Source organism: Oncorhynchus tshawytscha, linkage group LG23 (assembly GCF_018296145.1).
Source record: "Oncorhynchus tshawytscha isolate Ot180627B linkage group LG23, Otsh_v2.0, whole genome shotgun sequence".
NCBI lineage: Eukaryota > Metazoa > Chordata > Actinopteri > Salmoniformes > Salmonidae > Oncorhynchus > Oncorhynchus tshawytscha.
Genome location: NC_056451.1, coordinates 14,724,238 through 14,868,416, shown reverse-complemented (window position 1 = coordinate 14,868,416; position 144,179 = coordinate 14,724,238). Strand labels below are relative to the sequence as shown.

General features: G+C 43.4%; 4 protein-coding genes, 2 long non-coding RNA genes and 1 pseudogene across 13 annotated transcripts in view; 4 read left to right on the top strand and 3 right to left on the bottom strand.

The window, feature by feature from the left end:
* Positions 1-3,325, bottom strand: part of polr3glb (RNA polymerase III subunit GL b) — a 7,631-nt gene extending 4,306 nt beyond the window's left edge. For all 3 annotated transcript variants that reach the window (XM_024385678.2, XM_042304667.1, XM_042304668.1), the window contains exon 1: positions 2,939-3,325. The gene's annotated coding sequence lies outside the window, so the exon portion shown is untranslated. The remainder of the gene's footprint in view (positions 1-2,938) is intronic.
* A 3,376-nt stretch (positions 3,326-6,701) lies between these two features.
* On the top strand, positions 6,702-24,451 carry LOC112222614 (ankyrin repeat domain-containing protein 34A-like). Its single transcript, XM_024385345.2, has 2 exons — positions 6,702-6,878; positions 21,114-24,451. The coding sequence occupies exon 2, from the start codon at positions 21,208-21,210 to the stop codon at positions 22,804-22,806; it is 1,599 nt and encodes a 532-aa protein (XP_024241113.1). The 5' UTR covers positions 6,702-6,878; positions 21,114-21,207; the 3' UTR covers positions 22,807-24,451.
* A 31,818-nt stretch (positions 24,452-56,269) lies between these two features.
* On the bottom strand, positions 56,270-73,118 carry LOC112222849 (transcriptional repressor p66-beta). 5 transcript variants are annotated; one of them, XM_024385683.2, is made up of 11 exons: positions 72,865-73,118; positions 63,426-63,829; positions 63,183-63,312; positions 62,665-62,796; positions 60,417-60,566; positions 59,909-60,085; positions 59,114-59,474; positions 58,768-58,967; positions 58,564-58,674; positions 57,442-57,682; positions 56,270-57,056 (listed from the first exon to the last, which is right to left on the bottom strand). In XM_024385683.2, the coding sequence occupies exons 2-11, from the start codon at positions 63,821-63,823 to the stop codon at positions 56,920-56,922; spliced, it is 2,037 nt and encodes a 678-aa protein (XP_024241451.1). In that variant the 5' UTR covers positions 63,824-63,829; positions 72,865-73,118; the 3' UTR covers positions 56,270-56,919. The 5 variants fall into 5 exon arrangements, with proteins under 5 accessions (XP_024241451.1, XP_024241452.1, XP_024241453.1 ...); XM_024385684.2 differs by having other exon boundaries at positions 59,114-59,489; positions 60,438-60,566; XM_024385685.2 differs by having other exon boundaries at positions 59,114-59,477; positions 60,438-60,566.
* Positions 73,119-74,934: 1,816 nt separating this feature from the next.
* iqgap3 (IQ motif containing GTPase activating protein 3) lies at positions 74,935-92,490 on the bottom strand. The gene is made up of 36 exons (XM_024385686.2): positions 92,254-92,490; positions 91,859-91,946; positions 87,757-87,913; positions 87,311-87,388; positions 87,056-87,200; positions 86,820-86,933; positions 86,337-86,515; positions 86,152-86,233; positions 85,902-86,065; positions 85,736-85,823; positions 85,389-85,552; positions 84,948-85,108; positions 84,730-84,845; positions 84,422-84,585; positions 84,237-84,327; positions 83,932-84,099; positions 83,434-83,573; positions 83,143-83,313; positions 82,955-83,038; positions 82,799-82,870; positions 82,634-82,703; positions 82,256-82,464; positions 81,966-82,118; positions 81,664-81,827; positions 81,347-81,571; positions 80,920-81,060; positions 80,621-80,705; positions 78,878-79,110; positions 78,626-78,758; positions 78,244-78,494; positions 78,064-78,151; positions 77,741-77,953; positions 77,412-77,578; positions 77,175-77,303; positions 76,951-77,059; positions 74,935-76,722 (listed from the first exon to the last, which is right to left on the bottom strand). Exons 1-36 carry the CDS (start codon positions 92,288-92,290, stop codon positions 76,609-76,611), a joined length of 4,947 nt encoding a protein of 1,648 aa, XP_024241454.1. The 5' UTR covers positions 92,291-92,490; the 3' UTR covers positions 74,935-76,608.
* A 340-nt stretch (positions 92,491-92,830) lies between these two features.
* LOC112222851 lies at positions 92,831-101,674 on the top strand. Of its 2 annotated transcripts, XR_002949197.1 has the most exons (8): positions 92,831-93,015; positions 93,402-93,641; positions 94,006-94,299; positions 98,061-98,139; positions 98,881-98,993; positions 99,235-99,333; positions 99,465-99,557; positions 101,491-101,674. It is a non-coding gene; the product is annotated as an uncharacterized LOC112222851 (long non-coding RNA). The 2 variants fall into 2 exon arrangements; XR_002949198.1 differs by lacking the exon at positions 98,061-98,139.
* A 1,449-nt stretch (positions 101,675-103,123) lies between these two features.
* On the top strand, positions 103,124-105,597 carry LOC112222852. The gene is made up of 3 exons (XR_002949199.2): positions 103,124-103,214; positions 103,477-103,525; positions 103,609-105,597. It is a non-coding gene; the product is annotated as an uncharacterized LOC112222852 (long non-coding RNA).
* A 10,168-nt stretch (positions 105,598-115,765) lies between these two features.
* Positions 115,766-120,463, top strand: LOC112222615 (annotated as a pseudogene).
* Positions 120,464-144,179: the final 23,716 nt, after the last annotated feature.

Below are 144,179 nucleotides of genomic sequence, written 5' to 3'. Positions count from 1 at the left end.
AAGCCATTTTTCCAACAATTGTTTACAGACATATTATTTCACTTTTAATTCACTGCATCACAATTCCAGTGGGTCAGAAGATTACATAAATACATCCTTCACTCTACTATTATTCTGACATTTCACATTCTTAAGATAAAGTGGTGATCCTAACTGACCTAAGACAAGGAAGTTTTACTCGGATTAAACGTCAGGAAATGTGAAAAAAAATGTATTTGGCTAAGGGGTATGTTAACTTCTGACTTCAACTGTATATAAGCTTATTTTTTATCCTGGCCAGTGCCTTGCAAAAGTATTCACCCTCCTTGGCATTTTTCCTATTTTGTTGTAAACTGTCGAAACGTCCTTTCACTGTCAACTGCGTTTATTTTTTATCAAACTTAACATGTAAATATTTGTATGAACATAAGATTCAACAACTGAGACATAAACTGAACAAGTTCCACAGACATGTCCCTGAACAAAGGGGGAGTCGAAATCAAAAGTAACAGTCAGTATCTGGTGTGGCCACCAGCTGCATTAAGTACTGCAGTGCATCTCCTCCTAATGGACTGCACCAGATTTGCCAATTCTTGCTGTGAGATGTTACCCCACTCTACCACCATGGCACCTGCAAGTTCCCGGACAATTCTGGGGGGAATGGCCCTCCGATCCAACAGGTCCCAGAAGTGCTCAATGGGATTGAGATCTGGGCTCTTCGCTGGCCATGGCACAACACTGACATTTCTGTCTTGCAGGAAATCACGCACAGAACGAGCAGTATGGCTGGTGTCAGGCTGGAGGGTCATGTCAGGATGAGCCTGCAGGAAGGGTACCACATGAGGGAGGGGGATGTCTTCCCTGTAACGCACAGCATTGAGATTACCTGCAATGACAACAAGCTCAGTCCGATGATGCTGTGACACACCGCCCCAGACCATGACGGACCCTCCACCTCCAAACCAATCCCGCTCCAGAGTACAGGCCTCGGTGTAACGCTCATTCCTTTGACGATAAACTCGAATCCGACCATCACCCCTGGTGAGACAAAACCGCGACTCGTCAGTGAAGAGCACTTTTTGACAGTCCTGTCTGGTCCAGCGACGGTGGGTTTGTGCCCATAGGCGACGTTGTTGCCAGTGATGTCTGGTGAGGACCTGCCTTACAACAGGCCTACAAGCCCTCAGTCCAGCCTCTCGTAGCCTATTGCGAAAGGTCTGAGCACTGATGGAGGTCTTGTGCATTCCTGGTGTAACTCGGGCAGTCGTTGTTGCAATCCTGTACCTGTCCGCAGGTGTGATGTTTGGATGTACCGATCCTGTGCAGGTGTTGTTACACGTGGTCTGCCACTGCGAGGACGATCAGCTGTCCGTCCTGTCTCCCTGTAGCGCTGTCTTCGGGGTCTCACCGTATGGACTCCTCATGCCTCCTTGCAGCATGTCTAAGGCACGTTCACGCAGACGAGCAGTGACCCTGGGCATCTTTCTTTTGGTGTTTTTAAGAGTCAGTAGAAAGGCCTCTTTAGTGTCTTAAGTTTTCATAACTGTGACCTTAATTGCCTATCATCTGTAATGATATGACCGTTCCACCCCTAAGCAAGGGACACAACCAAGCGGCACTATGAAGACCAAGGAGCTCTCCAAACAGGTCAGGGACAAAGTTGTGGAGAAGTACAGATCAAGGTTGGGTTATAAAAAATATCTGAAACTTTGAACATCCCACTGAGTACCATTAAATCCATTATTTAAAAAATGGAAAAAAAACATGTCACCACAACAAACCTGCCAAGAGAGGGCTGCCCACCAAAACTCACGGACCAGGCAAGGAGGGCGTTAATGAGAGGCAACAAAGAGACCAAAGATAGCCCTGAAGGAACTGCAGAGCTCCACAGCGGAGATTGGAGTATCTGTCCATAGGAACACTTTAAGCTGTACACTCCACAGAGCTGGGCTTTACAGAAGAGTGGCCAGGAAAAATCCAATGCTTAAAGAAAAAAATTTGCAAACATGTTTGGTGTTTGCAAAAAGGCATGTGGGAGACTCCCCAAATATATGGAAGACGGTACTTATAAATGCCTCCTGAGCTAAGTTCACATGTCATACCCCATCACAATTCAATCAAAATTATAAGCTTTTTTTACTCCATTGTTTGTAAACAATGTAATAGTAAACCAACACTGTATAGACTAAAAACAAAAAACATGGTTAAAACTATAATTTTAGTCTCATGGATGGTCTGGGTACCAGTCTGGAACTCTTTTCTTTTGCATGTGACACGGAGTAAAATGAATGGAATATAGCCAGATAAGGATATAATGAGATGCTTGTCTCCACCCTAACAATAGGATTAGTTGTCCACAGAGTGGAACGGTGGGCTGTCAACTCTTTGGATTGGTGGATACATTTTGTTATTTGAATAATTAAAAAAATATATTCGATTAAGGGTGTTGACATCAACCACTATTATTCAATGGAGCTTGAGATGCTATGCTAGCTTCATGAATATGCATAGACCTGCTCTAATTTCAACAGGGAAGTGTATCACACTCTTATCAGTACACTCATAGCAACCTAAGCATTAGAAAATGTATATTAGATTAAACAAGCCTCACGAAACAAAATAACAATTTATATTTATCTGGACTAAATTCAACACTATCATTTCGCCCCCACTCAAAAACTCCTCATCTGCTTAATAATTAAGGATATGCTTAAGTGGACAGATTTTGGGCAGAAATAGGGCTCTCTGGTAACCAGGCTACCATCCTCCAGCTGCGTACCAAATCAACGCCAGGTGTTGCAGGAAGGCCAAGAAGATCATCAGGGACCCCGTAGCCTAAGCATCTCTGAATGGTGGGGTCCCTGCTTTGTTGTTGTTTGAATCGCATTCTGCCCCTTTAACAGCTACCAGCAAGTTACCTATCTAGTTTTGTGCGGCTTGCTAACTTGTTCCATCTTACCTTCTAGTGATTTCAGTGATATTAACTTGCTTGCTCAGATAACTTGGTTGCACAGTAGCTACATGACAGCTGTAGCAAGTAAGAACTTGCTAGAAAACGACTAGCGCCTAACGTTACTATCTAGTTAGCTAGATAACGACGTTAGCTAGTGCTGTCAGATTTATCACGACAAAATATCGGTCACCAAGACAACGTGCTTACTAACTAACCATATCAACTTATTCACGACCTCCCACCTTCTGCGTCATAGCTAGCTACTAATCTTTAAATATAAAAAATATTAAAACATCGAAGTTAACATTAGCTAGTTTACAAATCCGCGGGCTACGTTATTGTTTACCAAACACTATGTTGTTTGCGGAACTCCAGCGACTTGGGGTCGACTACCCTGCGCTACACTGCCCCCTGCTGTATTGGAGTGGAATACATTCCAGAACCTCATTCCAGATGCAGTGTCTCGCCAAAAATTATGGTCACACTTTTTTTTGCTTGCCATCTGAGAGATCAATATGTCTGTACCATACATTCATTTCGATTAGCTGAATGTCATGGCTGAAATGTTATCTAATGACCATTAATGACTAATGACCATTGTCAGGTGCAATTGTAAATGAGAACTTGTTCTCAACTTGCCTACATGGTTAAATAAAGGTGAAATAAAAAATAAAATAAAAAATTAAGGTTTGAGCCACCAAGTAGGAACCTCCGAGGGGAGTGAGTGTGATACAACATAAAGTAGATATATTTGTTCCCTGGTGTGGGAGCTGGGTTGGCATGCATTAGCTCAAAATACTTAATTTTGCTGACATTGTAAAGGTGGTTTGTCTTGGTCTGGATATTACCACATCCTGGTGATGTTTATTATTAATTGTTGTTCTTGCTTCTACAGTTGAAGTCGGAAGTTTACATACACCTTAGCCAACTACATTTAAACTCAGTTTTTCACTATTCCTGACATTTAATCCTAGTAAAAATTCCCTGTTTTAGGTCAGTTAGGATCACCACTTTATTTTAAGAATGTGAAATGTCAGAATAATAGTAGAGTGAAGGATTTATTTAAGCTTTTATTTCTTTCATCACATTCCCAGTGGGTGCAATACCTTGACTTTGTTGTCCTTAAGCCATTTTGCCACAACTTCGTAAGTATGCTTGGGGTCATTGTCCATTTGGAAGACCCATTTGCGACCAAACTTGAACTTCCTGACTGATGTCTTGAGATGCTGCTTCAAAATATCCACCTCATTTTCCTGCCTCATGATGCCATCTATTTTGTGAAGTGCACCAGTCCCTCCTGCAGCAAAGCACCCCCACAACATAATGCTGCCACCCCCGTGCTTCACGGTTGGGATGGTGTTCTTCAGCTTGCAAGCTTCCCCCTTTTTCCTCCAAACATAACGATGGTCTTGATGGCCATTATGGCCATTTTTGTTTCTTCAGACCAGAGGACATTTCTCCAAAAAGGACCATCTTTGTCCCCATGTGCAGTTGCAAATCGTAGTGTGGCTGTTTTATGACGGTTTTGGAGCAGTGGCTTCTTCCTTGCTGAGCGGCCTTTCAGGTTATGTTGATATAGGACTCGTTTTACTGTGGATATAGACACCTTTGTACCTGTTTCCTCCAGCATCTTCACAAGGTCCTTTGCTGTTATTCTGGGATTGATTTTAACTTTTCGCACCAAAGTACATTCATCTCTAGGAGACAGAACGCGTCTCCTTCCTGAGAGGTATGATGGCTGCGTGGTCCCATGGTGTTTATACTTGCGTACTATTGTTTGTACAGATGAACGTGGTACCTTCAGGCATTTGGAAATTGCTCCCAAGGATGAACCGGACTTGTCTCGGCTGATTTCTTGGGTGATTTCTTTTGATTTTCTCATGATGTCAAGCAAAGAGGCACTGAAGGTAGGCCTTTGAAATATATCCACAGGTACACCTCCAAATGATTCAAATTATGGCAATTAGCCTATCAGAAACTTCTAAAGCCATGACGTCATTTTCTGGAATTTTCCAAGCTGAGGCACAGTCAACTTAGTGCATGTAAACTTCTGACCCACTGGAATTGTGATACAATGAATTATAAGTGAAATAATCTGTCTGGAAACAATTGTTTGAAAAGTGACTTGTGTCATGCACAAAGTAGATGTCCTAACCAACTTGCCAAAACTATAGTTTGTTAACAAGAAATTTGTGGAGTGGTTGAAAAACTAGTTTTAATGACTCCAACCTAAGTGTGTGTAAACTTCCGACTTCAACTGTATCTATTTAAGGAGGATAAATAAGCTTTTTGCCAAGTCACCCTAAGCCAACTACAATCTCAAAGCACTTGGTGATGATTCCCCTCCCATCTGGGGGATTGGTGGATAGGGACACCATCACTTTGATAGAACCTTACAGCTGTGTGTGTGTGTGAGTGTGTGTGTGTGTGTGTGTGTGTGTGTGTGTGTGTGTGTGTGTGTGTGTGTGTGTGTGTGTGTGTGTGTGTGTGTGTGTGTGTGTGTGTGTGTGTGTGTGTGTGTGTGTGTGTGTGTGTGTGTGTGTGTGCGTGTGTGTGCGTGTGTGTGTGTGTGTCAGTCTGTCTGTCTGTATCTGTGTGCCTGCGTGCATGCAGCATGTGTCTGTGAACTTGTGAGCATGCTTGCCTCGGTGAGTGTGTCACCGTGGGAACATTTCTGTAGGAATCCAGCAAATCAGTTGCCATAGCAACTGTGTTCCATAATAGCAACAGTCGCTGAATAAGTATTTTATGCATTTGGGGGAGTACACGTATTTCCTCCTCTCCATCTTTAGTAATGCAAATTTCTCATTTATTTTGAGCTTTTAATGTGTGTTTCAGTTTAATATACTATTTATAACACCAAGTGAGACCAGACTTGTCAGTTGAAGCAGAACAGTTAGGCTACTTCTTCAATTGTGTGTATTAGGCTATATGTTCACAACGTTCTCACATTCACCATTGGGTGGGCCTACCTGTTGTATACATCTGACTTTGCATTGAAACAATATCTAATCTATACAGCAGGTGACTAATCATGGGCTACCACCAAGGATATGTGGGCCACTTCCTTCCTCTGCAAATTTGCAATGACTGAATTCTTATGACCTTATTTAAGAACCAGGAACTCATAAGGCAACAAGATGGGGCCCTGGTGCAGATTAGTTTTAGCTGTGATCACAAGTGGAAATAATAGATGTGCTTACTGCAGAGGTGCAAAACCCCTTGCTACAGAGGTGCGAAAAGGCATAGAGGACTACAGAATCAGTCTATATAAATCTAAATGAAATCACATTTTATTGGTCACATACATACATTTAGCAGATGTTATTGCGGGTGTAGCGACATCTATACCAACCAAGCCATTGAGCCTTGTACACATTCTTTATTTTCCCTTGAGGTAACAGGACAGGAATAGTGTCATAAGCACAGAACAGACAATATTGGGCCCATACTTACAGCTCAATCAGGTTTAAATATAGCCTATCCTTTGTTGATATTTCTTATAATAGGCTGTGTGGAAACGTGTATGCCTATCAAGACACCAAATTGTGTGTATAACATTGTATAGGCTACTGTTTTAATGAACAACAGTCATATGGTTCCTGCACATGATGTCTATATACAGCAGGTCTCTCTTTCTCTCTCTCGTGTTTCTTTATCTGTCTGTCAAGCGCAGGGATCATCATAGCGCATCGTCTGCGCGCAACATATCCACCGCGTTCGTATTCACTCCCACCACGCGACCCACTCCCCACCCCCGCTGCGACGCTCCGCGTCTTCTAAACTAGTGGTTGCGGGAGAGATACGGGTGAAGAGGGGGAGGGGGAGAGAGGCTCGACGTTATCACAATTTCGGGGGCATATTACAGAGACTGAAGTCTGGCTTTTATATCAGAAAAAAAAAAACATATGCCAAATGGATCTGAATTAAACTTGTTTCATCCATGGTAAGGATTTATATTTTCTCTTTATATCGTGTTTGCAGCGCATGGTGATAGAAGGCTACATTTGCATATTGTAGATTACATAAATATTTGTTGCCATTAAATTATTCCTTATGAGTGGTTAATGTCATGGCCAAATGGCTTGACAAAGCAATATCGACATGAACTGAGAACAGTGTTTTGGTATTCCATGTGAAAAAAATAAAACAAGTTGAATTTGATGAAAGACCAACAATAAAAACAATATGCAATTCAACTGAACTTATTCAGATTTTATAATTCCTTGTTTCTTACCATATTTGTGTAAGAGATAAAAGATGCTCTATAGCCTAAAATCCCGCAGACCAACGAACACGATTCGTTTGGCAGTTGTAATCAGATTGGTTGAGCCTTGCTATATGCAAAGACTAATCAATAAACTGCTACAAAAAGCAAATAGATTCAGCTGATTCAGATTTGCTGTCACAATTTTTCCATATTATAAGCACCACATTTCTTGCCTGAGAGGCAACCCCTGGAACCTAAATCATGAACCAATCTGCATTGTCATGAAATTCTGTCACTTGGCTTATTGCGGACCTATAAGATCAGCCGTATGATGGAATGTGGCAAAAAGAGAAGCAGACAGTCAGTTACATTTGATGTGTGTGAGAAAGGCAATACATGCAGGGATGTAACTTAGGTCGTATTTTATTATCTCTGCTGTACTAATGCATAGGCTAGGCTACATTCAGTGTGGAGAAACATGTTTTCTATCAACCGACTGTTGAAACGGATTTTTCTTTTTACTGGCGCAGTTACTGTTTTTGTCCAATAACCTGGAATAGTATAACTTCCCTGCTAGTTTAATATTAGAATAAGTACGTCAGAAAACCAATTTACGTAGTGATTGGTCACCGAAACAGGTTTGAATTAGTTTTTCTTGGAGCCGATATGATAACACTGATGCTGCGTCTCGGTTTCATTCAATATTACCAACACCATCACGAACTTGAATTGAAAGCATGAATTCCTTTACATTGCTTTTCTCAGTTCTCGGGAAGGTTGGCGTCCGGCAGAACGACCGAATCAGCACCATGGATAGCGACCGTAGTTTGGAATGGATTTAAGTTTCTTGCAACATTTCACATAATAGTTTCGCTGAATCTTTTGCTATTAGGCCTGTATGATATTGTAGAATTGTATACATATACACCTGATTAAGTTTCTTGGAAACAATAATATGAAACGCTTGGGAACGATGTTTGCTTGTATTACGAATTTATATTATACACAGAAACTTCCCTTGTAATTCATGTTCCCGAGAATAATCATTATACTTCTGCATTATATGTATATCTTTAAATGTATTTCACATAGTGATATTGATTAATAGCTTATGTACTGTAGCAATTAGATGTATAGCTACTGAACTATGGGTTTTGTAAATGTTACAGAGAGCACTGCAATTACTACTCAGAAACAACAGGTTCACTAAGGGACAAGGGCATAAGACAACTATGACACGTGGATGGCTTCTTACAGGCGTTCTATGGACGAAAGGTTAGTTGTAGGTCACATCCACCCCCACAAACCTGGAATTATGAATAATCTGTCTAGAGGGCCAATGGAGGGCACTGTCAGTGCTATATGCCATCACATCCATCGTTCCAACAGGAAGTGTGGCACACTCTGACATGCACAGCTCACCCGAGATGGGATACCAGGATGGCGGATCAGGGGGTACAACAGGGCCAATTATTGTAATGGGTGTTGGGGTGATGTCAGTTCTTGACATGGTGCAGCTGCACACCAGGGGACAGACATGTCATAGAAGGAATATTCTATTCTACTCTAGAGTACTCAGTCCTGACTGTCTCCGCCATGAGACTGTGTGTCTTCTGAGAGCAGATGGAAATGCATGACTTTAGCTGATAGTGAGTCAGTGAGCTGATAGTGAAGGAAAGAGAGAAAGAGAGCGAGAAAGAGAGAGAAAGAGAGAGAGAGAAAGAGAAAGAGAGGGAAAGAGAGAGTGTGTGAGAAAGAGGTCTGATGATGAACGATAAGCTCTTTGGAATGGGGGTGGGGGTGGGGGGGATTTTAATAATGTTGCCCGCCTACACGTACAAATACACACACACAGATTGATGTACATGTACTCAGACAAGCTTTTACACACTAATAACTAAGACACGTATACAGTGCCTTTGGAAAGTATTCAAACCCCAAGACCTTTTCCACATTTTGTTACGTTACAGCCTTATTCTAAAATGGATGAAAAAAAACATCCTCAGCAATCTACACACAATACCCCATAATGACAAAGCAAAAACAGGTTTTTAGAAACCTGAAATACCTTATTTACATAAGTATTCAGACCCTTTGCTATGAGACTCAAAGTTGAGCTCAGGTGCATCCTGTTTCCATTGATCATCCTTGAGATGTTTCTACAACTTTCTTGGAGTCCACCTGTGGTAAATTCAATTAATTGGCATGATTTGGAAAGGAAAACACCTATCTGTATAAGGTCCCACAGTTGGCAGTGCATGTCAGAGAAGAAACCAAGCCATGAGGTCGAAGGAATTGTGTAGAAAGCTCTGAGACAGGATTGTGTTGAGGCGCAGATCTGGGGAAGGGTACGAAAACATTTTTGCAGCATTGAAGGACCCCAAGAACACAGTGGCCTCCATCATTCTTAACTGGAAGAAGTTTAGAACCACCAAGACTCTTCCCAGAGCTGGCTGCCCGGACAAACTGAGCAATCGGAGGAGAGGGCCTTGGTCAGGGAGGTGACCAAGAACCCGATGGTCACTCTGACAGAGCTCTAGAGTTCCTCTGTGGAGATGGGAGAACCTTCCAGAACCATCTCTGCAGCACTCCACCAATCAGGCCTTCATGGTAGAATGGCCAGACGGAAGCCACTCTTCAGTAAAAGGGACATGACAGCCTGATTGAAGTTTGCCAAAAGGCACCTAAAGATTGTCAGACCATGAGAAACAAGATTTACGGTCTGATGAAACCAAGATTGAGCTATTTGGCCTGAATGCCAAGCGTCACGTCTGGAGGAAACATAGCACCATCCCTACGGTGAAGCATGGTGGTGGCAGCATCATGCTATGGGGATGTTTTTCAGCGGCAGGGACTGGGAGACTAGTCAGGATCGAGGGAAAGATGAATGGAGCAAAGTACAGAGAGAGATCCTTGATGAAAACCTGCTCCAGAGTGCTCAGGACCTCAGACTGGGGCCAAGGTTCACCTTCCAACAGGACAAACACCCTAAGCACACATCCAAGACAACGCAGTAGTGGCTTTGGGACAAGTCTTTGAATGTACTTGAGTGGCCCAGCCAGAGCCTGGACTTCAACCTAATCAAACATCTCTGGAGAGACCTGGAAATAGCTGTGCAGTGACACTCCCCATCCAACCTAACAGAGCTTGAGAGAATCTGCAGAGAAGAATAGAAAAAACTCCCCAAATACAGGTATGCCAAGCTTGTAGCATCATACCCAAGAAGAATCAAGGCTGTAATCACTGCCAAAGGTGATTCAACAAAGTACTGTGTAAAGGGTCTGAATACTTATGTAAATGTGATATTTAATGTTGTATAAATTAGAAAACATTTAAAAAACTGTTTTTGCTTTGTCATTACCAAACAACAGAGATGTTATAAATGGAAAGTCAGGGAGGAAGAGCAATAATGAAGAGACCTGTCGAGAGATGGGGAAAGAAATTGGTATGGAAAAGCACAGACTCTGATATATTAGTAGCCTGAAATATGTTTTAAGAGGGATATCAATAAATAGTTACTGCAGACCTATTGTTGGTACTCAATACAACAACAGTATGAAATAAAAAATAAATCAACTGCTTATCAATTACCTTTTGCTGTTGTGCTGTGCATGAAATATGTTGTTTTTGCCAATAGATTATCAATATTTAACGCGCGAACAATAGGAGGTTTTAGTGGATTAGTGGATGCGCTATCTACCCAGATTAAGACATTACGTCAGTTGAAACTGAAGTGATAGATAGCAGCTAGGATGATAAATGTCATGCTATAGCTGAAACTACCCAGCCAGAAATAGCTTCTACTGCCTCCCTTATCAGAGTGGGAGTGCGAAGTGAGGAGTCTGGTTGGAAAATTGCAGGTGGATCGATGTCAACCCCTCTGTCGCTCCTGTCCTTTCCACAGCCCAGAGCAAGAGGTCAAACTGGGACACTCAGAGGCGGCGACAATCATGACACCACTGTGTGAGTTGGCGTGTGTATGTGTTTGCAGCTGCAGCAGGTTCTACCTGAATATTTTTTTCACAACCAAATCTCTATATTTTATGTAAATGGCATGTTATGGAAGGGTCCATACAATTGTTTTTGTGATTTCACATGTTTTAGGGTAATTTACCCCAAACTGCAAATCACTTCCTCATCCTCGTGTATCTTGGGGGCCCTGAAAAAATGATCAAAACACCCAAATACATCATTTTAGAAACAGCAAAGCTCTCAGTATAGTAATGCAGGTCTTTAGATGTTGTACACTTGAAGTTGTGTCATTCCGAAATGTATCCGCAATGTTATATTCCCTTTTTTGCGACTCAAGCCTTCTCAAGCAGTTCCATTTTCCGTGTAGCCTGCTGCTACAGGTAACTTCCAAAAAAAGGAAATACTGTACTAACATATAGTGTCTTAATTTTTGGGCGACTACCCCATGCTTTCAATATAAATTGTATCCCTCATTTACTCAAGTGTTTACTTTATTTAGGCAATTAGGCCTACCTGTAAAATTGACTTTGGAGATATCGCTCGAGTCGCAACAAAATGGAATATAGCCTAACGTTGAGGATAAATTCGAAATGACACAATTTCATGTGTATGACATCTAAAGACCTGCATTACTAGACTGAGCGCTTTGCAGTTTGATGTATTTGGGTGTTTTTGGAGCCATTCATGTTTTTTTGGGGGGGCCCATCAAGGATGAGGAAGTGATTTACTGTTTGGGTTAAATTACTCTAAAACATATGAAATCACAAAACAAATGTCTGGATCCTTCTGCAATATATCATTTACATCATGTTTTTTGTTGATTTGGTTGTAAATGAAAACTTCTCATTTGACATGCCTAGATAAACACAGTATGACAGGGAAGAAAACATTTGGTGTGAATCATTGAGAGATCTCAGGGAAGGAATCTGTGTCAGGGATTCGTATGCTGCAACTATATTGGATTAGCAGCTCCATGAAGCCCCCTGAGCATCGTCATCTGACTGGAGCAGTGTTGCCAACTCCTCAGTAAGGAAAGTAGCTATTGGCTGTCCTAAAAGTCGCTAAATGACGTCATCACCTAATTTGCATAATTGCCCATGTGCATGTAATTGTGATGGACGCTGTAGGAGAGAGGAATAACGTCGTGGGATAGACAAAAAGGGAGTAAAAAACACCCTAAATATGTTTAGAACTACAAATGAACTTTCTTCTGGACGCGGAAGGGTGAACATCTCCTGCACTGACTGCAGCTGGGAGGGACTGCTGCGCAAGGACTGGGCCCCGCCTGTGAGTGCTTTAGGACGGGGGTGGGGCCCACGGCTCGTTGAGAAGAGTAAGAACGATACGTGCTTTCACGTCAGAGTCTCCAAAAGTCTCCAATAACACCAGAAAAAGTCACTAGATTTGTCGCTAGTCACTTTTTAAAAAATGTGTCGCTAGAGGGCTCTGAATACTCACTAAATATAGCAACAAGGTCGCTAAGTTGGCAACACTGGACTGGAGCACTCACACTGTGCCTGTTTTCCTGGTCCATCTTGGCAGAAATGACTAGTGCCTCTGAGCTGGAGTCCATAGATCTTAGACAAGACAGCTCTCTCTCCCTCGTCTGCTGTGGGAAAAACTCTGCTCAGACCCACACAATACACCTGGGCCCGGTTTACCGACAGCCATGGAATTTAGTTTTACTAGTGTTTTAATGATGCAGCCGAATATGTAACACGCATTTCCCAAAACACCACGCAGAGTGCATCGTTGGAGCATGTGTCGACACTGATAGGATCGAAAGAAAGTGAGCTCTGCTCTCGGGTCAGCTTTCTCTATTAAAATCTCACCTTAATAACATTATAATTATTTCACAATAATGACGACGGATCAGCAACAGTACCTCTACGATTGTATCCCTGAGTTGTCAAGAGTATCCCAGATGTAAATGGAAAAGGCCATGTCTGCTCTGCCTCATCTCCTGTTGTAGTGAATCCATACTGTCAAGGACCAGGAGATACATACTATTTGTCTACCTCTTTTCTTCAGCACTACAGAGATGTTTATGGTCACACATTACTTCTTCAGAGGTGTTTGACAGATAAATCCACTGGAGAAATAATGAGTAGAGCCGCAGGCTGCATTCAGATGTAGGATCTTAATTTGCCAAGGCAGCAGGTACTCTTCCGGGAGTCCAATCACAATTACATAACACAACACATTATTACACACTACTCTACCATAACATATCTACAATACGACCGTTAGGTATTACAGAGGGTAATGCGTACGTACATCACTGGGGGCAAGCATCCTGCCATCCAGGACCTCTATACCAGGCGGTGTCAGAGAAAGGCCCTAAAAATTGTCAGACTCCAGCCACCCCAGTCATGAACTGTTCTCTCAGCTACCGCACGGCAAGCGGTACCGGAGTGACAAATCTAGGTCCAAAAGGCTTCTTAACAGCTTCTACCCCCAAGCCATAAGACTCCTGAACAGCTAATCAAATGGCTACCCAGACTATTTGCATTGTCCACCTCCCCAACCCCTCTTTTATGCTGCTGCTACTATCTGTTTATTATCTATCCATAGTCACTTTAACTCTATCTACATGTACATATTACCTCAATTACTTCGACTAACCTGTTGCCCCCACACATTGACTCTGTACCGGTACCCCCTGTACAGTGGGGCAAAAAGGTATTTAGTCAGCCACAATTGTGCAAGTTCTCCCACTTAAAAAGATGAGAGAGGCCTGTAATTTTCCATCATAGGTACACTTCAACTATGACAGACAAAATGAGAAAGAAAATTCCAGAAAATCATATTGTAGGATTTTTAATGAATTTATTTGCAAATTATGGTGGAAAATAAGTATTTGGTCAAGAACAAAAGTTTATTTCAATACTTTGTTATATACCCTTTGTTGGCAATGACAGAGGTCAAACATTTTCTGTAAGTCTTCACAAGGTTTTCACACACTGTTGCTGGTATTTTGGCCCATTCCTCCATGCAGATCTCCTCTAGAGCAGTGATGTTTTGGGGCTGTTGCTGGGCAACACGGACTTTCAACTCCCTCCAAAGATTTTCTATGGGGTTGAGATCTGGAGACTGGCTAGGCCACTCCAGGACCTTGAAATGCTTCTTACGAAGCCACTCCTTCGTTGCCGGGGCGGTGTGTTTGGGATCATTGTCATGCTGAAAGACCCAGCCACGTTTCATCTTCAATGCCCTTGCTGATGGAAGGAGGTTTTCACTCAAAATCTCACGATACATGGCCCCATTCATTCTTTCCTTTACACGGATCAGTCGTCCTGGTCCCTTTGCAGAAAAATAGCCCCAAAGCATGATGTTTCCACCCCCATGCTTCACAGTGGGTATGGTGTTCTTTGGATGCATCTCGGCATTCTTTGTCCTCCAAACACGACGAGTTGAATTTTTACCAAAAAGTTATATTTTGGTTTCATCTGACCATATGACATTCTCTCAATCTTCTTCTGGATCATCCAAATGCTCTCTAGCAAACTTCAGACGGGCCTGGACATGTACTGGCTTAAGCAGGGGGACACGTCTGGCACTGCAGGATTTGAGTCCCTGGCAGCATAGTGTGTTACTGATGGTAGGCTTTGTTACTTTGGTCCCAGCTCTCTGCAGGTCATTCACTAGGTCCCCCCATGTGCTTCTGGGATTTTTGCTCACCTTTCTTGTGATCATTTTGACCCCACAGGGTGAGATCTTGCGTGGAGCCCCAGATCAGGGGGAGATTATCAGTGGTCTTGTATGTCTTCAATTTCCTAATAATTGCTCCCACAGTTGATTACTTCAAACCAAGCTGCTTACCTATTGCAGATTCAGTCTTCCCAGCCTGGTGCAGGTCTACAATTTTGTTTCTGGTGTCCTTTGACAGCTCTTTGGTCTTGGCCATAGTGGAGTTTGGAGTGTGACTGTTTGAGGTTGTGGACAGGTGTCTTTTATACTGATAACAAGTTCAAACAGGTGCCATTAATACAGGTAACGAGTGGAGGACAGAGGAGCCTCTTAAAGAAGAAGTTACAGGTCTGTGAGAGCCAGAAATCTTGCTTGTTTGTAGGTGACCAAATACTTATTTTCCACCATAATTTGCAAATAAATTCATTAAAAATCCTACAATGTTATTTTCTGGATTTTTTTTTCTTCTCATTTTGTCTGTCATAGTTGAAGTGTACCTATGATGAAAATGACAGGCCTCTCTCATCTTTTTAAGTGGGAGAACTTGCACAATTGGTGGCTGACTAAATACTTTTTTGCCCCACTGTATATAGCCTCGCTACTGTTATTTTACTGCTGCTCTTTAATTATTTGTTATTTTTATTTTTTACTTAACACTTGTTTTTCTTAAAACTGCATTGTTGGTTAAGGGCTTGTAAGTAAGCATTTCACTGTAAGGTCTACTACACCTGTTGTATTCGGCGCATGTGACAGATAACATATGATTTGATTTAATAATACAGCAAAATAACAATATTAAAATGTATGTGTGTGTAGAGTGCGTGTGTTAGCATGTGTTTGTGAATGCTGTGTGTTTGCCTGCACAGTCCAAACTGTTCCATAAAGTGTAGTTTTATCAGTTTTATCAGTTTTCTAAATCAGATTGTACTACTTGACTGAGTTACATGATGTGGAATAGAGTTCCATGTAGAAATTGCTCTATGTAGTACTGTGCATTTCCCGTGTTCTATTCTGGACTTGGGGACAGTGAAGAGACCTCTGGTGGCATGTCTTGTGCGGTATGCATAGGTGTCTGAGCTGTGCGCTAGTTGCTTAAACAGACAGCTCGGTGATTTCAACATGTCAATATCTCTCACAAAGACATGCTGGCCCTCCGTGTACCTCTAAGGGCCAGCCTTGCTGCTCTGTTCTGGGCCAATTGTAATTTGCCCATGTGTCTCTTTGTGGCACTTGACCATATGACAGGACAGTGGTCCAGGTGCGACAAAACTAGGGACTATAGTAGTTGTTTTGTTGATAGCGATGTCAAGAAAGCATAGTAGTGCTTTATTATGGACAGATCTCTCCCCATCTTAGCTACCGTTACATCAATATGTTTTGACCATGACAGTTTACAATCCATGGTTACACCAAGCAGTTTAGTCTCCTTAATTTGCTCAATTTCCACATGATTCATTACAAGATTTAGTTGAGGTTTAGGATTTAGTGAATGATTTGTCCTAAATACAGTGCTTTTAGTTTTTGAAATATTTAGGACCAGCTTATTTCTTGACAGCCATTCTGAAACTGACTGCAGCTCTTTGTTAAGCTTTGCAGTGATTACACTTGCTGTGGTAGCTGACATGTGCAGTGTTGAGTCATCAGCATACATGGACACACAGGATTTACTCAGTGCCAGTGGCAGGTCATTGGTAAAGATTTTAAAAAGTAGGTGCCTAGACAGCTGCACTGGGGAATGCCTGACTCTACCTGGATTATGTTGGAAATGCTTCCATTGAAGAACACCCTCTGTGTTCTGTTAGACAGGTAAGTCTTGATCCACAATATAGCAGGGGATGTAAAGCCAAAACATATACATTTTTCCAGCAGCAGATTCTTATTAACAATTCTTCTCAGTCAATCATCAGTCATTTGTGTAAGTGCCGTCTGTACATGTTGAATGCCCTTCCCTGTAAGCGTGCTTCAAGTCTGTAGTTAATTTGTTTACTGTGAAATAGCATTGTATCTGGTCAAACACATTTTTTTACTAAGGGTTGTTAACAGGCTTACGCTGGATGGCTGTTTGAGCCAGTAAAGGGTGCTTTGCTATTCTTGGGTAGCGAAATTACTTTTGCTTCCCTCCAGGCCTGCAGGCTTAGATTGAATAGATGGCAGATAGGAGTGGCAATATAGTCACTATCATCCTCAGTAATTTTCCATCCAAGTTTTCAGACCCAGGGTGCTTGTCATTGTTGATAGAAAGCAACATTTATTTCACCTCTTCCACACTCACTTTACAGAATTCAAAATTATAATACTTGCCTTTTATCATTTGGTCAGTTATGTATGGAGGTGTAGGTTCATAATAATATGTTGTTATGTCATTTCTGAATTTTCAATGAAAAAATCTTTGAAGTAGTTGGCAATATCAATGGGTTTTTTGATGAATGAGCCATCTGATTCAATGAATGATGGAGCTGAGTTTGCCTTTTTGCCCCACATTTAATTTAAGGTGCTTTTTAGTATCATTCTTTAAATAATTTATTTTTGTTTCATAGTAATTTCTTCTTCTTTGTGTTAAGTTTAGTCACGTGATTTCCCAATTTACAGTACGATTGCCACTCGGCTGTGCAACCAGACATTTTGCCATTCCTTTTGCCTCATCCCCCCCAACCACAATTCCTCATCAATCCACAGGTATTTAGTAGTTTTTACAATAATTTTCTTAATGAGTGCTTGCTTATTAGTAAATGGAATAAGCAATTTCGTAAATGATTTAAGTGCTTGCGTGAGGATGTTCCTCATTACACATTGCCACATTTTCAACATAGGAATCATTGCAAAACCTCTTGTATGATCACTTATACACTATTTTAGGTCATCTTTGAAACTTTGTTTTTCCTAGATATGGCTATTATATTATGATCATTACATCCGATGGGTGTGGATACTGCTTTTGAGCATATTTCTGCAGCATTAGATGTGATCAATACAAGTGGATGATTTAGTTCCTGTTCTGTTTGTGAATACTCTGGTAGGTTGACTGATAACCTGAACCAGGTTGCAGGCACTGGTTACAGTTTGAAGCATTTTCTTGAGTGGACAGCTTGACGAAAGCCACTCAATATTTAGGTTACTCAGAAAATATGCAAACTTGTAATGTATTTGAGTTTTAAAAAGGCTTCTAACGTTTGTAATTTCCACTTTGACATTTCAATTGAAATGATTGATTTGCCTTAATGAAAAATGTAACAACCCCCACAAATTATAATCTGCATAATAATGAAAATTTCCTATTGCTGCAGGATTATTTTACTGCGGTAGCAAACTGGCTCAAATTAAGATCCTACATCTGTATGTATACAGTAGTATCAAATCAAATCACATCTTACTCGTCACATGCTTTGTAAACAACAGGTGTGGACTGACAGTAAAATACTTACTTATGGGCTCTTCCCAACAAAGCAGAGAGAAAGAAAATAGCTAAATACTAGAAAACTAAAACATGTAATAATAAAAGTAATAATATATACACAATGAGTAATAATAACTTGGCTGTACAAGGACTACCAGTACCAGTTGATGTGCAGGGGTACAAGGGAAGAGGTAGATATGTACATATAACGAAGAATAAAGTGACAGATATTAAACAGCAGCAGCAGCGTATGTGATGGACTAACTATTTATCAGTATTGTGGCTTGGGGGTAGAAGCTGTTCAGGGTCCTGTACAGGTTCCAGCATCGGTACCGCTTACCATGCGGTAGCCGAGAGAACAGTCTATGACCTGGGTGGCTGGAGTCTTCAACAATTTATTGATGTATTTATTTAATATTGTAGGGGAACAATATGTAGAGAAAGGAGAGTCTCTCTCTCTGTAATTCTGAAACGCTAATAATCTATAATGGTGGTTAATCCAGTAACTGTAATAATACTTTACTACATTGTTTCAAAGGCATCAATCCACTTTGATGCAGTTCATTGTGGATCGTCAAGTTGCCTTCCGCCCCAGTCGACAGATTGGGTCTTTAGCATGGGCAGACCAGTGTCAGACCCACAGATACGCACGCACGCACGCACGCACGCATGCACGCACGCACGCACGCACGCACGCACACGCACACACACACACACACACAGTGCTGTAGGTGGCAGCCTCGTAGCCACATTCTCAGGATAGAGAGCCTCTCCCTCAGCCCATCTCAACTCAGCACCTGTCAACTGCTTCCCACTCCACCCACGGAGTCCCCTGGCAGCGAGCCAGTAATGACAAAGTAACAACTGTTATTAAACTGCCATTGATTCCCAACAGAATTATTTAGGCAAATAGGCCATAATAAAAAGGGGTGGATGGATTAAATGTAATTGAGTGTATTGATCACAGTCTGAATGAAAGAAAAACCAAGCCCTAGCCATTGTAAGGAATTACTCCGACTCACTCAAATTAAACTGTGTTTGTAAATGCTGCACTGTTAAAATGAAGTGCTTTGTAACACCAAAACTAGTGGCAACTGAGCTGCCACCAATTTGAAGGAGACGACTTGCAGGAGGTTTGAACAATTCAGAGATATTGAAACACATCATCCTGAGATGTTCTGAAACATTACATGGTGTGTTGTAACATTACTTAATCAAGTGTTGTGCAACAACTTGCCAGGGACTGGGAGCCCTAACAGAAAAGATTGAAAACACTATTTTGTTGTTTCGAGTCCTGTTTAGTGCAGAATTAGATACCTTCTCATTTGGTGGCGTTTCCTCTCTCTAAAACAATGTGTCAAACACATTCTGTGTATTAAAACACCCTTTCAAACACCTGATCTCAGCTTAGGTGCATTACTTTTCATGGTTTCATTACACAATCATGGTGTTTTGAGACATTCGATTTTTACAGTGAGTATTATAATATGCTTAGGGATGGTTAGTTAGACGTCTCAATATGTGTTTCAACTCAGCCAAGGAAAGACTCTGGCCTATAATATTGTTGTAACAGAAGTCACGAGTCTCTCAACCTATTTCATGTGAGGTTGTTGGATATATTGCTACACTCAGGGGGAATGAAGAACAAATAATATCTTCCCTCTTCATTCTGGCTTCCCAACCCCCTTCCCCACAACCACCACTAACTACTTTTCTATTATACCCAGATGATTACACTCTGTGTTTCGGTTTGTATAGCCACTGTCTGTCCCTGTGCTCGTTGTTCACCTGGGTTATGAAATAGAGTTGTTTATTAACATGAACAGGGCACATTGAATCACCTTAGCATAGAACTAAATATCCCAGTTGACATACGTGGGAAGCTCATTCATTGCTAGACAGCTGTTTATTTCTCTCTGCACAAGATGCATCTCCTTCTCTCCATCCAAATAGATCACTAGATCCCAAATGGTGGGTCGGGACCCACTGGTGAGCCACAGGCAACCAGTCCCTCCTCCTCTTGGGTCGCGGTGAAAGTTGTGGCTGGATTTTTTTGTCGTTGTCTATTTGGTGGATAATAATCAATCGTTTGAGATCATTGAAATAGATTACTTAGAGGAAGGTTTGGTAGAATGAATATTCCAAGAACGTCATTATGTTGATTTTCAGTCACAGAAAAAAATATTATAATAATTAAATCAGTATTAGGAGTCATTTAAAAGTTTAGACAAGTCAATTCACCGTATATCCTGTTGGATAACAGATTATTATTTTTTGAGTAATTTGAGTCATTTTGAGTCATTGCCTCATCTTTCTGTATCTCACACTTGCAGATAATCTCACTTTCAAGCACCAAATTATTAATTATTCACTGTTTTACATATTACCATGTTACTGCAGCGGGAAGTTGCTCTTTTGCTGATGGGACGGCAAACAGTCCAAGTCATGCATAGTTAATTCTCTGCAAAGTCTAACTTTATTCAACTCTGCATAGTTATAGTTTAAGAATACCAGGAAAGTTAGTAAAATAAGTCAATCTTAGCATAGTGCGGTCAAGGATCAATATCATGCATTCAGCAATCATGGCAGAGAAAAAACGCTTTCCCTTTGAAAAAGATTGTCTAAAATGTTTTTGTTACACCAGATGGGTGCTGCATCTTGTTGTCATTTCACCTCATGAGATGGCTATCCAGACACTCCCTGTCTTGCTCTTACAGACACACTTCATATCAAAGGCTTCAATTGCAGTCACTCTGAGATGGCATTGGTAATGCAGTATAACTGTTTTACTGCTGCATACTAGACATTAGATATATGCATAGACCAACCAAACTAACCATCTTAACCACCTTTTAGCACTGCCTGTCTGTACTTGTACGTTTAGAATTCTGACATCACTTTGTTTTTCATCACAGGTTCACCAGCTTCCTCTTGAAGATGGCCAGTCAGCGCTAAGCTAACTAGCTGGGTGTAGCAGATTTGACTGGAAGAAGAGGTGCCAAAGGTACCATGGGAGATGGAGGAGCCCTCCATACGGAGGGGAACGCCCTCCTCAAAGCCGTCTTCCAGGGCAAGCTGCGACTGACCCGGCTCCTCCTGGAAGGGGGTGCCTACATCAACGAAGGCAACGAGCGGGGTGAGACCCCCATCTCTGCTGCCTGCCTGGCTGGCTACGAGGACCCCCAGAGCCGCCAGAGGATGGTGCGCTACCTCCTGGAGAAAGGAGCCGATCCCAACATCCCAGACAAGTCTGGGCGGACATCCCTGATGCATGCCTGTGTCGAGCAGGCGGGCAAAGAGGTGGTGTCCTTGCTCCTAGAGAATGGAGCTGACCCCAGCCTCAAGGACTACACAGGCTCCTCCGCCCTGGTCCATGCCATCAACAGAGGTGACAGAGACACCCTCCAGGTCCTGCTGGACGCCTGCAAGGCCAAGGGCAAGGAGGTAATCATCATCACCACCGACACGTCACCCTCGGGCACCAAGAAGACCAAGCAGTATCTCAACTCCCCCCCATCACCAGGGGTGGTGGACAAGCTCTCGCCCGTGGCCTGCATGTCGCCCTCAGAGGTGGCGATCCAGACCTCCAATTCCCCAGCAGCAGAGAAGGTTGAGGAGGAGGACAGTATCTTCAGCTTTGCGCTGACATCAGCCTTACCCCTACCCTCCACTAGAACCCTAGGGGAGAAAAGGCCGCCTCCCCGCAAACTCCTGAAGAGGCTCAACTCTGAGCCTTGGGGGCTGGTAGCACCCTCAGTGCTCAGCAGGGTCCCACAGGAGAGGGTTGATGGTGGACTGGAGGAGGAAGGTGGAGGTAGGATCATCACTGAGATGAATGGTCTGTCAATCTCGGGTCCTGGCAGGCCTCTCCTGTCTCGTCGGCACAGCATCGAAACACATGACCCCTGCTCACCCAAACTCATTGACCGATCCTGCTCAGAGGACTGCGCAGCCCTTTGTAGCTCCTCCTGGGCCGACAAGGTCCAACAGCATCAGATCCTGTACCGCAGGAACACCGCGCCGGAGTCTCAGGAAAATGCAGGCGGACCAGGGGGGGTGGCTTCACGCACCCTGACTCACCCCAAACTTACACGTATGGAGCACTATGAGTCAGACACACACCTGTGTCCTGAGTCCATCCCTGGATCTCCAGACTCAGGGCGCGTGTCGGTGGAGCGGAGGAAGTACAACGCCTCGCCCCTCTCTCTTCTCACCACCTCCTCCCGGGAGTCCCTTGAGAGCATCCCCAATTCTGTCTCCCCCATCACCATGCGCAGACGGCCCCCAGGCCTCCTGGAGCGCAGAGGCTCAGGCACCCTCCTCTTGGACCACATCTCCCACACCCGCCCTGGGTTCTTGCCCCCACTCAATGTCAACCCCCACCGGCCCATCCCAGACATCCGGGCCAATGGCAAGCCCACTTCCCCCATCCACTCTGGTCCCAAGATCCTGGTTCCAGTTGCCCCTGCCTCACCCAAGAGAGGCCCAGACTTCAAGATGAAGAAGAAACTGATGAGGAGGCACTCCATGCAGACGGACCAGATGAAGCAGCTCTCCACCTTCCAGGAGATCCTGTCAGAGAAGGTCATTGAGTCCAACGGGGACTGAGACTTATAAGGACATGTGAGGGTACAGTGGTGGATCAATTAGTCTATCTAATTAGTCCATCATTATCCTCAACCAGTGCTTAAACCAGGACTACTAACGTGAATTTGGCTCATTCCGAGTGAGACCTCAGTCCCATCCTTGTTCTGTGTCAAGTGCAGATGGTTATTTTTATTTTTAGGTGACCTATTTTAATTTGTTGTGTTTCCTTTCTGTGCTGTCACAGAAAGCTGGTTGATTGAGTAATACGGTATACAGCAGATGTTCTTTTCATTTCTCCTCAAATTATTTATTAATATACCATTTGCAGTCAACAGAAATAGAGACGTATTTCTGTGTTTTTAGATGTTTACACACTGCAAAATGTGCGCCAATGTCATGCCTATTGTTCCGTGTGCTGAATACATTTTCTTCCCTTCTGAAATCAGTCACCCTATCTATCTATGACACTTTAAGTCGAAAGAAAAAAAATCAACAGTAGAGATGCTAGCAACAGCTTACCTTGTCATTCTGAATGCCCTGTCTTCCCGATTTTAAATTCTTGCGTTAGCTGCTTTAAAACGTCAAACTTCAATCCTAAAATGCTCTCATGTTGATGGGTTTGTTTGGGGGAGAATAATGCTGCATTCCATTAAATAGTTTTCAAGTCATATTGCCTGAAGATTTCACTGTCATTGTATTGTTGCTGTTATCTACTTTCACTGTATTTATTTGCCTTTACTTTTTAATCACTTGAGATTTTGTGTTTTAGAGAGCTATTTAGCTATATGGTCTAACCACATGCCTGACTTACCCTGACAACTACAGTGGGATCAACATGTGGGACTCTTTATGAGTATCACACTGTAATAATGTTATTATCAATTGATTACATTTTTTTTTTAAAGAAAGTCAATTGAGGTGCAATTCATTTCATACAAAATTCCAAAGAAATCCCATGAAAGCATGTTTGTTTACATTGGAGTGTGTGAATACTGTTAGATGGCTTTTAGAAGAATTAACCTCAAATAATTGCACATTGATGCTGTGCCTTTCCATATGGAAAGAGCTCCTAGCACATATTAACTGTAAATAATGTAAAGATAAGACAAACCTAATTTGCTTATGAAATATGTCCATGTGCAATATGCTGTACTGTAATGTCAATGGATTTACTTCATCTATGGTGGATGTGAAGTTGTCTTTACAAATTGTACATTAAAAGCAATCTGAAGCACTTCTTAACATTTACTGTACACAGATTTGCCGAAAGGGAGAGTTTTAGGCTCACATAACTAACATTTACAGTTACTTACACATTTAGATTGTCACTTTTAAATATTTCCCATTTGTATAGTGAGATTTAAGAGAAAAAAAGTTCAATGTTTACCAAGCTTACAATGTGACCGCTTGTCCCGCTTCCATTTGAAATATTTCTGTCTTTAATGAAATAATGTTTATGTGCTACAAGGTTTAATATTGACCTCCTGTCGATTGAACTGTAATGTAGGTTACTTGAAGTTTAAGAGAAATACAAACAAAAAAGACATATTTTTGTATGCCTGTTAGGAAATAGAAAAGTAAATTCTAATATGTAATCTATTTTCACGTTTGAACTTGATTGTAATTTGATTGTGAAATAAACATTTGTTAAATGTTCGTAAGTGAATTATAACAACCTTTAGTTGTCATGTGTCTTTAATATGAGATTTATCATGTCAATTTGACTTAAGAAGTGTAATCATAAAATTGATAATACTGTACTTTCAGTATCAAGAATCAACCAATCTCCATTCATTTGGATATTTGTTCCAAAAAAATGATGTGCTTCATTTTCTGTGATGGCAAGAATCACAGGGTGCAGAACACTTTCCATACTAGTCGTAGGTATTGGGTATTCAGTACAGGTTCCATACTAGTCGTAGGTATTGGGTATTCAGTACAGGTTCCATACTAGTCGTAGGTATTGGGTATTCATTACAGGTTCCATACTAGTCGTAGGTATTGGGTATTCAGTACAGGTTCCATACTAGTCGTAGGTATTGGGTATTCAGTACAGGTTCCATACTAGTCGTAGGTATTGGGTATTCAGTACAGGTTCCATACTAGTCGTAGGTATTGGGTATTCATTACAGGTTCCATACTAGTCGTAGGTATTGGGTATTCATTACAGGTTCCATACTAGTCGTAGGTATTGGGTATTCAGTACAGGTTCCATACTAGTCGTAGGTATTGGGTATTCAGTACAGGTTCCATACTAGTCGTAGGTATTGGGTATTCAGTACAGGTTCCATACTAGTCGTAGGTATTGGGTATTCAGTACAGGTTCCATACTAGTCGTAGGTATTGGGTATTCATTACAGGTTCCATACTAGTCGTAGGTATTGGGTATTCATTACAGGTTCCATACTAGTCGTAGGTATTGGGTATTCAGTACAGGTTCCATACTATTAGGTATTGGGTATTCAGTACAGGTTCCATACTAGTCGTAGGTATTGGGTATTCAGTACAGGTTCCATACTAGTCGTAGGTATTGGGTATTCAGTACAGGTTCCATACTAGTCGTAGGTATTGGGTATTCAGTACAGGTTCCATACTAGTCGTAGGTATTGGGTATTCAGTACACGTTCCATACTAGTCGTAGGTATTGGGTATTCAGTACAGGTTCCATACTAGTCGTAGGTATTGGGTATTCAGTACAGGTTCCATACTAGTCGTAGGTATTGGGTATTCAGTACAGGTTCCATACTAGTCGTAGGTATTGGGTATTCAGTACAGGTTTGAGACTATTGTCCAGCATGAATGACAAAATCATCTCTTAATTGAGCAAAATATCCACCACGACCAATATTGATTAGAAGCCTGCCTGACTCTGCTGCACATGGCGGGAAGTATTTATTTTAGCCAGAAGTGACATCCACACATTCATCTGTTAAACAAGATGCACTCCAGCACAGGTGGAAGATGGCAAAGGCCTGGAGGAGGGACTTTATAGATTGCGTCATCATAGGCTAAGCGTGAGACAACATACACTAACACTGCAATGGATAAAGGAGTCATTTGGTGAGGTAGACTTAATCTCCATAAAAGCATAACTTTGGACATGGTTAATAAAGTATGTTTTGTGAAAGTGACAAACTTTCTAATAGAGTGGGTTCCAAAGTCAATGGATCCCTTGATAAAGATGAGCAAAAAAAATACAAAAATAATAGTAATACAAATACTTAGTTATATTGTATGCTCAAATAAATGGAAAAAGTATATTATTTTATACTAATACAATTGCTCAGAGAAAGAAAGCAATTTTGTTTAACAAGTAATTTAAAAAAAATCTAAAAAGATAGTGGTCAACATTTTTGGATCACCTGTTTTGGCCATCTCGGTCTCCGGACTTGAACCCCATTGAAAACCTGTGGCTTGAATTGAAAAGGTTAGTCCATATGTGCAGACAAAGAACATCTAGGATCTGGAAGGGTTCTGTATGGAGGAATGGTCTAAGATCCCTCCCAATGTGTTCACCAAGTCTCATATGCTAATCTTTATCAAGGGATCCAATCATTTTGGATACCACAGTAATTGGCTAGACTAGGCCACATACACATAGATCAGGGATGTGAGTTTGATATAAATAAAAATTCAGGACTTATTCAAACATCACTATTTATCAGGCTGCATCTTTAAGGACATGGCCGGATTAAGAAATCATAGCTTATTTGGTGCACATGCTGCCCAAATTGCAGCCTTCCCGACTATTGGGAACCAGTAACTGCCAAAATAAAGGAAACAGTTGAGTAAATGAGTGATTCAAATTTGATGTTATGGTGTGGGGTGCATTTTCCTGGCATGTTTTAGGTCCACTTGTAGAATCTATGCCAAGGCGCATTGTTCTGGCAGCTCGTGGTGGCCCCAACACCCTATTAAGACTTAAGACACTTTATGTTGGTGTTTTCTGTCACGGCCGTCTTCCTGGAAGGAATAAGTGGACCAAAGCGCATCATGGTGAGCGTACATTAATTTATTTATAATGTCGCCAACAAAACAATACAAAACGACCGTGATGCTTAAGAGGGCTATAGTGCCACTAACAAAGTCAACTACCCACACTGAAAGGAGGGAAAAAGGGCTACCTAAGTATGATTCCCAATCAGAGACAACTGTCCCTGATTGAGAACCATACCCGGCCAAAACATAGAAAAAGAAACATAGAAAACAAAACAGAATGCCCCACCCACATCACACCCTGACCTAACCAAATAGAGAAATAAAACAGCTCTAAGGTCAGGGCGTGACAGTACCCCTCAAAGGTGCGGACTCCGGCCGCAAAACCTGATCCTATAAGGAAGGGTCCGGGTGGGCATCTAATCGCGGTGGCGGCTCTGGTGCGGGACGTAGACCCCGCTCCACCTTTGGCGAATGTCGTGTCTCATGCACCAACACAGTAGCTCTCTCATAGCTCTCTCCTCCAATCTCCCCATCAATTCCTTCACTGTCTCTGCTTCGCTCCCTTCGCTCCGCTCCAATTTCACCACGACTGGCTCTGGTTCCATCCTCAGCTCCGCCGACCGTCCCGTGTGCCCCCCCCAAAAAAAAATGTCTGGGGGCTGCCTCTCCTGGCCACACTGCTTGGTCAAATCAAATCAAATCAAATTTTATTTGTCACATACACATGGTTAGCAGATGTTAATGCGAGTGTAGCGAAATGCTTGTGCTTCTAGTTCCGACAATGCAGTAATAACGAGCAAGTAATCTAACTAACAATTCCAAAAAAAACTACTGTCATACACAGTGTAAGGGGATAAAGAATATGTACATAAGGATATATGAATGAGTGATGGTACAGAGCAGCATAGGCAAGATACAGTAGATGATATCGAGTACAGTATATACATATGAGATAAGTATGTAAACCAAGTGGCATAGTTAAAGTGGCTAGTGATACATGTATTACATAAGGATGCAGTCGATGATATAGAGTACAGTATCAACGTATGCATATGAGATGAACAATGTAGGGTAAGTAACATTATATAAGGTAGCATTGTTTAAAGTGGCTAGTGATATATTTACATCATTTCCCATCAATTCCCATGATTAAAGTGGCTGGAGTAGAGTCAGTGTCATTGACAGTGTGTTGGCAGTAGCCACTCTGTAACGGTTTTCTAGTGGTGATGAAGGAGAGTCGGACCAAACTGCAGCGTGTCGATTGCGATCCATGTTTAATATCACAAAGAAACACGAACTTACAAAAAAACAATAAACGAAACCGAAACAGCCTATCTGGTGCAAACTAACAACGAGTACACATAGGACACTAAGGACAATCACCCACGACAAACTCAAAGAATATGGCTGCCTAAATATGGTTCCCAATCAGAGACAACGATAAGCACCTGCCTCTGATTGAGAACCACTCCAGACAGCCATAGACCTTGCTAGACAACCCACTAAGCTACAATCCCAATACCACCACCAAAACCCCAAGACAAACACACCACAATTACAAAAACCCCATGCCACACCCTGGCCTGACCAAATACATAAAGATAAACACAAAATACTTTGACCAGGGCGTGACAGAACCCCCTAAGGTGCGGACTCCCGAACGCACCTCAAAACAATAGGGAGGGTCCGGGTGGGCGTCTGTCCATGGTGGCGGCTCCGGCGCGGGACGTGGACCCCACTCCTTTAATGTCTTAGTCCCCTCTCCCTTCGTCCCTGGATAGTCCACCCTCGCCGCCGACCATGGCCTAGTAGTCCTCACCCAGAACCCCACTGGACTGAGGAACAGATCGGGACTGAAGGACAGCTCGGGACCGAGGCAGCTCGGGACTGAGGGGAAGCTCGGGAGTGAGAGAAAGCTCAGGAGTGAGAGAAAGCTCAGGAGTGAGAGAAAGCTCAGGAGTGAGAGAAAGCTCAGGAGTGAGAGAAAGCTCAGGAGTGAGAGGAAGCTCAGGAGTGAGAGGAAGCTCAGGAGTGAGAGAGCTCAGGAGTGAGAGGAAGCTCAGGAGTGAGAGGAAGCTCAGGCAGGTAGATAGATCTACCAGCTCCTGGCTGGCTGGTGGTTTCAGCAGATCCTGGCTGACTGGCAGATCCTGGCTGACTGGCAGATCTGGAAGAGTCTGGTTGACTGGCAGATCTGGAAGAGTCTGGTTGACTGGCAGATCTGGAAGAGTCTGGTTGACTGGCAGATCTGGAAGAGTCTGGTTGACTGGCAGATCTGGAAGAGTCTGGTTGACTGGCAGATCTGGAAGAGTCTGGTTGACTGGCAGATCTGGAAGAGTCTGGCTGACTGGCAGATCTGGAAGAGTCTGGCAGACTGGCGATGCTGGGCAGACCGGCGGCGCCGGGCAGACTGGCGGCGCCGGGCAGACTGGCGGCGCCGGGCAGACTGGCGACGCTGGGCAGACTGGCGACGCTGGGCAGACTGGCGGTGCTGGGCAGACTGACGACGCTGGGCAGACTGACGACGCTGGGCAGACTGGCGGTGCTGGGCAGACTGGCGATGCTGGGCAGACTGGCGATGCTGGGCAGACTGGCGATGCTGGGCAGACTGGCGATGCTGGGCAGACTGATGGCGCTGGGCAGACTGGCGATGCTGGGCAGACTGGGGGCACTGGCGGCGCTGGGCAGACTGGCGGCACTAGCTGCTCCATATAGGCTGACAGCTCTGGCGGCTTCTTACAGACTGACTGCTCTGGCGGCTCCGTGCTGACTGGCAGCTCCTTGCAGACTGGCAGCTCCTTGCAGACTGGCAGCTCCTTACAGACTGACAGCTCCATGCAGACTGACAGCTCCGTGCAGACTGACAGCTCCGTGCAGACTGGCTGCTCCATGCAGACTGGCTGCTCCATGCAGACTGGCAGCTCTGGCTGCTTCATGCAGACTGACAGCTCTGGCTGCTCCATGTAGACTGGCTGCTTCATGCAGACTGGCAGCTCGGGCTGCTTCATGTAGACTGACAGCTCTGGCTGCTCCATGCGGACTGACAGCTCTGGCTGCTCCATGTAGACTGACTGCTTCATGCAGACTGGCAGCTCGGGCTGCTTCATGTAGACTGACAGCTCTGGCTCCTCCATGCAGACTGACAGCTCTGACTGCTCCATGCAGACTGACAGCTCTGGCTGCTTCATGCAGACTGGCAGCTCTGGCTGCTCTATGTAGACTGGCTGCTTCATGCAGACTGGCAGCTCGGGCTGCTTCATGTAGACTGACAGCTCTGGCTGCTCCATGCGGACTGACAGCTCTGGCTGCTCCATGCAGACTGACAGCTCTGGCTGCTCCATGCGGACTGACAGCTCTGGCTGCTCCATGCGGACTGACAGCTCTGGCTGCTCCATGTAGACTGGCTGCTTCCTGCAGACTGGCAGCTCGGGCTGCTTCATGTAGACTGACAGCTCTGGCTGCTCCATGTCGACTGGCTGCTTCATGCAGACTGGCAGCTCGGGCTGCTTCATGTAGACTGACAGCTCTGGCTGCTCCATGCAGACTGACCGCTCTGACTGCTCCATGCAGACTGACAGCTCTGACTGCTCCATGCAGACTGACAGCTCTGACTGCTCCATGCAGACTGACAGCTCTGGCTGCTTCATGCAGACTGGCAGCTCTGGCTGCGCTGAACAGGCGGGAGACTCCTGCAGCGCTGTGTCGGAGGAAGGCTCTGGCTGCGCTAAACAGGCGGAAGACTCCGGCAGCGCTGGAGATGAGGAAAGCTCTAACAGCGCTAGATATGCGTGAGACTCCGGCAGCGCAGGAGAGGAGAAAGGCTCTGGCTGCGCTAAACAGGCGGGAGGCTCCGGCAGCGCTGTAGAGGAGGAAGGCTCTGGCTGCGCTGAACAGGCGGGAGGCTCCGGCAGCGCTGTAGAGGAGAAAGGCTCTGGCTGCGCTGAACAGGCGGGAGGCTCCGGCAGCGCTGTAGAGGAGGAAGGCTCTGGCTGCGTTAAACAGGCGGGAGACTCCAGCAGCGCAGGAGAGGAGAAAAGCGCTGGCTGCGCTGAACAGGCGAGGCACACTGAAGGCCTGGTGCGTGGTGCTGGAACTGGTGGTACTGGATCGAGGACACGCACAGGAAGCCTGGTGCGGGGAGCTGCTACCGGAGGGCTGGGGTGTGGAGGTGGTACTGGATAGACCGGACCGTGCAGGCGCACTGGAGCTCTTGAGCACCGAGCCTGCCCAACCTTACCTGGCTCGATGCCCACTCTAGCCCGGCCGATACGAGGAGCTGGAATATACCGAACCGGGCTGTGCACCCGCACTGGAGACACCGTGCGCTCCACAGCATAACACGGTGCCTGCCCGGTCTCTCCAGCCCCCGGTAAGCACAGGGAGTTTGCGCAGGTCTCCTACCTGGCATAGCCATACTCCCTGTAAGCCCCCAAGAAATTTTTGGGGCTGACTCTCGGGCTTCCATCCGCTCTGCCGTGCTAGCTCCTCATAATGCCGCCTCTCTGCTTTTGCTGCCTCCAGCTCGGCTTTGGGACGACAATAATCTCCAGGCTCATTCCAGGGTCCTTTACCGTCCAATTCCTCCTCCCATGTCCATAACTCCAGGTGGTGCAACCTCTCCCACTGTAGCTGCTGCTGCTCCTGCTGCTGCTGCCTCTGTTGCCTCTTCTCCTGTTGCTCCTTTGGGCGGCTACACTCCCCTGGTTTAGCCCAGGGTCCTCTCCCGTCGAAGATCTCCTCCCATGACCAGAAATCCTTGGTGAGCATCTCCTTTTCGGCTGCTCCTGCCTGTTGACACGCCGCTTGGTCCGTTGGTGGTGGGTGATTCTGTAACGGTTTTCTAGTGGTGATGAAGGAGAGTCGGACCAAACTGCAGCGTGTCGATTGCGATCCATGTTTAATATCACAAAGAAACACGAACTTACAAAAAAACAATAAACGAAACCGAAACAGCCTATCTGGTGCAAACTAACAACGAGTACACATAGGACACTAAGGACAATCACCCACGACAAACTCAAAGAATATGGCTGCCTAAATATGGTTCCCAATCAGAGACAACGATAAGCACCTGCCTCTGATTGAGAACCACTCCAGACAGCCATAGACCTTGCTAGACAACCCACTAAGCTACAATCCCAATACCACCACCAAAACCCCAAGACAAACACACCACAATTACAAAAACCCCATGCCACACCCTGGCCTGACCAAATACATAAAGATAAACACAAAATACTTTGACCAGGGCGTGACACACTCAATGTTAGTGGTGGCTGTTTAACAGTCTGATGGCCTTGAGATAGAAGCTGTTTTTCAGTCTCTCGGTCCCAGCTTTGATGCACCTGTACTGACCTCGCCTTCTGGATGGCAGCGGGGTGAACAGGCAGTGGCTCGGGTGGTTGATGTCCTTGATGATCTTTATGGCCTTCCTGTAGCATCGGGTGGTGTAGGTGTCCTGGAGGGCAGGTAGTTTGCCCCCGGTGATGCGTTGTGCAGACCTCACTACCCTCTGGAGAGCCTTACGGTTGAGGGCGGTGCAGTTGCCATACCAGGCGGTGATACAGCCCGCCAGGATGCTCTCGATTGTGCATCTGTAGAAGTTTGTGAGTGCTTTTGGTGACAAGCCGAATTTCTTCAGCCTCCTGAGGTTGAAGAGGCGCTGCTGCGCCTTCCTCATGATGCTGTCTGTGTGAGTGGACCAATTCAGTTTGTCTGTGATGTGTATGCCGAGGAACTTAAAACTTGCTACCCTCTCCACTACTGTTCCATCGATGTGGATGGGGGGGGTGTTCCCTCTGCTGTTTCCTGAAGTCCACAATCATCTCCTTAGTTTTGTTGACGTTGAGTGTGAGGTTATTTTCCTGACACCACACTCCGAGGGCCCTCACCTCCTCCCTGTAGGCCGTCTCGTCGTTGTTGGTAATCACGGACCAGGATGTCTTGCTCCCAAGCAGACTAAATAACTTTTTTGCCCGCTTTGAGGACAATACAGTGCCACTGACACGGCCTGCAACGGAAACATGCGGTCTCTCCTTCACTGCAGCCAGTCTGCTTTGGTGGTGGGAAGTTCTGTCACGGCGTTCTTCCTGGAAGGAATAAGTGGACCAAAGCTCAGCGTGGTGAATGTACATTTTCCTTTTATTTAAAATGTCGCCAAACAAAACAAGAACCGAAACCGTGCAACTTAAGTGGGCTATAGTGCCACTAACAAAGTCAACTACCCACACTGAAAGGAAGGAAAAAGGGCTACCTAAGTATGATTCCCAATCAGAGACAACGATAGACAGCTGTCCCTGATTGAGAACCATACCCGGCCAAAACATAGAAATAAAGAAACATAGAAAACAAAACATAGAATGCCTACCCCACAACACACCCTGACCTAAACAAATAGAGAAATAAAAAGGCTCTCTAAGGTCACGGCGTAACATTTTCTTTATTTTGGAAGTTACCTGTATGTGCTTGTGATTAAATGTTTTTTTTTACTATTGATCCTTTGTGGTTAATTGTGCTCTCTGGTGTATTTTGAACATTGAGAGCAGGCTCCTGTGGTAGGATTTTTATTTTATTTTTATAAAACACAAAAATAAATGGTTTATTTTATTTTGCCTCTTGGGCCCAGCCACTGACTCACACAATTCACCGGCCACATGTATTAATTATGCCGTTTATTTGATTAATCCCAATCAATCAGTTACCCACGTGGGCTCCCTACCTCCTCTCCTCCCCCATCTGACCATTAGTGGAGCGGCAGCAGGCAGCTGCAGGCTGTCTACACTCGTTGAGAGTGGGCTCCTGAATCCTTCTGTGGTTGAAGGTTGCAGTAAAACAATAAAAAACATATAATAAATATTTAATATACAGTTGCAAGAAAAAATATGTGAACCCTTTGGAATTACCTGGGTTTCTGCATAAATTGGACATAACATTTGATCTGATCTTCATCTAAGTCGCAACAATATACAAATACAGTCTGTTCAATCTAATAACACACAAACAATTATACATTTTTATGTCTTTATTGAACACACTGTGTAAACATTCACAGTGCAGGGTGGGAAAAGTATGTGAACCCTTGGATTTAATAACTGGTTGACGCTCCTTTGGCAGCAATAACCTCAACCAAACATTTTCTGTAATTGCGGATCAGACCGGCACAATGGTCAGAAAGAATTTTGGACCATTCCTCTTTACAAAACTGTTTCAGTTCAACAATATTCTTGGGATGTCTGGTGTGAACCGTTCTCGAGGTCATGACATAGCATCTCAATCGGGTTGAGGTCAGGACTCTGACTGGGCCACTCCAGAAGGCGTATTTTCTTTTGTTGAAGCCAATCTGTTGTTGATTTACTACTGTGTTTTGGGCTTCAATTGGCGGACAGATAGCCTAAGATTCTCCTGCAAAATGTCTTGATAAACATGGAAATTCATTTTTCCGTCGATGATAGCAAGCTGTCCAGGCCCTGAGGGATCAAAGCAACACAAACCATGATGTTCCCTCCACCATACTTTACAGTTGGGATGAGGTTTTGATGTTGTTGTGCTGTGCCTTTTTTTCTCCACACATAGTGTGTTCCTGCCAAACAACTCAACTTTAGTTTAATCTGTCCACATCAAATTTTGGAACATCCAGGTGCTCTTTTGCGAACTTCAGAACTTCCGTGTTGTCCTCCCATAAACACCATTCTAGTTTAGTGTTGTATGTATTGTAGACTCGTCAACAGAGATGTTCTGTCTTTAGCTAAGATTCAGTCTAAGATTCTTCTTAACCTCATTGAGCATTCTGCGCTGTGTTCTTGCAGTCATCTTTGCAGGACGGCCACTCCTAGGGGGAGTAGCAACAGTGCTGAACTTTCTCCATTTATAGACAATTTGTCTTACCGTGGACTGATGAACATCAAGGCTTTTAGAAATACTTTTGTAACCCTTTCCAGCTTTATGCAAGTCAACAATTCTTAATCTTAGGTCTTCTGAGATCTCTTTTGTTCATGGCATGTTTCACATCAGGTAATGCACCTTGTTAATAGCAAACTCAAATTTTGTGAGTGTTTTTTACAGGGCAAGGCAGCTCTAACCAGCATCTCCAATCTCGTCTCATTGATTGGACTCCAGGTTAGCTGACTACTGACTCCAATGATCTTTTGGAGAAGTCATTAGTCTAGGGGTTCACATACATTTTCCAACCTCAACCTTCAATATAGACAAGAAAATACCTATAATTTGTGTGTTATTAGTTTAAGCACACTGTATTGGTCTATTGTTGTGACTTAGAGGGAGATCAGATCACATTTGTTGACCAATTTATGTAGAAATCCAGGTAAATCCAAAGGGTTCACATACTTTTTTTTGCAACTGTATATTTGATATACAGTATGCATTATTATGCAGCCCCTGTAAGCCCCTACATTACTCCCGCCCTGTTTAAGGATCTGCTGTTTATATGCCTATATAGCATATGTGAACGTATGTATCCCATCATGGTAGTATATGTTTTCCCTGGCATTGCAGTGCAACACTCATTTACACTCTACTCTATGCATTGCCTTTGGGACTGAGAATACTCCTTGCAGCCCTGATGAATAAGTGTTCGGATGAAAATCAATTGGGCAGCAATTTGCACTGTGACACCACAGAATGCAATAATCTGCCAAAGGAGACAGACGAGGGAATAGGACTTTCCCGTTGGTTATTATTTCCAAATTTGCACTGACAGTGCAAAGCTGCAATACTTTTTTTAATCATGATTTTTTTCACTGTCACAAACCTCTATGTATGTAAATCAGGCTGACATAAACAGCATCTCTGTTATTTTTAGTGACATTCAAACACAACAAAGAAATTGTAATTATTTACGTTTTTCCACTGTACAACTGACTATGTGACATGTGTCCATGGGACTGCATTCCTCTCAGGAAAATCCCATTAGGAATTCTATCACTGTTGAGGCCAGCTCATCCCAGTTTAATTTGAAACCAGACGGTGTGACCCCTGCATTTCTTTGATTGTGGCGTGAGCTACAGGGAGCAACCTGACTGCTGAATGCTGATACAAAGGGGCTCTGTGCTGCAGCCAAAGTACATTTACTGCTTCAGTATACAGAAAATACTATAGCAAGCTGAGGCTTCCATAGGGCTGTTCAATAGCTGTGGATCTCACAAAATACGTTTTTTAGCCTATTTGAGTGCACTTCTTGTTGTGTGTCACAGAGCACATATAGAACAGGCCTTTGCCATATTGATATTAAAAACAAAAAACAAAGTTTTAAAACTTCTTAAGGATCAGTGTCCTCTAGCAGGTCAACTTCTGGTGAAACTGGAGGGCGCGTGAAGTAGGCATTGGTCTGAAGCCGAAAAAATGAAGGAAATGCACATGAGCATCACAGTGCATCCTTCACCCATGCTCTACCAAGGTTTTCCAGCACACAGCTTTGACTTACTACAATATCTATGTTGGTTTATTGTACCTCCAACAATGTGCAGGCAGATTGCTTAGGATTCAAATACAGGAGGTTGGTGGCACCTTAATTGGGCAGGATGGGCTCGTGGTAATGGCTGGAGCAGAATCAGCGGAATGGTATCAAATACATCAAACACATGGTTTCCAGGTGTTTGATGCCATTCCATTTGCTTCGTTCCAGCCATTATTATGAGACGTCCTCACCTCACCTATTTTTTGGTGAGTAGATGCCAACATAACAACAGGAGGTGGTGTGTTCAACTCAGTCACTCATATACAGTGGCAAGAAAAAGTATGTGAACCCTTTGGAAATACCTGGATTTCTACATAAATTGGTCATACAATTTGGTCACAACAATAGACAAGCACAGTCTGCTTAAACTAATAACACAAACAATTATACATTTTCATGTCTTAATTGCACACACCATGTAAACATTCACAGTGCAGGATGGAAAAAGTATGTGAACCCTTGGATTTAATAACTGGTTGACCCTCCATCAAAGGTTTTCTGTACTTGCGGATCAGACCTGCACAACGGTCAGGTGGAATTTTGGACCATTCCTCTTAACAAAACTGTTTCAGTTCAGCAATATTCTTGGGATGTCTGGTGTGAACTGCTCTCTTGAGGTCATGCCACAGCATCTCAATCGGGGTGTAGTCAAGACACTGACTGGGCCACTCCAGAAGGAGTTTTTTCTGTTGTTGAAGCCCTTCTGTTGTTGATTTACTTCTGTGTTTGGGGTCGTTGTCCTGTTGCATCACCCAACTTCTGTTGAGATTCAATTGGCGGACAGATAGCCTAACATTCTCCTGCAAAATGTCTTGGTAGACTTGGGAATACATTTTTCCGTCGATGATAGCAAGCTGCCAGGCCCTGAGGCAGCAAACCAGCCCCAAATCATGAATCTCCCTCCACCATACTTTACAATTGGGATGAGGTTTTGATGTTGGTGTGCTGAGCCTTTTTTTCTCCACAAATAGTGTTGTGTGTTCCTTCCAAACAACTCAACTGTAGTTTCGCAAACTTCAGACGTGCAGCAATGTTTTTTTTGGACAGCAGTGGCTCCTCCCATGAACACCATTCTTGTTTAGTATTTAACGCATAGTAGACTCGTCAGAGATGTTAGCATGTTCCAGAGATTTCTGTAAGTCTTTAGGTGACACTAGGATTCTTCTTAACCCACATTGAGCATTCTGCGCTGTGCTCTTGCAGTCATCTTTGCAGGACGGCCACTCCTAGGGGGAGTAGCAACAGTGCTGAACCTTCTCCATTTATAGACAATTTGACTGATGAACATCAAGGCTTTTAGAAATACTTTTGTAACCCTTTCCAGCTTATGCAAGTCAACAATTCTTAATCTTAGGTCTACTGAGATCTCTTTTGTTAGAGGCATGGTTCACATCAGGCAATGCTTCTTGTGAATAGCAAACTCACATTTTGTGAGTGTTTTTTATAGGCAAGACAGCTCTAACCAACATCTCCAATCTTGTCTCATTGATTGGACTCCAGGTGCGCTGACTCCTGACTCCAATTGGAGTCTAGAGGTTCACATACTGTTTCCAAACTACACTGTGAATGTTTAAATTATGTATTCAATATGGACAAGAAAAATCAAATAATTTCTGTGTTATTAGTTTAAGCACAGTTTGTCTATTGTTGTGACTTAGATGACTTCTGTCATGTGCGCTCCTTCTCAGGCCTCTAGGTCACCAGGCTGCTAGCACACCTGTCACCATCGTTACACGCATCTGTGCATCATCAGACTCACCTGGCATTCACCACTTCCCTGATTACCTTCCCTATATATGTCACTCCCTTTGGTTCCTTCCCAGGCGTTGTTTCTGTTCCAGTGTCATGTCTATGTGTTGTTTGTGTTTCTTGTTTTGTATTTCGTTGTGTTTCTTTATTAAAACACTCACTCCCTGAACTTGCTTCCCGACTCTCAGCGCACATCGTTACAAAATAACGCCTCACCTAAGGGAAGCATCAGGGAGTGTTTTTTTGTGGGAATGACGTCGGGTCCTGGAGCTGCTACAGGCTCTCATGTCTCAGTTGGATCGCCAGGCTCCCCTGCCTCAGCCTGTCTGTCAGGTTCCCACGCCCTAGCCGGTGACAGGTTCCCGACCATCAGCAGGGGTGACCGGTCCGCTCCTGATCCCTGGGATTGTCCCTTTGGTTGGCGTATTGCGGCTGGAGCCGAACGCGCCGGTGAGGGGGTACCGTCACGTATGCTCTCTTTCCGGCGCTCTAGGTCGCCATGCTCCCGCGTCTCAGCCGGACTGAAAGGTTTCCCTCTCCTCAGCAGAGGTGACCGGTCCACTCCTGATCCCCGGGATCGTCATTTTGGTCGGGGTCCTGCTGCTGGAGCCGCGCGTCGGGGAGGGGGTACTATCACGTGTGCTCCCTCTCAAGCCTTTAGGTCACCAGGTTGCTCGTTATGGCACATACCGATCACCATCATTACGCGCACCTGTGCGTCACCAGACTCACCTGGACTCAGCTCTGACAGCTGATGCATAAAGTTAGAGAGGGAGATATAAGCCTCCAGCTTCAGGGATTTTTGCAATTCGTTCCAGTCATTGGCGGCAGAGAACTGGAAGGAAAGGCAAGTTGCTGCCGGGGGTGCTGAGCTGTTGGCCCGTGTAGGGGTTGCCAGGTGGAAAGCATGGCCAGCCATAGACAAATGCTTATTGAAATTATCGATTATCTTAGATTTATCGGTGGTGACAGTGTTTCCTAGCCTCAGTGCAGTGGGCAGCTGGGAGGAGGTGCTCTTATTCTCCATGGACGTTACAGTGTCCCAAAACGTTTTGGAATTAGTGCTACAGGATGCAAATTTCTGTTTGAAAAAGCTAGACTTAGCTTTCCTAACTGCCTGTGTATATTGGTTCCTGACTTCCCTGAAAATTTGCATATCGCGGGGGCTATTCGATGCTAATGCAGAATGCCACAGGATGTTTTTGTGCTGGTCAAGGGCAGTCAAGTCTGGAGTGAACCAAGGGCTATATCTGTTCTTAGTTCAATTTTTTTTGAATAGGGCATGCTTATTTAAGATGGTGAGGAAAGCACTTTTAAAGAGCAACCAATCATCCTCTACTGAAGGGATGAGTTCAATATCCTTCCAGGATACCCAGGCCTGCTCGCAGAAGTGTTTTAGGGAGCTTTTGACAGTGATGAGGGGTGGTCGTTTGACCGCGGAACCATCACGCACGCAGGCAATGAGGCAGTGATCGCTGAGATCCTGGTTGAAGACAGCGGAGGTGTATTTGGAGGGCAAGTTGGTCAGGATGATATCTAAGAAGGTGCCCATGGTTACGGATTTAGGGTTGCACCTGGTAGGTTCCTTAATAATTTGTGTGAGTTTCAGGGCATCTAGCTTAGACTGTAGGACGGCCGGGGTGTTAAGCATATCCCAGTTTAGGTCACCTAACAGTATGAACTCTGAAGATAGATGGGGGGTAATCAATTCACATATGGAGTCCAGGGCACAGCTGGGGGCTGAAGGGGGTCTATAACAAGCGGCAACGGTGAGAGACTTGTTTCTGGAAAGGTGGATTTTTAAAAGTAGAAGCTCAAATTGTTTGGGCACAGACCTGGATAGTATAACAGAACTCTGCAGGCTAACTCTGCCCCCTTTGGCAGTTCTATCTTGTCAATAGATGTTATAGTTAGGGATGCAAATTTCAGGGTTTTTGGTGGCCTTCCTAAGCCATGATTCAGACACGGCTAGGACATCAGGGATGGCAGAGTGTGCTAAAGCAGTGAATAAAACAAACTTAGGGAGGAGGCTTCTAATGTTAACATGCATGAAACCAAGGCTTTTACGGTTACAGAAGTCAACAAATGAGAGTGCCTGGGGAATGGGAGTGGTGCTGGGGGCTGCACGGCCTGGGTTAACCCCTACTTCATCAGAGGAGGAGTAGGATAAAGGTATGGCTGAAGGCTATAACAACTGGTCGCCTAGTGCATTCGGAACAGAGAGTAAAAGGAGCAGATTTCTGGGCGCGGAAGAATAGATTCAAGGCATAATGTACAGACAAGGGTATGGTAGGATGTGAGTACAGTGGAGGTAAACCTAGGCATTGAGTGACAATGAGAGAGGTTTTGTCTCTAGAGGCACCAGTTAAGCCAGGAGAGGTCACCGCATGTGTGGGGGGTGGAACAAAAGGGCTATCTAACACATATTGGGCAGGGCTAGGGGCAGTATATTTAACTAATGTCAAATATACTGTGTCCGTAAAATCTAACTTTTGTGAAGCAGCACAGTTGAAAAATATTAGTATTGACGCCATTGTATTCACTTTTATTATTCATTAATGGATAATTAGATAATTGGATAATCATCGCTGAGTGACATGGCACAGAATTGCAAATATTGTTAATCTCCAATCAACATTAAATAACCTTAAACTGAGGAATTCTCTCTCTCACCATTTTTCGAATAGGAGCACAATCTCCATAACTTCACCTACTCAATCAGTGCATAAATTCCAGAGGCATCACCCTCTAATTCAGTCATAATTACTGTAAGTCTATGGAAGGGGGTGAGAGCCATGAGCCTCTTAGGTTTTGTATTGAAGTCAATGTACCCAGAGGAGGACGGAAACCATCTGTTCTACGGCTACACCATGGTGCTACCCCAGAGAGTGCTGTTGAGAATACTGTAGACCTTCATTGCAAGTGTGTTTTATTAATTATTTAGTGACGTGAATATATGTAGTATAGTTTTATCTAAAAAATAATACATTTTTTGATGTTTCACTGAGGAGAATGGTCCTCACCTTTCTCCTCTCGGGAGCCTCCACTGATGTTGCATCCCAGCATATTTTACTTACTTCAGGTTCTCAATGGTGTTAATGCCCCTAAAATCATGTACATTTGAAGCAGCATTATGAGGACTTATTGTCACAATGGTAACTGAGCTGGTCTTTGTTCATTTACCAGTCATTGTTTCAACGCAGCCTTGAAATGCATGGACAGAGTCCAGGAGCCAAGATGATTTGGATGGACTCTGTTATTCCTGTAGAGTATCTTCTGTTTCTAGAAGGTGTCATAGTTATCAATAAAAGTGACTCCAGCAGAGCTAAAGTAGTCTTTTAGCCAGATGTGCTGAATCTTTCACACCCGCGACCCAACGATGGTACTGGACCTGAAATGTTTGGCTGTTTTTTGGAGTCTTTTAATGCTAAAATCAGTTCTTTAAAATCCATTTTCAAATGTTCCGAGCTGGCCCTCCTAATGGTGTTTGACCCAACATGGACTACGACAGTGTCAGCTCCCGACATTTGTGGTAGAACAGTCGGAAGCAGCCTTGTTATGTCCTGTACTCATGCTCCTGGATAGCACAGGGTTTTTGCCTTGGGGACCGAGATGTTTCTCACCATAGAGCAGGCAGCCTAGACTGTGAGGCTGGGAGCTCCGAGAATCTGAACCCGAGATAGAAGCCACCGGAGAGGGAGACAGAGCCGAGGATGAAGACACAGGTACCTCGGATCAGATCTTGATTGGGAAGCAACCACGGACAAAGGCGCCGGAACCTCTGGATCCAGGGCGACAAAACTGTTTCTGGTCTGTGTCAGTTCCAGGCTCAACATCTCCATGGAGACCCTTGTTGCCAGAGGACGCCTTCCTCGGCGAGTGACGTGTCTCCATGTCTGGTTGGTTGGGTCGAGATCAGCTCCATTCTCCAGGGAAGGGGGAGACCCCTTCGGGGATGGAACCCTGCCTAGCACCAGCCAGTAGGCTGTAGAGAGCCGACACGGCGGCAAAACATCCACCAGACCAGAGCGGTGTCCGGCTACTGGGGTGGAAGAAAAATAAAAAGTAGGTGGGTGTGGGTTCCCCAGTAGCTTATGTAGGTTTGCTACTTGCTTGCTAAGAGTTCCTACTTCACTCCTGTAGTCCTCCGCAAGCAAGCAGTTGCTACATTGAAAGTCAACGCGGTCCACATTGTCCCATAACAAAGTAAAGTAAATGCAGCTCCTGCAACGTTGGAAACGTTCATTAGTAGCCTATATTCGAAGGAGAGGGAATTGTAAGCAGAATGACTATCTGACACACTGTTCATTTATGTAATTTCGTCACAGATGGATGACTAACAGAGGTTTCAGGTAGAGTACAAATAACCAGGCTCATCAATACACCACTGACTGGTCAGATCACCTCTTACTACAAACATCCTGTTCTCCTCTCTGAAGATGTCAAGCTCTGTAACAACAAATCAAAGTTTATTTGTCACGTGCGCTGAATACAACAGGTGTAAACCTTACAGTGAAATGCTTACTTACAGGCTCTAACCAATGGTGCCAAAAAAAGGTATGTGTGTGTGTGTGTGTGTGTGTGTGTGTGTGTGTGTAGGTAAGTAAAGAAATAAAACAACAGTAGAAAGACATTTGAAAAGAGAGTAGCAAGGCTATATACAGACACCTGTTAGTCAGGCTTATTGAGGTAGTATGTACATGTAGGTATCGTTAAAGTGACTGTGCATATATGATGAACAGAGAGTAGCAGTAGCGTAAAAAAGGGGTTGGTGGGTGGCGGGACACAATGCAGATAGCCCGGTTAGCCAATGTGCGGGAGCACTGCTGGGTTGGGCCAATTGAGGTAGTATGTACATGAATGTATAGATAAAGTGATTATGCATATAAGATAAACAGAGAGGAGCAGCAGCGTAAAAGAGGGGTTGGGGGGGGGGTGCACACAATGCAAATAGTCCGGGTAGCCATTGGTGATCATTCCTGTTCAGGAGTATGGCTTGGGGGTAAAAACTGTTGAGAAGCCTTTTGTCCTAGACTTGGCACTCCGGTACCGCTTGCCATGCGTTAGTACAGTTAGTACAGCGAGAGAACAGTCTATGACTGGGGTGGCTGGGGTACTTCTCCTGTCCTATCCGGTGTCCTGTGTGAATTTAAGTATGCCCTCTCTAATTCTCTCTTTCTTTCTCTCTCTCTGAGGACCTGAGCCCTAGGACCATGCCTCAGGACTACCTGACATGATGACTCCTTGCTGTCCCCAGGCCACCTGGCCGTGCTGCTGCTCCAGTTTCAACTGTTCTGCCTGTGATTATTATTATTTGACCATGATGGTCATTTATGAACATTTGAACATCTTGGCCATGTTCTGTTATCATCTCCACCCAGCACAGCCAGAAGAGGACTGGCCACCCCACATAGCCTGGTTCCTCTCTAGGTTTCTTCCTAGGTTTTGGCCTTTCTAGGGAGTTTTCCCTAGCCACCGTGCTTCTACACCTGCATTGCTTGCTGTTTGGGGTTTTAGGCTGTGTTTCTGTACAGCACTTTGAGATATCAGCTGATGTACAAAGGGCTATATAAATAAATTTGATTTGACAATTTTTAGGGCAACAACCACTAATGGAGTAGTGGTCATCACCCATGTGCATCCTTCTGGAAACTGAATGAAGGACACTTCTCTCCCTCACTGTCTGGGACAGACAGTCTTCAGTGCTGGGAAGATTCCGGATGGGGCATCCAAAAGTGCTGGGGGTAATTTCGGTTTAAGATCATTTATATTTATTTTCCAACCAACATTTTGGTTTGTGGCTTTAGCGAAATGTACTATAATACTATTTTACTACACAATGAGGCATTGTACTATGCTACTTTAAGATGTTTTATATGGTTTATTCATTTATATCCAGGCAGAAGCTAATCCTTCGATTTTCTCCCACAGATCAAACAGTTAATGATTGGTTGGATGATGCTGTTGATAGGAATTGTAATGATTACAGCACCACAGATAGACAGTATTGGAGGAATCAGTTAAATATTTGTCTAGGGATCCATCATTGTACGTGATGTAAACAATGTACATGTAAAAACAATGTAAACATCTTTATAATTGAATCATGTAGTTTTGAATAACAATGCATTCCAATTGTTTTTTATGCTATTTTTAAAAAAATCTTTCATTTGAGGTAATGCTTCATAATCTCTTAATTATCTAATGACTAATATATGCTGAACAAAATATAAACGCAACATGTCAAGTGTTGATCCCATTGTCACGGCTGGCTGAAGGACTGGACCAAAGTGCAGCATGGTAAGCGTACATTTTCTCTTTATTCAAAAATGAAGCCAACAAAACAAAGAACAAAAACCAACCCGTGAAGCTTTGGGCTATATGCCCTGAACAAAGACAAAGTTAACTTCCCACAAAACAGGTGGGGGAAAAGGGTACCTAAGTATGGTTCTCAATCAGAGACAACGATAGACAGCTGCCTCTGATTGAGAACCACACCCGGCCAAACACATAGAAATAGAAAATCATAGAACATAGACTGCCCACCCAAATCACACCCTGACCAAACCAAAATAGAGACATAAAACGCTCTCTACGGTCAGGGCGTGACACCCATGTTTCATGAACTGATATAAAAGACCCAGACATTCTCCATACACACAAAAAGCTTATTTCTCCAAAATGTTGGCAACGAATGTATTTATACATTATTTAGTCAACTTGACCAGCGATAATATAGCAAGCAGGAATGAGTTGACGGAGAATCCACGCATCAGGCGCGACTCTCACTCTCTCGCTGCAGTGTCCCCGTGCAAAAATGACAATCAGGTCTCTCCGCGACGAACATACATACAGTCGTGGCCAAAAGTATTGAGAATGACACAAATATTAATTTCCACAAAGTTTGCTGCTTCAGGGTCTTTAGATATTTTTTTCAGATGTTACTATGGAATACTGAAGTATAATTACAAGCATTTCATAAGTGTCAAAGGCTTTTATTGACAATTACATGAAGTTGATGCAAAGAGTCAATATTTGCAGTGTTGACCCTTCTGTTTCAAGACCTCTGCATGCTGTCAATTAACTTCTGGGCCACATCCTGACTGATGGCCTCCCATTCTTGTATAATCAATGCTCGGAGTTTGTCAGAATTTGTGGGGTTTTGTTTGTCCACCCACCTCTTGAGGATTGACCACAAGTTCTCAATGGGATTAAGGTCTGGGGAGTTTCCTGGCCATGGACCCAAAATATCAATGTTTTGTTCCCCGAGCCACTTAGTTATCACTTTTGCCTTATGGCAAGGTGCTCCATCATGCTGGAAAAGGCATTGTTCATCACCAAACTGTTCCTGGATGGTTAGGAGAAGTTGCTCTCAGACGATGTGTTGGTTCCATTCTTTATTCATGGCTGTGTTCTTAGAGGCAAAATTGTGAGTGAGCCCACTCCCTTGTTTGAGAAGCAACCCCACACATGAATGGTCTCAGGATGCTTTACTGTTGGCATGGCACAGGATTGATGGTAGCGCTCACCTTGTCTTCTCCGGACAAGTTTTTTTTCCGGATGCCCCAAACAATCGGAAAGGGGATTCATCAGAGAAAATGACTTTACCCCAGTCCTCAGCAGTCCAATCCCTGTACCTTTAGCAGAATATCAGTCTGTCCCTGATGTTTTTCCTGGAGAGAAGTGGCTTCTTTGCTGCCCTTCTTGACACCAGGCCATCCTTCAAAAGTCTTTGCCTCACTGTGCGTGCAGATGCACTCACATCTGCCTTCTGCCATTCCTGGGCAAGCTTTGTACTGGTGGTGCCCCGATCCCGCAGCTGAATAAACTTTAGGAGACTGTCCTGGGGCTTGCTGGACTTTCTTGAGCACCTTGAAGCCTTCTTCACAACAATTGAACTGCTCTCCTTGAAGTTCTTGATGTTCTGATAAATGGTTGATTTAGGTGCAATCTTACTGGCAGCAATATCCTTGCCTGTGAAGCCCTTTTTGTGCAAAGCAATGATGACGGCACGTGTTTCCTTGCAGGTAACCATGGTTGACAGAGGAAGAACAATGATTCCAAGCACCACCCTCCTTTTGAAGCTTCCAGTCTGTTATTCGAACTCAATCAGCATGACAGGGTGATCTCCAGCCTTGTCCTCATCACTCACACCTGTGTTAAAGAGAGAATCACTGACATGATGTCAGTGGCAGGGCTGAAATGCAGTGGAAATGTTTTTTGGGGATTCAGTTTATTTGCATGGCAAAAGGGGACTTTGCTATTAATTGCAATTCATCTGATCACTCTTCATAACATTCTGGAGTATATGCAAATTGCCATCATACAAACTGAGGCAGCAGACTTTGTAAAAATTAATATTTGTGTCATTCTCAAAACTTTTGGCCACGACTGTAGTAACTGTCTACCTGCTTCTCTACCGATAACCTTTTAAGTCGCACGGCGAAATGGACGGTCAGAAAACTAAAGGCGGAGCAGAGAGGGCGAGAAAAGAAAGAGAAAGGCCCTTGCCAAAGACGCAGCTAAATGCTGCAAAATAAGCGACATGTTCGCCAGTAAGGGACCAGGTCAGTCAAAAACACTAGCTAAAACACACACACTGACACACAACACCCAGCATGACAAGCTAAGTAGCCTAGCTAATAATAGTGACACAACGGCCGGTAGGCTAAACAGTTTGCACGTCTTATGTCTTTGTGGAGGAATTATATCATAGCAATGAGTGCAACATAGCGATCATATTATGACATTGAAGGCAATATGTTTCAACTAGTAAAAAATAGTAAACCTAGACTATGGACTTGCCAGCATTCGGTCATGACTCATGCCACATAAGCTAGAGAATGTGCACATACACTGTACAGCAAAACAGGCTACAGCAATGTAACCATCCATGAACGTAACACAGTAGCCTGTGTGACACAGCACAGATAATGACAAAGATCATTAGCGCCAGCATTACAAGTTACTAGAATAATATACAGCTCTGGGAAAAATTAAGAGACCACTCCAAATTAAGAGACCACTCTTAATTTTTTCCAGAGCTGTAATAATGTAGCCTACCGATACACTAATGATAGTGAGTATGATAATATAGTATTTTTTGGAGAAGGAAGCGGCACTAGAGCTTCAGGTGCTCCTGCAGAACTGGAGATGGTGGTCAGTTCAGAGTCAGACTCAGAGCAGGAACCTTCAGGCACAACTTAAGAGCACAAACCTAAACATGTAGGCTATGATTTTGGATTAATATGTGCTTTATTTATGAGATTATCAGTAGGACTGTAATTGGGGAGGCATACAATTGATGACTGCACAAGTAATACAAGTTTGTCTAGGTTATTTACAGTGTTAATCTCATTCTGCAGAGCAACCAGATGTTCAGAGAGAGAGAGAGGTTCAGAGCGCAGTACAGGGAAAACAGAAAGGGACAGCGAAAGCACTGAAAATCCATTTGATTATTTTGCCCGTCCTCAGTCCAAGAATGTTGACTTATTTGTTCAGTACCACCCAAAACAAACCCCTCAGAGTCATTCCCAATGTATTCCACTCCAAAGATGGCACAAACAGAAAATGGCTGACATACAATGAAGTAACTCCCTCCTTGTTCTGCTCAGTATGTCTTGCATTCGCAAAACCTTCAGCCAGTGATAGTGCATTTGTCAAAGGAGGCATGCAGGCCTGGAAACATGCCCATCAGAGAGTGCAGGAACATGAGAGAAGCAAGACCCATAGAGAAAGCACAGAAGCCTTTTTCCTCAGAGCCAGCAAAGCAGACATCTGTACCCTTCTGAGTGATAAGCAAATGTCAGTTCAACGAGACCTGGTCAGAAAGATGAGGCAGGTCATGGAACGTGTGATTGATGTAGTTAAAGTTAAAGCAAATGCTTACTGGAATTTGATTAACATGCCACTGTTGAACTGATCAGCCTTGCACAACAGTGGGAAAGTCTGAAACAGTCAGCATTGGAGGAGTACAACACCAGGGCTGCCGCCACCAATGATGAATCAGGGGAAGGCTTTGAGGATCCTGATGAAAGTGTGGAGTTAGTGAGCAGAAGTTTTTCCACATGTAAAAACTGCCCGATATGCTGCTATCTTCTCCTGTCTTAGTACAATTTGCTCACGGATGCGTATCACATCATTGGTTTGGGCTACAAGTTCCTCCTCACCCTATCCATCACTCAGGTGGCTTGTGAGAGGACCTTCTCCACCCTGAAATTCGTGAAGAACCTAAAGAACCTCCCTCACTCAAGAGAACCTTGAAGCATTCCATTTGATAGCAACAGAAAATGAGTTTGGTAACTAGTTTGGTACCCGTTACATCAACAAATAGGGTTAGCCTACAAAATTAGCAGTCTGGTGGTTTGCATGAACAGGGTGGCCTGGGATGGAGTCAAATTCCCAGCCCGAATTATTGTTTCAGTCCGCCCGTGCCTATGGTGAAGAATGGTAGTGGTAGCATCATGTTGTGGGAATGTTTTTCAGCAGCAGGGACGGGAAGACTAGTCAAGACTGAGGGAAAGATGAATGGAGCAAAGTACAGAGCGATCATTGATGAAAACCTGCTCCAGAGCGCTCAGGACTTCAGACTGGGGCGAAGGTTCACCTTCCAACAGGACAACGACCCTAAACACACAGCCAAGACAACACAATAGTGGATTCGGGACAAGTCACTAAATGTTCTTGAGTGGCCCAGCCAGAGCCCAGGCTTGAACCCCATCGAACATCTCTTGAAAGACCTGAAAATAGCTGTGCAGCGACGCTCCCCATTCAACCTGACAGGGCTTGAGAGGATCGGCAGAGAAGAATGGGAGAAACTCCCCAAATACTGGTGTGCAAAGCTTGTAGCGTCATACGCAAGAAGACTCGGGGCTGTAATCGCTGCCAAAAGTGCTTCAGCAAAGTACTGAGTAAAGGGTCTGAATACTTATGTAAATCAAATAAAATATGTTAGTGATTACATACACATGGTTAGCAGATGTTAATGCGAGTGTAGCGAAATGCTTGTGCTTCTAGTTCCGACAGTGCAGTTATATCTAACAAATTATCTTACAATTCCCCAACAACTACCTAATACACACAAATCTAAAGGGTTGAATGAGAATATGTACATATAAGTATATGGATGAGCGATGGCCGAGCGGCATAGGCAAGGTGCAATAGATGGTATAAAAGACAGTATACACGTGATATGAGTAATGTAAGATATGTAAACATTATTAAAGTGGCAATATTTAAAGTGGCATTGTTTAAAATGACTAGTGATCTATTTATTAAAGTGGCCAGTGATTGGGTCTCACTGTAGGCAGCAGCCTCTCTGAGTTAATTATTGCTGTTTAGCAGTCTGATGGCCTTGAGAATAGCTGTTTTCAATCTTTCTGTCCCAGCTTTGATGCACCTGTACTGACTTCGCCTTCTGGATGGTAGCGGTGTGAACAGGCAGTGGCTTTGGTGGTTGTCATCCTTGATGATCTTTTTGGCCTTCCTGTGACATCGGGAGCTGTAGGTGTCATGGAGGGCAGGTAGTTAGTCTGTGATTTCCTGTAGACCCTGCCACATACATCTCGTGTCTGAGCCGTTGAATTGTGACTCCACCTTGTCCCTGTACCGGCATTTCGCTTGTTTGATTGCCTTGTGGAGGGAATAACTACACTGTTTATATTCAGCCATATTTACAGACCTCTTTCCATGATTAAATGCGGTGGTTTGCACTTTCAGTTTTATGCAAATGCCGTCATCCATCCACGGTTTCAGGTTAGGGTGGGTTTTAATAGTCACAGTGGGTACAACATCTCCAATGCACTTCTTTATAAACTCACTCAACGAGTCAGCGTATAGGTCGATGTTGTTCTCTGAGGCTGACCAGAACATATTCCAGTCCATGTGATCAAAACAATTTTGAAGCGTGGCTTCCGATTGGTCAGACCAGCGTTGAATGGTTCTCGTCACTGGTACATCCTGTTTGAGTTTCTGCCTACAAGACGGTAGGAGCAAGATGGCATCGTGGTCGGATTTGCCGAAGAAAGGGCAGGGGAGGGCTTTGTTTGCATCGCGGAAGTTAGAGTAGCAGTGGTCGAGAGTATTACCCTTGCGTGTAGTGCAATCAGTATGCTGATAGAATTTAGGTAGCCTTGTTCTCACATTTGTTTTGTTAAAATCCCCAGCTACAATAAGTGCAGCCTCAGGATATGTGGTTTCCAGTTTACATAGAGTCCAGTGAAGTTCCTTGAGGGCCGTCTTGGCGTCTGCTTGAGAGGGAATGTACACAGCTTTGAATTTAACTGACGAGAATTCTCTTGGCCGGCATTTCTAGGTTGGCTGAGCAGAAGGACTTGAGTTCCTGTATGTTTTGATTACACCATGAGTCGTTAATCATAAAGCATACACCCCAGCCCTTCCTCTTCCCAGAGAGGTGTTTATCTCTGTTGGCACGATGCATGGAGAAGCCTGGTGGCTGAACTGATTCCGACAACATATTCCGACAGAGCCATGTTTCCGTGAAACAGAGAATGTTACAATCTCTGATGTCCCTCTGAAAGGGAACCCTTGCTCGAAATTCGTCTACCTTGTTGTCAAGAGACTGGACATTGGCGAGTAGTATACTTGGGAGCGGTGGGCGATGTGCATGTCTATGGAGCCTGACCAGGAGGCCGCTCCGTCTGCCCCTTCAACGGCGCCATTGTTTTGGGTCGGCTACTGGGATTAGAGCTGGGTGGTGGTCCAAACTGAGGATCCACATCAGGAAAGTCGTATTCCTGGTCGTGATGTTGGTAAGTTGATGTTGCTCTTATATTCAATAGTTCTTCCCGGCTGTATGTAATAAGACTTAAGATTTTCAGGTGTAGCAATGTAAGCAATAATACGTTAAAAAAACTAAATACTGCATAGTTGAAGAAAGGTGACCATCTCTGTCGGCACCATCTGTGATATTTCTTGTTTTTTTATACATTTGCAAAAATTTCTAAAAACCTCTTTTTGCTTTGTCATTATGGTGTATTGTGTGTAGATTGATGAGGGGGAAAACGACTTAATACATTTTAGAATAAGGCTGTAATGTAACAAAATGTGAAAAGAATCAAGGGGTCTGAATACATTCCAAATGCACTGTATGTCATTGTCAATGTAATAAATATCCTATGATGTCCTGTGTCACTATTTTTGTTGTTATCTATGTTTCCGTTGAAAGCCGGGCAAAGGCTAGCACATCACTTGTGACGACACTATTATATTGATGGTGTCTGTTGTTGTCCACAGCTTCTCTAATTATGTTAACTAGCTATATGGTTACTAATATCATAGCATAATTTTTAAATGTATTTGTAATTTATTTATATTTGTTCTTTAACTGACAGCCAGAATTGTGTGAAAATATTACATTTATCAAAGAAAAGGAACCACAGTTTAGCCATGTTAGTTTTGTCAATGATTGTTATAAGACAAAATACTTTGTTGAAAATTGAGGCATCACTTTTTAGAATATTAAAACACAACCCAAATGAATGTGACTGGATGTCCCGAAAAAGATAATTACCTCATTGTCCACACAATAACATTTCCATAGGAAATTTGTCTCTGAAGGGGCTGAAAACATTATTATAATGAGAGATCAATGCAATCTCTTTAGGTTGAGAGGTGGATGGAATATACAGCAGCCTGCCCTGGAGATTATTAGGATATCATTTGGGTATTCTTTAACATTTATTTTTGCAATTCTATAATTCTTGTTTACAGACAAGTGATGTAGATCATGTCGACCATAATGATCAGATGTGACTATAAGGAGTACAGCTGCCACCCGTAGTGACTTTTAATAGCAGGTTAGGAGAGCAAAACCCTAACCCTTTTCCTAACCTTAAGTCTCCTAACCTGCCACATTAATTCTCCTAACCTGCTGCGTAAATTCTTATAACCTGCTACTAAAGTCTCTTCTGGTCGTAGATGTACTTCTTTTAGTCAGAACCATAATGACCCTGACACACGGGCAAGGGGAGGTGTGTCTGTGTCACACACGGCCACAGCACAAAACACTTGAATCCATTTATTTATTCAAATATCGAGTGTATTCTTTCAGATGTTTCCATTACATAATAAAAGGTCCACATATCATAGACCATATCATCATCATTTGACCACATCAAATAGTTGAAAACATCGCTTAAACTTTATTGACAGAATATGATGCAAGCCATTGGAGTCATATTGTGACAGTATTGCGTTGTGTTGTTGAGAGTATTCCATGCTCTGTTTGACACAACATCTAGTACTCCTTCATCTTTTAAAAGGGGTATTTGAAGACTTGCTTTATGACCATGGCTAGGTTAGCACCTAGCTTATCCATTAGGACTGTATTTTAAACACACAGCGGGTAGTTCATCTCATGAGTCTCTTTCTTACTTATATGTGGACCATGCACTGCCTTTCCCTGGAAAATATATACTAGGAGAAAAAAAAAGATAATGAAATGTCCCATTCCAGTTGTCTGATCTACGCCAAGCCTTACAATAATTTTTACGAGGAGAAATTTTTAAAAGTGTACGATAATGATAATAATATGAACTAATCTCTAACTGAACATCAATGCTGCTGAAAGTAAAGCATGTAATAACAGCGGAGCACTTCATACAATGTATAGACAAAGTGGTCCTGGGATAGATCAAACAACTCTTCATAAAAGATGATCCTACTGCCTCTAAGTACTAGAAAACAAGATATAGAAAGTTGAGAATGCTTTTGATAGTAAATAGAAAAACCCCACACATTTTTGCACATTTGTGGCACAGGAATATACAGTGATCAATAAACAAAATGACAAGCTTCACAATATCCATGGCTTTTTGTTAGTTTTTCTGTACAATGCATACCCACCTTGAATTCAATGTGTCTTATTCCACAAAGGAGGAACGCATATGTACAATAAATAGATCATTATTATAACTACAGCCGTTTGAGATAATATTACCTGACAATTTCTTAAGTTACTTATATTTCTTGATTTTTCTTTTTCCCCATTTGTTTGTAAAAAATTGTTAGAAATTAAATTGAATAGACAGGTCAGCAAAATGTAGTTTTTTTAAATGTTTGAAACCTTACAAAAATGACATCTGAAAATGCTATTTGTCCTGTGTTTTTTTCTCTTTACTTTCTTTAAAACAAAAATGTTAAAATGGTGCATCTGGCATAGTTTGAGAAAGAGAGAAATATTGATGATGAAGTAATTCCATAACGCATACATACAACAAAGAGGACAAAGATAACTATCAAAAACAGTGAGGCTGAAAATCACCCATGGGTCACTGTTGTCCATCCCAAACAGTGATCTAGCTGTGGGGTGTTCTGTGTTATTGGACTACGGCAAACCCTGGGTCGTGTTCATTCGGCACGAACAGTAGGAAAGGTTTTCAGACGGACAATAGAAATGAACGCCCCTATAGGACAAGTGCAGGTAGTACTACCTCTGTTTAAAATATTTGCTTCAGTTTGGTGCTTACTGAACACGGCCAATACAACATCTGTTCCATCTGGGTGCAACAAAAATAGTGCTTATACTACTGTATATGGGAGTAAGGCTACCTAACTAGTTGGGATACTAAATGGATAAAATAGTAACATTCAGCACAAATACTTGAATGAACTTTGTCTTCCCTGTGTCTCAAAATATTGCACCTGTTTTTGAAGTTTATCAAAAAGGGCAAGGAGTAATCCACTGCTCTCTGGCAATATGTTTAATGTTATGTTTTAAAACTGCAGGGTATAAGAGGCAATAACCAGGCAACTCCTGCTTGCAAGAAGAAAATTAAATTGGAATTAATATTTCCTGCTGCTTTAAAATGGATGCACTAGTATTTGTTACTTCCAAATATTATCCTGAAATAATTCAACATCAGGCATTGCTGAAATAGAGCCACAATTATCATGAGATGGAACAATATTAATTCAATAATAAATCAATTCACCCTGGATTCCTGGTGGACAGAAACAATATCCCTACTCTCTGTACCTAAGTGCTCTGCATGTACAGTCATGTGCATTGCCATAACCCATCATGTACAGTACCAGTCAAAAGTTTGGACACACCTAGCCATTCCAGGGTTTTTCTTTGATTTGACTATTTTCTACATTGTATAATAATAGTGAAGACATGAAAACTATGAAATAACACATGTGAAATCATGTAGTAACCAGTGTTAAACAAATCAAAATATATTTGAGATTTGAGATTCATCAAAGTAGTCACCCTTCGCCTTGATGACAGCTTTGCACAGGCTTGGCATTCTCTCAACCAGCTTCATGAGTTAGTCACCTGGAATGCATTTCAATTAACAGGTGTGCCTTGTTAAAAGTTAATTTGTGGAATTTATTTCCTTCTTAACGCGTTTGAGCTAATCAGTTGTGCTGTGACAAGGTAGGGTTGTTATACAGAAGACCGCCCTATTTGGTAAAAGACCAAGTCCATATTATGGCAAGAACAGCTCAAATAAGCAAAGAGACATGACAGTCCATCATTACTTTAAGACGTGATGGTCAGTCAATCCAGAACATTTCAAGAACTTTTAAAGTTTCTTCAAGCGCAGTCACAAAAACCATCGAGCGATATGATGAAACTGGCTCTCATGAGGACCACCACAGGAAAGGAAGACCCAGAGTTACCTCTGCTGCAGAGGATAAGTTCATTACAGTTACCAGCCTCAGATTGCATACCAAATAAATACTTCACAGAGTTCAAGTAACAGGCACATCTCAACATCAACTGTTCAGAGGAGACTGGTCTGATGTGTCCAAATTTAAGATTTTTGGTTCCAACCACCATGTCTTTGTGAGACGCAGAGTAGGTGGACAGATGATCTCTGCATGTGTGGTTCCCACCATGAAGCATGGAGGAGGTGGTGTGAGGGTGTGGGTTTGCTTTGCTGGTGACACTGTCAGTGATTTATTTAGAATTCAAGGCACACTTAACAAGCATGGCTCCCACAGCATTGTACAGCGATACACCATCCCATCTGGTTTGCGCTTAGTGGGACTCATTTGTTTTTCAACAGGACAATGACCCAAAACACATCTACAGGCTGTGTATTGGCTATTTGACCAAGAAAGAGAGTGATGGAGTACTGCATCAGATGACCTGGCCTCCACAATCACCTGACCTACACCCAATTGCGATGGTTTGGGATGAGTTGGACCGCAGATTGAAGGAAAAGCAGCCAACAAGTGCTCAGCATATGTGGGAACTCTTTCAAGACCGCTGGAAAAGTATTTCAGGTGAAGCTGGTTGAGAGAATGCTAAGAATGTGCAAAGCTGTCATCAAGGCAAAGAGTGGCTACTTTGAAAAATCTCAAATATATTTTGATTTGTTTAACACTTTTGTTGGTTACTACATGGTTCCATGGTGTTATTTCATAGTATTTTTCTTTATTTTTACAAGAAAATAGTAAAAATAAAGAAAAACCCTTGAATGAGTAGGTATGTCCAAACTTTTGACTGGTACTGTATATCCTGTAAATATCTCTTTCTATAGAACTGTTTGATTTATGTAGATATTCAAGTTGCATTTGTCATTCTGTATTTATTTATTGTCTCCTGTTCAAAGTACCTTTCAGATACGCAAACACTTCAGAAGACACAAAACATCTAAATAGCTTAGAGCAGGCTAAATAGCTTAGAGCAGGTTTAAAGCTAATAGCTAGCTAGCCACTCTCCCTGACCGTTTTCAAATGCCTCCCAGACACCATGGGGATAATGTTGACATAAGAAAGTTCAAATAGTATCTAAACGGAATCCATAACTTTGAATGACAGGGTAGAGTGAACAATAGCAAATCCTATTAGCTAAGAGATGAAAACAGGGGAGAGAGGGAACCCCTGTGCCTCTTCCCCCCCATTCCCACTCCTAAATAAGTACAAACCATGGTCCTATGGGAAACGCCTTAGATTTTGAGTCTAAGGATGATCCCTCCCACCAAATCCAATACCTGTATCCTCTCCAATTAAATAAAAACCTTATTCACCTGATCTCTCAGTACGTTCACATGAGCTCTCGTCCAATCAAATCCCTCTAAATGATCTCTCCAATCAGTACCCCATCAATTATATATGCTTTAGGATACTAACTGCCTCAGATGAAAAGGTGAAAGGATACAGGGCGACTCTGCTATAGGTTCAGTTTCTGTGCCTTCATATCCAATGGGAGTAGTATTTTTTCAGCGGTGCATCCAATCCAAGTCCAGATGGTGCATTGGGCTGTCTCTCTTTGTGGGATATGTATCCATCCTTGTTTCAACAATCAGTTAGAGGAGCATTGCTTCAGACAACTCTGGGGTCTCAATCATCCTCTTTTCTCCCCACAAATCTTTGAAGAAAGCTCAAGCTCAAAGGCTTGAGAGTATCAGGTCAAAGTTAAACCATCACAATCACCTTTTTAAAACAAAGGTTTGGCCGGTCTGGTAGAATTTCTCTTCCAATAATTCACAACCAAATGTGGAAAAACAGGGTGATGGTTGAATTCAGAAATCAGAGAAAGAGCAGGGATTTGAGTGGTGCAGTTCTCAAAAAGATAGCTTGGTAATTCCAGACATAACAAAGACTTGAGTTCGGTAAGGAAAGCTCAAGCGAGACAAAATATTGCTTCAAAAACAAGCACATAAATTCCAAAACAAAAGACACCCCACACTCGGGACACTGCCACAAGCATATAAAGACAGGGGTTCTCCACAAAGATGGGCACGCTCATAACTGGTAGCGGCAATGTAGTAACAACATCCATAGCACTAATGACGATAGTAATAACAAGAGGAATTAAAAGGGGTTTGCATCACGTTCAAATGAAAAGTCATTTCAGAGTTTGGTGGCCTCTTTTGACTCGTTGATTGTGTTCTTCATACAGGTTAGTTTGGTAGGCACACTAACAGGCACTGCATGCGATGGGGGTTGAGGTGTGGTGTGGGGAAGGGCTGTGGTATTGCGTCGGGGCGGGGTGAGGTTCATTTCTGTCCGCTGATGGACTGGGATATGGAGCGAGGCGGGATCATGTCCAGCAGGTATTCCCTCTGGCGGTCAGCCAGGCTGGACCCCTTGTGGCCGACCACATTGCCTGGGTTCAGGTAGGCAATGTTCACCCCTGGAGAGGGAGGAAGAGGGAGGGAGGCAGTGTGAGACTGTCAGAAAGGCCTGCCTCAGCCCCATCCCCTGGTCTATAAAGTTCTTTGGCTGATCTCAGCCCCATCCCAACCCCTGGTCCATACAGTTGTATGGCTGATTTCCGTCCCAATCCCAGCCCAACCCCTGGTCTATAAAGTTCTTTGGCTGATCTCAGTCCCATCCCCAGCCCAACCCCTGGTCTATAAAGTTATTTGGCTGATCTCAGTCCCATCCCCAGCCCAACCCCTGGTCTATAAAGTTATTTGGCTGATCTCAGTCCCATCCCCAGCCCAACCCCTGGTCTATAAAGTTATTTGGCTGATCTCAGTCCCATCCCCAGCCCAACCCCTGGTCTGTTTACTCACCAGGGATGCTGTAGAGCTGGCGGCGGTTGTCGTGATGCTGCTGCTGCTGCTGCTGTTGCTGCTGTGCCCGGCTGTGCCCACTAGTGCCCAGCTGTCCACTGCGCTTTCCAGTCATGCCCAGCAGGCTGCTGGCCACCGAGAGCTGGGAGGCCTGGGCGAAGTTGGAGAGGACGCCCCGGGCCGAGCCAGACAGACCCCGTTGGAGGGAGGCCTGTGACTGGGTCACCTGGGGCTGAGGCGCCTGGAGGTCACACACACATACACACATCAGATGGAGAGTCTATTTGTCAGCACGGGACATCCTCAACAACTAAAGGGGGTGTGATGATGGTTGGGGAAATGTGAAAGTATCAATGCACATTCCCCGCCTACCTCAGGATTCCCCTTTTTGCAGCCATTTTACCCCTGTTTTTGTCACATAATCGTCGCTGGATGGATTTATTTCAAAATAATATATGCCAATTAGGAGACACTTTTAACCAAAGCAACTTACACAGTCATGCGTGTATACATTTTAAGTATGGGTGGTCCCAGGAATCGAACCCACTATTCTGGCACAGCAAGCACCATGCTCTACCAACTGAGCTACAGAGGACCACGTGAAAGCAATGCACATTCCAACCCTTGCTTGTAAATACACTTCCCAATTGATTTTGCGATTGCTTTTTAACGACCACTCAAACACATGCCAGTCCAGTTCAAAATGTCAACAATGGCATATGTGGTTTTTGATATACATCTATTTCAACGCCCACCCTTAGACAGGGATTAAAGACAGAAGAGAAAGTGATCATTGCACAAGACGGTGGTACATTTTTGTAAAGTTTTAAAAAGTTCAGATTTAATTCATTTGAAGTGTTTACAAAGTAACTCATCCAGTCACCCCCGAAAATGTACAACCAAATCTCATAAATAGGGGGTTTAATATTACACAAGACAGAGGTTTATGTGGTTTATGAGCTATAATTCAGTCAATATTTGATCAATTAAAAAAATATTGATCAAGTATCCATTACGCAGCTGTTACAATTGGACCTTTCATCAACTTTGCTGAACAATGCTAGATTACAGGGTGTCTGTTGCAGCAGGTAGCACTTACTAACAGCGGTGACAGTGACATACCTGTCTGTGTGTGTGATGTCTGCTCATGGACTCAGCCTTACTGACGCTTGGAACAGTTTGAGCTGAACTGGTGGCAAGAGCGGCTTGCAACTGGATTCTCTGCTCAATCTCCTGTGACACATTTAGTAAAATATGGTTACACACACACACACTATAAACAATGGTTGCCTGAACAGAGCAACGGGGAGCCAATGGAATGCTGACCTGCTCCTGCTGTAGAGCCTTGACAAAGGCGTTCTTCAGCCTATTGGTGTGCTCAGCCTTCAGTGCCTTCTTCTGATTGGACGACATACAGGTCTCGCAAAGTATGCGCCCACCCTTCTCCTGCTTCCAGTGAGGGGTGAAGTCTGTCTTGCACTGGGCACACGAGAAGGGCTCCATGGAGGAGGGCAAACGCAGTTTACCTAAAGAGAGAGCCACAAGAGTTCAATGAGGGGGGAAGAGCCCAATTCCAAACCGACTCATCTGATAACATTGTTGGTTTGATGGTTGTGCGCAGGACAAATGGCTAGCTAGCCATCAGCAAAAGGGTTCCAGTTCCTTCCCTTACCCTGACTGTCAATGACACTCTGCACAACCTCCTCCAGGCCCACCATGTAGATAAACTCGCTGTTGGCCGCTGACGGCAGGAAGTGGAGGAGCGGCGCTGGCGGCTTGGGAGGAGGGATCTCTAGCAGGGTTTTCTCCAACTGCTTCCTCAGGGCAAGTTTGGCAGCTGCCTGACTGCTGGCTGTGTCTGCCATGGAGGAGCCCACCGATGTCCCCCCTGGGCTGTGTGTGGCTGAGGGGCTGACCGCCCCCACCCCTGACACCCCGCTGATTCCTCCCGCGGCTCCGGCTGCCTGCATTTGGGTCAGGTTCATGTAGATGGCAGAGGAGGAGGAGGAGCCAGAGCGCTGAGAAGCTGCCACCTGCTGGGTGGAAGACTGCAAGTAAACACAGAGAACCATACCCGTCATTCAGATTTACGTTTAAGTCTGATGGCACAACAGCTACATTTATCTGCTAAAAATGATATAACAACCCTCAAAACCTGGCATCTGAGTGGAAGCAACTGATTTTGACAGTGGTATTCAAACTTTCCCAGCACTTTTTCTTTGGATGTCCCCTGTCCATAGACTGCTTACAGATTAAGGAACCCAATATGTGATTTTGTCATTTGGGTAAACTATCCCTTCAGTTTGAGAGAACCAATAAATACAATTTAATCAATAAAATAGTCTATTCTAATTATCTCTCAAAAAAGTTAGCATTATCCCCTACAATAATCTATACTCTTATTTCATTTTTTTCCACTGCTCTATGATGATTATGACCAATAACAGGGATGACGTTGGGGTTTTACCTGCTGGTAGCTAATGGCGTTGTTAGAGCTGCCAGTCGAGGAGCGCATGCCACCCTGCTTCTGCTGTGACAGCCTCTGGCCCTGCAGCTGGGCAGGGTTGGGCGCTATCACCCTGCTCTGTGACATCATCATCTGAGACATGGAGCTGTTGGTGGCTGACCTGATCACCGAGTGACCCTGGGGGAAGAAAGAGGAAAAGAAGGAGAAAAATATCATAAATAGGACATGGATGGTGGTTTTTGTCGGTTTTCAGTGTCATGTCATTTTCCTGCTCATATTCACCAGAGATTATTTAAGAGGGTAATGCCTCTTCATACCACGAGATGGCACCACTGTGCTATTATTGAAACAGGAGACTGCTTTATTGTGAGATGGATCTCAAGCAAAATATTAAAAATCATTGTTCAATCCCATCCCCCAACTTTGGCTTCCTTGCGCCTGCCCAACTTGCATTGTGACCGACCCAAGGCACAAAGGGAACCCAAAGAGAACCAGTACTGTAGCCCACCTGTGCAATGCTGTAGCCCACCTGTGCAGTGCGATGGTTCTGGGGCTCTGGGGTGTGGTGGCCAGGGCGACCAGACATCTTGCTCATGCTCTGAGCACCGTGGACGGCACCACTCTGGAGGGCAGACGCTGTGTTCTGGACCACAGGGACCTGAGGGGGACGGAGGGGAGAGGTGATAGAGGGGTCAAACATAGAATAATGCTAATGTAATAAGGTTATTTACCTGACACTTTTATCCTAAGCAACTTATAAGTAAGCCCTTTCCACTCTATATTGGGTGAATATAGCAGATTTGGTCACTGATATGCGCATTAATTGGATAGCAGTATAGTAACATACTATACATTACGTCAGAGCTCTGGGTATCCGTTTTAAAGCGGTATATTTAATTTTAATTGTATTTAACCTTTATTTAACTAAGCAAGTCAGTTAAGAACAAATTCTTATTTACAATGACGGCCTACCAAAAGGCAAAAGGCCTCCTGCGGGGATGGGGGTGTAACGCTCTGGGTGTAGTGGGTGCAAAGTCAGGCGCAGAGAGTACAGGGTAGTGCTATTTATTGCACACACGGCAAACATAAGTCACCCCACGAAACACAGGGCGCACACAAAACAAATGCCCCAAACACGGGGACTCAAACAGTCCGGAGAAAAGCCCACGAACGAGACACGTCAACATCGAACGTGCTCAGAGCAACACAAAACAATCCCGCACAAGGAGCAGGCGGGCCTACTGGCTAACATAGCCCGACTAATCAGCCTACACACAAAACAGGTGAAACCAATAAACAGAAAGGGGAAAAGGGATCAGTGGCAGCTAGTAGGCCGGTGACGACGACCGCCACCCAAACAGGAAGGGGAGCCATCTTCGGTCGGAGTCGTGACAGGGGGCTGGGATTCAAAATAAAAATAGATGAAATAAAAATATAGGACAAAACACACAACAAGAGAGACACCACAACACTACATAAAGAGAGACCTAAGACGACAACATAGCATGGCAGCAACACATGACATGGGAATCGACTGACAGACATTCCAAGCGGGAGCACCACCTGCAACAAGAAGATGCCCCCATCCTTCGCGACAATTGTGTTACTTTGGCATTAATGATTGTTATGTTTGATGTACAATTACGGCGTCATACCCTGGGTTGTTGTTCTGAACAGAAGGAGCCTATATTCGGCGTAATGTGAAGAAAATGATCTGTGATTTAGCACCCGAATGCACCCATGGCTCCATTCCATGCGCACCAAAAATTCTGTTCCTCTGAAGTGCCTTGTGAAAGCCTAACACTAAAAATCAGATTATAGAACTTCGCTACTCATGTTGGCAATATAATAATCATTCAAATATGCACACCTAACCCTGATTGCAATTTGCAATGGACCATTTTTGGATTGCATTAACAACAGTAATTGTGTGATGGTGTGGATGCGGGGCTGTGTTCCAAACCCAAAAAATACAAGGGTGCTTGCTTTAGTTCCTTAACAGTACAGCTAGGAGAGCTCAAAAGAGAATCTAATTGTTGAAGGCTCTTTCCTTGTCTCATAAACATGTATTTAAATTACTTAGGAACTGTGCACACATAGGTGTGGTGTGTAGCAACTTGGAGACACCAATTTGACCTCTGACCCTGAAATTGTTTTGTCTTATACTGCATCTACCCCAAATGTTGCATGGATATTCTCATTGTGTTATTGAATGTGTCCAGAGTATTTCCATATTTCTTTATCAACAAATATTGCAGAAAGTACAAGAAATGTCAAATGCAGATAAAATGAACCGCATAATGTTTGGATTCTTGTGTCAGGTGAACTGTTTGTTTCCCCATAATCTCTAAAGTGTTCCCTTTCAATTGCTACAATGGTTATGCATATGCTTCTTTTTTATGTTTAGGCCCTATCCGTATAGGCCAATTCCCCCGAGTGTAAAGTGTTAATGCATAAGCAGTAAGTCAGTGAGAAAAGGATGAGTGAGTGAGAGAGTGATGAGTGCAGTGCAGTGGCTGAGAGAATAAGAGAGGGTTGAGTGTGGTGGATGAGAGAGTAGGAGAGGGATGAGTGCAGTGACAGAGAGAGAGGGATGAGTGCGGTGGCTGAGAGAACGAGAGAGAGAGAGGGATGAGTGCGGTGGCTGAGAGTGTGACAGAGTGAGCAGTGGATGCCAGAGGGATGAGCGAGTGAACGACTGAAGCAGATGAGTATAGAGGATGGATGGGACAGCATTGGGTGGGTGACTGACTGACCTTCTGCACCAGGTTCTCCTTCTGCATCTGGCTCTGCCTCAGCTTCTTCAGGAGCACCAGCCTGGCCTCCTCCAGCCTCAGCTCCTCTCTCAGAGCCCTGATCATCTTCTGCCTCTCTTCCCCCGTCTTACCCTGAAGCACACACATAGAAACAAATGAGCACACATACTGTACCCACTTCTGCCATTCCTCTCCATACCCACATATACAACTATAAAACATTTTATCTATTCTACTTGGTTTTTGTGTATAGATTATGTGTTATAGCTGATACCAATGATGTATAGATGATATAATGTATTATAGCTAATACCAAATTAATATCTGTACTGTTTGCCTACAGTGTCTCAAAACTATCTGAGTGGTCCACAATGTATTTTTTTTAAATGAATGGATTAACTCTACACAACTATGCACTTTTCTAACACTCATACACACAAAAAGACAATATGCACATACTTCAACATTTGTCAAGACTGCGCTAATATGTGCTGTAACACACACAAACACACACACACCTTAAACATCTCCAGGTTCGCTGCCCTCAGGCGTTCTTCCCCTTGGCTGGGCCCTCTTGGACTGGACGCCTCATTGTCTGACAGGACGATCACATCAGGGGAGGGTGTGTGTCGCTCCCGGTCCGCGTCACTGTGGAGGAACACACACACTTTCAACTCTGACTGACTGATTCTTAATTGTAAGAAGGATTTCTATTTTCCCTCCTATCCTCTTGTACTCCCCCTCTCTCCTCCTCCACTCACCCTTTCCGGGCGCTGAAATCCACTGGCTCCTCGCCCATGTTCTCCTTCCCACTCTTTCCCACCATGCCATGGGCTCCCACAACCTGACCACGGAGGCTCCCATTGGTCTTCTCCTCATAAGCCCCTCCCCCTGAAGACCCATGACCCTTGACCTCACCCCTTAGGGCCCCGCCTCCTGAGACCCCTCCCAATCCTCCCCCCTCCAGGCCGGCCAAGTCCTTGCGTTTCAGATAGGCCAGCATCTTGAGGCGCTCCATAGCTTGGTGGCCCTCCATCTTAATGCGTTTGGAGAGCAGCTCATCTCGCTCACTGCTCGTGGCGCCGCCTGCAGGCGAGGAGGAGTCCAGGCCTCGCTTCAGCAGGCTCAGCCGCACCGCCTCCTCATTCAGTCGCTCCATACTGGACTGGATGGATGAAAAAGAGAAAGAGAGACAGGGATAAAGGGATGGAGAGGAGTACGTAGGAAACCTCTTAAGTTAGCCATGATTATTTGTCCTAATGTGGCCGATGTGAAATGGCTAGCTAGTTAGCGGTGGTGCGCGCTAGTAGTGTTTCAGTCGGTGACGTCACTTGCTCTGCAAGGGCGGCGGCTTTTGTGGAGCCATGGGTAACGATGCTTCGTGAGTGACTGTGGTTGATGTGTGCAGAGGGTCCCTGGTTCGAGCCCAGGTTGGGGCGAGGAGAGGGACGGAAGCTATACTGTTACACTAAGATAATCATATTTGTTTTATGACATATATTGAAATGTGCAACTCAAACACAAACAATGAAAACCTCTACTCAAGCAAGGAAAGAAAATATCTTCACTTGTATGTACAGTGGGCATACTTGAGCTAATGATACACTAGCAATTTTTGGAGACAATATTGCTGGCAACGGAGTAGGGTATGAGACACTGGAGCAATTATAAACAATATGGCCATGAATAGCATATGAACTTAAAACCTACATTTCCCCATTTATTTACTCATCTCCTATAGCTTTTTGTTGCTTGTTGACCGACACATTGGTCCTGGAATTTGTCAGCTAACAAACGAGCAACAAAGAACTCAACCTACTGTCAGTCAAGTCAACAATGGCAATGCAGACATATGGATAACTAGATTTAGCAAACGTTATGCTTCACAATTCTAAGTTCGTAAGTGTAAATGGTATTCATCAAGCTATCCAAGCTAGTTTAACATACAAAAAAACGATCTAAAAGAAAAACGAAAAAGGCTAGCTAGCAAATTAGCCTGTTAGTCTGATTGACATAGCATGGGTTTCAGGTTAGCATGCTAATGACGATTAGCATGCACCCCAGGTGGATATATGTCCATTAACATGACAAACTGAATAGAGTAAAACACTAGGATCACCTGCTCTTTCAATGACATTGACTGACCAGGTGAATCGAAATGATCCCTTGTTGATGTCACCTGTTAAATCCACTTCAATCAGTGTAGATGAACGGGAAGAAACAGGTTAAAGAAGGATTTTTAAGTCTTGAGACATGGATTGTATATGTATGCGCCCTTCAGAGGGTGAATGGGCAATGCAAAATATTTAAGTACCTTTGAACAGGGTATGGTAGTAAGTGCCAGGCGCACTGGTTTGAGTGTGTCAAGAACTGCAACGCTGCTGGGTTTTTCACACTCAACAGTTCCTATGTGTATCAAGAATGGTCCACCACCCAAAGGACATCCAGCCAACTTGACACAACTGTGGGAAGCATTGGAGTCAACATGGGCCAGCATACCTGTGGGACCCTTTCGACTGATCAAAATTCCTCAGCTTATAATAAGTTGCTCATTTTCAATGGAAAAATGTTGCAGCAGCCACAGTGAAGGATAGCTGACAGGTCTGCTGCTCTCCCACCATATTGTTTGTTTTGCCACCTCAGACAGCGCTAACAGTTATCTGTCATTACCCCTGTCCCATAACCATAGACTAGCAGCAGGCTAACACAGTACAGCACACACAGCTATCCTATTGAATTAAGAGTCAAATAAGCATGTGTAACAACTGTTACAACTCCAATAATCACTATTCTTACTTCTATCCTAAAAGTTCATATTTCCATCAAAGCCAACAGAAAACAATGGGAGAAATACTTTCTGTCCTTTAACATGGTTGCAGGTACAGAAAAAGGCACACACCCACATTTTTTCCTTCCTGACCTTCTCCAGTCTGAGTTAAAGGGGTATGTAATATGATATGTACCCAAGACAGAACATGCTTGAGGGCTTTATGTATCTATATGGATGTATACTGTACCCTGTGTGTGTGTGTTACTGTAACATGCATGGTGTGCAAATCCGATTGTATGACTCAAGTGTGTGAAATACAAAGGTTGGTTGAGGATGCACAGGCAGACAATGTAGGTTGTGCCACAGGGAGTTAGTTTGCCCTGCAACTTCAACCAATGATACGCTTGAAGAAGTTGGAGAGGGATGAGGATTGGCCAGGAAGAGGGGGGGAGGGGTTGTCAGGGGACTAGGATGGTGGACTGGTTATAATTAGAGCATAATGCCTTGCTATGTAGAAATGGTAGCACTCTTATGTACACACACTAACACACACACACACACACACTACCACACCCATTTATAAGGAAACACACATAGTATGATTTTTCAATGTAGCAATTAATAAATACAAAAAAATGTGTACTACTCTCTCTCTCCAGGTCCAGAGAGTCATCATGCATGAGATATGGAAGTTACCACGTCCTTTACAAAGGAAAAAGGAAGTGGTAACCCACATAGAAAACTGTGGAGAGAGAGAGAGACAGAGAGAGCAAGAGCGAGAGAGATAAGGAGAAGGTAGAATAGTGAGTAAGTGTGAGTAAAACCAAATTTTCTTGTGGTGTGTGTTTTTGTGTGTCTGTGTGTGTACATGTGACCATCTTTACCCAGCACCTCTTGCCCCCCCCCTTCTCTGTCCCTATTGCTCCTTATATAATGTGATGACTGTTTCCCTCAGCTGCAACAAACCACCATCTATCTCTCTCTCCCACCAGTCTCCTCCCACAGCGCCCAACCCCAACACGCATCGACACACATGCACGCACACACACCACACTCTGGGCACGCTGCCAAACAACACAAGTCAGACGCCTCCATACCGCGAGAGGAAGAGAGGAGGAAGAAAAAGGGGGTGCTAAGATGGAAGGATGGTAAACGAGAGGGGATGATCAGCATAAGCACAGACACACACAGACATACTTAAACAGCACACAGACAGACACAGTCAGACATACACACTAACATTCCCCAAAGCTACATAATCATTATCCTGCAAAGTGAAGCTACTGTTGAAGTGATGTAGAGGTTGGACAAAAATACATTCTACTGGGACCAGCACCCTCGGATAAAAGATGCAGTGATATACACAAATCTGTCTTACTGTCCTTTCTCTTTTTTACAATGATCATATTGGCATTCAATCCTAAACAATCCTACAGGGACAACGGACAGACTGCTATGATACAGTATATATATATCATAGTCACTGTAGCCTATATCCTGTAAAAGAGAGCTACACAATAGAAGACTGACACAGTAACAGATAAAGATATGTACAGTATACTTCATCCATACCCAGCCCTGTGAGAAGACACACACACACACACACACACAGGGATTTCAGAGACCATGCCAACATAAGGCTCCTTTGTTCCCGTTCCTCAACCCCCACCCCTCCTCCATTTTCCTACAGTTGTGCGATGCCAACAAAGCACCCGTATAAACACTCCCCCCCTTCCCCTTCCCTGTCCTGACTCCACTTCCCTCCATCCATCCCTCAAAAAACACTGGGGAGAAAATACAACTTTGTTTTATCGTAAACATATGCTGCATAGTTGTGTTTGCAAGACCCCGAGGGGGGAAGGGAAGTGACGAATAAGGGCTTATGTCGTACTGTTGGCAATATAGTCCCAAGGGCTTTCATTTATGTAGGGACCAAGTATGTGCATGTACGTGGTGAATGAGGAGTAGATTACAAACAGAGATGTGATTTACTTCGTTAACCTTATTGTTGCTTGGTACTAGCAGAAGTCAGTGCAGAAGCAGCTTTAGAAACCCACCAATCTCAGCCTAACCTGTCAATGAGAGAGCACAGGTTGTATGCAAATAATGAAGTACTGATGATCGCCACACTTTTGACAACACATTGTTAGCAAGGTGCAACCGAATGGAAGAAAGGAATCAGCCATGATCCCATCCATGTCCTGACTTAATGTGGGAGAACCCTGAGCTAAGTTCTGAAAAAACACCAACACCAAAAAAATATTGTTTTAGCCTTTGTTCCAACAGAATACCATATAGCGGTGGATCCCAAACTGTGGGTCAGGACCAGGTGGGTCACGTGATTACATTTTTTTGCGCATTGCACATATTTTGAAATACATTTTTGGAATGGAAAACGCTTTCAGTGTCAACTTAAATGACTAAAAGCAAATAGAAAGTATGTAGAAAAGATAATGGACCTATAGAATAGCCTATAATCTTTGAGAACATACAACAAAATAAATGCTAGACTATCAGGCCCCCATTCATTTTGTTATCATGTTTGAGCATAAGAACACAGCATTAGACAAGCAAAAATGTGTAGAATTGCAGGAGATTAGCTAATAACAGCAACAAAAAGAATCTCAGCTCCATGGCAACATTTGTAGAATAGCTGAAAATTAGGTTTAAAAATATACATTTTTCTGTCCTCTGCTAAGGCGATATTTTTTACTTATTCTTTGGTCTGTGTAATATTAAAACTAGCTACTTTTATATGTGTTGTGTTGTGATACTTTCATTAACTTTCATAATTGCCCCCGAGGGGATAAATAAAGTTGTATTTAATTTAAATGAATATGTACTGTCAGACTGAATCCCTAGAATGACTCTTAAGGCTAATCTAAAAATCCTATTATCATTATAAATCACCATTATTACTATAATAACATGTAATGATCCGTTCATAAAGAACATGGGTGGTTCATGCCGGGTCACTGTGGTCATTAGGAGGGAATCAAACACAATCATATCTAACTCCATTCAAGATCAGTGTGTTTATGGGGGGGAGGAGAGAAATTAGGACAGGACACAAATAATTAACAGGGCCTTAAGTTTATCTATCTCATAAATGTAGCCTGATGAAAACTGTATTGACTGAAAAGAAAGGGGAAAATATATGAGGACATGGCAGTGCTGGCATCAGGGGTTGTTGTCTACAACCAATAGGGTTTCATCACACGATCAACCCCAGAGTACAGAGGGTTCCTAACATGAGACTGGTTAGGAAACAGTGTCCATGGGAAACCAAGGGGTAGCTGGTCACCTTGACAAAAAAGTCAGATAAAAAAACAAAAAAAAACAGAATCTATTCAATTGGATGAATCCATTTACTCACACAATAAATCTAGCACAAAGCAAATGCAAAAACACACACACACACACACACAAACACACAGTCCAACATTACACTGTGATATCATATCACACCTGTTAGTGTCAGATCACATAATCCAGACAAACTAACCTACACACTGTCACCCACACCCATCCTCCTGCTTCCACTACACTACAACAACACTTAGGAGGCCCAGTTCTTCATCACACAACACTTATCACATGGTTGCCATGGCAACTATGCCCTGTCTATTTATAGACCGCACCACTAATCAATTTAATTTCTGCGGTTGCCTAAGCAAAGAAGGGAGCAAGGGACAAAGGGAGCAAGAAGAAGAGGAGGAGAGAGCAGAGATGTCAGAGTTTTGTATTCTGTTTACAGTGGAGATGCTGCATTTCCTAGAAAGACATCCATACCTTTGTCCTAATGATACGTCAATCACATTTATTTATAAAGCCCTTCTTATATCAGCTGATGTCACAAAGTGCTATACAGAAACCCAGCCTAAAGCCCCAAACAGCAAGCAATGCAGATGTAGAAGCACGGTGGCTAGGAATAACACCATAGAAAGGCCGGAACCTAGAAAGAAACCTAGAAAGGAACCAGGCTCTGAGGGGTGGCCAGTCCTCTTCTGGATGTGCCAGGTGGAGATAATAACAGAACATGGCCAATATGTTCAAATGTTCATAGATGACCAGCAGGGTCAAATAATAATAATCACAGTGGTTGTAGAGGGTGCAACAGGTTAGCACCTTAGGAGTAAATGTCAGTTGGCTTTTCATAGCCGAACCATGATTGATCGAGACAGGTTTGTTAAGAGGATTTTAAAATGGACCAAGATGGACAGACATGTACATGCATATTATGAAAACGGGCAATTCCACAGGTAACGATGCTGAGACTCAGATTTTTCACTTTAACCCTATCAGTCCCAAGACCCCAATATCAATTGTTGGGATGTTTATTATATTAAGCCAATTAAGTGTTTTAGGCCTAACGTTTTATTTTCAGGACAACCATTGCGCACAAGTAAAACTCAAATCAGTTTGACAAACAGTTGCATTCATGAGTTTTTTTGACAAATGTCAATTTAAAAAAATGGTCAGCCAAAGCAAAAACCTGATAAAAATTGAATGCTGTAAGTACAGAAATTGTTTGCTCACTGAGAAATTAATATGCAGCTAGTCAGTGACAACTGTGTGGAGTTTGGAGTTTGTGACAGCAACTATGTGAGCTTATTACAGCATATTACGCTTGTGAGCGTCATAGAGCAAAATGTGCTACATGTGTTTGTGAGGGTCTCAGCCTTCCATAGATAGCTTTTAGTAGTTCGTAGCACAAATCATTCTGACGTTTTTATAAAAAGATCCGTCCCTGGGCCCCTTCGGGATCCGCCCTTGTCTCACAAACACCACTCTAGCTCAGCCCCTGTTAATCATACATACTAATTTTTTGTTTTATTTAACCTTTATTTAACTTGGCAAGTCAGTTGAGAACAAATTCTGATTTACAATGACGGCCTACCCCGGCGAAACATGGACAACGTTGGGCCAATTTTGCGCCGCCCTATAGGACTCCCAATCACAACCGGATGTGATACAGCCTGGATTCAAACTAGGGATTGTAGTGTTGCCTTTTGCACTGAGATGCAATGCCTTAGACCGCTGCGCCACTCAGAGCATGATGGTCTGTAAGTCAAACACATGAATGTTTAAAGGAGGTCAAAAGTCCAAAACGTGACGATGGGACTCATTGGGTTAAAATGTATGCCAAACTAAAACCAACGATTGCAAAGTTAAACAAACCAAAACATTATATGCACAAGGATGAGTTTGAACAATTTCCACAGAAAATGTTACAAAAACACATTTAGCTGAAGAACAGTGCAGATGCAAAGTTCGGTAAAAGAAGGACGGCACAAAAGAGCACAACCCATCATTCTGCATTTGCATTGTTCATGTGTTTTTCTAACATTTTCAGTGGAAATTGTTTAAGTAGTCATTCTGAATTGTTGTATCGTTTGTTTAGCTTTGCAGTCATTGGTTTTTGTTTGACATACATTTTAAAGTGAAACATGTCAGTCTCAGCATCATTCTGTCACCATGGAATTGCCCATACACAAATGCATTGCAACTGCCGTAAGGCCTATCCCATCTAGGTAGATAAGGCCTAGCCTATAACATGGGTCACAGAGTTGGGCCCCCTGTCCCTTTAAGAACAAGAGTCACCCATTATCTCTCCTTTCTGTTCCCCTGTGGTGCCAAGCACTGTCCTAACGCGCTAGCCAGTCTGAGCCGGTCTATAACCTCAGGATATGGAATGATCTCTTAATATGAAGCCTTTAGTGACGTCACATGGGGGAGAGAGAGAGGTGGGTATGTGTGTGGGGAGCAGGCGTACAAACTCATGATGTGCAAAATTCAGATTAGTTCTATGGAGTTTGTATTGTGGACGCCTTTCAAACCATCCACACTGCTTCTAACCTACATTTACCCACACATTGTCTGTCAACCACTCATGTCAGGGTTTGTGTTGTGATGATGATGTGAGGTATATGAACCCTAAAGAGTTGCCAGTTCGGGTCCCACTTCAGTTCAACCCTGGCGGTGCTCCTTTAATGGCACACTTCAGTCTAATTTGCTTCTGGAGATAAAGAGCCCAAGAGATGTATAATTTGAAGCCAGGAGATCTACAAATGGAGACTAGAATGACAGAAGAGCACATAGACAACCACCTGTCCACCCCCTTTCTGCATTTCTATTCCAAAAATCAATTGTATGGCAGAGGAATCTCCAAACTTTCATCTCACCTGCAAAAGTCAAAGTCAACTAGACAAGTTCTTCTAGGAATAAATCATCAGGAACGTGACAGTCAAAATGTGTCATAAATCAAAGATTTGGTCCGTTTGTTACGGTCTCTGTTTGACCTCCATGAGTAAATGCCATGATAGTTTGAACAAGTAGTTCTCAAGGATGGAAAATATTTACTATTGGATTCTTGGAAAAAGTGGCACTGACTAGTGAAACATTGTCCCTCTGTGTTGGTCACAAAAAACAGAGGTAAAGTCTAACCCTAGTGGGAATAAATACAAAAGTTACAAAATGATAATAAAACACATACATACACAAAATAGATTATCTGCTTATCTATTGGTTTTCACAAGTGACATTTCTGATGCAAAAATACATCAATTGACCTGTCACTGAAACATACATTAACCTGTCATACATTGACCTGCCACTGAAATGTTCATGAAACTCAAAGAAAAAAACGAAGTTGACACCAGCTGAACAAAATTTGATTAAAGTCAACTGATAAGAACTCTGACAATCTGGTTGCCCCACGTATCACTACAGGCATTCACTGATTCCTTCAACAGCACTTGTCATCGCCAACCATGGTGGCCATTTGCATAGGGCTAGGAAACAAGTTGAGAGGGTGAACACGTCTTCACTTACGTAAATGGCTGATGCATTTTGAATTAATTTTATTGTATGACATATGTACAACACTTCATGCCATTTGTCTCCAGTTCGCGCAAAAAATATCCTTCATATTCACAAACTCGATCGTAGCAACGTTGATAAATATATTTCAACAATCAAATTACAACCATCGGTTTCAGATTAACATTTTGTTCATAACGACACCACGAAGACGCATTTTCCCCCCAACCAATCTAGTTTAACCTCAAGGGACTCGAGATTAAACAATAAAAGTATTCTATCAATATGATCCGCGCTCAATGTATCATTTATTGCTATAATGTAAACAAATTTGGAACGTTAAAACATTATCAACGTTTGTGTCCGCTGTTTTAGGCAGACCTCTCTCATTACCTACATTTTGGAACTAAAAATAACGGCAAAGCGCATCACTATTAACCCAATAGAACTACTATGTAACCGTTATTTCGCTCCTCATCTCACATTGTCCCAGTACTTCAGTTGGACTGAAGTCTGGAGTCTCATCACATCTAGAACCATGATCCGGGCATTGAGGTTTTTAGTTAAACTTCACTTCAGATAGGCCGCGGCAAAATCCTCGGTCTCACCTGACTCGCCTTCACCCCGCAGGTTCCACTGGCTTCGGTTTTGGCTTTGGGATCCTGGGGCGCTGCAGTAAACACTCACAACCAGTCAGTCCCCGACACTGGCAGGCAATACAAAAGCGCTGATTGGGCCCCGACAAGCTCTCACGCTCTCTGTCCGTAACCAGACAGACAAATTATTGGACCGCGCTTGTGTCACTGACGCGCCTCTACTCAAAGGTGTATGTTGTTGTCTGGAGGGGAGAAAATAGGAGAAATTGACCGAGATGCCCATCCTGTGAACAATACAACATTTAGGCTATATGCCATCAAAAATGTGACATATGCTCATGTCGTCAGTTATTCTAGTCATGTCGTCAGTTATTCTAGTGTAGACATCACGTCGAATTAATTGATTGTAGCCTACTGGGCCTACTTTGATGCATTTATACTATTTTTAGTCAAGGGACAATTTTGTCAGGTTTTTGTAGCCTATTTCTTATGCAATCACTTGGACCTTATGTTAAACATATTTCACGGCTGAGGTAAGCTACCAGTATGGGACCCGCATTCAGCATGCATTATGCCCGGTCTAACAATAAACAAAGGTAATTTAATTGCCATGAGTAATAAACACTTAATGGCCTACATGCAAATCTGCATGCATTATAATTGGCATTCCAACTTTTGTAAGCTACCATTAAACATAAAGATTATCAGCCCTATGCTTCTACAATTTAGTTGAACAAATACTGTGAAACCATTGTCTATTTATTCTGCACAGGATGCTGCCTGGAAGCTATTGACCGAAATGCTAACTGTGCCCTCCAGTGGCTACCTGGTAGTATTGCGCGGGCACATTACTGTATAGTAGCTCAGTGACTTTCAACGTGGCACGGTCATAGGATGCCACCTTTCCAACAAGTCAGTTCGTCAAATGTGTGCCCTGCTAGAGCTGCCCTGGTCAAAGTACAGTTATTGTGAAGTGGAAATGTCTAGGAGCAACAACCACTCAGCCGCGAAGTGGTGGGCCTCACAAGCTCGAAGAACAGGACCGTCAAGTGCTGAAGTGGGTAAATATCATCTGTCCTCGGTTGCAACACTCACTGTCAAGTTCTGAACTGCTTCTGGACACTACTTCAGCACAAGAACTGTTCGTCGGGAGCTTCATCAGATTGGTTCGCATGGCCGAGCAGCCGCACACAAGCCTAAGATAATCATGCACAACGCCAAATGTCGGCAGGAGTGGCGTAAAACTTGTCACCACTAGACTCTGGAGTAGTGGAAACGTGTTCTCTGGAGAGATGATATCTGGCAGTCCTACAGACAAATCTAGGTTTGGCAGATGCCAGAACGCTACCTGCCTGAATGCATAGCGCCAACTGTAAAGTTTGGTGGAGGAATAATGGTCTGGGGCTGTTTTTCATGGTTCCGGCTAGGCCCCTTAGTTCCAGTGAAGGGAAATCTTAAATCTAGTGTACAATGATATTCCAGACGACTCTGTGCTACCAATTTTGCAGCAAGTTTGGGGAAGGCCCGTTCCTGTTTCATGACAATGCCCCCATGCACTAAGCGAGGTCCATACAGTAATGGTTTGTTGAGATCGATGTGGAAGAACTCAACTGGCCTGCACAAAGTCTTGACCTCAACACCATCTGAATCAATTGAAATGCTGACTGAGACCCAGGCCTAATCGCCCAACATCAGTGCCAGACTTACCATTGCTCGTGGCTGAATGGATGTAAGTCCCCGCAGTAATGTTCTCACATCTAGTGGAAAGCCTTCCCAAAAGAGTGGAGGCTATTATAGTGGAAAGGGGGGGGGGGACCAACTCCATATTAATACCACGATTTTGGAATGGGATGTTTGACAAGTAGCTGTCCACATACTTTTGGTCATGTAGTATACATGGTGAATATCTATGGCAGGCATTGTCATTTACCAGTTTGTGGAGCTCACAGAGCAATCATGCATATATTTTGTGTCTTATGGCTATTATGAAAGTAATAAAATCTCTCATTAGAAATAAACTACCATTAAGAATAACAAGTGAAGAAAATACTTGATTAAACTATGTAAAAACCAAAACTGACAGAAAAATTACATTTTTATTAGAATATAAAAGTAAAAAACAGGAGTGTTAAGTTTCCATTGCATAGTAAGATTCATTAGAACAATTTAAAATCAGGCAGTTGGTTAATTAATCTAACAAGACAAAAGACAACATTTCCCTTACAGCTACAGCACTGACATGTAAAGAAATTAGTTTTATTGTCATGTTGGTCCATATTCATATTTACCAACTAATTGTGACTGGCCTGAACATTAGTGTTGAAAAGAAAAAGCGAAAGACTGACATTAGGGTAGCGGAATGACAGATGAAAATACAAAGAGAAGAGAAACAAATGACAGAAAATATGTACATAAGTTTGAACAAAGTTTCAAGCACAGACTAACAAAAGGTCAAGCCGCTTAGGTTAGAGGTCAAAGGTTGGACAACAAGGCTCAACCACATCTCCAGCTGACAGAAGCCTAGCTAAATGGAGTCACCCTCATTGCAATGTCATCTGTCTTTAGGGTCAAATACCATACAATGTGGCCAGACCTGTCAGTAACCTACACATCAGGGAGACAAACCATAAATCACAGGAAGTCCCAAGGCACATATTACAGTACCATTTCGTGTTGCTAGGCTAATGAACGTGGCATTTGAAACATTAAGCTGCACAACATAAAAATCCCCTGAGAGCAGATGTATGTGGAGTGGGAGGCAAATGCAGCTTAGCGGTGGTCCTGTGCCCATTTTAAGTAGTGCACAAAATACCAGAGGATTGTGTCGGCTGCTATGTGGCAAACTGTAGTGTTTCTATTTAAACAAATCCATCCATACTGTATGAGAAGTTGCTCGGTGAGTTTCTGAAAGGGAGATAGGTGGCGAAATCAGCCGGATGATAGGATACAGTCGTAGAACATCAGAGGATTAAATAAATGATAATAGATTAAGCCGTTTGTACACAGATAGAGCCACTAGAGATAAAATAAATGTAAATAAAGTTGCAGTCTTTTTGATTAAAATCCCTTAAAGTAAAGCTGCTCGAATATTTTCAAGATATAAAAGAAAACAATGTAAATCTGGGAGGGTGAGATTAATACAAATTGAGGCATACTATAGCCCTGTCATCCCAACAAGCAAAATGAGGAACATCACTCAAGGCAAATAGTTGGGCAGCAGGTAACCTCAAGGTTAGTGTTTGGCCCCATTGTCTCACGTCAGATAGCACGACGGCAGTCTGCACTGAATTGAGGTTAAGGGACAAGCATCACGTAAGAGTGACACGATCTGACGTAAGACAATGGCGTTGGGCCAGTATAACCGAAAGTTTGCCGGATCAAATCCCGAAGCCGACAAGGTGAAAAATCTGTATAATGCCCTCGGGCAAGAACCTTAAACCCAATTGCTCCAGGTAGGCCGTTATGTCTGCCCCTAGCTGGCTCTGACCCAAACTCTGAGGGTGTCTCAGGAGTTGGGATATGTAAAAACACATTTCCAATTCACACAAGTTCATTATTATTAAATGAGCAAACCTCATCCTTAGTGACCACATTTTTAAATTTCCTGCTTGAATAATATCACTAAATTAACTGATTTGATTAATGTAGTTAGATATGAACTAAATCTGTCCATTGGTACATTTACAAAAAGTAGCCAAAGTACACACAAAAAAATAGCCTTTTGGGGTGGGAGATCTGGCAGTTTCCTCTAACCCCTCACTTCTTGAAGAACTTCTTGTTGAGAAGGAAGATGAGCAGGTTGACATTGACTTTGGCCTTGTCGAACATCTTCATCACCGCCACTCCCTCGTACTGGAGCTGCAGCAGGTCCTACACACACACACACACACACACACACACACACACACACACACAAATAGACCGTTCTGAAATCCAAGATCTTTCAAAATAGCAACACTAAATAATTTACCATTGCATCACATACAATATAGAGCACTGATTTCAGTGACACTGGGATATGCATCAATCACAGACCATAGGTTTGTATTGAAATGTCGGTTCTAGTTTTTTCTACTACTACTACCACCACCCACTCACCTGGTATTTGAGGGGGAACTTCTCCATGTCCACCCCCATAAAGCGAGCCTTTACCTGGAACGTGCCGCCCTCCTCACCGGGCACAATGTCAAAGATCACATTCTTAAACCTAAAGAGAGATAAAAAATCAAATACATTTATTTTCTTGAGGCCCTAAGTAACCATACATGGTGATTTGGTAGGGTGGTGTGTGCATGTTCCTGCTTGGGTGTGTGTATACTCACTGTGTGACTGGCAGGTCCTCAATCTCCAACAGGACTCCTTTCTCATGTAAACGGGCAGCAGTGTAGGTCAGAGTGGGCTGCTTGCTCTTCTTCCCTTTGCTCTCCGCTGACTTCTTTCCACTCACCTTACTGAGGGGAGAGCGAGAGAGAGAGCGCTCAGCACGGTAGCAGTCTGCAGCCGTTTTACTCCTGAACTTCAAACAGTGTGGTCACACTCCCACATATGTTTATGTGTACCTGTGTTTCGCTGTGAGGTTATCCAGGCACGTGGTGATGTACTGGCTGTAGAAGTCCACCTGTTCGCTGTGGAAGGAGCTCTTGCAGTGAAGGCTGCCCATGGTCTGTCTCAGCTTGACCAGCTCAGCCTGACGACGCTGCCGGTACAGACGCTGGTGGCGGATGTCCTGGGAAGGATGGTTTGGAAAGAGGGTTACATTTTGGGGGGGGCAAATCCAAATGGCGACCAATTGTGACGAGCTATACCACCTTGGTTTAGGTGTAGTTGATTCGGTATGCTAACTTTACAACTAAAATGTCATTGTGTGTTGTGTAGTGTCTCTATCCACCTTGGCTATGAGCTGTAGTATCTGTGTCTCAGAGTCAGGTGGAGTCAGGACCCCCAGGCTCTCCAGCCTCCTCAGGCTACGCTGGATCTTCCGCTTCTTCTCCTCCAGAGACATGTTGCCGTCGGCAACGATTGACTGGTTCCTCTTCATCTTCTCGGGGGTGCGGGCGTCCCTCTGGGCGCGGCGATGCATCATCCACCCATGCTGCACCTCCTGAGAGAGGAGAGGAGTACACCAGCGGTTAACTACTAAACACTCCCTGCGGAGGGATGAGTGTGAGGAAGAGGGTGTGTGGGAGCGCAGTGAAGAGCTGTGGAATATACCTGATCCTGAGAGGAGGAGGCCCTGAGGACCTCACTCAGTGTGTCTCCAGGCTGGGCTCGGATCACGTCGATGATCAATTGTTTGGTACTGCAAAACAAGCACACTTCACATTAGACATGCCATTTTTCATAGTGTGATAGTCGTACCACACTGAAATGTTAAATGGTTTAAGCCCCTACCTGAGGAGAATCCCCCTGGTGTCAGGGTGGTCGTCTGAGCCCCTGAACACATCAAACTTGCTGGTGAGGGTGAGGGACACCTCCATCTTACTGTAGTGGGCCAGGGTCTGTTCGGTCTGGGGCTCCGCAGTGCTCACAGCCCCCTCACCAACCAGAGCGTGGATAGTGGGCACCTTCCCCAGGTCTCTCAGCAGATTCAGCAACGGGTCAGACTGGTCGGGACACAGGGAGTCCTGGTGCTCCAGCAGAAGCTACACACACACACACTTACTTTAGTGCACAGGATCTACTAAAATGAAAAGGTTTGTACCCAACCAACACCCCCCCAGAACCCATTAAACTAAAAGTTTGGATGAATCTTTATCTTATGTGGCATCCAGACCTTGTGGGTGTTGAGGAGCTCACTGATGGAAATATAGATGACAGGCTTGTTGAGGATGACCATCTCAGAGTACTCATCAATGTTAAAACGCTCCTCGGGCTCCGGCACGTCACACGCAGCATGCAGGAACTTACTGCGGAAGACATATGAACAATGCTTAAGAACCACTTAGCATGTATAGCCTAATTATAGTAATAAAGCTCTCCTCTGAAAAGGTGGTGGGGGCTGCACTAAAATGACAGGACGACTCACCGGAACTTGGAGTGCGTCAGGGTAATGTAGTCGTTGAGGGCACGCAGGTGAGGGCTGTCACCGTGGAAGTGTTTGTGTGCGGCAGCATGCTGCAGGATGCGTGCGATGGAACCCAGGATGCGGCGCTGCTCGGGGAGCAGGGAGGAGCCGGCCGAGAACTCTACCACGTCAAAACCATCCGGCGCCACCACGGCTGGGTTCATGTAGCGGTAGTACACCAGGTTCCCCACAATCTGACCACAACACAACCATCATGTTCCCCACAATCTGACCACAACACCAGCTTCCCCACAATCTGACCACAACACTAGTATTCCAGAAAGCCAGACTAGTGACTTAGAGATCTGTCACACCAGAACTTTCCAGTTCCAGAAAGAGCTTGAAAAGACAGCCCTTGAAAGACAGCCCTTGAAAGACAGCCCTTGAAAGACAGCCCGATCAGAAACCACAGTAACACCGAATTCTGAAGTAAAACTGCTACCTACTAGGTTAACTTGATCTTAGCAAATACGGGACTTCAACAATAAGATTGTTCATGACCGACTTGTCCCTTAGAAAATCCACTTGACATCGGAGCCTGCGTTGTTTGGCAGTGCTTTATTTCCATAACAATATGGGCGATGCTGAACTATTTGGCAGGGCAAATGTGTGTAGAGCTATATGAGGTGCCTCACATTGAAGATGTCTTTATTGCATTCCTTGGCTATCAAGTTTTCCATATAATCATGGAGGACTTCTACAGAACTGCAGGTAGAGTAAACTGAGGTCAGTTGACTGCCAGCGATGCTTTGCTAATCTCACATTAATTAACCTAGGCAACATGATAAAAATAGCCTAATTCATCCTTCAGATTTTCCAAAGTCATTGGTGCTATAGATGGACACATTCCCAATTCAAGGACCCTCTGGACCAAATGAAGGAGACGAAGTGAATAGAAAATATTTTCACTGCATAAACAGGTAGCTATTGAATATTGTAGCCAACACGTCTAGCAAACCAAATCATTTTCAGAAACAGTCATTCAATTCAATGATTGTCCTTACTTCTTTGGTCAGATGATGTGACTACCATGGGGTTACAACTAAACATAGAACACATTGTTGCCCGTGTGGTCATGAAAAGCACTAAGAATTCAATAAATTATTCATCCTACATAGGCCATGGAATGGGCCTAGCATTCCATTTGTGACATATGTAAGTTGTAGTAGCCTATTACGCCATAGCCTTGACACGTCACCAGCATTGCAATAAAAATGCTTATAAAGTAAAAACATTACTAGTCACCCATGTGTGTAAGCTAGGCATATTAAATATTAGAATCATGCCACTTCACACATTTACTCTGTCTGCAATTGTCTGCCAGGCTCTGGCCCTCTGGCTTTTGCAGCAGTGGATGTATTACTTGGGGTAAATACACCACATATACACAAAAGTACAGTACCAAACTGCACAAGCCAGTTTTCAGATCAATCAATCAGAGCTTTGCTAAGCCTAATAACTTAAACGAGAAGCAACGGTTCTGGAACCAAGAAATCCTGAACTCCCTCATCTGGTTAAGACAAGCCGGATACGTTCGGGAAATCCTGAATTTGTTAAACCATCTTCGTGGAATACTCCTCTGGTTCCCCACAATCTAACCACAACACAACCAACAGCACGTCATCACACATGGAAGGATCAGATCCTGTCTAGCTGATAACCGTATCTAAGTGATTTAATCATTGAGCCTGGTCAGTAGTGTACCTTGTAAAGCTCGTCCTCGCTGGCCTGAGGAAACTTCTCATGTAGAGAATCTCTCAGGACCTTGGCTGTGTAGCGCATCCCATATCTGTGGGAGGAAGGAGAACGCCTGAGTGTTGAACTCCCATCACAGAATATAAAGTACCAGAGAAAGAAATCAAACTAAATCAATAAGTAGCCAAATCTGGTGAGAGGAAGACGTGAGCCGCCAACAGCCATTTGATTAAGTTGCTGGTGATTCAAATGAATTGCACTGAGAATGAAAAGGAAGCTCTGCAGAGTGCATATGAAGGGCCTCTTACGGTAATTTATGCAGGTTGCTGGTGATTGCGTTGAGCAGGCGGTCTGTGAGGTTCTTGAGGTTTACGATAGAGATGTCCAGGCGACGCTGCACTTCTGGGTGGGCCAGGGCCTGCTCTGCACTCACTTCATAGGGCAGGGAGCTGGGGAGAGGAGACAGAGTATGTTGTGTCTGTATAGATGTACGTTTCTCAATGGACCTCTTGAAGCCAAATCAGAGAGTGTCAGCGTACACATCTTTAAAATACTAGTCATGAGAAAATCAAGTCAGTACATTCAACTAAAGTAAGTAAATCAGTCTGCATAGTATAAGTATTTCTTGCTGTATGCAGACCTCGTGGCCAAGCTAAAATGGTCTTGTCACCTCTAGTAGATGGCTCTCTATAGGAGAACGAGTGTGTGTCACTGTGATACTACATTTGTGCTGACCTCTTGTGGCCGGTCTGGGTCTCGGTCTGGTTGACCCAGCTCTTGTAGATCTCGCAGGGGTCCGTGCGGATGCTGAGGGTGCGGTCCTGCAGCACCTCTCTAATAGCCGGCCCCAGGATCTCCTTCAACGCTGTCTGACCGCGGGCATGGCGGTAGAAACTCACCAACATCTTAATGACTGTGGGGTTCCCAGTCACCACCTCCTGGGGCTGGTCCACCTTCCACCTGAGAGGGAGGGAGTGAGAAAGAAAAATTAAGTTCAGTGCAACTTGATCCCCCTGACAGCCTGTGTGTGAGAATAGTGTGTGTACACTGACTTGATCTCATGGCGCAGCGCGGTGGTGAAGAGCTGCAGCAGCAGGTAGGCCTCCCTGCAGTCGGAGCCGTAGTTGAACAGGGTGAAGATGACCGTCTCCATGAAGAGAGTCGTTTTATTCTGGGGCATCAGGAAGATCAGCTGGGCCAGGTACAGAGGCTGAGTCTGGAGAACACACACACTTAAATTAAGCGAGCCATTGCAGAAAACTCAGTCCAGGCCACATACGAGGGGGCAGATAAAATAGTCGACCCTGTATCGTTAATACCTACTAAAAAAAAAATGTTGCTTCCATCAGCTCACCTGTAGCAGATAGAAGAGGTGCTGGTAAGCCTCCAGTTTCTCCCTCTTATCTTTGCTCAGGGCCTTGAGGCCCTTGCTCTTGTCCAGAGCCATCATGTCCGACAGCTGCTCCTTGTTCTTCTTGGTCAGCTTCTTGCAGTGGGAAACCACCTCCTGTAGACATGTTAGTTAATCAAATATATGGATGAGAAGTGTGATGGACGACAGACCCTTCTAGGCACCTTCCAAATCAAAAATGAATAGAACTTCTGAAGCCGGTGTAGTAATAATGAAATGAAATAGGCTACGACCTGCAGCGTGACACGGTTGCGGACCAGCAGTCCTATCTTGAGGTCCATTAGGTCCAGGTCAGTCTCCAGCTGGCGGTTGGAGCGAATGGTCCTCACCACCTCCTCCCTCATACGCAGCAGCTCCCCCTCCTGGCGGATGTCGTTGTCACCCATCTCCAGCAGGTGCGCAAACTTCCTCACTACTGACAGAGGAGGGGTAGTGGAGTGGACTGGAAGAGAGCAAGATCACAGTGTTAATACGGGGGATGTCAATGCAATTGAGACTGGTGTTATGCAAAAGACTTGGTATTTACATTGGACTAAAGTTATGATCATTGTAAAAATAAAAACAATTGTAGGAAACCAGGCAGACTTGTGAGTGGAGCTGTGGCCACCTACCTAGCATTCTGTATTCCTCACGGGCCTTGTTGGCTCGGAAGAATGCCTGGATCTTTATAATGGCGCCCACCTGTAGAAGAACAAAGGTCAGGCTAAATTTCAAGGTATGTAGCCATTTTTAGAGCTGAGGGTTTGTCTACAGGGGTGATGGTTGGTTGCACTCACTTGACGTCTGAAGAAGCGCCGACGAGAAAGGTATTTCCTCCGAGCAATCCACATCTTCACACTGGCCTGGACCTAACACACAGTAAGAACAACCAATGTCAACTTCAACACAGGGTTCATCTTTAATTTACAAAGAGATTATTTGGTCAACCTTACCCTGACTACAGCCCTCCAGTTCTGGTAGAGATACTGTAGCCTCTTTCTGTAGGCTCTCTGCTGTACGAACCTCCTCCAGTGGGACTGGAAACAAACACACACAACAAGCACCTTTCAGTTTTGAAACATGTATTTGGGTATGTAACGTTAGTCTGCACTGTAGTTCTATGCGTTCTATGGTAGCTGACCTGGATGGTGATGATGGCAGGTAGCTGGGTGTTGAGGAAGTGCAGACGGGAACCCAGCCTCTGTCTGAGGAGGAATCCCTGGGCCCTGGCCTGCAGCTGCACCACCAGGCCCTCACTGGCCTTCCAATGCACCTCCCGGCCGTGGGCAGCAGTTACACTGCTCAGCACCGCCTGTAGAGGGAGACAGACCACAGAGACAGTCAGCCATAATAACTGTTGGCTTATCTAATCAAGTCAAACTCTAGCTCTTCAGCCATACTTGTTTCTACTGAATTTACAGGTGATTTTGACCTGTATTTCTTCGTGGGCCAGGAACACTGTGCACTGGACAAAGCCCTGCGGTCTCTCCCAGGTGCCCTCCAGCTTGTGCAGGTGGAAGTAGTAGGGGCTGTCCTCAGTCTTGGTCTTCAGCCATGGGCTCCGGTTGTCTCCTAAGTCCAAGTACATAGAGATTATGGCTCGTCACTACCTAGAAGCTTAAAGGTAGACTCAGTGTTATGATGCTGCCAGGAGCAGCACCGCAGATACTGAGATGAGCGCGATGCAACATAGTATCTGCACATGAACACGGGTATGCTTCACTCTGCTACAATGTGACGGCTACGGGACCAAAACAGTGGAGACGTTTAGCCTCATTCTTCAACTCTGTTGTTGCTGAAATTGACATTTACTTTGTGCGTCGCTGAGTCTACAGTTAATCCTGACCAATTGTGAGCAGCTAATATGCTACTAAAGTGCATAGATCACCACCAGCATGAACACAAGTGAATCACGGTAGTGGGTACGGACCTCCCACAGATTTGGCTCCGAGTAGGGCGGTGAGTTCAGCCTGGTACACTCCAGCACATTCTGCCACCACGCTCCGCAGCGCCACCTCTGGCAGACGCAGGACTCGCAGAGTCTGGGACGCCTTGCCCTCCTTCACCGCCTGGTTCACGGCCGCCAAGCCCAGGGACACTTGCCAGGGAAACACACAGTTAAGATAACGGTATACATTTTGTGACAACATGAATTACAGTTGTTGTGAGGAAACCCATCAGCATAGAATTTCACCATTGCTTTAAAAAGATGTGGAGGGTATCATGCCAACTCACTCTTCAGGGCTCTTTGAGTGTCCTGATTGGCTCTTCTCACTCCTTCCTGAATGTCAGCCAACCACAACTCTGCTCCTGGGTCACGGTTCACCTGTGATAGGACAAGGCACAGCACTGAATAATGAACCACAAAATCTTGTTTAGATTCCCTGTTTTAAACTATTATTTCTTCCTGGCTGACATACCTCAGCCTTCTGCCTCCGGGCTCTGGTCAGTACATCATGGTAGCGGCGGGCATTGAGTGTTGTCACCTCCTCAAGGCCACTAGAAGGCAAGAGCAGTGCAGCCAGAGTCTTCTGAGGGTCGCCTCGGCACAGGGCCTGGTTAATCAGCCCGATGGTGAGGATCTCTGGGGACAAACAGGAAGCAGATCCAGTCAAATACAAGGTATTTCCGTTGTTTTAGAATCAAATAGCATCCAACAAAATATTGCTGTCAATGGACCTAAACCCAGAGTGTTTCTGGGAGTTGGTGTCCAGTTCACCAAACGTACGGTCATGCTCTTCCTGTGCTGCTGCATTTACAGAGTTTAGTCCTCTCTGGAGATCGTTCCACGTCAGCAGAGCTCTCCCAGCCTTCCTCCTCTGATCACCCAGCTCCTCAAAGTACCTGAGGCAAATGACAAAGGAGTTCATTAAAGTATTACAGATCTGCAACCAGGCTACATGGGGACAACGGAGAATTGTCAGGAGAGTGGTACTGTAAACCCACCTCTGAACTAGGCTGTCGTCAATATCGGCCAGACCGGCTGCAGGGCTGATCAGCGTGGCACAAAAGGCTCCCACATCTTTGGCCTCCACCGCCTGGTTGATGAGAGCCACCGCCGAGAGCATCTCCACTGCTACATACAGCTCCTCCTGCTGCAGGTCCCCCTGCAGGCACAGAGGACCATATTCACTACAGTTAGTTTACATACAACAAAGTTATTCAAGTTCAGTAACCTGGTCATTTCCCCCTATATTGTTTATATTACTATATAAACAATATAAATATACTATCTATTTCTTTTTTTTTTTTTATACAAAATGTTAATGAAACAGTCTTGTTTCCAGCCAAGACAGAGTTGCAGAGAAAAGGAGTTGAGTGATATGAGGGAGATTAGGTGGCCATGGTAGTTTGACGTGCCAGGTGGGGAACTGTAGCCTAACCTACCTGAGGACTTTGTCGCTGAAGTGGGGCCAGTTCACTCTGGTAGAGCGCTGAGGCAAAGGGGTAGACGTCTGGGAGGTGGGCATCAGGGTCCATGAGTGCACGGACAGTCTGCCTGGGCTCCCCAAGACGCAGAGCCTCATTGATGGACCTTACAGCTTTCTGCACTGAATAAACACCCACACTTTGTTTGGATGGATCTACAACGGAACATTGTGACTGCAAAGGACCAGTCATTAATATACTTACGCACACATGCAGCAACTTAAGAGCCACTAGAATTGATATAGTGCATGCCCCTTGTTATAAGAACTGACTACGATACAGTATTTATTTGAGTGTGTACTAACTTGTCTGGTTGCGCTGGGCCTCCTCGTTAGCCACACACACCCCCTCCTGCAGTTCATCTCGCTCAAGAGGGTCCACACAGCCCAGGTCCTGCCACATGTCAGTGAGCAAAGGTCAGGGGTCAGTGTGTGTGTGTGTGTGTGTGTGTGTTAATGTGCAGTTTCTCACCAGGGCCTTCTGTTCACGGTCAGTGGCCAGTTGCTCCAGGTACCAGGGCCCGTAGTCTCTCTGGAGGCCCCTCAGGGCCAGACAGGGGACCTGGAGGGCTGCCAGGAGGGCCAGAGAGTCCCCACAATCCAGGGCCTCGTCCACCTGCTCTATGGCCGCACGCACTGCAAACAGTGACAAAAATATTTGATTTAGTTCCGATTTTTTCCCTTCATCCTATTTATCTGTTTGATGGTTAAGTCCTACTCACCATTCACTTTGTCAATATTCTCTTGAATCTCACTTTGGGTCAGGTATTCCTCATAGATATCCTTCTCTTCTGAACCTTTACACTAGAAATTCAGTACACGATTACCACCCTGACACCAACAGAAACTCTGTACCAGGGATATGGCTATAAATGCATTTTTAAATCATATTAATTCAGTCAGTCACCTTGGTGTAGGCGAGAGCCGCCTTCTGTGCCCGTGCTTGGCGCAGCATCTCCTGGTAGACTGGCATCAGGTGCGCTTCCAGGTTGGTGAGCATGGCACTGGGATTCCGCAGGGCCTGGGCAGTGACCTCCACATGCCCACTCTCCACCGCCTCATTGATAGCTATAACTGCAGCATGGACTGGAGGGAGAGAGAAGGGAGATGGAGGCAACATTTTGATAAACTATTCAAGGACAGTGAAAACATTGACTCTTAGATGACAGTCGATGACTAAGGAACTTCAATAGTATCTGATGCGTCTCTAGGCGTTTCAATTTTGGAACCCCATCCATATCAGTTTAAGTAGAGTACCAATGTGCCAAAAGACAACCCCTGGTCTAAAACTAACACATTTTGGGCCCGTGTGAATTCATATTTTAACTTGAAATAAGGTGTATTTTCTACATTGAAAACATCAAAGCAAAACATCTGTGCCTCTACTTACCAGCAGCCTCATCCACTGTTATCTCATTGGCTAAGATCCCCCCAATCTTGCTAAAGGCTGGCATCTGGATGCCATATTTGTCCAGCTCCCGTTTCATGTTGTTAATCTCCTCCTCTGGAGAATAAATATTACCCAAAAAAAACACAGGAATGAGAGAGGAATATTAATGATATTTTCCCCTTAACCCAGTTACCAGTTGTGATTGAATAGTAAGGGGTTACTAAGTAAGACTCTACCTGTAAATTTGACCTTGCCACAGAGGTCATGGATCTGAGGGGCCAAACCTAGTCGGAAAAGGTAGAGGCTGAGAGCATGGATGCAGTACACAGTTCTGGGCATGTTCTTCTTATCATAGATGTCAGTGGTCTCTGGGTGGAACATCTGAAACAACAAGGACAGGTTAGGTGCAGTTCAGGTGTAACAGTAAACAAGATCGCTACCGTTATACGTGAGGAGAGGCCTAATAAAGAGTTTCTCCCTTTAAAATGTACCGTTGGTAGTCCGATCTCCGCCATCGCACTGCGCCAATGGTTGATGTTGTCCGTGTGGCGGAACTGCAATCCCATACCCTGAGGGAGAAACATATGATCCGTTGGAGAAATCTGCATTATGACACCTCTGATATTCAGCTACACTATTCAATGCCTTTGAAATAGAGTATTATGCTTGCTCAGCACTAATTCAAATTCAAAGGAGTTGGTTTTCAATCACAGTCACATGTGAAAAGACATTAGAGCAGAAAAGCAGGTACTAGGAAAAATAGGCTGTTCTAAAGGACCACGAAGGTAAGCAAGAGGCAGTGTGTTATTTTTCAGAGAAAAATAAATGACAAGACTGTCAAAAGATCCAAAAGAAAGTTTCTCAGCAGGAAACTCAGTCTTTCTTACTGACAGAGGCATTTCAGTAAAACCATAGGGCTGTGAACAATAGAACAGACCTTGAAGCGTTCCTGGTCCAGGTCATAGATTTTTTTGAGGGGGATTATCTTGGGGGCAAAACAGTGGCCTAGCTTGGCCAGCAGCACCCCGTTCCTCAGCCCCTCCTCAAGTTCAGTCGGGGCAGGCAGCTCCTCGTGGAGACAAGCTTCCATCCACCTTGTAAAGAGAGAACATACGTCTAATGTCAACTTACTAGCGAATATTAACGCAAGATTTTTCCAAGTATTGCATGTGATGTGTTAAAACATGAAGTAAGAGCAATCAGACTTAAATGACAGAGATAGTTGCTTTTACAATTTCCTGCAGACAAGTGAATTGGCCAATTATCTCAAAAGACAGAGGTAACGACAGTTTCAGGTTGGATATTAGACAGATATTTGCCTGTAGTTTTCCTTACCTCCACCAACAGCAGTTAGGGACCGTCAACATAGTGACAAATCAACATTTTCTAATTTCAATAGCTATTTAATCATTACTCCTAAAACTTTCAAAACTGGTTCTAGCTAACCCGATGGCATAGACACACATTGCACACATTTTTTTTAATGTAGATTTACATCACACCTTTTAAATTATTTACATTTTTGAATTTCAATAGCTCATTGGTCATATGACCTACTAGACTCAAACAAGGTTCAGAATGTCCACTGACTACCTTTCTATATTGCACACCCTTTAGTTTGTCCATTTTCATCACATGTTTTTAGATGAATTTCTCAATTTAAAATCCCAAAGCTCCTTGGTCATGTGACCTAGTGACTTCAAACCAGGTTCAGAATGTCCACCGACTCTGCCGTCGCACACTGATGTTGGTCTACTTTCATCTCATGCTATTAGACTTAAATCTGTAAGCTTTGCAGGCCTTTATTTTACATGGGTGGTAAAAAATAAAAAATAAATGTTCCAACCTTGCAATAACTATCTTTTATATGGACACTGAAAAGATCCGAAAATGTCTGTATGTGGTATGGATCAAGGACAGGAGAGGTGTTTGAACGGAGGTGCTTAAAGGAAGGCACACAGGTAGGCTTCATGAAAAACAAAGTTTCATATACTCTTTTTAATCACAGTAATAGGCAGCGATTTGTCAGACAGTGAGCTTGATAACGTGAAAGAATCCTTTTCATAGCATCACTTTCATATACTGTACATTAAGACAAATCCTTCTATGTTGAGTATTAGAACGCAGTTTACAGAACCCGATAATGACTCGATATTTGAGTGCATTCGCAACAAGCCACCTGCAGAAAACTTACAAAATGCAATAGTGCATTTGAGGGTTCGTTTTTCTGATAAATAGTTACTTGACGCATGGCCTACTATTTCTAACTGGGAAAATAAACATCTACGTCTTTTGTGAGTAAAATCCTTTTTCCAAAATTGATTTAGATACATTTTTGTGAAGAGGTATGAGGGTTGTGATATGGGTCATTTAATAGTAAAATCATTTAAGGGATCAATACTTTTCTATATTGCTTCCCCAGTTTCTGCATGAACCATCAGGCCAAGTGTTTTTGGTTGACACTGCTGTACAGAAAGAGGAGGAATCGGAACATACTGCATTCAAATTCAGGTCTTAGTTATTCCATTGAATTGGATCTAATACATATTAGCATTTTACATACATTCATAAGTGTAATAATATTTTATGACATACTGTGAAAAACTCACTCCTGGCTGTCACTTTCAGACATGTGCAGAGCAGACTGAAAGGGGAAGGGTAGCTCTAGACTTGAACGACAGGGGTTCTCTGTAAAGAGAGAGTAATCCAAAAGGCACAGACACACCCCTTGACTTTCAATTAGCACCATTGACCTGTTTGTATTCTCTCCTGATTGGCAGTCTAACTAAAGTGCCAGAGGTATGAGGAGAGACATCCTCCTTTGTATTTATGGGAACAAATATTTCCCAACACTTTGGATCCTATTCTTGGACAGTTAGAAAACACAATGCATCAATGCAAAAAATGAATAAATTACTAATTACTGTCCATGAGTAAGCTCAACCTTATGGGTCTGTGGGCCAATAAAGTGCCAACTCAATTCTACCAGAGTAGTCTCTCATGCCCCTATGAACGGGGACAGGGGGCGATAGTTTTTCATCTAAACCAGACCTTTTTTACTGAAGTACACTAACCTGAAATTGAGGCTCTTTTCTTGACACACAGTAGCAGTTAACCAGATTAGAAGTCAAGAAGATCAAAAAGTAGATTGCTGTAAGGGTGCATTACATCCTGTGCTGCCACATTGTCATATCCATTCTGGATTCTGAGTGGTAAAATCATAGCTGAATAATGCCTCTATGTATGTGTATACATTTTCCACCAAGACAGAACTGCCAAAGAGGGTGGAGTTGCAATCTACTGCAGAGACAACCTGCAGAGTTCTGTCATACTATCCAGGTCTGTGCCTAAACAGTTCGTGCTTCTACTTTTATAAATCTACCTTTCCAGAAATAAGTCTCACTGTTGCCGCTTGTTACAGACCACCCTCAGCCCCTAGCTGCGCCCTGGACACCATATGTGAATTAATTGCCCCCCATTTATCTTCAGAGTTTGTACTGTTAGGTGACCTAAACTGGGATATGCTTAACACCCCCGCCGTCCTACAATCTAAGCTAGATGCCCTCAATCTCACCCAAATTATCATGGAACCTACCAGGTAAGGTAGAAGCCCAAATCCATAAACTCTGGCACCATCATAGACATCATCCTGACCAACCTGCCCTCTAAATACACCTCTGCATCTGTAATGGATCCCGTGGTCAAACGACCACCCCTCAACATTAGAGGTCGACCGATTATGATTTTTCAACGCCAATAACGATACAGATTATTGGAGGACCAAACAAAGCCGATACCGATTTTAAAAAAATCAGCCGATTTTTTATACTGGATTTGTAATAATGACAATTATAACAATACTGAATGAAAACTTATTTTAAGTTAATATAACATATCAATAAAATCAATTTAGCCTCAAATAGATAATGATACATGTTCAATTTGGTTTAAATAATGCAAAAACAGTGTTGGAGAAGAAAGTAAAAGTGCAATATGTGCCATGTAAGAAAGCTAACGTTTCAGTTCCTTGCTCAGAACATATGAAAGCTGGTGGTTCCTTTTAACATGAGTGTTAAAAGGAGAGCACACACTGTATATAGACTTCTCCATTGTGTTATTGACTGTACTTTTGTTTATTCCATGTGTAACTGTGTTGTTGTTTGTGTCACATTGCTTTGCTTTATATTGGCCAGGTCGCAGTTGTAAATGAGAACTTGTTCTAAACTGGCTAAATAAAAACTTATTTTTTATATACTGTATGTGGGAATGTCTGTCCTACATGTAGTGTTGGTACATGGAATATTCCTCAACTGCATATCATAATACTTATATTTGCAATAGCAATTTATGTTCAACAACTGACATTTTCAGATATTATTTTGACAAACACACTTTGGTGCTCACAATTCATTCTCTATTGTCATAGATTTGGTGGACACTCATCTATGATGACTAAGTACAAATGAAACTGTCACTTAATATTTTTTTCTTAGTCTACAAACACTACATTTATTCACCTTGTTTGAGTCGCTAGGTCACATGACCAAAGAGCTATTGAAATTTTACAATTAGAAAAATTCATGTAAAATCAAGAGATGAAAACGGACAAACTAAAAGGTGCGCAATACAGAAGTAGTCAATGGACATTCTGAACCTTGGTTTGAGTCAAGTAGGTCACATGACCAAGGAGCTATTGAAATTCGAATGTAAAGAACTGTTTGTACTTTGTTTAAGCTCCCTAACTAATTCAACTAGGAATATAAAATGCTGCTCACATTTCAACATGTTTATTAATTTAGAAAGCGAAATAATGTCAAAATCGTGAAAGTAAGACCTGTGCAATTTTTCCAACATCATGACACTTATTTGGAGTATGTGGCTCAAGTGGTTTGAAAGCGCGAATATCAAACTTGAAACTGTCTTTACCTCGGTCTTCAAAAGCAAGTTAGCTATCCATGATAGGGTGAAGTAATACTGATATAGTCTGAAGTACACGTCAGTTATTGTCTGAAACCAACTGAGAAGTTAACTTTTCTTACCTTTTAGCCTCTTCCAAACGGCAAAGGTATTGATAGGCAACATTCTGGACGCGTTGTTCATCCATCTCCTCAGCTGTCAACCGCTCATCTGTAACAAAATGTCAAACAATCATATAACTTTATACAAAGTACCATCTAGCAAGCTAACTTAACTAAATACCTGAGTTGACATGGACTTGACCCAAGTTAACCTTGACAAGTTGGGTAACGTTATATTGCAAGCCTTGCAAGTTTGCTAGCTACAACGTTACAGTAAGCCGTTAAGGTTAGATCATTTGCTAATGTTACCTGCGATCTATAGTTAGCCACCCACCTAAAACAGGTAAAACAACCAGTTTACTATTTATTGTCTAACAAACTTAATGTTAATTAGGTTGCAAGGTCGCTTAACTTACATCCACCTGAACGCGTTTGTGTGCCCGAATCTCCCATTTTCTTCTTCGACAGATTACTGGCACGTTCTCTCAAAACGCTAGTTATATTTTCTGGTCTCAAGTTATCAATATAACTTTCGCATGTGGATAGTGTTTTAATTATATTGTCGATGCTGTTTCCACATTCTAAAAATGAAAAAAAAAAAATGCACACTCCTTCCTACTGATTCAACTGCAGTACACACATTTTTCTGTCAAATTTGAACTTTGAATATCCCGCCATCCACTCATTGGCTAATCAGAAGCTGTTCTGATTGGCCAATACAGTTGGTCACTTTGTATTGTGGTACATGAAGTGTATTTTGGAAACGTTTGAAACATACGTGATAACCATAAATAACTTTCTGGGAGATGTTTACTTGTTACTTAAAAATATATATATATATAATAATAATGTAAACATTTTGTAAATAATCATAGCTAGCAATACGACATTTAAGTTGCTGCTTCAGTCTCCTTGTTAATTGTGCCGAAAATAATTTATATGGCCAACTACTCCTCACTTCCTATTTAATATTGCCATAGCAACATACCTGCTACTTCATAGCTTTCCCTGGCTCCACAAACCAGTAACTCCCTAACATTAGCTAGCTAACAAGAAATGCCAGCTAAAACGTGTGATTAACTAGGGTTTACCGCTGTACGGATAATTGACCAATGTATTTGTCAAACTAATTAACTAATTTCAATGGCTCTGTTTTGGATGGCTGTTCATCTTGAAATGTGAGTGAAATAGCTAACTAAACTAGCTACGTTAGCCATGTTACCAAGACTCGAGAAGCTAATGCGTTAATTAGTCATGTGGTTTCAAGTAAGTAAGTAAGTTAGCTAGCAAACAGGATAAACATCTGTCCATGCTACTTCTCAAAAATGTTTATTTTTATGCGATAATTCTGGCTATATATGCCTAAAATAAATGCCTTTCATTGAGCTCATAATAGACTTGGTTAAACATGTATTTGAAAGGACGCACTGAGTGAGTCCTCATGTTGTTTGCCACATAGCAAGTTCTCACTATCACCAAAGGAGGGCAGTTCTTTCAGTGTCATGACCTGAGTGAGTGTGACAATCAGACCTTCATAATTATTTCGCTCTCCTCTTTCCATCAGTTTCCTCATAATGCTATACTGTAGCCACACCCTGGCGAAACCAACATGGCATCTGATAGCTACCCATTACATGAGGGCAGGAAAAATACAAGTGACGGGGTGTAAAGAGCAAAGGCTGATGTCCTGAAGGTCCAGGTGGACATTGAGGAGCACATAGCCTCTGGCCACATTGCCCTAAAGCAAGGGGACTGTGAAGAAGCCCTCAGCCTCTTCAAAAAGGCCTTCAAAGCTTCCATAGAGGTGACATTACTTAGGCTACTTCCTTGTTGTCCATGTTGAGACATTTTGTCCTGCACCTCACCCATATAATATGCGGCTTGCTAAAACTGTGAGAGGGAGAACTGAGCACCTGATTTTATTGTTTGGAAAATGTCCAGGCAACAAAAACTTGTCTGGTTCCAAGTCCAAATGGATTACAGTATTTACAGAATCTTTATTGTCCCCAAATAGTAATTGGTTTTCACAATGACATACATCTGACGACTCCCATATTTAGACATACTGTATGGAAGAAAGTCAAATATGTTGCATAATGTTTACTGGTACTTATGTTAGCTTTTATAATGTTTAAGTATTCTCTCTTACCATACTTTATCACCCACAGCTAAAGGAGACCAGGGTCCAGCGGGCATGTGCCTTTAACCTGGGAGCTGCCTACGTGGAGGTGGGTAAAGCCCTGAAGGGGCTGGACTTCCTGAAGCGGGCCCAGCCAGGAGAGAGGGGCGAGCGGATAGCAGACCTCCAGTTCAACCTGACCGTAGCCCATGAGCCCCTGGGGAACCATAGCCAGGCAGCTGTTCACTGCCTCCAGGCAGCCCAGCTGTACCGCTCCCAGGGGGACGGAGCCAGTGAGGGGGAGACCTGCATGAAAATGTCCCACTGTCACCTGCTCCTAAAGGTCAGTCAGCTCAAGGTGTATGTTTTTTATGGTTCAGCTCGAGAATCAGATTACCCTACCAAAAATCTCAACCCCTAACCACTAGAGGAGAACTGTAAAACAGCAGTAAACTGTACTTATCTTCCTCACCTTAAGCCATTCCAAAATTTTAGGTGGGATACTCTCCGAAAGAGATTTAACACCAATCCAATAGATTTCGAGAAAAGCCCAAGCTGTGCTTTTTTATAATGAGATATTACCACCAGGAGATTTGCCTTCATGCACATTAAGATTGTGCTGAGTCAGAATTTAGAAGCCCACCCATATCTTCTGCAAAGATAATAAGATACTTACGCATGAGGCCTAGAATACTCAAGACTGAAAATTGAATGTTACGTAAGAACTATACCACAATAGGAAGAAAACAAGCTTCTCTGCTAAAATAAATGCTCAAGTACTCAAATCTTGAGTGAATTGCAAAAGTTGAATGATTGTTAAATACGTTTTTTTTACAAACAAATGGAAATGTTTTATTTTTTATGGAAATGGTTTCTTATAGAAGGGTCCAGACACCTTTTAGAAACAAACAGCAAATCACTTCCTCATCCACGTTGTATAGTATGGGGGCCCTGAAAAACATGAACAAAGGCTCCAAAAACAACCAAAAATGTCATTTTAGAAACGGCAAAGCTCTCAGTATAGTGATGCAAGGCTTTCGATGTTGTACACATGAAATCGTGTCATTCCAAACTTTATCCGCAACATTATATTTCCTTTTGTGCGACTTGAGCGATACCTAAATTTAGTTGTAAAAATACAACTTCTCCTTTAATTGATTGTCAGTTGATTGATTCATATGAGCCATCTTCCTTCTAATGTATTAGGTGCTCAGAAATCATGCTTTGCAATTTGTTTAATCAATACAATTATAACACCAAGAAAAATCATGCCATTAACCTTTCCAGATCTTTAGTGAACCTGCCCACCTCCCTCATCTTTGCTGATCACCAGCTGCCACTGATGAAGGGCCAGTCTCTGTCATTATGGTCTGTTTTTTATTCGGACACCCTCAGTTGGTGTCAGAGTCGAGCCACGATTAAATTATTTAGAGAACTGCCAGAGGCAGTGTGTGGGTGTTATCAATAAATTAGTATCATTTATAATAGGGATGTAACGATTCACCTACAGTTGAAGTCGGAAGTTTACATACACCTTAGCCAATTACATTTAAACTCCGTTTTTCACAATTCCTGACATTTAACCCTAGTAAAAATTCCCTGTCTTAGGTCAGTTAGGATCACCACTTTATTTTAAGAATGTGAAATGTCAGAATAATAGTAGAGAGAATGATTTATTTCAGCTTTTATTTCTTTCATCACATTCCCAGTGGGTCAGAAGTTTACATACACTCAATTAGTATTCGGTAGCATTGCCTTTAAATTGTTTAACTTGGGTCAAATGTTTTGGGTAGCCTTCCACAAGCTTCCCACAATAAGTTGGGTGAATTTTGGCACATGCCTCCTGACAGAGCTGGTGTAACTGAGTCAGGTTTGTAGGCCTCCTTGCTCGCACATGCTTATTCAGTTCTGCCAACACATTTTCTATAGGATTAAGGTCAGGGCATTGTGATGGCCACTCCAATACCTTTACTTTGTTGTCCTGAAGCCATTTTGCCACAACTTTGGAAGTATGCTTGGGGTCATTGTCCATTTGGAAGACCCATTTGCGACCAAGCTTTAACTTCCTGACTGATGTCTTGAGATGTTGCTTCAATAAAACCACACAATTTTCCTGCCTCATGATGCCATCTATTTTGTGAAATGCACCAGTCCCTCCTGCAGCTAAGCACTGCCACAACATGATGCTGCCACTCCCGTGCGTCACGGTTGGGATGTTGTTCTTCGGCTTACAAGCCTCCCCCTTTTTCCTCCAAATATAACGATGGTCATTATTGCCAAACAGTTCTATTTTTGTTTCATCAGACCAGAGGACATTTCTCCAAAAAGTACGATCTTTGTCCCCATGTGCAGTTGCAAACCGTAGTCTGGCTTTTTTTATGGCAGTTTAAGAGCAGTGGCTTCTTCCTTGCTGAGCGGCCTTTCAGGTTATGTCGATATAGGACATGTTTTACTGTGGATATAGATACTTTTGTACCTGTTTCCTCCAGCATCTTGACACGGTCCTTTGCTGTTGTTCTGGGATTGATTTTCACTTTTCACACCAAAGTACGTTCATCTCTAGGAGACCGAATGTGTCTCCTTCTTGAGCGGTATGGTGGCTGCATGGTCAAATCGTGTTTATACTTGCGTACTACTGTTTGTACAGATGAACATGGTACCTTCAGGCGTTTGGAAATTGCTCCCAAGGATGAACCAGAGTTGCAACGGTCTCAAAAAAATATTATTGGCTGATTTCTTTTGATTTTACCATGATGTCAAGCAAAGAGGCACTGAGGTTGAAGGTAGGCTTTGAAATACATCCAGGGGTACACCTCCAATTGACTCAAATTATGTAAATTAGCCTATCAGAAGCTTCTAAAGCCATGACATAATTTTCTGGAATTTTCCAAGCTGTTTAAAGGCAGTCAACTTAGTGTATGTAAACTTCTGACCCACTGGATCTGTGACACAGTGAATTATAAGTGAAATAATCTGTTTGTAAACAATTGTTGGAAAAAATACTTGTTTCATGCACAAAGTAGATGTCCTGACCGACTTGCCAAAACTATAGTTTGTTAACAAGAAATTTGTGGAGTGGTTGAAAAACGAGTTTTAATGACTCCAACCTAAGTATGTAAACTTCCGACTTCAACTGTATATGCATCAGTCCCCGGTTCAAATGTTTAAGATTTGAGTGCATCGGTCAGCGGGACCCCAAACCGATCCAAATGTAACATGCATATGTCCGAAAATCAATTCAAACCTTTACAAATCGGCTGTTTACAATTTTGATGTTGCTCAAATTACTTTCCTTCTGCCTTCCCAAAAATGTCTTATCTTTTGTGACATCTGTATCCTCTCCTTCAGTGTCAAACTTAGCATACAATTGTGTTGATAGTCATTGATCTACAAGTCATGCCGAACAACCCCAAGCACAATCAGTAGTCAAACTGCGACCAGCTTCGCTCGCTGACCAACGCAAGGCATTCCTATTTCTGATCTGGCACATCTGCACTTCACCTTTAGCATTCAGATGTTTGAAAATGTCTTGTGCAATATTAGGCTTTATCACTTGAGTGACAACCAATGTAATTTGCTAGATTATGTTTATCAAATGCGCTGTTGAAAATTGTGTTTTACCGGAATAAAAGTAGCCTAAGCTATCATGGGACACACTGCTCTCATCTGACTATACATGCTGATCACAGCTTACATTGGGTTTTATTTTGATTGTTCAGGTTCACCATCAGCAATAGTTTTGGTAGTTTTGCTTGAAACAATGAGTATATACGGTCATTTTTAGATATACAAGGTGAAGTTGATAATTTCTTAATGAGGACAGCAATCACTTTTGCTACCTGCACTGCATGGTCGAAGCGGGAGAAGAAGAGGAGCTCACTCGAGTCCAAAGGGTCCAACTTCCTATTCCATTCTGAGACACGGGTGAAATCCAAAGTTGTGCTTTATATTCATTGGTTATGTCATAGCAAATTGTTTACTAATAAATATTGCTACATTACTAGCGAACACTTTTTTAATATGCAAAAATGACGACTGAATTAGTGGGTGATGGGGATTTCAGATCAAAAGCAAGGTAGATAACCAGTTTCCCTTATGGCTCAGAACCTGGGAGCCGTTCACAACACACTGAGCCAGTACCGGCAGGCCCTGGACTACCACCGATAGACAGCCAGCCTGCATGGTGAGCTTATTACATCACTTACGCTGGAGAGTATAGTTATACTGTATTTTCTGCAAAGTTCAGTGCTGTTATGTACTGCATGTAATAATGATATGCCATTTAGCATGCGCTATTCTCCAAAGTACTCTGCGTGCATATTGTTTTTGTATGAGTGGTGCAACCACTCTACCAACTGAGCCGCAGAGAATCATGTGTGTGTGAGGAACATGTTACCTGAGGCGTGTAGGAGTAATTGTTTAGGCAGAGGGGCAGACCATTCCTCAAACATTTCATTATACCCTGATTAATCCTTTACAGTATCTGGGTGTGTCCAGTGCTCTCCATGCCTCTAATCTGTCTCTGTGAGCAGCTCTCACATTAGCAAGAGAGGTGTGTGTGTGTGTGCTCGTGCGCAGGGGTGTGTGTGGCTGAGATTCCACTGAGGCAATCCCATAGGGACTTACAGAGTGCTTACCACAGCACCACTGAGTGACTCACACACTGGTATGTCTTGTGCGTATGTGCATGTAACGGTTTTAAGACATGTTTTTTTTCGGCAGCCCACATGCTGTTGGGGATGTGAACGTGACATAGCTACTTATGCTTTTTTTAAGTGAGTGAAAAAGTGATGACGCTGTAAAGATTGTCTCTTGTTCCCTATATTAAGCCCTCTCCCTTTGTAATCTATCTTTCTCTCAAACTCTGTGTCTCTCTCTGATACCCTTACCCCTTTCTCCCCATCATTCTGTGTGTCTGCGTCAGGGTCTTTGGGCAGTCGTCGTGCTCAGGGCCGCTGCTTCAGTAACTTGGCCTTGAGGAGCATGAGGAGGCAGCAGAGAACGACCTCCACGCCCTGCAGGCCTTCAAAGACACTGGTACAAAATCAAGTCCAACTTTATTCTTTCTAAGAATAATAATAAGCACATTTTTCATGTTGGAAGTGTGTTCTAAATGTTTAAACGGGCTATTAATGACTCTTTACATCCATTGACCCCTTTTGACACTAAGTCACCCTCATTCGCTCTCTCTTGTTTACTCAACTTTCTCAATATCTCTTCATATTTATCTATCTTCTTCCTTGTCTTGTCTGTCTGTCTGTCTGAGGGCCAATGGCAGGCTTGTGAGGGTTTAGGGGAAGTTCGCTTTAAGTTGAGAGACCTGGAGAGAGCCACCCTCTACTACAAACAAGCTCTGGGTTTACTGTCAAAGTGCAAGGTAAAGAGGTCACTACAAATACACCAACCCATACACTCGATCCCCAATAGAATATACATTTTCAGTTATATATGGTTGCTCAGACCTTATCAGACCATATAACGTTGGTTAACCACCGTCTTCATTTCCAGGACTCGTCCAGCTCGGTCCAGGAGCATCTGGTCAACAAGCTGAGTGAGGCCCTGCAACACAGGCTGTCACTGATCACCCCTGGAAAACCCCAGGTAGGTACTGTCTGGTCACCACACACCTGACCATCATACTCAGTTGCAGGAAAACAAACAGATTTATTTATCTATCAGCCAGTATCTAGTTAATATACCAACACTATAACCAGATAATATACAGTTGCTTTGCAAAAGTACTCACCCCCCTTGGCATTTTTCCTATTTTGTTGCCTTTACAACCTGGAATAAAAATAGATTTTTGGGAGTTTTATCATTTGATTTACCCAACATGCCTACCACTTTGAAGATGCTAAATATGTTTTATTGTGAAACAAACAAGAAATAAGGCAAAAAAACAGAACTTGAGCGTGCATAACTATTCATCCCCCCAAAGTCAATATTTTGTAGAGCCACCTTTTGCAGCAATTACAGCTGCAAGTCTCTTGGGGTATGTCTCTATAAGCTTGGCACATCTAGTCACTGGGATTTTTGCCCATTCTTCAAGGCAAAACTGCTCCAGCTCCTTCCAAAACTGCTCCGCTGGTGTACAGCAATCTTTAAGTCATACCACAGATTCTCAACTGGATTGAGGTCTGGACTTTGACTAGGCCATTCCAAGATATTTAAATGTTTCCCCTTAAACCACTCGAGTGTTGCTTTAGCAGTATGCCTAGGGTCATTGTCCTGCTGGAAGGTGAACCTCTGTCCCAGTCTCAAATCTCTGGAAGACTGAAACAGATTTCCCTCAAGAAGTTCACTGTATTTAGCGCCATCCATCATTCCTTCAATTCTGACCAGTTTCCCAGTCCCTGCTGATGGAAAAACATCCCCATAGCATGATGCCACCACCATCATGCTTCACTGTGGGGATGGTGTTCTCGGGGTGATGAGAGGTGTTGAGTTTGCGCCAGACATAGCAATTTTGTTGATGGCCAAAAAGCTCAATTTTAGTCTCATCTGACCAGAGTACCTTCTTCCATATGTTTGGGGAGTCTCCCACATGCCTTTTGGCAAACACCAAACATGTTTGCTTATTTATTTCTTTAAGCAATGGCTTTTTTCTGGCCACTCTTCCGTAAAGCCCAGCTTTGTGGAGTGTACGGCTTAAAGTGTTCCTATGGACAGATACTCCAATCTCCGTTGTGGAGCTTTGCAGCTCCTTCAGGGTTATCTTTGGTCTCTTTGTTGCCTCTCTGATTAATGCCCTCCTTGCCTGGTCTGTGAGTTTTGGTGGGTGGCCCTCTCTTGGCAGGTTTGTTGTGGTGCCATATTCTTTCCAATTTTTAATAATGGATTTAATGGTGCTCTGTGGGATGTTCAAAGTTTCTGATATTTTTTTGTAACCCAACCCTAATCTGTACTTCTCCACAACTTTGTCCCTGACCTGTTTGGAGAGCTTCTTGGTCGGTAGTTCCGCTTGCTTTGTGGTGTCCCTTGCTTAATGGTGTTGCAGACTCTGGGGCCTTTCAGAACAGGTGTGTGTGTATATATACTGAGATCATGTGACACTTAGATTGCACACAGGTGGACTTTATTTAAATAATTGTGTGACTTCTGAAGGTAATTGGTTGCACCAGATCTTATTTAGGGGCTACATAGGAAAGGGGTTTGAATACATATGCATGAAACACTTTTACTTTTTTTAAATGTAATTTTTTCACTTATTATTATTTTTCACTTCACCAATTTGGACTATTTTGTGTATGTCAATTACATGAAATCCAAATAAAAATCCATTTAAATTACAGGTTGTAATGCAACAAAATAGGAAAAACGCCAAGGGGGATGAATACTTTTGTAAGGCACTGTATCAACCAACTTCTGGTCTGTTGGTGGGAACTATAATAATGTGTGTGTGTGTGTGTGTGTTGACTGTGAAAAATGTGTTTCCATTTCAAGCTACTTTCAATTATCTTGTAGAACTTGTAAGTGTATTCATGCATTTATACAGTTTCATCACCAGTGTACTGACTGGGCTGTTGTTCCCTAGTGAGTGGAGCTGGCTCTGCAGAGGTGTCTACTGGAGAGCAGGGGTAGGAGGAGGAAGCCCCGGGTCCAGATGGAGAACAGGCACACACAGTGACGATGGGAGAAGCATGTGACTCCCAGTCACCGGTGACAAGATCTCTCATTGAGAAGCCGGGGTATCTGACTGTGCTGCCAGGGGCAAACAGGCAAGGCATTTAACACACACACTGTCGTAGCAGAATTAGTTAGGTAACATTGATAAATAAGATGTTTTATCTACTTTCTTAAATATGCTTATGTGGGAAAAGTCACTTGGGGCCCAGAGAGGGGAGAGGTCAGGATTGTCTTCATATGTGAGGGTATCTGTTAAAACATGTGAAGGGCTCCCTACTTTTCCCATTGGGGGGAGGAGTATGGCAGTGTCTGGAACCATTGTATGTCCCCTCTGATGTTGAAACTTGTCTTTCATAGTATATGACCTAGAGGCTCACTCCTCTCAGGGAGCTTGTCCAGGGGTGGGTTGTATTTGAGATGGGAGTATCTAGAATTGACAATTGATATATGCCATTGGATGAGGTAATGTTTTGGTAATATGAAGTACCAAGAACGAGAAGTAGAACCTCGTCTAAGAACGCAAACTGAACGATAATTTATAGCTAATGCTGTCTGGCTATGGAATACTCCTCTCGCAAGTAAAAGTCTTCCTTTGTGCAGTTTTCCTAAGACCTGTGGTTTGTCATTGTGAGTTGAGAGGGGTGGATCTTTGCTGTGAAAGATCTCAGTTGCCATTATGTTGACACTCAGAATTCATTTATAGACACAGAATTGATCTGAGAGTCAAAGGGCTATGGTGAAGCTCATATTATTAAAAGATTAAGTTTAAAGTATAACTCTGACTTGTGTGTGGTTTGTAAACTCTCCTTTCAATTAGTAATACAGGAAATTACCACGACACACACACTGTAAACATCATCATACATGCTCACACAGTGCACATTATCACTCATTTACTGTACACATTAGCACACATACATAGATGCACCATTATACACACATATGCATACGCTCAATAACACCCATCCAGACAACTCATAAAGAAACCCAGAGTAATTTTACTTGCTGTGATTGACTTTGATTCTTTATTAGCACACTGGAAAATCAAACACTTTTTCATTTCGTGCCACCAGACTCCGGCCTCTTAAATAGTTTATTTTTGCAGAATGTCTTTAAGGTATAAACACCTATTGGGTTTTCTTAAATTACACTGAAGAAGATGAGCTCTGTGAGTGTCTGCTCTGCAGAGAAGAATTGAATAATAGGGAAATGGAGAGTTATTAGCCAGCCACAGATGTAGCAGAAGAGCACCAGCAGAGAAAACAAAACCGCATACATAATTCATGTACATGGCGATGACCTTGGCATCCACTGATGATTCACTACCATCCCCCTGTAAAAACACACACACACACTCATTTCTGCATAGCTGCACTGTTTGTTATTCTCCCGTTCCCAGAGTAACCATATATCTAAGATGCCTTTAACTTGGCATTGCTGTGTGTGTGGCCAGTGTTACACTGCTGCTTGTCATTTTAAATTATTCTTGAAAAGTTATTTTTGAGATGATCATGTTTAAGCGTGCCTCTTCCTCTCACCTCCAGGAACCTGAATAATACATATGAGCCGCCCGACCCGACCACCATTATTAGAACCAGGACCCATCAAACCACCCTGTACTCACCCAGCAGAGTAAGAACCACTCCCCTCAATCTTAACCTGAGAAACGGTTGCACAACATGAACTTTTGCACAAATCTCCCATTGGGGAGTAGCTAGCTATAACTAGTGTGTGGGCTAAGTAGTCCTTATTTGGACAGAGGACCACTAGCATGTTAAAATAACACAACTTTTTAAAATCCACATTCTGCACATATTGTTACAAGAAAGTAATGGCTATGTTATCAAAAGCTTTGTTCAACCAATTTTTACTGTTTGTTATAATCCCTCTGTAGGCGAGAATTTATATGAGAGCATTAAACCGAGGACAACACAGACTAACAGGTACGTAATGTTTGTCTGTGAGTTATTTCCAGTGATCGGCTTCAGTTTGAGTAATCATTGATACTGACTGAACACGTATCAAGTGTTTTAGTGAGACTCCATTGCCCGAAAGTGCCGAAGTTTCACCCACTGATGCGACAGATAATGAAGAGACCATAACCCTGTTAAAGAAACGGAAGTCCTAAATCTGCACAGTCATGTGCCTTGATACAAGTTAATGTGGTTGGTTAATTGAAAGCATTCATAGGAATGACTCTATTGAGTGTATTTCTATGGGTCAAATCTGCTCTTTGCACATTGGTATTAAAAATTCTAATGCACATGTAAGTGTTACTGTATAACATTGTCTGTCTCATCTCCTGCACGTACAAGTGTTGCCTTGTCATTGCATTTGTCTTCCAAACACTCCCTGTGTGTATGCTGGTCATTGTCCCCCACACTGAAATTGGGGAACGGACTGTGGCTCTGTTTCCATCCGTTAGTACGTTCATATGTTAGTCACAAGCGATATATCAGATAGCATTGGCCCGGTTTTGACTAAACTTTGGTGAATGGTGCATCTTGCCATAGCTTTACAGCATTTAGAAAATTACACTGATTGGCCAGATGGTGGCCCTGTAACGAGATTGAAAATGCAAACTTTGAAAGGTCATGCCCCTCACCCCATTATACCTTAAATCATGAAATTTAGTAGATCGGTTCCTGTCTTCACAAGGAACAAATTTGCCTCTGGACCCATAAGTTCCGCCATGATGGATCTTCCACCATTTTGAATTGTGTGAAAAACACTTAACCCTACTCTTCTGATACCGAATGACCAATCTGCACGAAACTTGATATGTGGCATTTATGGAAAACGATCTCTCAACGCAATATTTTCCAGACTGGTAGCCAAATCAACATGGCCGCTATTGACCAATAAACATTCACCTGGGTGTGGTCTGGCACATAACTGCATATAAATCAGTCAAAGACATTCGTATTGTAACAGAATTTGATAAACCCTGTCAAGACTCAACATATGCAAGAACATTCATATCGACCTTGCTGTGGCGCTATAACGGGCATATATCTGTTGATCTGTTTGACTTAGTGATGAAATTTGGCACGCATGTTTAGGGATATGAGCTAACCCACACGATATCTCAGACACCACTGGCCCAATTTTGACAACATTTGGGTGAATGATTAGTCATGCTATAGAGATCTGAAAATGACAAAATTATACCTTTTGGGCCGGGGGGGCTATAGTAATCAACTGTACATGCGCTAGTCATTTGTGGGGGGATGACATGTTTACTGTTGCCTTATTTCAAGGTGTCTTGGTAGTCAATATTCTAAGATTGTCATAATGTGTATCATTTCTTCAATCATGCTAACTTAAATCTCTGCTCTTCACTTGAATCATGGTTGTACAATTTGAAATAAATGTCATCTGTTTTTGAACTATTTAACTCTGATCCTTTGTAAATTTATAGTCAACACAACGCTTAACAAAGCCATCACCGTTGATCATTGCTACAAGAAAACACAAAAAAAGAACAAGCACTCAATCTGTTTTCAATTGGTTTTCCTAAAGGTCACACTATGAGAAAATAGGCCTAACCTGTAATTAAATATCCACAAGGGTCATTCTTTTTCAATTTCAGTCAGGGAGAGGGTTTAGTCTTTTATTCATTTTTATATATTTTTTATTTAGTCCAGGGGAGGGTCATGTAATTTGTAATCAATTTAAATGCCATTGCTCAGTGTTTGAGAATTAGCATCTCATGTGTGCCTGATGCTGCCCCTAATCCCTGACTCTCTGCTGGGTGTGCAATATCAAGTGTGCCTAGTGTGGTCTCAATAAAATTATCCATAGCCTATTCTATAGGCCAGGGTGGGCAAACTTTTTGGCTCGAGGGCCACATCGGGATTTTGAAATTCAACTGAGGGTTGCATTTTTTGGGGGACCAATTGTTTGTTAAAATCAATTTGCAGGTGTCACTACAGACCAGGGTTCGATCCCAGGCTGTGTCACAGCTGGTCGTGACTGGGAGACTCATGAGGCAGCGCACAATTGGCCCAGCATCGTCCAGGTTAGGAGAGGGTTTGGCAGGCCAAGATTTCCTTGTCCCATCGCGCTCTAGCAACTCCTGTGGCGGGCCGGACGCATGCACGCTGACACGGTCGTCAGGTGTACGGTGTTTCCTTTGACGCATTGGTGCTGCTGGCTACCGGGTTAAGAAGCATTGTGTCAAGAAGCAGTGCAGCTTGGCTGGGTCATGTTTCGGAGGATGCACGGCTCTCGACCTTCGCCTCTCCCGAGTACATGCAGGAGTTGCAGCGATGGGACAAGACTGTAACTACCAATTGGATACCACAAAAATGGGGAGAAAAAAGGGTTGTCTTTTTTATTTTTGTACTTATGTATTGAATATAGTTTTTGTGTTATTATTTTTATAAGCCCTTGGGCTTCCAACCATACTTGCACACCGTTTTTTATTTATTTGTTTTTAACTGTGTTGTTTATCACTTATTTTCTTCGGTGCAAATAAATTCAACCTTAGGTTTTAGGTTGTGTTAGAGAAAAATCCATTTGTTATTTAAGTCATTGATGATCAGATACTAAAGTTGTAACTGGTTCTGTTGGCAAAATGTTTACAGTTGCTAGACAACTTTAGCACTATTCCAAACTTAGACTATCCTCTTTTTTTTAACCTTTATTTAACTAGGCAAGTCAGTTAAGAACAGATTCTTATTTTCAATGACGGCCTAGGAACAGTGGGTTAACTGCCTGTTCAGGGGCAGAACGACAGATTTATTAGTCCAACGCTCTAACCACTAGGCTACCCTTTAACAATAGCCTTTATAGAAATCGAAATGTCTTTGGTGCTGCAGCATGCGCTCATTCATTGTCATACTTTGTTGTGGCATTTAAAAAGATTCTGCTTGTCTCCAGTCATGTAAAATGACAGTCATGCAAGAAATGCGTTAATAAAAGGCACACAAAAAAAATCGGACTGCAAATAAGATGGTGGATTCATGCAGTGCATTTATTATAATGGATATCTTTTCATCCTGTCACGTTCTGACCTTAGTTCTGTTATTTTATTTGCTTTGTTTTAGTATGTCCACCCAACTCACGCCCTGACCAGTCTGTTTTTCTATGTTGGTTTTTGAGTTTGGCCTAGTATGGTTCTCAATCAGAGGCAGCTGTCAATTATTGTCCCTGATTGAGAATCATACTTAGGTAGCCTGAGTTTCACTTTTGGGTTATGGGTGTTTGTCTTCTGTGTCAGTGTTTGTCGCCACACGGGACTGTTTCTTTAATTTCACGTTTATTGTTTTGTATTTCGTAGTGTTCAGTTTATGTTTCAAAATAAACATTATGGACACTTACCAGGCTGTATTTTGGTCCTCCGATCCTTCTTGCTTCTCCTCCTCAGAAGAGGAGGACGAGGTTCGTTACACATCCTTACCCTTGGTCTGCAAATCCACAATCTTCTAGCTACTTTGGTATGTAATGTTTACAAATCGAAGAGCAGTTTCTAAATCTGCATATCTAAGGCTCTGGGCTCTGTTTCATAAAAGCATCGTAGCACGAAGATACTCTTCTGTCCATTTAGTGTCAGTGGAATTAGGATGATCTTAGTGCTACGATGCTTTTGGGAAACCCAGCCCTTGTCTGTCATAGGAGTGAGGGTAAACGTAGGCATGTTCTGTTATCCACTATGTTTTAATTATTATTTTGGGTATAGGGGAGGGTCACAAAAAAAAAATTCAAGCGTTCAGGGAGGGACATCCATTTTCATTTCAGAGGTCCGATTTTCTCCAGGTATCCCTCATTATCAATAACTTGCAGTCCCTTATCAGGGGTGCTGCCGCACCTCCCGCACCATTCCCGCTGCTACGATTGCAATAAGGGAATATATGATTAAGTGCTGCTGCACATAGGCTATCAGCCATCCAGACCGAATATTTGTGGTGCTGTAAATCAAGTGTTATGAAGTGTAAATCAAATGTTATGCTGCTCTGGCATTAATGTTTATATTTAAACTAGTTAGCTTGCTGCACACACTCCACCAGTGACTGCATTTAAAGCCATGCATGTTTGGATAATGGGCGAGCGCAATCTCCATGAGTGCTGAGCAATTAACCGATATGTCGGTTGTTTTGGGGTTTTTAAACAACTAATTGACCAAGTTTAAATGATTTGAATTTTGTTAAGAATTTTTTTCTGTGAGCTCAATGTGCAGTTTATGTAGAGATCAAGCCTGAACTATGCAATGTAGTAGGTTGTTTTAGTTTCCAACAGGCCAATAGTCCACATATTAGCACAGAAAACATGGTAATTAACTATAATGACAATAATCCATTGGTCACCTGCATACTTGTCCGGTCTGTGTGGAGCACTGAGCTATTATAATAAGAACCGTGTGGAGCAGATTGGTGATTGATGCTTGGCATTCAGTAGTCATAAAAGTTTGTTTTATTTACTTTGAAGAACTATTAAAATGTTGATTTGGCAGACTGTATAGGCAGCAGCTCTATAGAGATGAGATTACTTGGAATGAAATAAAGTAATGAAATAAAACATTTTATTAAAGTGAAGTAATGTGAATACATTATGGTTAAGGTATAAGCAGTAATGGTCATCACTAACATTTTTACTTTTAATTGTTTTCTGTGTTACAACATTCGACCCACATAATGCATAGTGCATTTAATGTATAAAAAAATTAACTGAAATCGAAACTGAACCTACCCCCCCCCCCAAAAAAAAAACGAATCGCTCAGCACTAATCTCCATACAGGGGGTGGCGAATTTGACGTCATCACGACAACTAGGTGGAAGTGGGTTCAGAACAACAATGACAAACTGTATAAAATTATACCACCACACAAAAGAGCACTTGGCAAGTGGGAGGGAAAAGGGGCAGGTGTTCTGGCACAGGTAGACTCATTGTGCACGCGCCTGCAAATCAGTATTGCCAAATCTGTAGTCTGCTTTTGATGCACCAGATTTCTTTTCAGCACTTCAGCACCTGCGTGTATGGACAGCTCCCCTCCCATGTCTATTTTTGATGAACGCAAGTAGTGGGATAGAGTGGTCTGTTGAACTGCACTGTAGCTGCAGAACCTATTTCACCAACCTCGGAGCCCCACAAGGTTTGGACATTGGATCATTTTTTTAAACTCCGATGGATATTGAGATATACAAAAAGAAAACTGAGTGAAAGATGAATCAACCGAAACGCTGAAATTGTTGTAGGTCTACTTTGGAGAGGAATACGTAATTTTGGTTTTCAATTATCTTTGCTGCGGCAACTGAAGATAATACAGATATTTCATTGCATTACGGCTGAGCTGATCAATTGGAATACACAACATTGTATCAGAGAGAAAGTGTGCTTTGTGGCGTATTGTGAGGGAATGCGCGCATTCCAAGTGAGTTTAGCGTTAAACAAGGTAAGCGTGAGCATAGTCCTGTAATATATCGCACTTCATGTTGTCATTATGTGGACAGATTACTAGCATACATAAACGTGCTATAGGATACATTGGAGTAACTTGTATAGCCTACATTATAGTGGCATAAAAATAAATATCCTAATTTGCTAAAGGACTATATGGTACGAAACAATCAATAGAAAAAAATATGCAATAACCCTGCATATCTACGCTTCTTGTCCATTTACTCCATGAAAACAAATGTCCAAAATATAAAGGCAAAACGTTGCAAATATATAGATCTTATACTTTCATTTTTTTTACCTTCCATTTTCAAAGGTTAAGTAAAAGGTTTTTCGCCCCACTTAAAGTTTAGAATCCCATTGACCCATCCATCAGATTGCTGCAGTTTCCGAATCGACCCTGGCGTTTTTCCGTGCATACACGCCAATATAGCAAAAGCAGTGACGCCAACCGAAATGTGTCTTCCGCATTTAACCCAACCCCTCTGAATCAGGTAGGTGCGGGGAGCTGCCTTACAACGTTCACGGCGGCCGGCGAGCAGTTGATGTTGGGGGTTAACTGCCTTGCTGAAGAGTAGAACGGTTCAGGGGTTTCGATATAGGACTTACATTGCCGCCGCTTTGCAGTGATGCCAAAAAAATATTCATGTGTCCATCGTAAACACTGATTGAAGACCCTAGTAGGCTACTGGTGCATGCTGGGATGATCGATTTACTGCGTGAAACTTGATCCCAATGTCCTTCAGACACCTTCGCGTGCCGGTGCCAGGGATTCTTCAGTGGATGGGAAAACAACCACGGCCACAAATAACTCGCATAATTCTATTACGTTATTAACACCTATTCAAGACTTAATTTTGAATATGTTAACATATTGAGAGGAGGCAGAGTGAGGGTCAGTGTTGAAATACTTAATTAATGAGAGTGAGATGGTGAGAGAGAAAGTGTGTGTGTGTGTGGGGGGGGGTGAAAGGCTTAATTAATGTTGGATTAATTAAAGTGAGATGGTGAGAGACAAAGCGATAGAGGGAGTGTGTGTGTGTGTGTGTAGCATAGGACACACACACACACACACACTTAGTCCAAGGTCATCTAAACTGAAAGGGGAAAGGTTGTCTTTGTGCTGTTACTTTAAGTGCAGTGCTGTGTCAATGTTCTCAGCATCAGTACTGGGGCCATCAGGGATCTGACGGGGCCGAATTGAAACCAGTCATGGTCAGAAGAGGCTGAAAATGACCATTATATCAATTTAATGTGCCTTTCCCTGTGTTACAAACCAAGAATGAACACCATCTCTGCATATGAGTCATTACACATGACAATGCCCTTTGTAAAATATTTATAAACTCTGTTAATTCCCAGGGTAGGCTGACAAACGAAATGAGCTGACGAGAAATCCATTGCACCAGTCGGCTTTTTCAGCACATTCTGGTGTGACATTTCTCTCTGGCGAAGAGCAGAAGTCTCCCTGTCCCAATGTCCCTGCTGTAGAAACACATGATCTTTCTTCTTTTCTTTAGTATTCACAGGGCAATGTGTTTGGAGAGGGTGTTGACAGCTCTGGAGTGGGGTAAGGTCAGGCTCTGCAGTCCTCTACATTGACTTTCAAGCCAATAGTCAGCTGGCAGACGACACATGTAGTCTAAACAACACTGGCTTTTCTTGTTTCCAGGTTCAGTGTCATTCCATCTTACTCTAGGTGAACAATAATGTTTTGACGATTGGTGGTGTTTAAATCTACTGCACTTGCTAAGAGAAGATGTATAGTCACTGACATACTGTCTGATCTTTAAAATTGATTTCACCTTTATTTAACCAGGTAGGCAAGTTGAGAACAAGTTCTCATTTACAATTGCGACCTGGCCAAGATAAAGCAAAGCAGTTCGACACATACAACAACAGAGTTACACATGGAGTAAAACAAACAGTCAATAATACAGTAGAAATAAGTATATATATACAATATGAGCAAATGAGGTGAGATAAGGGAGGTAAAGGCAAAAAAAAAGCCATGGTGGCGAAGTAAATACAATATAGCAAGTAAAACACTGGAATGGTAGATTTGCAGTGGAAGAATGTGCAAGGTAGAGAGAAATAATGGGGTGCAAAGGAACTAAATAAAGAAATACAGTAGGGGGAGAGGTAGTTGTTTGGTCTAAATTATAGACTGGCTATGCACAGGTGCAGTAATCTGTGAGCTGCTCTGACAGCTGGTGCTTAAAGCTAGTGAGGGAGATAAGTGTTTCAAGTTTCAGAGATTTTTGTAGTTTGTTCCAGTCATTGGCAGCAGAGAACTGGAAGGAGAGGCGGCCAAAGGAAGAATTGGTTTTGGGGGTGACCAGAGAGATATACCTGCTGGAGCGCGTGCTATAGGTGTGTGTGCTGCCATGGTGACCAGCGAGCTGAGATACGGGGAGACTTTACCTAGCAGGGTCTTGTAGATGACCTGGAGCCAGTGGATTTGGTGACAAGTATGAAGCTAGGGCCAGCCAACGAGAGTGTACAGGTCGCAGTGGTGGGTAGTATATGGGGCTTTGGTGACAAAACGGATGGCACTGTGATAAACCGCATCCAATTTGCTGAGTAGAGTGTTGGAGGCTATTTTGTAAATGCCAAAGTCGAGGATCGGTAGGATGGTCAGATTTACAAGGGTATGTTTGGCAGCATGAGTGAAGGATGCTTTGTTGCGAAATAGGAAGCCAATTCTAGATTTAACTTTGGATTGGAGATGTTTGATGTGAGTCTGGAAGGAGAGTTTACAGTCTAACCAGACACCTGGGTATTTGTAGTTGTCCACATATTCTAAGTCAGAACCATCCAGAGTAGTGATGTTGGACGGGCGGGCAGGTGCAGGCAGCGATCGGTTGAAGAGCATGCATTTAGTTTTACTTGTATTTAAGAGCAATTGGAGGCCACGGAAGGAGAGTTGTAATGGCATTGAAGCTCATCTGGAGGGTTGTTAACACGGTGTCCAAAGAAGGGCCAAAAGTATACCGAATGGTGTCGTCTGCTTAGAGGTGGATCAGAGACTCACCAGCAGCAAGAGCGACATCATTGATGTATACAGAGAAGAGAGTCGGTCCAAGAATTGAACCCTGTGGCACCCCCATAGAGACTGCCAGACGCCAGGACAACAGGCCCTCCGATTTGACACACTGTACTCTATCAGAGAAGTAGTTGGTGAACCAGGCAAGGCAATCATTTGAGAAACCAAGGCTATCGAGTCTGCTGATGAGGATGTGGTGATTGACAGAGTCGAAAGCCTTGGCCAGGTCAATGAACGGATCATCTTATCTCATTTGATATTAAGCTGTAAGATCAAATGAATGATGAATACTGATAATTTATCTGATCATAATCCTATTTCCAACCTTATTACCTCTGTGTGTGATATACAGTACATGAAGTCCTCCTGGATCAGCCTCTCACTTTGAGGCTTATCATTACACTTTGATATGCAAAGACATCTTGCTCCCCCACTATGATCCATGATGTTCTGCACATCACTGTGCCATTATGAATCAGTCCACAAACAGTGCACACAATGATGCTTTAGGGCACTGATTGCAGTCCTCTGGGGCTAGGACACAACACAGGCCAGGTTATTGTGCTCTGTGTGTGGGCTGATTTGCATTGGCCATAAAGTGGTATAAATACAGATCCATCATGGTCAGAGTCAATGTGGTTATTTACAGGTAGGTAGGCCTTTATTACAACCCAATTGGGGTCACTGAATCGGATCAGGTTGGATCATTGTTTTGCAAATTAATGATTGCAATGCTTCTCACCAACACTACAGCTTATTTGAAACAGCTGGTCCTGTATTTCTTATTGAGCATAGGATTTAATGTATGTTTTTTCAACACAGTACATATATCTCAAGTCCAATTCCACACAGAGCCTTCCATTCAAACATACATCCTATGTACATTTCCTCACAAACATCTGTCGTGAAAAGTACAGTTGCATCTATATGGCCATTTTCCTGGTGTTCAGGACGTCAGATGAATGTTACACTGGGCAAGAGTTTAGCTGACATGCCAAACCCGTGTCTAGCTAACAGAATAGAGGGATATTTGGGAGGCCAACTAGAGCCATACAAACAGCAGCAATGAGTAGGGAAGATGCAGCGCTTGTGTGACTACTGTGCGAGTTATATTGCAGAGGTTTGTTATTAGTGACAACCGTGTGTTGAATACCCATACTTCTCCACTGGCCTTCTGTGTATAGTTGAGCAATAACAGGCAGCGTCATATTCTGATTACCAAGAGATTACAATATGTTACCCTGCGATTCTGTCAGTGGGATAATTGTTTAGCATCTTGATACCATTACCCACCATGCACAAACTGGCTGAATCAACGTTGTTTCAACTTAATTTGTCAACGTATTGTGATGTGGAATCTGCATGGAAAATACATTGGATTTGAAAAAAGTAATCAACTGTTGTTTTGAGGGTGGTATTTCAGCCTCAGGATTATGTCATTATGGTAACCAAATGTAAACATAGACAACACTTGTGTAAAATATGTTGAATTTGTACCTTTTAAAACAACATATCTTCAACGTTAAAAAATCCACTGTCAGAAAACAATAGGCACCTCCTACTGGAGAATCTACCCTTTGGTCTCCCATCCAGGGTTTTAAGTTTTTAACCAATACCAGCCCTGCTTAGCTATGATATTTTTCACTGACTATTACTAATGTGCGATCATGAGAATTGTGGGGAGATCTCCACTTAAAACTAAATAGATTCGCTGTTGCTATCGAAGTCATTCCACAGGGTAGGTTTAACAGAGCAAATGAAATGTGACCATACTTTATCAATCATATAACATCAATGATGCTATTTAGGCCTGTAGCATTTGAAAAGTTAACAGCTATTGTTTAAATTAAACCCAGAATTCAACAATAAACTTAAAGTGCATTTAAAGTACGATTTGATTTTGTCTTATTCTTTAACTTTTATTTTTTATTGAGAAAGATGTGAATCCAACATATCAATTATTAATTTTTAGACAAACTGGAATTAAAGCCAGACTAAGTCAGTGGCACAGATGGAGCTATCCATGCAGAATATAAATCTCCTTCAAATGTTGGTATTTTTTTGCATTTACAATCAAACAATTCAATATCACCTTTGAAATTGTCCACAAGTTAACAAATGATATGTTGGATTCATGTCTCTAACTCAACCAAAAATATAAATTAAAGAATAGGATTAAGACAGTGGCTTAGATCTAACTACCCAAGCAGTATATACTGTCACACCCTGATCTGTTTCACCTGTCTTTGTGATTGTCTCCACCCCCTCCAGGTGTGGAGACTGTTCTCTGTTTGTCCATTGCCAGTTCGTCTTATTTGTTCGAGTCAACCAGCGGTTTGTGTCTCAGCGCCTGCTTTTTCTAGTCTCTCTTTTCTTGCCCTCCCGGTTTTGACTCTTGCCTGTCCTGACCCTGAGCCCGCCTGCCTAACCACCCTGCCTTACCCTGAGCCTGCCTGCCGTCCGGTACCGTTGCCTGACCTCTGGTTTTCTGACCCATACCTGTATTGCCTGCCCCTGTTGGAACATTAAACTATTGTTTATTTGACGTGGTTTGCATCTGGGTCTTCCCTTCATACTTGATATATACAGTACATCTCCTTTAAATGTTGGTGTTTGGTTGCATTGTCAACCAAACTGAATTTTATATCACTTTTGTAATACAGTAAATAGCCTTAGCCTAAAATTATCTTCCAAACTAATGTAACATTCCACCTTCAAATTAGTAATACGTCCATTCGCACGTTGTTACTGTAACTATACATTTCTTCTTATGTAATCACATAAAGCATGCATGTTCAAGATAGTATGCGTAGGATGTTGCAGGTCTATGGAGATCGTCACAATCTGCACAGAATCTCAAATGGCATTAATGTAATCTCAACTGCAATACAGGTTTGATTCTGCTATTAGATGAATTAAACACAGTGATAACACATTTAACAAAATATCTGACACTGTATTCCCATTTGAACTTTGCTGTGCTTTAAGATGGTTGAAAGTGCAGTGATCGACATTTGGGTGACAATTAAACCAAAAATCAGACATTGTTTTTCCATTGGCATTTGGTTGTGCTTTTAGATGGTTGAAAGCATAGTGATAACACACTGGCAATTCAACTAACTTTTGACTTTCTTTTTGACAGTGGTGGAAAGTACCCAGTTGTCATACTTGATTAAAAGTGTTATACCTTCATATAAAGTTACTCAAGTAAAAGTGAAAGTCACCCAGTAAAATACTACTTGAGTAAAAGTATTTGGTATGCCTTTGTGTTTAGTGAGTCCACCAAACCAGAGGCAGTAGGGATGACCACGTGTTCTCTTGATAAGTATATGAATTTCACAATTTTCCTTTCTTGCTAAGCATTCAAAATGTAATGAGTTCTTTGGGTTGCCAGGGAAAATGTATGGAGTAAAAAGAACAATATTTTATAAAAGTTGTCAAAAATATAAATAGTAAAGTACAGATACCCCAAAAAACTACTTAAGTAGTACTTGAAAATATTTTTACTGAGGAACTTTACACCACTGCTTTTTGAGTGGGTGAATATATGTTGTAATCTAATTGATCAACGTCTCAACCAAATATTAACCACGTTGAAATTATGTGGTGTACCCAGTGGGTACGCTTCTCTCTGATGAGTTGGTTGATGGACTGTGGTCTTATTTTAAATTAAAAATCACCTATACTATCAAGAGCAACGTAGAATATCTGACCACGCATAAAAACTTTGATGTGTATATGATAATAATGTATGTAATCACGATAATGACATACATGTTTTACTTTGTCATTCATATAAACCTTGTCTTTTCCAACCCAGGATGTCTGGCAACCTGTCCCTCCTGAGGCCTCCCTTAGTGGGTGCCACCGGGTCAATGCAACCCACCCTCTCAAACATGTCCCAGTTTCCACCTCTGGTTGACTGGGAGGCGCCCACCTTCACCCGAGCTGCCCAATTCCGTGTTGGCGCCACCTTAATCCTCTTCCTATTTGCTGCCTGCAGCAACCTTGCGTTATTGATCAGTGTGTGCCGGGGGCGTGGCCGGCGCCTGGCTTCTCACTTGCGACCACTCATCATGAGCCTGGCCGCCGCCGACCTGATGATGACCTTTGTGGTGATGCCACTGGACGCCATTTGGAACATCACGGTGCAGTGGTATGGCGGAGACGTCATGTGTAAGATGCTGTGCTTCCTCAAGCTGTTTGCCATGCACTCGTCAGCCTTCATCCTGGTGGTGGTCAGTCTGGACAGGCACCACGCCATCCTGCACCCGCTGGACTCACTCAACTCCCACCACAGGAACAAGAGGATGCTGGGTCTGGCCTGGGGCCTCAGCGTGCTTCTGGCCTTACCACAGGTGAGTTAAAACCCTGGTAGCCTTGTTTACTATAAATAGTGTGGCACTCCAAGAAATTCAAGGTAAATTCCTTAAAATTAAAGTAATTTTGTTCATTCCTGGTATGTTGTTGAGATGACGTGTTCATGCCAAGTGCAGCTCTAGCTGTGGGTTAGTCAAGGCACTTTGAAGTGTGTATTTACATTTTAGTAATTTAGCAGACGCTTTTATCCAAAGGTACTTAGAGTAAGTGCATTCATCTTAAGATAGCTAGGTGGGGGCCTCCCAAGTGGTGCAGCGGTCTAAGGCACTGCATCGCCATGTTGCGGCGTGACTACAGCCTGGGGTTTGATCACCGGCCATGACCGGGAGTCCCATAGGGCATCGTCCGGGTTAGGGGAGGGTTTACTTTGCTCATCATGCTCTAGTGACTCCTTGTGGCGGACCGGGTGCCTGCAGGCTGACCTCGGTCGTCAGTTGAACAGTGTTCCCTCCGACATATTGGAGCAGTTGGCTTCCGAGTTGAGCAGGCAGATGTTAGGAAGCACGGTTTGGCGGGTCATGTTTCGGAGGACGCGTGACTCTACTTTCGCCTCTCCCGAGCCCGGCAGCGATGAGACATGATCTTAATCACAAAGTTGAGGAGAAAAAGGGGGTAAAAATGACATGAATAAATAAATAGATATCTAGGTGAGAGAACCACATATCACAGTTGTCGTAAGTACATTTTGCCTCAATACAGAAGTTTGTTAAGATATTCTTTGAAGAGGTAGGGTTTGTTGTTTTTGGAAGATGGGCAGAGACTCTGTTGTCCTAGCTTCAGGGGGAATCTTGTTCCACAATTGGGGTGCCAGGACAGAGAGGAGCTTTGACTGGGCTGAGCGGGAGTATACACATAATCAATCAGTTTGCACAGATGTGTCAAGTGCCAGTTAACACTCTCGACCCAGTGGCTGATGCACTGTGGTGAATGATGACAGGTGAAAGGATGGCTGAGGTCACCATTTGTGACAGATACTGAATTAATCTGGTCAAGGTCAAGCGTACATCTAATATACACACACAGTGACAAACGAGGAGGCATTACCTACGATTCTGTTCCTGCATGGTGTGCTGTACTCAACTTTCATCTCATCCAGAAATTGAAACCGCTTCGCCTACTGTGCACACATACTGATGGACCTAGATGGGGATTTAATGAATATAGGCTGAGGATCTCCCTGGCTCTTTGGCAATGTGTTCCTTGAATCAAAAACACAGTCCTGTCTGCAGTGTCATTGAAAAATGCTTTCCTGAAAACCCCTTGATAAAAGCAGTGCATTAAGGATTATGTGATAGTTAATGGTGCCCTGGTCTGTGAGGACAGCCGGTGTAGAGGGAAATGTGGATGGATGCATTCATTGATTCGCTTTGACAGGGAAATTAAATATTTCCTCTGAACTTGACAGAGTGGTTTATGTCTTGTAATATATTATTATTATAAAAAAGAAACTGCCCCACAGTGTGATCTTGAATTTGTTTTTGGCTACAACCAATTCAAGCTCACAATGCGGGGCATCTTTTTTTCCCTGTAGAAAATATATTACAAGTCATCTGATTTAGAATGTAGCCTAAGGAAATAGAAAATGTACAGTAAATAACTTACCGTAGTTTGGATTGTTCTTGGGTAAATTCTTGCACAGTATGTAAAATGGTTTCAAAGAGTAATGGCATACTACTGCACCACAACTTCAAAGTAGTCCAGGCTTCTCTACATTGTTTGGATGGCTTACTTCAAGCTGCAGGAGCGTGACTGTTTGCTTGAAGGGGGTAGAGTGTCAGGGTGTGGAACGGGAGATTCAAAGGGGGAGAAACAGCATGCGTCCCTCATGAGGATATATTTATGTATCTGAGTAGACAAATAAGCCTAATTTGCTGCCAGAGTGGCGCCGGGGCTGCTGGGAGTTTTATCAGTGCACCTGCTGGTAGGCGAGTGATTCACCACAGTGCATGAGCATTTTGAACGTCTTGCCTCAGGCTTTTCCCCTGTAATTTAATTATCAGGGCTGCAGAGTGCAGAGGGGCATAACAGAATTTACGTATCAGTGCCACACCGTCTGAGATCCCACGTAATCACCGCCCCTATGCAGCAGAGGGGCACAACAGGATTTACGTATCAGTGCCACACCGTCTGAGATCCCACGTAATCACCGCCCCTATACAGCACTGGGGCAAGGACAAGGGGGTAGATAGACAGATAGGGACATGCCTTCTGGAGTCTTCCTGGAAATGAGGAGGCATTTCAGCGAGAAATCTTTAAATTCCTGGCATGCTGATATTAGTTAGTTAATTGTGCCCCCCAGAGTGTGAAATGTGATTATATTCCTGAGAATTAGGAATGTGCAACATCAGCAGAGGGAGGAGGGAGATGTTGTAAAAGCAAGTATTTAAACACTGAAAACAATCTAACGTTTTATTAATACATTGGGGATTGGAAAACAAGTAAAATTGCATTGTGGCAAAAGGCTAACAACTCAGATTGGATACAACTGAACGTATAAAATCATAAATCAATTCAGTATTTATATATGTCTGTCATGGTGATTTATGTCCCCAAATCATTTTGAAAGCCAATGCAGAATATGGATCCACCTTGAAAGCTATTGTGATGCTACTGACCACTGCATTCATTAATCAGAAAATACTGCAGACATGACTCAGCCACTGCATTTTCTCATTAAACCACCCATTTCTGGCCAGTGTGCCGGCACAAAATAGCAGCCAAGACCTCAACTGAGTTTTATACTTTGAAGGTAGATTAAATGATCCTCAACGCAACCTAAAGTAGTACTGTAGTAGCCCAGTGTATACCTGTGTGAAAGGTACTTCTGTATTTACAGTAGGTGGATTGTCATACATCTTAGATGTTGTTATTACTCAGTGACTTCCTGTTCCCCAGCTGTTCATCTTCCGGGCCATCAAGGCAGAGGGCGTAGACTTCACCCAGTGTGTGACCCATGGCAGCTTCAAAGAGCGATGGCAGGAGACGGTCTACAACATGTTCTACTTCGTCACTCTCTACGTGTTCCCCCTGCTGGTCATGAGCTTCTGCTACACACACATCCTCATTGAGATCAATCAGCAACTCCACAGGAACAAAGGTACAAGCTAGCTATTATATCTGGCAACCATAATACTTGCATGTCCAAAATGACAACCTCAGTAGGCCTATATGCTGTTCCAACATGAATTATACATTGACAATGTTTAGGCGAGATATGATAGATACATTAGCTTTAGGAAGCTACTAACCAGTGCCATACATTTCCAGCTGGCGAGTCCTGCCTGAGACGCAGTGGCACAGACATGATCCCCAAAGCACGAATGAAGACTCTAAAGATGACCATCATCATTGTGATGTCCTTCGTGGTCTGCTGGACGCCCTACTACCTCCTGGGTATCTGGTACTGGTTCCAGCCGGAGATGCTGCAGGTCACGCCTGAATACGTCCACCATGCCTTGTTTGTCTTTGGCAACCTGAACACATGTTTTGACCCGGTCATCTATGGCTTCTACACGCCCTCGTTCCGGGCCGACCTGGCCATGTGCTGGTGCTATAGAAGAAGGGACATTAATATGTCGCCCAGGTCTCTGGACCGCCTGTCCGCCCACCAGGGCCCCCACAGTGGAGAGCAGGACTCTGACGCCCCCGGTGTGGAACAGACCAAAGAGACTGGAGGTGACGGTAGATGACTGGCGCTGACAGTAAGTACATCTGTAAGGTTGGAGAGCTGAGGGAGAGCAGACCTGGAAATGAGTGCTACTAAGGAGTATGTAGACCGATCTACTTATTCTGTGAGGTGAAGACAGTGACAGGCTAAACAGCACCACCAAAATGTCTCCCCTCTGATTGTACGCCCATCTTTGACATTTTGAGGACATTGTTGAAGCATGGGAAGAGGCACTTGAGTTAGGGGTCAAGCCCAATCTGAGATGAAAGGGGATAGATGGATAAAGAGACAAAACTATATGGAAGTCAAGGGTTGAAGGGTTCAAATCCTTCAGGATTACTTTACCCAGAAAATACATGTTTTCTGGGCCTAATCTACAGCGTTAAGCACCATGGCTAAGGCAGTTCAGAGGCAGACTTAGGAGCCTCCCTGATCTTGTGAGCTTACATGAATGGTTCGTTGTTTCCAAGAGGTCCAGAGGGAGGCAGAACAGAACCAACTGGGCTGCAACACGTTTCTGCCAACGTTGGATATCCAGTTATACAGCAACAGTTAAGCACATGCCATTCTATTTCAATTACTATCACATGGAAAGGCAAACTCATTTTAAGTGCTGTTCCACAACTTTCTACGAACCATGAAAACCCTTGGCTGTCCCCTGATATATATATCATGCTGCTTACAGTATGTCACACTGCTCGCTGTCTGCCTACAGGTTGCTTTTCCATGCAACACTGTGTCCTTACAATGCCAGGCTGCATGAGATGATCTCGATAGCCACACATCACTATACAGAACTGTCAAATTACAAACAAATTTACAAATGCATTTGATGGTACAATAAAATGGTTGGCCGTTTCACTCTGGAGGACAAACAGTCCAGAGAACTGTCACATTCAGTGCATGTCATGGAGAACAACATAATTTGTACTGTATTTACTATTCATGCATTCACTTCAGCCATTCAGGCTTGAAAACCAAAGCACAACTACAGTATAATATAACACATTGAGTATACAAAACATTAGGAACACCTTCCTAATATTGAGTTGTACCCCGTTTTGTCCTCAGAACAGCCTCAGTTTGTCGGGGCATGAACTCTACAAGGTTTCAAAAGCGTTCCACAGGGATGCTGGCCAATGTTGACTCCAATGCTTCCCACAGTTGTGTTATGTTGGCTGGTAGAGGATCTCTACTCTGAATAGATCATTCCATCTCATCCCACAGATGCTCAATTGGATTGAAATCTGGTGACTGTGCAAGACACTGCAGTAGCTGAATTATCTGTCATGTTTGTGGAACCATTCCTGGACAATCCTAGCCTTGTGCCATGAGTCATACACTGCTGCCTTGCAGGGATGCATCTGATTGGTAATGATGTTCAGATATCCTGTGGCGTTCAAAACTTGCTCCACTTTTATCAATGGGCTCAATGTGCGCCATGAAAACATGACTAACTGTAGGCTGTCTGTTGCTGCTCTACACAATTCGTGTCAGCCTCCTCTGTCCTCTTTCATCAATGACCCTTTTTTGACCACTGGCCTGCCGTTGGCTGGATGTCCTTTGGGTGGTTGACCATTCTTGATACACACGCGAGAGAAACTGTTGAGCCTGAAACCCAGCAGCGTTGCAGTTCTTGACACACTCAAACTGGTGCGCCTGGCACCGACTACCGTACCCCCTTCAAAGGCACTTAAATATACTCTAACCCGGAAGCTTACAAGAAATCCTGCTCTGCCCTGTGACGAACCATCAAACAGGCAAAACGTCAATACAGGACTAAGATTGATTCATACTACACCGTGTCCGACGCTCGTCGGATGTGGCAGGGCTTGCAAACTATTACAGACTACAAAGGGAAGCACAGCCGCGAGCTGCCCAGTGACACGAGCCTACCAGACGAGCTAAATCACTTCCATGCTCGCATCGAGGCAAGCACCACTGAGGCATGCATGAGAGCATCAGCTGTTCCGGACGACTGTGTGATCATGCTCTCTGTAGCCGACGTGAGTAAGACCTTTGAACAGGTCAACATACACAAGGCTGCGGGGCCAGACGGATTACCAGGACGTGTGCTCTGGGCATGTGCTGACCAACTGGCAGGTGTCTTCACTGACATTTTATTTTTTATTTCAAAATATATACATTTGACCCCTTTCTCCCCAATTTTGTGGTATCCAATTGTTTTTAGTAGCTAACTACGACGCTAGGCCAATTGTGCGTCGCCCCACGGACCGGTTACGACAGAGCCTGGTCGCGAACCCAGAGTCTCTGATGGCACAGCTTGCGCTGCAGTACAGCGCCCTTAACCACTGCACCACCCGGGAGGCCCTTCACTGACATTTCCAACATGTCCCTGATCGAGTCTGTAATACCAACATGCTTCAAGCAGACCACCATAGTCCCTGTGCCCAAGAACATGCGTGCTCAGTCCCCTCCTGTACTCCCTGTTCACCCACGACTGCATGGCCAGGCACAACTCCAACACCATAATTAAGTTTGCTGACGACATGGCCCAGTACATCACCGACAACGACGAGACAGCCTATATGGAGGAGGTCAGAGACCTGGCTGGGTGGTGCCAGAATAACAACCTATCCCTCAACGTAACCAAGACTAAGGAGATGATTGTGGACTACAGGAAAAGGAGCACCGAGCACTGCCTGGTACAGCAATTGCTCGGCCTCCGACCGTAAGGCACTACAGAGGGTAGTGCGTACGGCTGCCTGCCATCCAGGACCTCTACATCAGAGAAAGGCCCTAAAAATTGTCAAAGACCCTAGCCACCCCAGTCATAGACTGTTCTCTCTACTACCGCATGGCAAGCGGTACCGGAGTGCCAAGTCTAGGACAAAAAGGCTTCTCAACAGTTTTTACCCCCCAAGCCATAAGACTCCTGAACAGGTAACCAAATGGTTACCAGGACTATTTGCATTGTGTGCCCCCCTAACCCCTCTTTTACACTGCTGCTACTCTCTGTTTATCTTATATGCATAGTCACTTTAACTATACATTGATGTACTGTACATACTATCTAAATGGCCCAGCCAACCAGTGCTCCCGCACATTGGCTAACCGGGCTATCTGCACTGTGTCCCACCCCCCGCCAACCCCTCTGTTTACGCTTCTGCTACTCTCTGTTCATCATATATGCATTGTCACTTTAACAATACCTACATGTACATACTACCTCAATAAGCCTGACTAACAGGTATATAGCCTTGCTACTCTTTTCTCAAATGTCTTTTTACTGTTTTATTTCTTTGCTTACCTACACACACACACCTTTTTTTCCCGCACCATTGGCTAGAGCCTGTAAGTAAGCATTTCACTGTAAGGTTGTATTTGGCGCACATGACAAATAAACTTTGATTTGATTTTCCCTTGCCCATTCACAATCGATGTCTCAAATGTCAAGGCTTAAAAAACATTATTTAACCTATCTCTTCCCCTTCATCTACACTGCTTGAGGTAGATTTAACAGGTGACATCAATAAGGGATCATAGCTTTCACCTGGATTCACCTGGTCAGTCTATGTCATGGAAAGAGCAATGTTTTGTACACTCTGTGTATATGGCAGCAGAGAGCAGACAGGTGGAATCCATAATGCATCAAGCCCATTAATCTTACCATTGTGCTAAAGGGCCAAGAAGATACTTGTTAGTAGGGTCACAAGTAGTGGGCTAAGCCATAGTCATTACGCTATACAAATCAATTCTCGTGTAGCTATGGTGTGCTCTGAGGCTTGAGGCAGCCAGATTGATAGTCATGTAAGAAGAATATCATGGGATGTCTGTCCTGGGAGTATACACAGTACACATACGGTATGCCCACCTTCTTATGGAATGTTCCGAATATCATATACACAGAGGTATGGGGGGGTTGTTCCATCCCACCCAAAATCTGTATGTTCCTGAGCCGGTAAGAGTTCTCGTAAAGGGAGAGTATGCAACAACCTCTCCCTCAACGTGAGCAAGACAAAGGAGCTGATCATGGACTACATGAAAAGGAGGTCCGAACAGGCCCCCATTAACATCCCCGGGGCTGTAGTGGAACAGGTGGAGAGTTTCAAGTTCCTTGGTGTCCACATCACCAACAAACTATCATGGTCCAATCATACCAAGACAGTCGTGAAGAGGGCACAACAAAATGTTTTCCCCTTCAGGAGACTGAAAAGATTTGGCATGGGTCCCCATATCCTCAAAAGGTTCTACAGGTGCACTATCGAGAGCATCCTGACCGGTTGCATCACCACCTAGTATAGCAACTGCTCGGCATCCGACCGTAAGGCGCTACAGAGGGTAGTGCGTACGGCCCAGTACATCACTGGGTCCAAGTTTCCTGCCATCCAGGACCTATATACTAGGCCTTGTCAGAGGAAGGCCCAAAAAATTGTCAGAGACTCCAGTCACCCAAGTCATAGATTGTTCTCTCTGCTACTGCACGGCAAGCGGTACCGAAGTGCCAAGTCTAGGTCCAAGAGGTTCCATAACAGCTGCTACCACCAAGCCATAAGACTGCTGAACAATTAATCAAATGGCCACCCGGACCATTTACATTGAAACCCCTTTGTTTTTACACTGCTGCTACTTGCTGTTTAATATTTATGCATAGTCACTTTACCCCTACCTACATGTACAAATTACCTTGACTAACCTGTACCCCCGTACACTGACTCGGTACCATGTACAGTGCCTTGCGAAAGTATTCGGCCCCCTTGAACTTTGCGACCTTTTGCCACATTTCAGGCTTCAAACATAAAGATATAAAACTGTATTTTTTTGTGAAGAATCAACAACAAGTGGGACACAATCATGAAGTGGAACGACATTTATTGGATATTTCAAACTTTTTTAACAAATCAAAAACTGAAAAATTGGGCGTGCAAAATTATTCAGACCCTTTAATTTCAGTGCAGCAAACTCTCTCCAGAAGTTCAGTGAGGATCTCTGAATGATCCAATGTTGACCTAAATGACTAATGATGATAAATACAATCCACCTGTGTGTAATCAAGTCTCCGTATAAATGCACCTGCACTGTGATAGTCTCAGAGGTCCGTTAAAAGCGCAGAGAGCATCATGAAGAACAAGGAACACACCAGGCAGGTCCGAGATACTGTTGTGAAGAAGTTTAAAGCCGGATTTGGATACAAAAAGATTTCCCAAGCTTTAAACATCCCAAAGAGCACTGTGCAATCGATAATATTGAAATGGAAGGAGTATCTGACCACTGCAAATCTACCAAGACCTGGCCGTCCCTCTAAACTTTCAGCTCATACAAGGAGAAGACTGATCAGAGATGCAGCCAAGAGGCCCATGATCACTCTGGATGAACTGCAGAGATCTACAGCTGAGGTGGGAGACTCTGGCCATAGGACAACAATCAGTTGTATATTGCACAAATCTGGCCTTTATGGAAGAGTGGCAAGAAGAAAGCCATTTCTTAAAGATATCCATAAAAAGTGTCATTTAAAGTTTGCCACAAGCCACCTGGGAGATACACCAAACATGTGGAAGAAGGTGCTCTGGTCAGATGAAACCAAAATTGAACTTTTTGGCAACAATGCAAAATGTTATGTTTGGTGTAAAGGCAACACAGCACATTACCCTGAACACACCATCCCCACTGTCAAACATGGTGGTGGCAGCATCATGGTTTGGGCCTGCTTTTCTTCAGCAGGGACAGGGAAGATGGTTAAAATTGATGGGAAGATGGATGGAGCCAAATACAGGACCATTCTGGAAGAAAACCTAATGGAGTCTGCAAAAGACCTGAGACTGGGACGGAGATTTGTCTTCCAACAAGACAATGATCCAAAACTTAAAGCAAAATCTACAATGGAATGGTTCAAAAATAAACATATCCAGGTGTTAGAATGGCCAAGTCAAAGTCCAGACCTGAATCCAATCGAGAATCTGTGGAAAGAACTGAAAACTGCTGTTCACAAATGCTCTCCATCCAACCTCACTGAGCTCAAGCTGTTTTGCAAGGAGGAATGGGAAAAAATTTCAGTCTCTCGATGTGCAAAACTGATAGAGACATACCCCAAGCGACTTACAGCTGTAATCGCAGCAAAAGGTGGCGCTACAAAGTATTAACTTAAGGGGGCTGAATAATTTTGCACGCCCAATTTTTCAGCTTTTGATTTGTTAAAGTTTGAAATATCCAATAAATGTCGTTCCACTTCATGATTGTGTCCCACTTGTTGTTGATTCTTCACAAAAAAATACAGTTTTATATCTTTATGTTTGAAGCCTGAAATGTGGCAAAAGGTCGCAAAGTTCAAGGGGGCCGAATACTTTCGCAAGGCACTGTATATAGCCCCGTTATTTTGTGTGACTTTTTATTCAATATTTTTTACTTTAGTTTATTTAGTATATATTTTCTTAACTCTTTCTTGAACTGCATTGTTGGTTAAGGCCTTGTAAGTAAGCATTTCACGGTAAGGTCTGCATCTGTATGTGACAAATAAAATTTGATTTGAGATTTGCCTTGAACAGACATTTGCCAAATTATACAAAAAAAGACAATTATACTAATGTCGACACAATTGTTTTTACCCACTTCAAGTAACTGACGTTGTTTATGAAGCAGGATAGCAAGATAAGGTGTGTAAATGCATTTAGAATCAATACACAATGTACACAGACAGAAGGTGTACCTCACACTTGTGTAAGGCATTGGAATGATTGGAATGTTCAGTGTGCAGTATTTGCTGTTTACTGTCGATGACTTCATGTCAAAATCAGCCACAAATCCCCTTGTGACAGGGGGAATGGAAGCTTGTTCTGTGTGTTCAACAGGGAGTGGCAACTGATTGCAAGCTAAAAATGAAATAAAAACATTTCTAGCCTTTCTGTCTATGGGTAACAGAGTTGACGTGTTAAGCTCGACCCACTCAGTTTCCCACCTGCTTTTACGCTGATTTGACTATTAATGTACAATGTTTATTTTTAAAAAGGAATCGTTTCACTATATTAAAACGAGAGATCAGTTCACGTAACAAGATTGACCTTAAAATGATGGCCATACATACTTTAATTGAATACTAATCACATGAAATAAATAATCTAGGGCTTTACAATGATCGTGAAAACATGGAGAAGTTAGGGGTTGAGTGGGTTCAAATCTTCCAGAAGTCACAGAAGTTGCACATTTATTGAATGCTCCATGTGTTCGATATTAATGTATCGCGTCATGAATAATCACCGTGAAAATAGAGCTTGAGAGAGATAAAGGAAGAGATGGAGGAGGAAACCAGTAAATTATAAATCAATGAATCTATCATAGCTGCCAGTGTTAGTGACCTGTGGGGGTAACAACCATCCTGTGGTCCATAGAGGCAGAAGAGGTTGCTGAGCTGACTGGGTTTAGTTAACCAGGAACAGAACAGCCCTCTTATCTACTGGAAGGTCTCCATAATGGCTCCCCATACAGTTAAATGAACCATACTGTAGGCCCATGTGCTGGCGCACAATTGGCCCAGCGTCATCCGGGTTAGGGAGGGTTTGGCCGGCAGGGATATCCTTGTCTCATCGTGCACTTCGACTCCCGTGGCGGGCCGGGCGCAGTGCACGCTGACCAGGTAGCTAGGTGTACGGTGTTTCCTCCGACATATTGGTGCGGCTGGCTTCCGGGTTGGATGGGCATTGTGTCAAGAAGCAGTGAGGCTTGGTTGGGTTGTGTTCGCCTCTCCTGAGTCTGTACGGGAGTTGCAGCGATGAGACAAGACTGTAACTACCAATTGGATACCATGAAATTGGGGAGAAAAAAGGGGTAAAAAAAAAGGAGCCATATTGTCAGACTTGTCCTGCTTCATTCACACACACACACACACACACACAAGCATACACCTTCACACAGTGCTGACATCAGGATGAGGCTGCTCATTAAAAAGGGCAGGTGGTGAGTGTGTGCATGTGCAAGCATGAGCATGTGTGTGCTTTTTGTTGTCTCTTGATTATTATATTCCAAGAAGGGAAGAGAGCACCATGCTCAGGGGATGTGCAGAGGGACTCTCCCAGAGGCTTGGAAGACTGTCCTGGAATACCGGAATATGAAATGCCTCCTCCTTCCCAGCTAGTTATGGGTAATAACCTACTGGGCACAGACATCATTTCAACGTCCATTTTTTATTTACATTTGGTTGAGTTGTAATGTGAATTCAACCAAAAATGTCAACATGTCATTGGATTTAGGTTCAAAGTTGGGTGAAAAAAAATACTAATTTCCCTTTTGTTGATGACTTTTTACAACTCCAGTTTTCCACGTTGATTCAAGGCCATCACATTGAATGTTTCTGTTGAAATGACGTGGAAACAAAGTTGATTCAACACGTTTTTTGCCCAGTGGGAAGTGAAAACATTAAAGTGTGAACATGGAGACGAAAGGAATCATTACTACATGCTATGAGAAGGATTCATCATACCGTCTGACACACATAAGAAACATGTGCTAAGATCTTTCATAGGAATAATACTATCTCTTTTCATACTACTATCTAAAACAAAATGGTGACAAAAAGTGTAGGTGTGAGTGACAGACTATGTCCCAATCAAGCACTGTGCATACAGTAAGGAAGAGATTGACAGCAGACTTGCACTTACAGGCTAGAAAAGTGTACTGTCTGCCGTTGGAGGAGGTTGTAGGAACAACATGTACATTTAGAATACTTGCTGTTGAGTTTGATTGATGCTCGGTGTCAGCTGAAGAAGGCAGAGTGTGGAAGGCCAAGCTGTGCTTTAGAAGAAACAAATTCTCATACAACACCCTGCCGAGTAATTAGACGCAAGGATTCACATTGGGTAAATAACAATGATGCATTACATTAGCGAACACACACACGTCGAGCTCCGTCTTGATAATTAAGCAAGTACCATCAAAGTTTCTCCCCTATTGCTTTTCTTGATTCCCTGGCATCCTTTTCCAGGCTTTAGGTTGTGAGGATTTGCCACATCAATCCTGTTTTTAATTCCTCAACAGAGTTTAAAATGCCCCAAACATTAGTGCTCAAGATAATATTCTTAATCTAGCGGGTTGTTAAAGCATCTAACACCCTAACATGTTATTATGGAGTTCTGTCCTTGAAAACTAATTTGAAGCAACAGAACACTTAAGTGGTTTGCAATCCAACTAGAGGTCTTCACACGGGTCCACCCAAACCCGAATACCCGAGAGGGTCAAGGTCCAAAATTATTTTCAGGTCCGGGTCGGGTCCTGTTTGATTGTTATCTGGTCTCGGGTCTACGTAACTACAGCTGATGGACCTGAGTGAACCCGACCACAGCTCTGCATAGCCTATAGCATATTTATTTTACACTAATCATTTATTGACTTACAGAAGGCCTAGCCAACATATGAAGACCTATTTGTTAACCAGAATAGCAACTTCTGATTAACATAGTTGTTTTTGTCACTCGCATCCAATCGGGTACTGGTTAGGGTAGGGGTCAGGTCTAGGTCTGGTTGTTGTCAGGTCCATTCGGGTTGGGGTCTGATTGTTCTCAGAGTCTGTCCGGGTCCCCCTATATTAAAAACTATCAAGTCGGTTCGGGGTCTGATGGACCCAAGGACAAGTATTTTGCACCCGAGAAGACCTCTACTCCCAAATCCAAAAAGCTAGGGACTGAAAACATTGGAAATATCCATTCCATTCCCTATAAGGCATATACTGTACTATTAAAGGTGATCGGTTTGAGGCTGTCTTCTATTCCTATTTATCCAACACATGCTGAGAAGAACCAATATGGGCTCATGCTTAATACCTGAGCAGCAACAGAGAGATGTATTACACCAGCCAAGACCTTCACCATGATACAGCATCATGATGTGTAAAACACCAGTCAATCGCCAGCCTATTCTACCCTACTCTTGAGGACACACTGCTTAACCTCCATACTTTCACAAACCCTGGACTAGGAGGTAAAACAACCCTTAAAATCCAGAGTTCAGAGCCATGAATACTAATTGGATCTTTACATATTTATTTGATGTCCTTCCTGGTCGATACTTAATTGAAAGATAACATGAGGCTCAGGACAGAAAACCAATAAAACCAAGACTGTTCTCAGGGCAAGTCTACCGATTTTGACTGGCAGAAGTGTCTTTTCGTAGCAGGTTAGGAGAACTTATGCAGGTTGTTAGGGGAATTAATGTGGCAGGTTAGGAGAATTAAGGTTAGGAAAAGGGTTAGGGTTAGCTACAATTGTCTCCGAAACGACTAACATACACTGTATCTAGCTACAACCAGGCCTGACCTGAAAACAGTCTATATATACAAAAGTATGCCCCTTCAAATGAATGGATTTGGCTATTTCAGCCACACCTGTTCTTTGCAGGTGTACAAAATTGAGCACACAGCCATGCAATCTCCACCGGGAAACACTGGCAGTAGAATAGCCTTACTGAAGAGCTCAGTGACTTTCAACATTGCACCATCAAAGGATGCCACCTTTCCAACAAGTCAGTTTGTGAAATTTCTGCCCTACTAGAGCTGCCCCAGTCAACTGTAAGTGCTGTTATTGTGAAGTGGAAACGTCTAGGAGCAACAACGGCTCAGCTGCAAAGTGGTAGTCCACACAAACTCACAGAACAGGACCGTCGAGTGCTGAATCGCACAGCTCGTAAAAATTGTCTGTCCTCGGTTGCAACACTCACTACCAAGTTCCAAACTACTTCTGGAAGCAACGTCAGCACAAGAGCGGTTTGTCGGGAACTTCATGAAATGGGTTTCCATGGCCAAACAGCCGCACACAAGCCTACGATCACCATGCGCAATGCCAAGCGTCAGCTGGAGTGGTGTAAAGCTTGTCGCCGTTAGATTCTGGGTCAGTGGAAATGTGTTCTCTGGAGTGATGGACGTTTCACCATCTGGCAGTCCGAGGACGAATCTGGGTTTGGTGGATGCCAGGAGTACGATACCTGCCCCAATGCATAGTGCCAACTGTAAAGTTTGATGGAGGAGGACTAATGGTCTGGGGCTTTTCTTCATGTTTTTTCATGGTTCACCCCTTAGTTCCAGTTAAGGGAAATATTAATGCTACAGCATGCAATGACATTCTAGACAATTATGTGCTTCCAACTTTGTGGCAACAGTTTGGGGAAGGCCCTTTCTTGTTTCAGCATGAAAATGCCCCCATGCACAAAGCGAGGTCCATACAGAAATGGTTTGACGAGATCGGTGTGGAGGAACTTGACTGGCCTGCACAGAGCCCTGACCTCAACCCCATCAAACACCTTCGGGATGAATTGGAACACCAACGGCGAGCCAGGCCTAATTGCTCAACATCAGTGCCCGACCTCCTCACTAATGCTCGTGGCTGAATGGAAGCAAGTCCCAGCAGCAATGTTCCAACATCTAGTGGAAAGCCTTCCCAGAAGAGTGGAGGCTGTTCTAGCAGCAAATGGGGAACCAAATCCATATCAAATGCCAATGATTTTGAAATGAGATGTTCAACGAGCAGCTGTCCGCATACCTTTGGTCATGTAGTGTATCTAGTTTCAACCAGGCATGCCCTGAGAACAGTCTTGGTTTACACTAATGTGATGCTGCATAAGCACAGCTCTTATTAGTGAAGAGACAGCGATATGGAGAAGAAATGTCATTCAGAGACTACTGGATCCTATATGGCAGCCTTCAAATGTATTGTCTTGATAGCTGAATGTAAAGGGGAAAAATAAAAAGATCTCTCCAAAATTAAGATCTTTTGATTTTAAGAGAAATGGATTAAAGAAATATACAAATGTAACATCAAAGCAGCGGTTGTCCTACCGAATAAACAGGCTCTAGAAATGATCTCTTTGCTGGCATTGTTTGACTATGAATTGCTTCACTACGCACAGTGCTTCATTTGAATGTTTTGAACACTTGAATGCTTTCATCCCTTTTAAATGAGCTACACAGGGAATATCCTGGAGTGTGGAGGGGAAAAAAACAATGTTTGACGCTAACAAGGACACTCCAAAGGGGAGTGTTTTTGTCAGCGTGCAATCTTCCTGGCTGAAAGGTAGATGAGAGATATGAATCTCTGGCTGTCTAACAGGGCTATTTTGAGGCGAGGCACGACAATGGGCAGGACACACACGTCCACACAGAGGGAACTGTCCTTCAAAAGGACACTTGGTGTGGAAAACAGAGAACTTAGTAAATCATTGGCATGATGATTTGAGTGTGTGGAATAGATTTGTAGTTGTAAGCACAATTTGCCAGTGTGTAACTGATCATTTGTGAACATTATCTACCAAGAGAATTCTCTTTGATTATAATCACAGCCGTATATATCCCCCCCCCCAAGCAGACACATCGATGGCTCTGAACAAACTTTATTTAACTCTCTGCAAACTGGAAACCATATATCCGGAGGCTGCATTCATTGTAGCTGGGGATTTTAACAAGGCTAATCTGAAAACAAGACTCCCTAAATTTTATCAGCATATCGATTGCGCAACCAGGGGTGGAAAGACCTTGGATCATTGTTACTCTAACTTCCGCGACGCATATAAGGCCCTGCCCCGCCCCCCTTTCGGAAAAGCTGACCACGACTCCATTTTGTTGATCCCTGCCTACAGACAGAAACTAAAACAAGAGGCTCCCACGCTGAGGTCTGTCCAACGCTGGTCTGACCAAGCTGACTCCACACTCCAAGACTGCTTCCATCACGTGGACTGGGAGATGTTTCGTATTGCGTCAGATAACAATATTGACGAATACGCTGATTCGGTGTGCGAGTTCATTAGAACGTACGTTGAAGATGTCGTTCCCATAGCAACGATTAAAACATTCCCTAACCAGAAACCGTGGATTGATGGCAGCATTCGCGTGAAACTGAAAGCGCGAACCACTGTTTTTAATCAGGGCAAGGTGTCTGGTAACATGACCGAATACAAACAGTGCAGCTATTCCCTCCGCAAGGCTATCAAACAAGCTAAGCGTCAGTACAGAGACAAAGTAGAATCTCAATTCAACGGCTCAGACACAAGAGGCATGTGGCAGGGTCTACAGTCAATCACGGACAGGAAGAAATCCAGCCCAGTCACGGACCAGGATGTCTTGCTCCCAGGCAGACTAAATAACTTTTTTGCCCGCTTTGAGGACAATACAGTGCCACGGACACGGCCTGCAACGAAAACATGCGGCCTCTCCTTCACTGCAGCCGAGGTGAGTAAGACATTTAAACGTGTTAACCCTCGCAAGGCTGCAGGCCCAGACGGCATCCCCAGCCGCGCCCTCAGAGCATGCGCAGACCAGCTGGCCGGTGTGTTTACGGACATATTCAATCAATCCCTATACCAGTCTGCTGTTCCCACATGCTTCAAGAGGGCCACCATTGTTCCTGTTCCCAAGAAAGCTAAGGTAACTGAGCTAAACGACTACCGCCCCGTAGCACTCACTTCCGTCATCATGAAGTGCTTTGAGAGACTAGTCAAGGACCATATCACCTCCACCCTACCTGACACCCTAGACCCACTCCAATTTGATTACCGCCCAAATAGGTCCACAGACGATGCAATCTCAACCACACTGCACACTGCCCTAACCCATCTGGACAAGAGGAATACCTATGTGAGAATGCTGTTCATCGACTACAGCTCGGCATTCAACACCATAGTACCCTCCAAGCTCGTCATCAAGCTCGAGACCCTGGGTCTCGACCCCGCCCTGCGCAACTGGGTACTGGACTTCCTGACGGGCCGCCCCCAGGTGGTGAGGGTAGGCAACAACATCTCCTCCCCGCTGATCCTCAACACTGGGGCCCCACAAGGGTGCATTCTGAGCCCTCTCCTGTACTCCCTGTTCACCCACGACTGCGTGGCCACGCACGCCTCCAACTCAATCATCAAGTTTGCGGACGACACAACAGTGGTAGGCTTGATTACCAACAACGATGAGACGGCCTACAGGGAGGAGGTGAGGGCCCTCGGAGTGTGGTGTCAGGAAAATAACCTCACACTCAACGTCAACAAAACTAAGGAGATGATTGTGGACTTCAGGAAACAGCAGAGGGAACACCCCCCTATCCACATCGATGGAACAGTAGTGGAGAGGGTAGCAAGTTAATTCCTCAGCATACACATCACAGACAAACTGAATTGGTCCACTCACACAGACAGCATCGTGAAGAAGGCGCAGCAGCGCCTCTTCAACCTCAGGAGGCTGAAGAAATTCGGCTCGTCACCAAAAGCACTCACAAACTTCTACAGATGCACAATCGAGGCCCTCTTGAAGCATGTGGGAACAGCAGACTGGTATAGGGATTGATTGAATATGTCCGTAAACACACCGGCCAGCTGGTCTGCGCATGCTCTGAGGGCGCGGCTGGGGATGCCGTCTGGGCCTGCAGCCTTGCAAGGGTTAACACGTTTAAATGTCTGGCGGGCTGTATCACCGCCTGGTACGGCAACTGCTCCGCCCTCAACCGTAAGGCTCTCCAGAGGGTAGTGAGGTCTGCACAACGCATCACCGGGGGCAAACTACCTGCCCTCCAGGACACCTACACCACCCGATGTTACAGGAAGGCCATAAAGATCATCAAGGACGTCAACCACCCGAGCCACTGCCTGTTCACCCCGCTATCATCCAGAAGGCGAGGTCAGTACAGGTGCATCAAAGCTGGGACCGAGAGACTGAAAAACAGCTTCTATCTCAAGGCCATCAGACTGTTAAACAGCCACCACTAACATTGAGTGGCTGCTGCCAACACACTGACACTGACACTGACTCAACTCCAGCCACTTTAATAATGGGAATTGATGGGAAATGATGTAAATATATCACTAGCCACTTTAAACAATGCTACCTTATATAATGTTACTTACCCTACATTATTCATCTCATATGCATACGTATATACTGTACTCTATATCATCGACTGCATCCTTATGTAATACATGTATCACTAGCCACTTTAACTATGCCACTTTGTTTACATACTCATCTCATATGTATCTACTGTACTCGATACCATCTACTGTATCTTGCCTATGCTGCTCTGTACCATCACTCATTCATATATCCTTATGTACATATTCTTTATCCCCTTACACTGTGTATAAGACAGTAGTTTTGGAATTGTTAGTTAGATTACTTGTTGGTTATTACTGCACTGTCGGAACTAGAAGCACAAGCATTTCGCTACACTCGCATTAACATCTGCTAACCATGTGTATGTGACAAATACAATTTGATCTGATTTTGATTTAAATAATCATCTGTAGTTGTAAGCACATTCTCAAACATGTAACTGATTAGTTTGTAGTTGTAATCGAATTCTAATATTTGCCAGCATTAATTGCATCTGTACAACTGCACATGTCAATTTCACGCACTCAGACTTTTGTCAGGGCTTTAGCGCCGTATCAAAGACAGTGGCCCTACTGGGACAGAAATATTTGTAGATCTGCAAACAGTGATTTCTGTGTGTGAGAGAAGAAGCTCTGGGAGGTGGAACCTGTTTGGGACTGAAGGTAGAAAATCATTTGTTTAGCTTTGACATTGGCTGCATTCTGTGAATCTGTACTACCCTTTGATAAATGTAAAACCCTCTCTAAACCATTTACCATTTGTCTATCCACAATGTCCAGGCTGCAATCCACTCCGAGTTAGACAGGGTCCATTCAGGCCTCCATCAGCTCCACAATGCCCTGGGGGATGTGAAAGACATTCAGATCTCCCTGGGAGACATTGGCAATGACTGGAGGCAAAGCGTCAACACCATTGAGAACCTGAAGGATGTAAAATATGCAACAGTCAGCTAGCCTCAGTCGTGGCGGATCTGAAGAATATATTTTCAGGTATGTTCAGCTGCAAACATGCCACTTGATTGGGAACTATTATTGTTGGCTTGCATAACATTTTATGTGACATTGTACAATTACAATGTATTTGTGTAGTAATATTTCTCATACTTTCCTGTGCAGTGACTGAGGTTAATGATAGAGCAAGCCGGGCTACTGGAGGGCCACCACAAGCCGATGAACCTGGAGTGCTCATGGAATGACCTCATGTATGATCAGTACCACATGTGCAGCAAGAACACGCACAACATGTACCTCATTCAAAACTACTTTGGCAGGGTGGAGAGCCTGTTGGACGACCTGGTCAAGCAACTGTGGTTAGTGCTGCAGTGCGCCATGGACAAAGGCTTCCCAACACATTACAACACCTGGAAAGGTTCTTCAAGCTCGATCCACAAAACTGTGTCTGTGAGGGTGCAGGAACTGACTACAGAGGACCTGACGGCCAAAAGGTTTGTGTACCGCTTCACCTGGGTCCTCAATTCATATTTACAAAAGTAGGTCTGTACTGTGCTCTCTATGATTCATGTAGCATCAGTGATATGGGCACCAGTCCAATCATACCTTTCTATTCTAATGTTTCTGACAGTGGTTGGAACTAGATGCACAATAACAAATAAAATAAAATTGTATTTGTCACATGCACAGAATTCAACAGGTGTAGACCTTACTGTGAAATGGTTACTTGCAATGCAAATAATCTGGGTAGCCATTTGCTAAGATGTTCAGGAGTTTCATGGCTTGGGGGTAGAAGCTGTTTAGAAGCCTTTTGGACCTAGATTTTGCACTCCGGTACCACTTGCTGTGCGGTAGCAGAGAGAACAGTCTATGACTAGGGTGGCTGGAGTCTTTGACAACTTTTAGGGCCTTCTTCTGACACTGCCTGGTATAGTAGTCTTGGATGGCAGGAAGCTTGGCCCTGGTGATGTACTGGGCCGTACTCGTTACCCTCTGTAGTGCCTTGCGGTCGGAGGCTGAGCAGTTGCCATACCAGGAAGTGATGCAACACGTCAGGATGCTATCGATGCTCCAGCTGTAAAACAATTTTGAGGATCTGAGGACCCATGCCGAATCTTTTCAGTCTCCTGAGGGGGAATATGTTTTGTCATGCCCTCTTCACAACTATCTTGGTGTGCTTGGACCATGTTAGTATGTTGGTGATGTGGACGCCAAGGAACTTGAAGCTCTCAACCTGCTCCACTACAGCCCCATCGATGAGAATGGGGGTGTGCTCGGCCATCCTTTTCCTGTAGTCCACAATCATCTCCTTTGTCTTGATCACGTTGAGGGAGAGGTTGTTGTCCTTGCACCACACGGTCAGGTCTCTGACCTCCTCCCTATAGGCTGTCTCATCGTTGTCTTGCAGTCATGAGTGAACAGGGAGTACAGGAGGGGACTCAGCACGCACCCCTTAGGGGCCCCCGTGTGGAAGATCAGCGTGGCAGATGTGTTGTTACCTAACCTTACCACCTGGGGGCGGCCCGTCAGGAAGTCCAGGATCCAGTTGCAGAGGGAGGTGTTTAGTAGCATAGTGATGAGCTTTGAGGGTGCTATGGTATTGAACACTGAGCTCTAGTCAATGAATAGCATTCTCACATAGGTGTTCCTTTTGGAAAGGACAGTGTGGAGTGCAATATAGATTGCATCGCATGATTGAAACATGTTGATATTACAGACTCAGACAGGGAGAGGTTGAAAATATCAGTGAAAACACTTGCCAGTTGGTCAGCGCATGCTCGGAGTACACGTCCTGGTAATCCGTCTGGCCCTACGGCCTTGTGAATGTTGACCTGTTTGAAGGTCTTACTCACATTGGCTGCGGAGAGCGTGATCACATAGTCGTCCGGAACAGCTTATGCTCTCATGCATGTTTCAGTGTTATTTGCCTCGAAGCGAGCATAGAAGTTATTTAGCTGATCTGGTAGGCTTGTGTCACTGGGCAGCTCTCGGCTGTGCTTCCCTTTGTAGTCTGTAATAGTTTGCAAGCCCTGCCACATCCAACTAACGTCGGAGCCGGTGTAGTACGATTAGATCTCAGCTCTGTATTGATGCTTTGCCAGTTTGATGGTTTGTCGGAGTGCATAGCGGGATTTCTTATAAGCTTCCAGGTTAGAGTTCCGCTCCTTGAAAGCGGCAGCTCTACCCTTTAGTTCAATGCGAATGTTGCCTTTGGTTGGGGTATGTACGTACAGTCACTGTGGGGACGACGTCATCAATGCACTTATTGATGAAGCCAGTGACTGATGTGGTGTACTCCTCAATGCCATCGGAAGAATCCCGGAACATATTCCAGTCTGTGATAGCAAAACAGTCCTGTAGTGTATCAGCTGCTTCATCTGACCACTTTTTTATAGACCGAGTCACTGGTGCTTCCTGCTTTCCTGCTTGTAAGCAGGAGTCAGGAGGATAGAATTATGGTCAGATTTGACATGGAGTCATCTGTGAAATTCAGCATGGCTTCTGGGAACTTTCACTATACAGAAGTCCATTCATGTCAAGTGCATTCCACTCCTTGGAAATTGAAATTATCTGCATTTCAGATTTGGCTTGAAATTAGAGAAAGTGTATTATGTGAATAACCTCTAAACTAAGAATCATCCGTCAACTGTGATAGAAGGATTGTTTTATTAGAAAGAAAACATGAAAATGTTCTTGAATGTGGGAATGAAGTTGAATAAAGATGCCTCCTTTGCTCTATAATGGTTTAGATCTGGGAAAATGAAAGTGTCACGGTCGTCCTCCTCTTCATCTGAAGAGGAGAGGCGAGAAGGATCGGAGGACCAAAATGCAGCGTGGTATGTGTTCATCATGAATTTTAATAAAGACAACACTGAACACTGAAACACTATACAAAAACATTAAACGAAATAACAACCGTGAAGCTAATGAGAACTGTGCCGAAACAAGCAATCAACATAGACAATCACCCACAAACAAACAGTGCAACCCAGGCTACCTAAGTATGATTCTCAATCAGAGACAACTAATGACACCTGCCTCTGATTGAGAACCATACTAGGCCGAAACATAGAAATCCCCAAATCATAGAAAATCAAACATAGACTGCCCACCCCAACTCACGCCCTGACCATACTAAATAATGAATACAAAACAACGGAAATAAAGGTCAAAACGTGACAGGAAGTAATAGTGTAGAAAATAAAAAACGTTTTACCACAGTCGGCCTTCTTTGTTCAGGTCAAGTAGTTAGGCCTAATCAAATCCAATTTTATTTGTCACATGCACCGAATACAACCTTACCCCTGAAATGTTTACTTACGAGCCCTTAACCAACAATGCAGAGTATTTAAAAAAGTAAGTAAGAAAAATGTGTTAAACTAAAGGAAAATTAGTAACACAATAAAAATAACAATAACAAGGCTAAGTACAAGAGGTACCGGTACCGAGTCAATGTGCAGGGTTACGGAGTAGTCAAGGTAATTAAGGAAATATGTACATGTAGGTAGGGGTAAAGTGACTATGCATAGATAATACACAGAGAGTAGCAGCAGTGTGAGTGAAGAGTGTGAAGGAACTGTTTTAATGACTGAGTCACTGGTGCTTCCTGCTTTAATTTTTACTTGGAATCAGGAGGATAGAATTATGGTCAGATTTGCCAAATTGAGGGTGAGGGAGAGCTTTGTACGTGTCTCTGTGTGTAGAGTAAAGGTGGTCTCAAGTTTTTTTCCCTCTGGCTGCACGTTTAACATGCTGAAATTTCCCTGCATTAAAGTCCCCGGCCACTAGGAGCGCTGCCTCTGGATGAGTGTTTTCCTGTTTGCTTATGGGGGTATTGAGCTCATTGAGTGCGGTTTTAATGCCAGCATCGGTCTGTGGTGGTATGTAGACAGCTAGGTAGATAGTTTGGATTAGTGCCCATATATCACTGATTAGTGATAGAGTACATAAAATAAAATATACATATCGGGTTATTATTTTTGATAATGAATTGTATCGTTTTGAGAAAATCGTAATATTATTTTGCGCTAGTTGGCTGTACCTACACAAAATTGCAATATTTCCCCCCATCTTTTTGTAAAATAGGGAGAAAAAAATTCAGCATTTCCAAGACTGATCAAAACTCATTTTCATATGGCTCTCTGCAGAAAACAATATGGTGAGAATTATGTTTGGAACGCAATAAAATCAGTATCGAATTGCAATAAATATATAATAGGAGAGTTGGGACACACAATTGTAAATGGTTTAGATAGGGTTTTACATTAATCAAAGGGCAGTGCACATTCCCAGAATGCAACCAATGTCAAAGATAAACAAATAGATTTCTTCCTTCAGTCATGCTTCTACTAAAACTCCAGATCTAACTGGATGGTATTCTGTCAGTTGCTAGTTCTTAGCAGAACTAATTTTCTAATGATAATGCTAGCTACTGTAGCTATCTATGGCTCCATAACTTTACCTAGTCAATTTCAGTAGCTAGCATCAGACTCCAATGTTAGTTACAAACTCTTAATTACAATGACTTGGACAATAGTTTCCCAAAACATTAAAAATAAGAAACAAATAATGCTACCTAGCCATAAAAGAAAGACATTAAAACTTACCAGCCATGAGAGCTAATAGCTGGGCTTCTTTGGTGGACATTGTGCAATCAGTCTCAGCTGTAACCTGGTTGTGCACATCGTGATTGGGGAGAAAGGAAAATGACCCTACCACCTGTTAGCCCTCTCTAAAAAAACACCACACATTCCACTATTTAACCCTACCTAGTCCTACTCCAGACAAACAGTCTGAGAGGACATAACACTACCACTCAACACCTCCTGCAGCTGTTCTGCAGTAAATCCTCGCAATCCCAAGTTCTTCTCTGCCGCTGCCACTACAACCTCTATTTTCAGTCTTTCGATTCATTTATGCAGTACAGTTAACAACCATGGCTGTGAATGCTAAAAAGCCTACCTTACTGAAGCACATTTTCTTCACTCTCTCTTGATCTCTGCCTACTCACAGGAATCCTTTCAGGTTCCCTCACCCTGTACCCATCTTCCTCTAGTACTCTCGTCACTGCTTTGGCATATAATACGTTTTGTACTTCTCTAACCCTGGGAACCTCAAGCTGCCCTTCTCTCTCTGGACACCTCTGATCTATAAGCCCCATGATCAACCCCACAACTAACACACAACTTTCTCCACCGATACCACACATTCCTTAGTCTCATGCCCTCCTACACACTGCTACAATATGGCCATAACCTTGACACCTAAAACACTTGAATATTCTCAGAACATAAACTCTAACAGGATAACTGACACTTCCTACCTTGACCTTATCTGGTAATGATTCTGCATCAAAACTCAGCATGACAGATAATGTCTTCTCAGTTTCCCACCAGATCTACGTCTCATCAAGCGGCGGGCGTCAGACACCGGGATCGTCACTTTCAACTGCTCCTCCTTAACACCTACTGTAATGCCACACCCATTATCACTCCTCTCAACGGCGCCCTGCTCCATAGAGCAAAGCATGTCACAATTCTTGTCCCTATTCTCATAATCTGGCACGCCCTCTCCCTCTGGGTGGAGGAAACACAGTAAATCATCACGAGTCCACTCAGAGTTACCTTCACCATCTCAACAGTCCCCAACCTCACCTCCACCCAACCTAACACCATATATGGATCAACCAAACAGCAAGGATCCATTCTCTACAAATCTCACTCCAACAAAATCCTCTTTATCATCCTTGGGATGAGGCCCGAAAGCCGTAGGTACTTCACCCTCACTCTCAACAAGTTCCGTCTCTGAACTACTGGAGCACATTTCCTTGTTTTTGCACTTGACACCCACCTTCCTCCCCTTACTACTTCCTTCTACACTCAACTTCTTCTCAGCAATCATCACTGCACCTGCCACCACCTTTAATTCATCTTCACTCTCGTCATGTTCCATTTCCTCCTGAAGCTCTTCCAAAAGTTGTGTGATCCTCCATTCCATATTCACTCACAAAATATTCCATGTCTCTTTTTTTATTGTCCATCTTCTCCTTCACCAGATCTGTCAGAAGGCCTGTGCAATCCCCCCCACTCCATGTTAATTAATCTTTTACTTTCTTCCTTATTTCCGCCTTGACAGGTGGTTGCGTCAGACAACAAGGCCGATGCATGTGAGCTGTCATCAACCAACCAGTGTAGAGTATGCTGGTCTATGGAAATCTCATCTGATTGGTTAGAAGAAACAGGTCCCCCCTCCCAGAGCTCTAGCTCTATCTCTCCTTGCTTGCAAATTCCTGTTTGGACATCTACAAATCTTTTTGTCATGGTAGGGCGCTAAAACACTGCCAACAGTCTGAGCGTGTGAAATTGAAATGCACAGCTGTACAGATGCAATTATTGCTTGTAATTATTAAGTTGGAAGTTTGCGAACGCGATTACAACTACAGGGGCACACCAAGAAGAAGTCCTTCCATTCCAGGACTGTAATTGTGTGTTATCTGCAGGTTGTTTCCATGGTTAGGCCTGTATAACATAATGACCCTCTAGAGATGAAACTGAAACATTTAAATCAATACCATGTCACAGCAGACTCCCAAAACGTTCCATACACACTGTCAAGTCAACTAAAGGTAAACTTCCTAACAGGAAAGGAGGATCAAATTGCTCTTTACTGTCTTTAAAAAAATACTTGTTACCACCACCTACATAGAGTGTACCGGAGTCAGATTACATAAACCAGAAATGTTTAATCTTGCGCATGCTTTGCTGACAAAAGGGCGGGGGATTTGTCATCAGTTTGGTCTGAAAGGTTGAGGGATAGCAATTAGGGCATAGATACAAGCCGCATGGCGGAATATCCACACTATAGCACAATTAAAATGAAGGAAGAGTTCCCGCATTCATGTCGGCTCATTCAGAAATTACATGAACATTTCAGACACGCTAGGGGGCCAGCAGGTAGCCTCGTGGTTAGAGGAGCGCCAGCAACTGCGGGTTGCCAGTTTGAATCCTGGGTCCGACGGGAAAAATCTGACAGGAAGTGAGCTGACAACTGGAGGGTTATTGCTGGTATCAAATCCTTGAGGCCTTTGCCTGCCATTGATCAAGGCACTTAACCCCTCACAATAACAACTCCATGGGCGCAAAGTCTCTCCAAAACCTGTAGGAGGGGATGGGTTAAAAGCAGAGGTCAAGTTTCAGTTAGACCTTGTGTGCGATTGACCAATAGTGACCTTAATCTTACAAGATACGTATTGAATATAGCCCCTAGATCTCAGTTTGTTGGAAATGCAAAGTATTATGGAGCTAAATCAACTTCATCATCTTGATAAATATTGAGTGACAATTTGAATAAAACATGTCTCGTGTTGATTTAATCTGCGTGGGAAAGAATGGAAACTCACCCAAGTGGCACAGAACCAAGAACAAACCTTCAGGAGCACATATTTAGAGTCAATAAAGATATGTTGCACATTACACAAACAGAACATACATGAACATATTTAAGTGTTTTTACCTGCAACTAAAGTGAGCTTGCTCATTATGCCTGCTTCTCTGCTAGTCAGGTAGGAGGACATCTTTATGTCTTTCTCAAAATGAGGATGATGAGAAAGGCGAAATGACAACTATTTGCTCATCATATTTTGTTCCACTCTCTATGACTAATAATGAACCTGGGTTAATCATCTGACGATCCTCCAAAATAGCTCTGTCATTCCTGTTTGTCATAGGTCTGTTACAACAGAGCAAGAAATATCTTATCTTGTGTAAGAAAAAAGCTGTGCCACAAAAGTTGGTAAAACAGTACACACACAAACAGCTTCCTGTTCTCATACTTTCAGTATGAGGTTTGATGACCATAGTATTAACATATAAACCCAGAGCGTGAACTCAGTATAAAAAATGGGAACAGTTGCCAAAGAGCCTACAGATAGCTGTGCAACTTCAAGCACTCATACAGTACTGTCCTGTCTTCTTCAGTACTGTATGCTCTGGGGTAAACTGAACACAATTCCCTGAGGGTCCCTGGGCCAGAAGCTGCAGTGGATCCTGTCTGGAAGAGTCACACCTGCCAGAGATCAAATGAATGCCAAGTTGAATTTGAAATGACAGTCTATTTCTGTGGGGTCAAGGGACAAATGGATGAAAACATATGTATTCCCCACACAACCCAACATGTGACAACAGACACTACCAGAAATCCCTGTTCCTAGTCCTATGGAAAATTAGATGGAAGATTCCACTGACATGAGACAGGCTTAAGATAACTTGGATTTGATTTTGTTTGTTGTTGTGTCGGGAACAGTTTGTGACTCTCAGGTCTTATGTAGTATATTCTTCAATAATACTCTATATT

Coding starts and splice junctions, on each gene's coding strand:
- LOC112222614 (XM_024385345.2), top strand. CDS start 21,208: ATGGGAGATGGAGGAGCCCTCCATACGGAGGGGAACGCCCTCCTCAAA.
- iqgap3 (XM_024385686.2), bottom strand. CDS start 92,290: ATGGGAGATTCGGGCACACAAACGCGTTCAGGTGGAT. Junction 85,824..85,901: donor ACCGTGAACAGAAGGCCCTG/GTGAGAAACTGC, acceptor GACATGTGGCAG/GACCTGGGCTGTGTGGACCC. Junction 84,586..84,729: donor AGCACAGGAAGAGCATGACC/GTACGTTTGGTG, acceptor GTTTGTCCCCAG/AGATCCTCACCATCGGGCTG.
- LOC112222849 (XM_024385680.2), bottom strand. CDS start 63,823: ATGGAGCGACTGAATGAGGAGGCGGTGCGGCTGAGCCTGCTGAAGCGA. Junction 62,797..63,182: donor CGAACCTGGAGATGTTTAAG/GTGTGTGTGTGT, acceptor TGTGTGCTTCAG/GGTAAGACGGGGGAAGAGAG. Junction 59,490..59,908: donor ACGCCATTAGCTACCAGCAG/GTAAAACCCCAA, acceptor GTTTACTTGCAG/TCTTCCACCCAGCAGGTGGC.